Consider the following 143843-nt stretch of genomic DNA (forward strand, 5'->3'; position numbering starts at 1 on the left):
CAAGGGCTGCGAGAAGGTCAGTTTACCGAGGGGATGAGTTGAGAGTGTCTTTCCCAAGAGTTCTCAAAACCCCCAGGAGCTGCCACAGGTCATCTCTGGGGAGTAGAGACTGTGGCCACACACCCCTTTGCACAACTCCAGTGTGACACAGTAGCAGCAAGTAGCTCAAGAAATAGAGAACAGGCTACATCCAGATGTTGCTGATGGCCTTGAGACCAAAGCCTTTGCTTCTCTTGCAGGACCCAAAGTGACTGGTTTTCTACAGGTGCAATACTAGTTTTACTTCTAAATACAATGTGGAACAAAACCATGAAGTCAACGGGGATTGCATTGCCCAAGGAACTACTCCTAAAGTTTGTCACAAGTCAGAAAAAGTTTAGCAAGTGCCCCTGCCACACCTGCCCCCATGTAACAAATATTCAATCCCTTCTTTGCCGCAACTTGGCTGCAGCTGCACCAGGTGTGTGGGATCTTCCCAGATCACCCCAGGAAGGCCAAGAAACATTATTTGTGCTCCACTGTACAGCCTGGTTTAGCGCACAGGTGATTCACAATGATCCGGATGGTAATCCCCGCCGATCAACCGTCTCCTTTCCCCTTCTTGCGTTATCATTCAGTGTTACCTGTGCCACAGGAATGCTGATGTAGCCAGGGGAAATCCACATGCAGAAGCAGCCTGACAGGTGCACAGCCAGTGCAGCCGCAGGTGTGTGCATGTCTCAGTACTGTGAGACTCATCTGGACCCGCGGGAATAGCTGGATGGTTGCGCCTTTTGAGTCAGAGGGAAATGCAAATCTCCGTCGGGACTGTACAGCAGAAACAGGGCAGAACGAATGGAGACGCTCTGGGGTTGCGTATGTATTGAAACAACTTGGGAAAACCAAGGGAATAGCTTGACTGGTGCAATACAAATAATAATCCTGTTAAGGCCCTCCTAGAATTCTCTTCACAGCTGCGGCTGGCTGGGGAATGCTGCTGCCTAGGCCTGCATAGGATCGCATCCGGAGGCTCTTTTACTCGTTTGTTTACTATTGCATTCATATTCCACCTGTGTCCCTCTGGCAAGGAACCGCAGGCAGCTCACACAGTCCTCTCCCTCTCCACTTAATCCTCACAACATCCCTGAGGCCGGTTAGGCTAAGGGCTAGTGACTGAGTAAGCACCACAGCTGAGTTGGGACTGGATCCCAGACTTCCCAAGTCCTATTGAACACTGTATCCACTGGAGCAGCCTGGCTCTCTCATCGTCTCTTGTTCTTTGGGCCCAGTGCACCCCTGGCCCCTCGAGAGCATGAAGAAGCAGCGCCGTCTGCTCGGCAAGCAGCAGGTATGTTACCGGACTGCAGCCCAGCCAAACTGCTGCAAAGTCCACCGTGCCAGTGGGAAGAGCTTTATGGCAGCAGCACTGCTTTTGAGGAAAATTCAGCAAGATGCACACAACTAGAAGCGAGCCAAGATTGTAGCGATGTACCAAGTCCTGGAAACATATGGCTGAGCTGCAGTTCGAATGCATAGACTGCAATGTCGATCACAGTGGTCCACGTCTGCCTACTGAACGCGACAATACTGACTTAATACCCAGTTCTGCCTCTCCTTTGCAGGAGGGGGCAGTGATGTTGGGAAGGGCAAAGGACTGGAGGGGGGCCAATAGACTGAGATCTCGTCCTGATGGGGTGCAGAACCTGCTTGGGATGGTTCCTGGCCTGAGGGGTGCAGTTTGCCCTGCCCTTGCGAGGGTTGCCCTACTCCTATTGGAGCAACCCTGTCGTTGGGGGCGTCATCTCTGGGGGCGCAGGTGGCCTCGGTGACTTAGAGCCCCTTGAATAGCCTAGGCTACTGGGACAGGGGTGGCCTTGTAACAATGGCACACGCACTGGCAAATGCCCTGTTGATTATGGTACTTTGCTATACATGAGTTGCCTGTGGTCCAGCAACTTCAGCTAGTCCCAAACTGGGTGGTTGGATTTTTATAAGGACTGGGCTGTCATGTCAGGGCTCTACCATCTGCAGTGGCTACCTGTCCATTTCTCCATTCCAAGTGATGGTTTTAACTTTTAAAGCCCTATAAATGGCTTGGGAGTGGCAAGTGGTCAGTATCAGAAGCCCTCATCCAGGTGTCCCTCATCTGCCAAATGAGGCAAAGCAGGTCACTACGAGAGGGCCTTTTTAGTTGTGGCCCCCGTCTGAAGAATGCCACTCCTGGAGAAGCTCACTTGGGGTCTACATGGTGTCAAATGAAGGTCAGTGGTGTCCACTTTTCTTTTCCCGGGCATATCATGAACTGTGTTTCAATTTAGTGCTTTTAGACAATCTCCGGTGCTCGAAGGCCACGTCTGGCGTGGACTGGAAGGCCAGGAGCTGCATGTAGGCCCACGCTTCTCCCCGACTGAGATGCAGGCATTGGTGGGCAGAGGTGAGCGCCAGCAGGACTGTTGTTTCTCACATCGCTCAGATGTTTCTCTCAGATGAAAAACATCTGAGCGATGTTTCTCATCTGCCAGAAAAAGGCCATCTTGGAGTCTGGGGAGCAGCAACTTTGAGGGCCTCACAAGTTGTGCGAGGGCCCGGGGCTGCAGGCGGCGCATCCCTGAACCAGGTCTTTGCATGGCTTTGTCCCTTGTTCCTGGATTAAATTTTTGTTTTATCATCTGCTGTTACTGTTTTCTACTGTATTTGTTCTGTTTTTGTTTGACTTTTATCATTACTTTGCATTTTGTGTTTTTAATTTGTACAGAGAACTTTGGTTATTGGATGCTTTGGAAAGGCAAGTCTACCTACTGCTTGCTTCAGCCATTGGTCACCTCGATTCAGGAAAGTGCCTTACCACAACAATGGCTGAAACTCTCTTTAGACAAAGAACAGTCTCGTAAACCTGCAGCCTCTTCCTTGAAATGGGCTATTTTCCCCCTTAAGAGGATGGCGGCATCTGCACATAAAAGCCACTACCTGTCCCTTTTAGCGTGTGGAATTTGAATGTAGCACTGACTAAAACGGTCCTCAAGAAGTTGGCGGCCACAAATTGCCATCAGCCCTAGCTGCTGCATTCAGTAGTCAGGGATGATGGGGATTGCTATCCCACAATGCCTGGCAGGGCCAGACTCTGGGCCAGGATGTACATTTCATTTAAAACTGTCTTTCTTCTCCTCCCACTTTCACATCCACAGAAATTAGACAAAGGAGACTCAAAAGCGCCCGTACAGTCATCTGGGAAGAAAATGCTGTTCATTCATCGTATCAAAAAAAGAGCTCTAAAGTAGTTCATCAAGTTTCATTTCAAAATGACGGGGGCACTCCAGTATCTTTTTGTCTAAAATATTGCTGCCGCAGAGTTCTTGAACTCTTATCGTGAGAGTCGTGGCTGAAACTAATGAATTAAGTGAGACTGATGCCTCCCTCGCCCTTCCCTTCCAGGGATATGCCACTACAGCTAAACGCATACAGGAAGGGAGAGGCCCCGGTCATCATTCCCAAACAGCTCATCCAATTAAGATGCCTGTTTACATAGAGAAACAGATCTGCAGGCTGCTGCACAGTGGAAGTGAGGAGGCACAGAGCCAGTTCAGTTGCACGGAGTGCCGGCTCCAGGCTGGGTTTGGAGTGGAGTCGCTCTCCAGCTTTATTCCTCTGAGGAGAGCAAGCTCCCTGCCTCACTCCTGCCAGACTGTAAACAGAAGCCTGGATGTCCACAACACAAACCCCTGAAATACAGTGAAATGAAATGAAAACAACAACACTGTATTCTCTCTCTGGCAAGTGTGAGCTTAAAGGCATTCTTGGCTGGCAACACTCGGATGCTTCTCACATCAGCTGGAGTTTTGCAATTAACGGTAACAAATATTCTACCAGCGATGCCATGCAACAGCAACACCCATATAACACCCCTGCACATCTTTTGGAATCTAGCCGGTCTCCTTAAGAGGGTGCAAAGATCTCCTCCAGGCTGTGTTTGGGGTGGGGGTGGAGAAGCATGTAAAGGGTCCACCTGCAGCACGCGGAGCTCAAGGCAGAGCCAGGGAGAGGCATGTGCCTCTCGTTACGCCCTTGCTTGGCAGCTGGGCCTTTTGAAACCAAGCCATCGCAAAGAAGCACTGGGCATCTTTTCGGGCCATTGCCCTCTTAGGACCCTCCTGCTTCACCCAGAGTTCTTGGGATGCTGGCAGCAAATCAGATATGCGTCCAGCAGAAGGTGCCCGAAGATGGACACCCCACTGCTGTGCTGTCCTGTTGTGCAGAATCTGCGCATCGCCTGTTTTTGTACAATAGGGGATGATGCTCCAAAATAAGCCACAGGGAATTCAGCATGCACAAATGTATCTCATCACTGCACTCGTCTGCCAGACTGCAGGAAACCTGCAGAGGGTGGGTGGGCTAAGCATTAGGGGTGGATAATCAGGCACCCTCCAGAGGCTTTGGATAGCAATTCCCATCATTCCTGACCATTAACCATGCTGGCTAGGAATTATCATTCTTATTCTAACACGAGAGCCTGTGTAATCCAGTTGTGAGAGAGCAGGGCTGGGATATGGGATGTCTGGATCTAGTCCTCACTTGGCCACAAAGCTCATTGGGTGCCTTTGGGCCAGGCACTGACACTTGGCCTAACCTACCTCACAGGGTTGTTGTGAGGATCAAATGGAGATGAGGAGGAGGAAGAGGAGGATTGTGTAAGTTGTGTTGAGTTCCTTGAGAGGAAAAAAGGTGGAATATAAATATAATAATTACATCGCATTTGTATTTTTGCATTTGCATGGCAGTTTCCTCTTGTGAGGAACCCAAGGCAGCTTACCCAGATTCATTTTAGCCTTACAACACCCCTGTGAGGTTGAGAGGGAGTGCCTGACCCAGAGTCGCTCAGAGAGCATCATGGATGAGTGGGGCCTGGAGCCCAGATCTCCCAGGTGCCCCGTCCAGCTCCCTCAGCACCACGCCACTCAGGCCAAGGCCTCTGCAGGGCACCGGACTGCCTGGCCCCCCACGAGGCCCTGCTGTTTGCCCCGTTCTGCAGCTCTTTGCACCTGCTCCAAAAGACCCTGATAGCCCTTGGCGTTGTCCCACAGTCAGGGGCTGGCCCAAGACGCATTGCTCCCATTTCAAGTGCGAAAGCCACCCAGCCGGGCAGTGGGCTCATTGCTCCAGCGCTGGCAGCAGCTCAGCATCCTCCAGCACCCCGAAGCCAGTAGGCCTGCTAGCTAGGGCTGGGCTCGTTCCTTGATCTCCTGCTGCCACCGCCCTGCACCTGCCGCCTGAGCTGCCTAACGCAGAGCTACCTGTGCACATGCCAGCCTTACTCTGTGCCAAGGGCAGAAGCCTCTGCCCTGCAGGTCTGTGGCAACAGCACCATGTGATCCCCTGAGTGCTCGTGCAGCAACGCTTCCAGGGGCCCCAAGTGCTTCCTCTCAAGTGGGTGCAGGGATGCTGACCCAGAAGCAGAAACTCTTGCTCAGCAGGTGACAGGCAAGGTTGCAGCCATTGCTGTTTCCCCGGAGCGCTGGAGCTCTGCCAAATGTTCCTTGCACATGGCCTTCGGGGCATAATTTGGGGCTGCAGCTTAGTGGCGAAACACCTGTCCTGTTGCAGAAGGCCCCAGCCTCTCCAAGTAGGACTGGAAAAACTCCCTAAACTACTGGACAGCTGCTGCCAGTCAGTGTCTAGACTCCTGGGCCAAAGGGACCACGTGTCTGAGTCCATCTAAGGCATGTTCTTGTGTTCCAGAGTTGGACATTTTTTTCCTGAAGCTTCCCTCCTTCACTGCCTTATATCAAAGAGAAATGCTATGTATTTAATTTTTTGATTAATAATGCCTGTCAAGTGCTCAATATAAGAAATTTTCTAAAGGGATGATCCTATGGCCCCCTAGACATTGTCTGGAGACAAAAGAATAATTGAGATTACTGGCGCAGTCTTTGGGGTTGGGACCTAGAACTCAGAACCTGCTCAGAACTTGTGCAGAAATAACCATGCCAGCTGCTCTGTGGCGTTGGAAAGGTGACCTTGGTGAGGAGACAGAGGGAAGTTTCAGGGGGCAGGGAGGGGAGGAAACTGGAGTGGCCAGGATATCAGGTAACCATTAGCCAGCCCAGCCTCCTCCTCCTCCTCCTCAGTGCCATCACTAGGCCAAGGCAGAGCAGGAGGAGCAGGGCACGTGTTTAGAGGACCGGGCCCAGCCTGACTGAATTGTGCCCTGAGTTCCTATATCAATGCTGACGGTATGAGGCCACTGCGTCAGGAGAAGACCTCCTCACCCAAACCATTAGAATTGCACTTGTGATGGACGAGGATCACAAGGGCAACTTTACATAGCAGATCTCAGAGGGGCATCATTCCTTGCCTGAAATATCCACCTTCTGTGGCATTTAAAAGAAGTGTCTGGTAATAGCTTTGCCTCAAGGGAGAAAATGGCACCTTTAGTTCAGGCCTGAGCAATACACAGGTGCGTTTGTTGGGGGCAGGGGGTGATTAAAACTGCCTGGAGAGAAGGCCATTCATTTATTTCCGGCAAGGTATCGACTCATTTCATTCTGATGGGCAGCATCCAATGCCGTCCCCATGCTAGACGGTGGCAGTTCATACATCAGGCAGAAATAAACAAACAACCCACTTTGTTCTGGAACAAGTCAGGTCTGCAAAACTTGCAGAAGGAATTCTGCTTGCCTATCCCATTGTGGAAGTGAGGGCTTCCCGTCGTTTTCCAAATTACTTCTGGGAGTGCTGGTTCCTGTTGCGCAAGGAACGGGTCTCACAAGTGTGACGGAATCAGCACAGGTGCATGGCTGCACCGGAGCTAGGCTCCATCCCTAATAGTGGAGTTTTTGTCAGCGCTGAGCCCCAAGGTTGTTCGAACTGATCTACCATGCCTGCTATTCACACTGCCGTAATAATAACCACGGTAATTGGAAGCTTGAAATGCTGGCGGATAATTTTTCAATGAGACTTTGCACTCTCTTTTGAGATTCTTGGTGCATGTTCCAAAAACAGCAGATGCTTTGGTAATTGTGCAGCTAATTTCATCCTTGTTAGTAGCATTCTTGAAATGAGTTCTGTCAAGGCAAAAGATGAACTTTTCAACATGCATAAATGGATTATAAGTGATGCTAACTTTGGAAGGAATGTAACTAGATCTCAGATTCAGCTGCCTAAGTAGCTCTCTCTTCTATAAATGCAAGCTTAAGTCAGTATGTTTGACAGGTTCTGAGCAACACTTCCCTAAATATCATCAAGGCATCATCAAGGTAAACTATCAGAGTGTTGTCATTGGCACCGAATGGGCCCCTAATGAATAAATAAATTAATTAATTGTGCTTCATGCATAGCCCTAGCTATTTTCCATCTAAGTTTAAATACGACACCATCTGCCCAAAACTATAATTTATTTCATATCAGGAAGTGCGAAAGTTATGCACATTTTTTTTACACTGCAAGATGTTGAACAAATAATCTTGAAAAGAAATATTTTTCTTCATTCTTTCATGAAGTAGCCTAATCATGTTTACTAATTTTAGGAGAGCAACCAGACTGGCATTTAAAGAGTGCCCCAGGGGTGAAATGCTGCAAAGGCCACATGATGTTTAAGGGAATAAAAGTGACTGTTTTGGAATTCAAATCTGACTTTAGATTTTTGAAAGTGAACAAAATTCATTCCTATGGCCTCCGGACATTATTGGCAGTGGGTGGGCAAAATGTTATCCTGAGGGCTGTCACCATGGTCTAGGGACCTCAGGCTTGGGACTCTGCAGGCTGAGCTCCCGCCACTTTGCCCCGAAAGCCAGTGCTGGAAGACCCACTCCAGCTGCCTTTTCGAGGCTGCAGGCTGGCCGGGGAGAGCAGGAAAAGGGGCCTGTTTGGTGGGAGGGCCGGCAGCTGGGCCCTGGATTATGCTGGCCCTAAATGTGCCCCAGCCTTTTTCCTCCGCTCCCAATGCATCATCTAGAGGGCCGAGAACAGCCCCTGAGAGCAGCGGTCTTCAACCAGGAGGCACCCGAGGAACCCTTCTCAGTGTGAAAGGTCAGTGCGGAGCCCATTCATAAATACGTTTCGTGCAACGTGTTTTATTTGAACAAAATGTTACTGTTATCTTTGCAAGAGTACATTTCATGCAATGTAAACTGAAACTGTTTATAAATCCAATAATGAACCCATTTATTGCTTAGTAAGTAAATAATGCCAAAGTAACTGGATACATATTTAATTTTAGCATAATGTCACTGAAAGCCTGAAATTACAACATTGGCAGCAGTGGTCCTTGCTGAGAAGAGCATTCCCCCATCAGGGACCATGCAATAAAAAATACCAATAAGAGAAATAAATACAAATAAGAGGAAACCTGAATCGCAAGCATTTGTTTGAGAACCTCTCCTCCAAATTCAAACATCTTAAACAGAAGTTTAAGTGCTGAAATATGTGTGAATGAGATAAACGTGTTTCAAGATACACGTTAGAAAGCCCAAACTGGTTGTCACTGTCCACTGTTTTCCAGCCCCCCCCCCCCCCCGCTTTTGGATGTGGAGAAGCCTCCAAACTGGGAGGTATGGGGCAGATTCAGTGGCTGCAGAGGGTTGGCCAGTTTACCATACAATCCAGCAGGGCCTTCTTACTGCGCTTGCATGGTTGATGCCTTCATATCCATTCCTCATGCTGCTTGCAGCTTCTCTTTCCCGGGCAGGAAAGTTACTAAATATTGAACCAAGATTTGGCTGGAGCCTTCTTCTCTAACTAAATCGCGGGCTGCAGCAGCAGCAGCCCAAGGAGCCCTCAGCACTGTGCCAGCCACGTGCTTCACTTTGCCTGGGCTCCTTCCTATCAGCTCTGGTCTCCCGCCCTCCCCCCTTTTGTTGGCGGCATCAAGGAAATAATTCTGCCAGTTGGTTTCCCTTGCCCCCCAGGTCACAGAAGTGCTTTTTGCTCCTCTCTCTTTCTTCCAGCCTCCACTCCACCTTCCTCTCCTAAACAGCTAGGCCTCGGGAGAGAAGCCGCCCAACTGGTCCGCTGAGGGCCGGCTGCGCGGAACCAGGAGGAGCCCGGCTCTCCCACTCCCTTCCCACCGCCTTCATGGATTATAGATGGCTCGGCTGTCAGAGAGCCTGGCTCACAGCCTCAATAATTGATGCAGCTCCTACCTTCCGCAGGCTCCTGGGCGCCTGCCACAGCTGTAGCTGCAGCGCTTTATTTATTTATTTATTTATTTATTAAAACATTTTTATGCCGCCCCATTCGCCGAAGCCTCGGGGCGGCTTACAACATAGATAAAACAAGCTTTGACAAGTTCAGAGGGACTTCTTCATCCACAGCTACTCGAGAAGCAAGCGGGGAGACCTGGTAAATCAGCAAGTGAGCTGGGAAGGCTGTGCCACATCTCCAGAGATGCGGCATCCAAGATGCTCAGGTGCAGTGAGCTCTTCCCCTCAGGCTGGCCCAAGATGCTTTGCTGCCTGAGCCAGGGCAAGCAACAGTGCCCCTTCCCATCCAAGTCAAGGTATGTAGAGTGTTCCAAGGCTACACGATTTCCTTTGGCTCCTGACGCGTCGCCCCCTCTCCGTCACGCCAAACACAGTGATGAGACATTGATGAGCTAGCCATTTGCCCCCCTCTCGTGGCGCTCCAATCGCTCTGGCCGACGGTAGGGCCAGCCCCGGGAAGCGCCTCAGGAACTGGTTGCTGTGTTGGATGCTTCCCCCATTCTGTGCCCATTCGAATGGGGAGCTCTGCTGAGCCCCCTCTGCTGATGCAATTATGAACCGGGCTCCCTGGTGCGGCCCATCCTGCTTTTGGCAGGCGTGGTGGAGCCCGAGGCGCATCACCATTGCCCAGCAAGCATCCTCCTTTCACCAGGCTTTTGATTGCCTGGGTAAAGGAAAGGGGAAGAAACGGAGAGGCTGCAGTAAGTGGGCTGGATAGCCTTGCTGCACCACACCAGAGGCCCCCCTAGGCCAGCCTTTCAGTGGTGGAAAGACAGATGCCTTTAGGGATGCTTGCAGGGAGGACAGAAAGGCTGGAGGTCCCTCCTGTCCTGAGCCCCAGCCTCCTGTCCTGATGGAGAGGGAGAACCCGACAGGGAAGGAAAACCCCAGCTGTAGATTTGCTCCAACAGGATGCCTGACACCCTTTGAGCCATGGGGTGGCTGCTACAGCAGTAGCGTCCCTAATCTATCTTCTTGACTCAAGAACGGATACAAACATCCAAGTAACAACTGTGGGGCAAAAGGATCCCCGACCATGGCCAGTCACAAGGCATGGATCCACTTGACATGGCTTGATGTCCCGGTACCCATTCTGCTTCTTAATTTTCTTGCATTTATCTACTTCTTTCGAGCAGAACCAGACCATCCCAGACTGTGTGCGGAGAGGTTCCCAGTTTTAGGACAACTGGATATGCAGTCCACATAGTTGCAACCTGTTGCACCAGTTATAGGATTTCTTGGAAGGGTAAACACACTGCCAGGATATGGAAAAGCAACGAGCATCTAATCCCAGGAATCTATTCATGAAACTGATTTGCTGAAATAAAGGCCCCTTTCCTATTTTCCCATGGCCTGCATTGCAGCAGTAAAGTTTGAAGCACCCAGCCAGGGAGGGCTGCATGATTCGCCCCACCCAAACAGTTCCAGCTCGCAGGCAGCACTGCAGAGTAGCATGGGACGGACTCACGGGAAGGAGCCAAGATGGGCAGGGCAGCGATAAAACCAGCTGCCTTGCTGTTTCTCCTCTCTGTCCTCCGAGCTTTTATTTTGACTCATTCTGAACGGCTCATGCTTCCGAGTGCCCCTCCTGAGTTCCAGGGCCCACCTCATGTGCACAGGTAGAGATCAGATTCTAATAAGCAGCGTCCTGCGGCTCTGCTTTTTAAGCAAGACATCAAACCTCGTTAGCATCAGCACTCGCTTCTCTGGGCTCTGTCTCAATGCCGCTGCTCTCCAACGCATCGGAGCTCATTTGGGCAAACCGCTGTGTTGGAGGGGGGCAGCTTTCCTTGGAATCAGCGGCTGGATAAGAACCATATGGGCTCGCTGTGCAGTTGCATGACACCCCCTGTCTCCAAGATGCAGCTAATCAGATGAGCAATGAGCCTTACCTGGGCTTCCTCTCTCTCAGGACTGAAGGAAGATCCTTCAGGTGTGAGCTCCGACCTGGAGAAGAGGCATCCCAGCACAGGGCTGGAGCACATGCTCTGTCTGCCTGCGGAAGGCTCCACATGCGCCGCCCCAACCCCCAGCATCTCCATCACAACACCTCTCAGGGAGGAGGCATGCAAAGTCCTTCTCCCCCAAGGTTCTTGGCCTGATCCGCTGCTGCCAACCAGGGTAGGCGGTCCTGGGCTCCGTGGCCCCAGGGTCTGACTCAGTATAAAGTAGATCTTCACGCTCAGTGACAGCTCACGTCACATGCAGGTGTGCCCAGGTTCAGATCCCAGCACCTGTCATTCGAGGCTCTCCCATGGGCAAGAGGCTGTGGGGGACTTGCTGCTAGTCAGAGTAGGCACTGCTGGTCAAGTAGAATCTCTTTATCCTGTTATGCTTTTGGCTAACTGAAACTGGCCACAGAATTAGAATCAAAGTGTTCTAGCAAAGATCCACCCAACCGTTTCTTAGTGAATCTTCGGAGTTTCCCAAATGCTGGTCTCATGAGGAATCCTCATCTCCCCCTTGGCTAGCTTCTCCATCCTGCTTGTTTGTTACTTGACCTGCCTCTTTCCCACAACTTTGGATGGACTGTCCTTGGCACCATCCACTGGGTGCCCTACTGGCTTATCTCTGACGTGGACCATTTGAGTCAGCTTAGTATAGTCCTGCTGTTGATGGAACTTACCCTTCCTTTGAGCACTGATTTCAAGCCCATCGGGCCATTCATTCATCCATTCATTCACACAGAGCAACGTTGTGTGTGACTGGGCAGCTTCCCTCACTCACTGCCAGATTCTGTAGCAGCCCTAGTGTTTGTGCCCAGATTTCCCTAACAGTAAAACTGTGATGCAGCTTTATTGATTTATGTAATAGATTTGTTTGTTTATTTATTTAGGGGACTTCTATGCTGCTCCATTCACTGAAGCCTCAGGGCGGCTCACAACCATAAATATATAGAATCCAATAAAACGATATAAATTAACAATAAAAATTAAGTCACCCTGGCCAAAGAATAAAATAAATAAATAATATTAACAATTAAAATAACATTTGAATAAAAAGGTCTTTGCCTGGCGCCGAAAAACAAATAACGACGGCACCAGGTGGAGCTCTCTGGGGAGTGCATAAGCCCCCCTCTGAGTACTTACTCTCCTAATTTCCTTCACGGAGGGTTCCCGGAGAAGGGCCTCTCCCGCAGATCTCAAGGGGCGGGCGGGCATATATGGATGTAAGCGCTCCTTCAGGTAACCAGGACCCAAGCCGTTAAGGGCTTTATAGGTCATCACCAACACCTTGAATTGGGCCTGGACTTCAATGGGAAGCCAATGAAGCTGACGGAGGACTGGAGTCATGTGAACATAACGCCCAGCCCCCGTCAGCAGCCTGGCAGCTCTATTACTCTCCATATTTAATATTATTCTATTTCTATACAGTCCAATAGCCTGTGCTCTTTGGGCAGTTCCCCACAGCAGATAAAATGCAATAAAGGTACAAACAACAATAAAAACCTTAAAAATTAAAGAATTTAAAAGTCAAATTTAAAACCAAAAATTTAAAAGTTATACAAGACTTGTTACCATAATTCCCCAATAATATAAAACAAATTAAATGCTCTTGCATAGAAGGAAATTTTAATCTGGCACTGAGAAGCTGGTGCCAGGTGGGCCTTAGAAAGGAGCTTGTTCCACAGTAGGGGGGCTGCCACCAAGAAGGCCCTTCTCCTTTGCCACCAACTGGGTCAGATATTTAATAAATATATCTCAGTGGTTTACAATTAAATTAAAAAGTGATTTACCAGAAAATTATCACTGAGTAGTAAGATACATGTTTATGCAACAAAATACAATTAAAACACATGGAACTAAAACATCAATAAAATGTTAACTCAATTATAACTTCTTTTATATCTTTTATATTTTTATTTATTTTATATTGTTAATTTTAATTTTATATTGTTATTTTTGTATTTTATTGTATTTTATTGTGTTGTAAGCCGCCCCGAGGCTTCGGCAAGGGGCGGCATAGAAATGTTCTAATTAATAAATAAATAAATAAATAAATAAATAAATACAAAGCTACTAATGCAAGTTCAGGAAAATATGAACAGTTCTGGAGAACTGTATTCCTGCTTCCTTTCAAGATTACAAACCTGACAGTTTCACATGAATGGAAATGTGAATGGAAATGATGTTCCCTGCTGACATACTGCTTAGCTGTAGCACCCTTCGGTCACTGTAATTTCTGCTGTTGCGGCATAACTGGAAAAGAATAGCTTCTTATATCACATTTATAACCTGCCTTTTTACTTCTTACGAGGAACCCAAGGTGGCGTACATTGCTCCAATTTGATGTTCACAGCAACCTTATGAGGTAGGCCCATGACTAGCCCTGAGTCATACCTGATGGGGGACTACGACCCAGCTATCTCAGGACCCCAGTACAACACTCTCACCACCGCACCTCTCTGACTCTTGGGTTTTCTTTTAATTCTGTGTGATGAAGTTGGTGAGTGCTCTTAATATCTGCCTCACCTCCACTTTCTTCAGAGTTGTCACTGCCCCCACAGCAGAGCCTCTTGCATCTTTAACCACTGCCTGACTGGGGGGGGGGGGGGGGGACAAGTGGCTGATGCTTTCCATCGCACGGGGGCTCTGTGAGGGGAAAGTCACTTCTGTTCCATTTCCGACAGGCATGCAGCTGTTGAAGGTCTGGAAGTCCCTCTCGTCCATAGAAAGACGGACCTCCCAGCAGAGGTGGCGGTACCCGCGGGGCAGCCGGCTCCTGTGCCGAGCCCTCCAATGGATGGAGACGCATGCAGGCCTTGCTGCTGGGTCTCAGGGCTATCTGGGTGGTTCCGACCCTCGACTGAGCACCTCGGTGGCCAGGCACGCAAAGATACGCGCATGGAGCAATGCTCCGGCTGGCCACCACTGCCCGGCCGTATCTTATGTGTGAACATACCGGGGAACTGTCAGTGGACTCTCTTTGAAGGACTACAAGTGTGTTTGGTAAAAAATGCCTGCGACTCCCACCATCCCCCCCTGGAGGACCACAAGCCAGGCTGGGAGTTGTAGTCCAACAAGCTTGGCACATACACAGTTGGGGAATGCTGGTGTAGAGATACTTTTCAAGGTTTAGAGCGCTTAGTCCCTGGGGGATGGGGGGAATCCTTCCTCCATTTCAGTCATCTAATGAGAGTAGCAGATAGGCCAAAGTGCTCCTTTTCGAGAGATTTCAAAGAGGGGAAGATGAACATCAGGAAAACACAGCTTCGTAAAATGCAGTGGTTCCTCTGGAAATAGACTTCCTAAGGCAGGCACATTCCTCTGCCTTGGTTGTGATCTCTGTAAGCTGACAGTCAGAAAATGCCTGTCTTGTAATTGGCCCCGGCATCAAAGGCGGCCCTGACTGGGCACTTGCCAAGGTCCCACACCCAGCAGAGGCCCACTGAAAGGACGCCCTGGACTTGCATCTCCTCTGCACCTGTGCACTTTGTTAATTTTTTTCTCCTGCCTCTTGTTCTGGCCCAGACAGTGGATGAGGCGCAGCGGATGCCACGGCCGACTTGCTCCCTGCCCGTCCAGCAGGCCAGGGGCAGGAAAGACGAGGAGGCCGATGTGGGACAATTGCAGCTGCTGACCATGGGTCATCTTGCACACGAGAAGGGTGACTATTAAGCACGTCACAACAACCTGCCTTGCAAATAAGCTATGCAGGGTGGCTTGTATGGGAAACAAACAACCCATGGATTGACAGCTCACCTTCTGACAGCTGTCAAGAAAAAGCAAAGTGAAAAATAAAGTATTTAGTATAATCTTGGGGTCAAAGCTCACAGTAAGTGCCTACTTCAGTTTGACAACAGACCCCAGCAGGAAACAGGCTGGGTTTGCAGAAGACAACAATCCGCCCTAGCTTTTCACCCATGATGGTTCTCATGTCACGCAAATCAAGTCAGTGTGTCTTGTCATGTGCCAAGAGGTTTGGCAGTGGCCCATGGGGTCTGGGTGCCACTGTTCACCTTGGCTGGGCTCTCATGACATGGCCAGCTGCAATGCTGAGGGTCATGATGTTGCCAAGCACACGGCCGGCACATGCGTTGGGGGAAACAACCCAGGTTGGCTCATTTCCCCAGCCACAGTTGTGCTAACCAGGCTGCTGAGTTGGGTGGGGGGAGGCTGCAAAATGGCCCAAGACCCAGAGCCAGAAAGGAATGTTTAAGGAGCAATCCTCTGCATGCTTACCGGGAAATAAGTACTACTGAATTCAGTGGACTCACTTCTGGGCAGATACGCACAGGACTGGTGCTTCTCTAGTCCTCTTCTCTGAGAATCTCACACAAGCTGAAAGCAAGAAGCGACCCTGGAAATTTTCCTTTCAAATCCCATCGAGCTGTTGAAGACAGCAGCCCTGGAGCTCAGGAATCCACCTGGGTTTCCTCGTTGGTGCCGGGTCACCATTCAGCCTTCGAGCCTGGAGGCTGCTGGCGGCTGCATTGGTGGCCGGTCACAGAGATTCCCTGAAGCATCAGTGCTGCTTAATGTCCCAAATCTGGGTTTATTCATCTTGTTTCTCCTTTAGGCATTTACAGTGCAGCACATTGCAAATGCAAACCCTTCTGAAAGGCAAAATGAAAGAGCAAGCATGCCCCCAACAGAGCCCTCCTTCTGTGCCACAGTGCTTCTGAGCCTTCGCTAATTCCTGGCATGTAAGGAGCTGGTACGGAACTGAGACAGCGCAGTGATTTGGAGCCGCCTGTGAATTGGAAAATCAAAGATTGACAGCCCTGGAATGGAAGACAGTCTGCCAAGGCTGAAAAATGTGGTGATGGGGTCTTCCTTCTTTGGGGTCTTTCTCCACAATCATCCTGAGCATGTCTGAACGGCTTTGGTAACGTTTTTTTCTTGGACAAGTCCATTTTCAGTGACAAGGATTAGGCAGGAAGCTTCACATCCAAAGAGGGGCTACCCCAGGAGTGGTCAATATTGCTCCACAGCCACAACCCACCGGGGGCCACAGTCCTCTCTGCCGCCACCACAACTGCTGTCCTTGTGCTGCTGGAATTTGGTGGTGGCAACCGCAAAAAGTGGCAATTTGCCTTCAAAAGAAAGAAGGCAGCAAGCAAACTCCTTGTCGAGAAGCACAAAGATGCTCCCAGGAAGCTTCCAGGAGATTATCTGGACATGTATTCCCTGCATGCCTGGTTTTTCCCCAAAAGGGAAATCATTGCTTTTTGCCACTATTCCCAGCATAGCAAATTTGCCAGCTGGAGAGGGGTGGCTGCAAAAATGGTCTTGGGAATGGTGCAGACTCTGTGTTGACCACCCCTGGCCTCCACTTTATTGCCCCTGGGGAGTTCGATAGGCACAGTCTTCTCTCCCCACCTCCTAATACATAATATTCTCTCTCTCTCTCTCTCTCTCTCTCTCTCTCTCTCTCTCTCTCTCTCTCTCTCCCCCTCCCCACCCCAGAAGCTAATTTCTTTTTCACACTTCCAATAGCTGAAGCCAGACAACTCTTTTGATATGAAAGCTCTGAGCTGTTGCCTCTAAATAAAGAGCAGAGCTGCTTATCACTCCATTGGACAGAGGTCCCTTTCCAAGAAGGACCCAGCTGAATATGGGGGATTTCAGCCTCAGCCTCTCCTCTCTGGTTCCATCTGAATGTTCAAAGACATTCTTCCTGCAAAGGATTCAGCAGGCCCAGAAATGCTTGATTCCCGACAAGCAAGGAATGTGGACTATGTAAGTTAAGTGGGCTTTAATGATTCTTATTTGGAGTCCCAAGGTTGTGATCACTGTCTCTCCCCCCAGCCCCCCTTAAGTAAAGTTCATTTTATATCTAGATGCTTGGCTGCATTGTTTTAAAAGGGAATTTCTTATTAAAGCCACCTCCATGTGTAAGACTGCATGGTTGCTAAGCTACCCTTTGTGTTCCTAGACTTTTTCATGTGGGCTTGTTAAGTTCTGTGTCCTTTGAGCTAACACAACCGCCCCCGTCCTTTTCATTCTCCCCACCACTTAGAAGCGAGCTAAACAGAGGTATCCTTAGCAGGAAGGGACTACAAGCTCCCCAAGCAGTTGCATGCATGAGTGTATGGGGGGGGGGGGGGGGGGCATCTGTTCAGTGGCAGCCTTTGCAATCCCTTTTGGGGGAGCCTGTGCAAACTAGGTGACCCCCCAGGACTCCTGCATCATGCCAGATCTGTAAGAAAAAAAACCTTCATGTTTTAATTGCAACTGTATTCACTGCTGATTTATTGTCTTGTTTAAACATTGCCTTGTGTGTGTGTATTTATCTTTTACTGACTTTTGTTACCTGTCTTGAGTGGATTTATTCTCCAAAGTGAGATACAAATACATTTTTCAAACATATTTCATTTTTCAGACAAATTTCCCCCATTCCCACGATTTTCTCTATTTATACTGGTAAAACAACAATCCCCATTTTGACCTAATTTTTGTTTTTAGTTGTAGCATTAAATTGTAGCCATTTCCAACCTGGTGCTCTCCAGCTGTGTTGCCAGTGACTTCTTCCTCCACCACCATCAAATAAATAAACACATCTTGTTTCAATGTATGTTTGTGTGGGAATACAAAAGCACCATGTGGAACACGCACTCTGCCATCTCATGCACAGCCACTGCTGAGCTATGACTTAAACATATTGCAGGATTAGAAGGCTTTTCTAAAAACCAGTTAATACCTTTAACTAGGACCAACCAAAATATCACCAGGTCATGAGCAAGGTTCCGAGTTCTTCAGAGCTCATCTTCAGATTGGATATTAACTTCTTCAGAACTCAAAGCTTGCTCATCACTTTCTGATTCTTTGGTCCTGAAAAAAGCATGTTTGATTTTTTTTGGAATGGACCAAGTGCTAGCAACCATTTTTGCACCCCCCTCCCCCTGCAGTATAGCTTCATACAAACAGGGTGGGGGGATGAATGTTCTTGAACAAATTCTTGTTGTGGAACCTGCAATATCACAAGCAGGTCTTTCTATCTTTTAATCCATGGGACTGCTGGAGTGTCTAAAGCTAGGAATCAGATCAGTCCTGAAATATTTGTTGTTGTTTGTTGCCAAGTCGTGTCGGACCCATCGCAACCCCATGGACAACATTCCTCCAGGCCTTCCTGTCCTCCACCATCCCCTGGAGTCCACTCAAGCTCACACCAACTGTGTCAGTGACTCCATCCAGCCACTGCATTCTGTGCCGTCCCCTTCTTCTTTTGCCGCCAATTGTTCCCAGCATTAGGCTCTTCTCCAGGGAGTCCTTCCTTCTCATTAGGTGGCCAAAGTATTTGAGTTTCATCTTCAGGATCTGGCCTTCTAAAGAGCAGTCAGGGTTGATCTCCTCTAGGACTGACCGGTTTGATCGCCTTGCTGTCCAAGGGACTCGCAGGAGTCTCCTCCAGCACCACAGTTCAAAGGCCTCAGTCCTTTTGCGCTCAGCCTTCCTTATGGTCCAGCTTTCACAGCCATAGATTGCAACTGGGAAAACCATAGCCTTGACTATGCGCACTTTTGTTGGCAGGGTGATGTCTCTGCTTTTTAGCATGCTATCAATAAGGGAGGAAGTGCCAAGCTGAGTAGCTACAATCAGCCCACATGTATCTCCTTTATGTGTGTGGGGATTGGTGATGGTAACTTCTGGCATGATACTTCTGGTGTGTAACTTCTAGGCAGACCTGGACCTCAGCACTGCTCGTCTTAGGAAACTCTGGCTGGCAGACTCGGAAGTGCAGGAGCCTGTAAAATAATTATCCTGCTAAACTCATTAACTTTCTCTTGTCATTGCCACAATGAATAATGCACCAAGCCTCTTATGCAAAATGCATGCTGAGAACATTACAATTAAAAATCCATAAGTATTTAAAAGCTTAGAAATGGACAGGAGTGGTCATCTCCATCAATATTCCAGCCCTGTTACACAATGGACGCTGAGGGCATGCTTCGCAAAATGCTCTGATGCCTGACCCGTGGGATGGGCTGAGCCATTCTTTCATCACACCCGTCAGCGGGGTTGCGCTGCAGAAAAGCTTGCGCCAGCATTTTCCTTGATGAGTAAGCATAATGGCCCAAACTCTGTGCTCCAGCAGGTCCCAATGAGTGGCACAAACAGATCTGACATGATGGAGTTGCTCCCCCACGGACTCCTGCCCCACGTGAGCTAGCACATGGGGGCCACTATCTACTACTACAGAGCAGAGGAGTCCTGCGTGTTTGGTGCAGGGCCTCTATCATTTAAAGCAACTATGGGCACAGGTTTACCTGTGCTGGAAGTGGACCTTTTTCTGTTTAAACATGCATTGGCTTTTGCCCTAAAGAGCACATTCTTTGGGGCCACAGTGGAGAGTGCCATCAAATCATTCATTTTTCTGCCTCTGCTTTTGAGAAATCTGAGTGCTTGGGGAGATGGGATGGTAGAGCAGCCCTTCTCTCTGCTAGAGACATTTATATATTTATGATTTAATTATTTGGGTATTTTTTACCCTGTCCAATACCCAATAGGTCTCAGGACAGCATACAATTCAAATTCCATAAATACATAGATACCCAAATAATATAAATGACCCACAACTGAGCATAAAAACATAATTAAAATTAAACATTAAAAGTACGGAAGAGTAAAAAGGTTTTGACCTGGTGCCGAAAAGCATATGACGTTGGCACCAGGCAGACCTCTCCAGGGAGCGCATTCCATAGCCGGGGCGCCACTGTAGAGAAGGCCCTTCTCCGAGTGTGTTCTCTCCTAACCTCCTTCAAGGAGGGCTCCCGGAGCAGGGCCTCTGCTGTAGATCTTAAGGGGCGGGTGGGCATGTAGGAAAAAGGCATTCCTTTAGGTTTCCTGGTCCCTGCGTCTCATGGGCTCTATGAAAAGTGGTGGGAGGACAGGCACCAGTGGACTTTGATCTTAGGGCAGATCCCACCCACTTCCAATCCGTTGATACTTGTGGCTATTTAAGGCTATGGCCAATTGTGCAGGCTCCATGGCTGCCTTTGTAGTGGTTTCACATATATGAATGAGGCCTGTTTTCCAAGTGGACCCTTGAATGCAGATATTTAGGATGAGGATATCTGCATACCTAACTCTAGGGACATCTTTGTTAGTAACAATACATGGTATTGTAATGAGGATAATTTCTTAATCATTTTAAACTGCAACAGTGTTGTCCCAATCCAACAGTAACACATCACATGTATTCATGCAACTTGCCAGCCAGACCAAGCAAATGTTGGGTTCTCATTTCCAAAAGGCAAACATTGAAAGAACTGCCAGAGGTGAGTTTTGTGAAAGATGAAAGAACTGAGCCAAGATCTCTGCAAGGGATGCAACTGAAAAGAAAATCATTGGAAAAGTTGCTTGGACGGAAGACGTGCAAAGCCAGATTCGAATAGATGGCTTAAACAAGGGGTAAAAAGGCTTTGTTATGTATTGTATAGTGTCTCACAGATGGTAACATTTTTGAAAAATGTTACACAAAGTGCCGAACAGCTGAATTGACATGCTAAATCTGTGTAAGTGTATTCATTAAAATGTGAGGAACGGGGCCGGCGCTTAATCAAATGGCACACTATCTTCTCCTTCCTCTGCCCCTCTTTGCCATTTATTGCAGACAGGCTACAAAAACAAAAAGCAGGGATTTGCCAGCCACTACCCATTCGGGCTGCCTGGGGTAGCAGAGAGTGGGCTGGGAGCAGCGCTGCATGAATCACATCCTCTGCCAGCGATCCGTCCCACCCAGCTGCTCAAACCCTTTCCCCCCGAGAGCTTTGCCAAGGCCTCCCACATGGCGCTCCCTGCCAAGCTCTTCTCTCTGAATCTCCACGAAGGGAAGGGAATGTCTGCACAGTCGCTCTTTCCCTTTCGTTGGCATAGGAGAGCGAAAACGCACAACTTGTGGTTCTGCAGCAGCTGTTCCTACATGGCCAGTAAATTGACCCCTCAGTTCTTGCTGAAATCCTCAGCATCAGCATCAGCATCACCACCACCACTATTAATTTCTGTACTGCCTCACAGTCAAAGCCACACTGGCTGAGCAACACTGGATGTTGTAGGACTTTCGTCTGTCTGAACAAGCATGCGATTGCTCCCTAAATAACTGCAAATATCTTAACATTCTGACATTTAGGTTTTGCTGTTTGGTTTACAGGGATCCCCTCCCCACGGTGCACCAGGAAGGCTTAGGATGACACCCCCCCTCTCAAGTACCTCTGTCCCAATCCCCAGCATTTAAAAAAAAATGAGCTAAGAGCTCTTTCCGTTGCCTTTGGCAGTGAATCCAGTCTGCTACCTGGAAGCAGAGGGCTTGAAGCTACCAGGTGAAGAGTCAGGAATTGTAAGGACGGATTGGAAAAGCACTCTAAGCCAAGGCTGGTAGGGACAGGAGGATGAGTGGGAGGGATCCAACAGGGCTACTGGAAAGGGAATCTCAACAGAAGGCCTCCCTCTTGAGGGCTACAAAGGTTTCCGGCCAACCTCCTCTCTCAAGGCTTTGTCACTGTGCCTCAGTGCCCGGTGGGAGTCTGCTAAATTTAGTCCCTCAGTCAAACACACTTGGTTGGGGACACTTTCCCTGCATGGCCGTCCTTCATATTCCCAGCTCCCAGGACAGCCAGAAGTTCCAGCTTTTTGGAGCCAGCTGGCATCGTCCTCAGGAGAGATGACTGGACTTTGTTTGACCATCAAAGCAGCCTTCCTGAGTGTGGATCCCGTCTGATGTTTTGCACAGCATCTCTCACCTTCCCTGACCACCAGCCGTGAGGGCCAGTGGGAGGTCATGTCCAAAAAGGTCCAGAGGGACACACACTGGTGTGGGCTGATGGATAGGAAGGAATATCATTGCCTTAATATTGTATCAATATTATTGTCTGCCAGAACTAAGAGCAGCCCACTTTTAAGTCAGCACCTGCAGAGGTCATGTATGCCTCCATTACTATGTTTCTGTTTTAATTCCATGTATCTTCTGCCTTTTCACTTAAAATATCACTCAAGGTGGCAGCAATAATAAAATGCAGGTTCAAAGCCATGCCTGAGCTAAAAGGTAACCTAAAAACATATCGGCTTCCTCTTCCTATCTGCTGCAGTGGGGCCTGAGAAGAGGTTCCCAGCATGCACTGCTGAGCATGGCCACAAGGTGGATTACCTTCAATAGAACTCCCTCCCCGGAGCACCAGCCACCCAGCATGAATCGCAGCTTCCTGCCTGGGCACCATGCGCCATGGCCCGGCCAGGCCCCCAAATGGAGACTGAGCCTAGAGTGCCCATGTCTCCCTCCTGCAACACGCCGTGGGGAGAGCGTGGTTCCCACACCTGCAGGGAGCCCTGCTCAGCACGGGGAGCCTCTCGCTGATTTTGTCATGATGCAAGAGCCGCCCCAGAACTGCTGGTTTACCCCAAACATGGGTGCATCATCCCAAATATGCACCTTCCTGCCAGGGCAAGACTGAAAAGGTCTCGCCTCGTCATTCAGGCCCCGCAGACCTTTTGCTTCCTTGGGCACAGTTTGAATTTTGGGAGTGGGTACTTTTTGGGTGCTCTCACAAAATGGCTGCCATGGCGGCTGTGGGTGGACTCGCCCATAAAATGGCCACTCACCCTCACTTCCCAGGAGGCAAATGATGAGACTGAAGGAAAAGTAACTTGTCTAAGAACTGAAGTATAAATGTGGCTTAGGTAGGGACAGGGGTAGGGGTCTGACCTAAAAATAAAAAATAAATCAAGACCTGTCTTATGAATGCAATTCAAGATGGTGCCAGATGACAGCTTTTTCCTTTGCAACATGCCATCCTCCTAGTTTATGAATGGGGAGAGGGAATATTTAAAAGCACTAAGTTATAATTAAATCAGGAGGGCCTGCTGGGCACCAGAAGAAGGCCCACAGGTACACCTGTGACCGTGAAAAGCACATTTGAGACCCCAGCCCTCCTTTCTGTATGGGATAGAGAAGAACCTGGGGTGGGCTGTTTGTTTGTTCCCTTGGCTTTGATGGCCTGTGTGCCGGACCCTTCCGGGGAGGAACAGACTTCACCCCCCGGTCCTTGTTCCACCTCCTTGCATCATGTGCCTTCCAGCTAGTTCTCAGGCAAATGTTCCCTCCTGTGTGCTGCCCCGACAGTTGCAAGGTGCCTTTGGAACTGGCAGGAGTGACGCTCACTGAATCCTAAGATGCACTTCCTGACTAAGGGTGAAGAGGGACTTGGATTCCTACCTGCTCTTTGCCACAGAGCTCTAGTCATTATTAGGTAATTAATAAAAATGCAGAGGGCACTTAGGACAAGTCTTAATAAGTTGTGCACCTCCTCTCTCTCTCTCCCTCCCCCCAGTCATGACCTCTGTGAATGGTAAATTACAAATCTGACTGCTAGGATAACTAACCTATCTTTTCACACTCTTTTGAAAGTGTATTTTATCCCATGAGTGCCTTTGTTTTTTTCAGTTACATGATCAAGAAGGAATTATTTTCCCTAGCTGTGGAAAGTTAGGTAGCTAGGCATTGAAAGCACTGAGGGTGGAGGCAAGCGTCATGGGAGATGGACTTCTCAGTGGTAGCCCCTTCTTATGAAATGATCCTTCCGCAGATGACCTCCTGATGCCAAAACGGCCATCTTTCTGACACCAGGTTATGACTCTTCTCTGTTCCCAGGAATTTGACAGCCTATGATGTTGGGTTTGTGCCTGTTGCTTACTAAGTCCAGAAGAACTGATTTTAGCTGTTTCAAATTGTTTTAGGAAGCTGTATGCTATTGATTTTTCTATGCAACATTTCCCCCTCTTCCCCACCTCCCTTCCTCCTGCTACATCCCAGAACTTCCTAGACTCCTCTTGATGAGGCCCAGCTGCTGCTGAGGTTTGCCTCTCCCGCAGCTGGCTGACCCAACCCTGGCTGACCTGAGCCCCTTTCTGGCAGGCCTCCACTCCACCTTTATTCTCAGGCTCATTGCTGGGATGTTTCCAGCCAGAGCATGAGGACGACCTGACCCAGCAGCCTGTTATAACTGCCCAGATTTAAAACTCAGTAATTAAGATAGATCTTTAATACCAACCTGCCTAAGAGCCAGATTTTCTGCATCTCCAGGAGCCCCCTTTATACACCGTTCAACTGCACAAGAGAAGGGATTTCTCAGCAAAGGCACCCCAATATGGAATGCCCCCTCAGGGGTGCTTCCTGGCTCCTGCACTGCAATTTTCTTGGCTCCAAGCAAATCATGTCTTCACACATCCAGGCATTTTAATGTGTTGCAGACCCTAGACTGTTTTTATGGATTTTTCATTGCTGTTTTATTCTTGTTGCTTTGCAAGTTGCTTTGTTGTACCCCGCCCTAAAATCCAGATAGGATGAAGGGCAGCCAGAATGGTTAAAGGAAGAAATGAATAAAACCAAGATTGCTGCTCCTGTGATTGGACTGAATCCAAATCTGGACTCTGGCCAAGTGGACTTCCCCTCCCACAGCTGCCTCTCCAGCCCCCTGAAAAGACCATGCTGTTAGTCTGGAGACGTTGTCAAAAGGGAGACGCTGTGGAGGAGAGGGAGCTCCCCAAAACTAGGCAGAGGGAACCTCTGTCGCCACAGCCATTTCCCTCAAGAGACACCCCTCCTCCTCTTCTACAGAACGCGTCCTGGACCAAGGCAGAGTGAGTGTATGTTGGGTTCTGCATGCCTTTCTTCAGTTGGCCAGATGTACAGGAGTACACAGGAACACTCAGCACTGGGAGCTGTCGTGTGGATCCATAATCAACACAGATGGACAGCCATGGCAGCCCGGGGAGCATGGTTCAAGCTCTGAAGTTCAGCAGGCAGTGTAGCAAACTTTCTGGAAAACATGCCAAGGCTATATGTCCTTCAGCTTGTTAAGAAGCCTGCCAGTGATAACAGCCTTGAAGTTCTTTCCCACAGTCTTGCTGTAGATGAAGCAAAGCTATTTGCCTCACTGAAAAGGGAAGCGGGAGGGAGCCTGGGCATGTCCTGGCTGCCTCTGAAGCAGTGGAAGAGGGGAACTGTATAAAATCCGTGACAAGAGGTTTTGTCGCATTTTCTCAGCCTGGGGTGAAGAATTGACATGTCAGCTTGTCCAGGACTTTTGGAAGCCCACAGAGCTCCTCTGGCCTATTCAGGGAACCAAGTGTGTGTGTATATGTATGTATTAGATTTCAATCCTGCTCCCTTAGCCAAAAATGGCTCTCAAACCAATAAGCCTCAGAGCACGGGATGCACAATTGCACCTGCTTGTTTATTCACCACCTGCATTCATGCTTCATCACTTGCTCAACAATTTGTATACCATCTTTGACACAAGTGTTTTGTGTCTTCCTAGCTGTCCTTGAACCAAGTAGGGTGCCTTGGTTGGACCAGGCCTCGTGGTCAGAACATGGGTTCAGGCAGAGGTTCTTCCTGCACTGTCTGGAGCCGCGGGAGATCAAAGCCTTCTGGAGCAAAGCAGGTGCTCCACCCCCAGGAGAGCTATGGTCCTCCCGCCTTAGAGCTGCCCAAGCTCTTTCTTCACCTGGACCACCCTCGTTCGTTCTGGCTGGCAGCGGGCCTCCAGCACAGGCCTTTCCTATTAGCTGCTTCCTGGGCCCTTGAAGTGAGGATAGCAGGAACTGGACGTGGGGCCTCCTGCGTGCAACGCAAACACTCTGCCGGTGGCCGTCTGCATAGCAGGAGGGGGCCGGGGCACCAGATGCAGCATACCAGGGAGTCACAAGAAATGCACATAGATTCCGACGGCTTCTTTTGCGCAACTACTCCTCTACTAATAGAGGAGTCACTCTAGACATGTTAATCAGCCCAGGGTTTATGGCAGCCTTTCCTAGCCAGATCCCCCCAGATATTTGAGACTACAGTTCCATCTTTCCTGATCTTTGGCCATTCTGGTCTGAGCTGATAGGAATTGCTGGCCACTTACAACTGGATGGACACAAGCTGAGGAAGGCCGGGCCTGGGGGCTGGAAATCTTAGTTCTAAAAGTTGATTTACAGTAGGGAAAGCCGGTAGTTAACTCCAGTCTTCTCCTTCCATACAGAGAGTGGATATGTTGATAATTTTCAGGAACAGAAAAAGTAAGGGAATGATAGTAGTCAGGTGCTTTATGTGTTGGCAAGTTTTTGATTTTGGAATGAGATCCATACATATATATTTTAAAGCTTTCATAACTTTAAATAAGACAATTTAGTTTATGAACTGGAAAAGAGCCTTGTTTCTTTTTCCCTTGTCAATGTGCTGCCAAAAATATTTTTAGGGATCATGGATGAACAATCCAGAAAATAATGAACATGGGTCTCTCATTAATAGCCGTTCTGCATGACTTAATTAAAAAGTATTAAATATTAAACCACCAACTCACTTGATCTGAGTCTGTCATTTTGGAAAATTGAGGTTAATAATGATATGTGCAAGCATGCAACATGAATGTTTATTTCCTCACAAGCTTTTGCCATGTTAAATTCACGATACGCCATCTCTCCTTCTGCCCCCATTCCTCCTATCTTCCCTGCCGGTCCAGTCCCATCCCACCCTGTCTCCCCCGCCCCCCAGTGCCAGCCTGCCACCCAAGCAGCTGAAACAGCCAAGCTGAGCCTTTTGCCTCTCCTGGCAGGAGTGACTGCCAGGTTCCTCTGGCGCAGCTCCTCTTCCTGACCCTCCCAGCGGGCCGTATTCACTGCAGTGTCATTGCTAGGCCTCCCAGTGATCTCAACCGCATTTTTCCAGGGCTGCCCACCCTCTCAGCAGCACTGCTCTGCAATGCATATGGGATCGCCCTCTCCCATGCTTGTGTCCTCCTCCATCCTGCCTTTAACTCAGTCCCCCTGAGCACCCCAGTCTCCCAGTCTTTCCTGCCATTCATGGTACGCCATTCCTCCTCCAACGATGTCCATGCTGGCAGCTTCTCCTCGCAGCCTTCAATTACTGGGTGCTGCGTCCATTGCGCTTCCCATAGCCCATCCACTTCATGCGCCCCTGACGCTCCCACCAAGACCTAGGAATGCTCCCAGGGCATTTCCGCCTTTGCTCATGGGGCTGGGATGCAATCATGCTTCAGTCACCAGCTTGCCAAGCTGCACTTTTCTTCCTGCCTCCTGAGGCCCACCAGAGTTTGCAGCCTAATATGCAAGGCAGCAAGCAAAGCAGCCTGGCAGGGCTGACTCGTGAGGGGAGAGACACGCAGCCCTGCCCAATCAGCAAGCAAATATTTTTATATCAAGCAGCAGTGAAAGGTTTTGCCTGTATTTTAAAACATTCACCCAGATTTAAAAATGAATTATGCTTTTGCACAGTCCTGAGAGTGGGATAATGCTGTAAGGATCCAGCAAGTTCTCCTGGTTTTCTGCATAGCCTTTTTGGGGGCTAAGGGAGTGCTGTGGGGAGAAGAGGGTGGGGAAGTCCACTTCCATCAGTGCTGTTGATCCAGCATAAATGGGAAAAGTCCTGGGTTTATAGCAGCACCTAACCCAGTTTTTTCTTTACCCCTGCAGGCAGCCATAGCGCTCACACAGAACTGTGATGCCTCACCTAAGAAGCCACAGCAATTGCAGGCTAGTCCACTAAGCAGTAAAGCTTGGGGCTTTCTTGCCCAGCCAGGATTTGTGCCGAGTAAAGATAATTCTCCATCTCTGTGGGCATTTAAGGGATACCATCTCCACATTTTCCCAAGGCATTGACACGAGCTAGTCCTAAGATCTCTGGAAATCAGGAAGGCCTGAAAGAAAGTGCTTGGACCCCTTCTCTGTCAGAAGCTTCACTGCCCCTGGGCCCTGAAGCAATTCTGGACGCCTCTCCAGTGCTGTTTGATGAGAGAAGCATTTGCCATCCTGGAGTGTCCTCTCTAGCGATGAAACTTCCAGAGGTCAGCTACCATTCCAGGGCCTTTCTCCACATCTGCTCGACAATAATGCTTCCTGCAAGGGATGTTTGGGAGTGACTGGGGCTCCAGGCATGCAGCCATGGAGTGAAGCTGAATTGTGAATAGCCCACATTGTGAAACGCTCTCCCCAGGGCAGCTTGCTTGGCACTGGCACATCCATGTTCCAGCACCAGGCAAAGATGCATTTATTTTCCCAGGTATTTGTACATTCATGTTGGTCCAATTGTTGTGGGCAGTTTTTGTGTTTTTCATTCTTGGCTGGAAGGTGTGGGGAGATTTTATGCATTTTCAATGAACACTTTCATATCGTATTGTTTGTAGATTGTGTTTTATGGTGCTTATTTTTATTTGTAGTCTTATGATTTGTGATTTGCTTGTGATTTATATTGGTTTCAATTTATATTGGGTTTGCTTTTTTCTTGTATTCATTACGGATTTATTTGTTTGTGTAGCTGAAGTCACTTTCAGGCTGCTTTTAGCAGTGGGAAGCAACATAATTCTGATGTGATGATGATAAAATAATAGAGAAGAATATGGCTCCATATATTAAAGACAAAAGTTTCTCTACAGTCTCTTGACTTATTTCTTCTACCAGAGAGCAACAGGCATTCTTCTTCTTATAGCCCTGGCTTAGCAGTAAGTGCCTGCTTTGTATGCAAAAGCTCCCAGTTCAGTCCTAAGCATCTCCAGGCCTGAAACCCTGGGAAGCCATTGCTGCCAGTCAGTGTTGCCAATACTGGGCGATATGGCCAGAGGTCTGACACAGCATAACACAGCGCCCGTGCTCAGTGCAAGATGACTTTTGCCCACGTTCCTGACAGAAACACAAAGCAGGGCGTGATTATTCAGCACCATGGACAGAACCCAGGGAGTAGGCGACTTATCCGGGAAGCCCTCCAGCTCAACTGAATCCTTTTATATTCTCTGAGCTAGATTAGACCTTTCCTGCTGCCCTCCTTTGTTACAAAGTGCAGAACCCAAAAGATTCCCTCTGGCCTGGAGCGCACACTCTGTCAACTCTCCCAGAGGCCACGCAAGGTACGTTGCTTGCCTTGACACGCCAACTCAAAGGGGTGCAAGGAGGTCCTTGCAGTGCACTGGCTCCTTGATGAAACTAGGTCTGGGGCTGGAGGCTCCCAGGCATGAGGGTCTTGGCATTTTGTGCTCAGCAGTCTCTTGCTCAAGGATGGTGCTCAAGCCCAGGGCCTCTCCTGGCTCCTCGGTCTTGGGATTCTTGCCACTGGGCTTTGGCAGCAGAGCACTATGTGGTCCCAACCAGTGAATATGAGGATCCTGTGGCACCACATGTGGCACCACACGGCCAACTGGTTTTGGCCATGTGACCAGTGTTCAGGGTGGGTGGGATGCTATCTTTTGAGGCAGACCAATGACTGCTCCACTTGTTTTTAAACCTGACCATTCAACTTCTATTTTCCCCTTCCCACTTTGGGCACTGCGCGGGAGGACAGTGTCCTAAGGGCAAACAAAGCTCTGAGCAGAGGGGCTGAGGAAGCACACTCCTGCTCTCCAGGCAAGCAGCCTCACAAGCCCTGTGATTGCATTGTCATTCAGGGTTGCATTTGACTCCCCCCCCACCCCACCCGTACTCAGCTCTAGAGGAGGCCCTGGGCCAACCAGGGCTGCTCCCCAGGCACTTGATTACAAAATGCTGGAGAACTGAGACCTGCCTGCTCTGCTGCCCTCGAACCACTAATTTAAATGGAATGGGAGTGCACTTCATTTTGAAGGTCAAAAGTACTGCTTTCTGAAGAGGAAAGCCTTTCCTAGCCCCCTTTCCTGCTTGCTTGCTGGCTGCCATGCAATGTCATTTCCTCTGTGTGGCAGCTGCTCTGGCATTCTTTTCATTTGAATGAAATCGTCCTGGGAGTGAGAACACTGTGAATGCAATGACGTCCCAGTGCTACACAGCCAATCAGAGCTAGCGATGAGACAATGCCCAAGACAATGGAAGGTGGAGCCACGCTTTCTGGATGCACACTGGCCTTGCTGTGAATGGGTGATGGGTTGGACTACTTTTGCAGCATCCCATGAAAAATCTCAGAAATGTGGGGGGTGGGGGGGGGGGGGGTTGGCTGCTGCCCATTGTTTTGGCTGAAAAGAACATTTCCATGTGGCTCAAGTCTAGATTGATCTACCAACACAGAATTGTACAGTTTCCACTGTTGGTAAGACAGTTTGCTTGCAGTAATATAGGCATCACTTCCTGTCCTGAGAAAGCTCAGAAATTAGAGGGTTTGCGATAGAAGTGCTGGGAGATAAACCCCCTTAGTCTAACGTTTGGCAGTCTTTTCTCTAGACCTTTTTCTGGTTTCTGCTTCAGCTGGCCTATCTGTGCTACGGGACAAGAAGAACCATTGTAATTTGGAGTAGCTACTTGCCTTGGCCATAATGCTCTGTTTGAAATGGACATGCTCTGTTATTTAAACTGTGCTTATTACAAATGTGAACTCATGCCTGACTACTCCTGACATAAGGGACACACAGGCATTTTGCAGATAGCTGTGATTTTGACATACCTTTTAAATAATTTATTTCTGTACTGCCCAATAACTGAAGCTTTCTGGGTAGTGTGCAGCCACTCCTAAATACAATAAAACAACCACAACAATGTTCAAAATACAAAATTTAAAAACACCATAACTGCAAAAACATTAAAATGCCAGGATGATACTTGTGGACTTCTTTATATTGTTATCAAAACCAGGCTGAAACAATATTCTTTCTGGTTACTGGGCAAGGAAGCTGATCCAGCACGAGTTACTGCCTTCTTTAAGGTATCTCTGGCTAAGTCCCATGTTACATACATAGAAGAGCAACAGCTGCTAAAAAATCAGATCATTGGATCTGGGGCAACCAGTTTTGAACATTGACTTTAAAGATTTATTTCTGCAATTAGCAGTTGGGAGGCTTCTGTTTTAAAGTCAAAGAGTGTGGAGGGAGAGAAGATGGTGTGGTGGCTGTGTTCTGTAATTACAGCTCCGAGATGATTTCTCTAAGGACTAAAAATTAAAATCCATCTCTCATTTGGAGCCGACATGCATCATCAGCTGCATCTTCCGTGCAAAATGTCTGCCCTGCACTTTGTCTAAAGGCCTTGTTGCGACGTGTTGCTATTTGGAGCGATGTGCTCTCCAGCTGCTTCATTGTCTTGGTAGATGGTTGTCACCCTCTGATCCCATCAGAAAGCAGCTGTTTGTGGCACAGAGCTGTGATGAAGGTGCACATCACGTAGTTGAGCTTGGGCGGGATCTCAAGGAGATGCTATTTTAAAAAGTGCGGTTGATAATAGCACGAAGCCTGCATGCTTGGGAAGCTGCGATGAAGTTGGGCATGGGAGTGGGGGCTGGTGGAACATCAGAATCAGCCAATTGGCTTAATGAAGCTGGCAGAATTGCCTTGGAGCTCTCGTTAAGATACACCTCAAAGGATCTAGCAGCAAGTGTGTGGTCCAGGCCACACTGGACACAGGCAAGCAGAGCAAATTCGGAATGTATTGACACAAGAGCTCTATCTGAGCATTCTAAAAGTTGTTTGCCTCCGTGGCATGTAGCCTTTCCTACACAGCGCACTCCCTTCTCTCTCCCACCACAGACATTCACCCATGTCTGAGAGGTGATGCCACATTTGCAAGTCCTGGTGGGGTTCTGGATATCTCCTTGCCAGAAGACAGTCCTCTCTTAAGGGGCTGCCCAGCCCAAATCCAGTGTAATGAAACAGAACCTCAGGAAAGGAGCCTTGACGCTCCCCATAAAGAGCTAGCTTAGCATCAGCAGTGAACAGACAGGCACACAGGTCAGCGGGTCATGGCCTTCCCCAGCAATGCTGAGATGTATTGTGTGTCTATTTAAAATACGGTAATTATTTCAATATTTGTTCTATGCATCAAAATGGCCATGTGCAACTTTTATGGAGGCTGATGCCCTCTTTGTTTGGTATCACAATTCCTCTTTGGTGACATGTAAGTGGCCACTTCATTTGCCATGACACGGATTAGACTCCACAAGATGGTCCCACTCCTCATTTGTGCGTGGAGGTGAGTGGCTTTTGGAGCACCCAGGCAGAGCAAGAGTACAGTGGGTGGATTAAAAACAGACCACTGGAAAACAAAGACAGATTGGAGCACAGACACTTACCTACTCATATTTCAGAGAAAGAAAGACCCTGGCAGAAAGTTTGGAGAGTGTAGGTCTCCATTCCACATTCAGGAGCTGCTGTTCTGTGATTCTGCAATGGGAAATAGGGGGCTTGCAAGGCCCAAGAAAATCCCCTTAGTTGCCCACTTCCAGGGCCTTTTGTTGGGATGTTTTGAAAAGAAGTGCAAAACTGGACATACTTGGGAGTCCTGTCTTTCCTAATAGGAAAACAGCCCAAATCCAGACGAGGGGAAGGAAGATGGGAGAAGAACATAGGAAGAAAGGAGGACAGCATGACCTGTACCTGGGCAACTAACCCTAATTGGAAAGAAAACCTGCTTTGAATTCTAAGCTGGGGGGAACACTATTCATAAAACAAAGGGAACCACATTTTCTGCAGGTAGAAAGCAGTGAGTGACTCTAGGTAGCCTATTAGAGGATGTAACATGCGGTGGTAGGTCCTAATTAACATTTTCCAGTGGTGGCAGCACTTTATTAATGGAGTACTTTTTCCTGTTGAGACTTTGAACTGGCCAATCTAAAATCTGTTCTAGGCAGTTTAATGAGAATATTGGCTAAGGAATCAGAGAGACATTTGCAGGTTATGGAACAGCTGTGCTTCTCCTAGTAGAGGGCTAACTCCTGATAATGCTGTCAAGTTAGATTTTAAGAAGTGTGAACAGCAGCTTTCATACCCTGGTTTACCCTAAGCCCTTTTTTAGCCTGTCTTCTGGGACAAACTGGAGAGTCTAGAACAGCTTCTCTCCACAGTGTTATGCTTCAAGTCCCATCATCCCCAGCTGGCAGATTGGTCAAGTTCATGAAGGTTACAAGCTGAATGTGAGCCAACAATGTGATGTGGCTACAAAAACAAAATGAATGCTATTTTAGGCTGCATTAATAAAAGTATCACTTCCAAATCATGGGAAGTACTAGTTCGCTTTTACTCGGCACTGGTTATGCTCCATCTTGAGTTGTGTGTCCAGTTTAAACTACACCACAGTTTAAGAAAGATGCATACAAACTGGAAAGGGTTCAGAGGAGGGCAACAGGGATGATCCAGGCACCAGAAACAAAGACCTATGAGGAGAGATTGAAAGAACCGGGCATGTTTAGGAAGAACAGGATCTCTTCTCAAACTTCCCAGAGTGCAGAATACAGAACAATGGGCTCAAGTTACAGGAAGTTGGATTCTGGCTGCACATCAGGGAAAACTTCCTGACTGTTATAGCAATATGACAATAGACTCAATGTCCTAGCAAGATTTGGGGCTGTCCCACAGTGCAGGCATTCAAGATGCAGCTGGACAGCCATCTGTTAGGAATGCATTAACCTGCAGTTCTGCACTGGCATCCTTTTTGTTATGGACCAAACTTCTGGAATATGAACAACCCATCCAAAATCCTGAACATCTGGAGGGAGGGTGGGCGAGAACAAGCCCTGCGAGAACAGCTAGGAGGCAATTGCAGAGCTGAGTCAATCAGACCTTTGGCTCCCTCCGCTGAAGCCAGGCCTTGAGGGCAACCCTCACAGATGCATTCATGTTTGTGTATAACCTTTACTTAGCAGCAAGAAGGAGCAGCAGATCATTGCAGCTCCAGTGCCCCCTTTCACTCGGCTGCCTTTCAAACGTTTGTGCTGCTGTCTTACCAATGTCCTCAGTAGCAGCAGCAACTCTGTCGAGCAAGTTCAGTTGGTGTGATAATGACGGTGGTTGTATGTTTTGCTTCTGTTCTCTCGGCTTGTTCGTCACAAGCTTCACAAGCAGCCACTGAAGTACCCTCAGCAACTTCACTCCCGCTCTTTTCCTAAACAGGATGATTAAAGCAAGCACAGCTGGCTGCCAGCTTCCTTTGGCATGGCAAAGCATCATGGCCTTCACTGCAGTTGCGCTCTCTCTCTCTCTCTCTCTCTCTCTCCCCCCCCTCTCCCTCTCCCTCTCCCTCTCTCAAAACATTCCAGTCCAAGCCCAGCTCCTTTTCTGAGCTTTCCCGCAGTTCCTATTCTTTGTGCACAGGGGAAGATTCAAGGATTTAGGATCTTGGATGGCATTCAAGTATTTAGCTAACCGTTAGATGGCATGGCCAGCTTCAAAGAGTACAAGGCCAACTTCATATTGATTTGCTTTTGCACATTATGCCACTGATTTGGGAGAGAGGATGTGTGTCTGTTTGCATGCACGTGGGTGTGGGGGGGGGTGCATTTTGCTTAGCCTGGATCCTAGGTAATGAGAAGATCGCACTGTTGCTGCTGCTGCTGCTGCTGCTGTGGATAGGTATGGTCAAATTGTCTCTGACTTGCAGCAGCCCCATGAGTGAAAGCCCTCCCCGCTGTCCCCCGGCAACCCAAATGCCCTGTCCATGACCGCCCCACTCAGGTCTTCTGAGTTCAAGGCTTCAGCTTCCTTTATGGAGTCACAGAATCATAGTAGTGTTGGAAGGGGCCATGATGGCCATTGAGTCCAGCCCCCTGCTGTTTCAGGACACCAGTTCACACCATCCTGCTCAGAGGGCTGTCCAGTTTCTTTTTGAATGTCTCCAGTGTGGGAGAGTCCACCACCCTCTAGGCAACTGGCTCCATTGCTGTATTGCTTTGACAGTAAGGAAGCTTTCCCTGATACCCAGCCTAAATCTGGGTTGTAGCAACTATTCTGTTGCAAGAAGAGATTTTGACCTTCCTCTTTGTGGCAGCCTTTGAAGAATTATAGATGAATACCATGTCTCCCCTCATTCTTCTCTTCTCAAGGTTTAACATGTCCAGTTCTCTCAGTTTCTCTTCATAGGGCAGTGTTTCCAAACCCTGGATCATTTTTGCTCCCCTTCTCTGGACTCTTTCTAATTTTCCTGCATCTTTCTTAAATCTTGGTATCCAGAACAGGACACAGTATTGCAGGTGAGGTCTGAGAAGTGAGGAGTATAGGGGAACTATTATTTATTTATTTAGAAAATTTGTAGGCTGTCCATTACTGTTGTCTCTGGTCGGCTTACAACAATATTTCAATCCTAAATAAAATAAGTTAACTGTTCCACACTGAGCATAAAACTAATCCATTAAAAAACTTTAAATCTAACATAATTAAAATCACTATATGTTAAAATATTGGTCAAATAAAAAGGTCTTGACCTGGTGCCAAAAAGCATATAATGATCTCATGATTTGGAAGTAATATTTCTATTAATGCATCCCAGAACAGCATTTGCCCTTTTTGCAGCTGCATCGCATTGTTGGCTCATATTTAGTGTGTTGTCCACAATAACTCCCAGGTCTTTTTCTTTCTCAGTTCTATTGAGCCATGTATCCACCATCTTGTATTGATGCATTTGGTTTCTTTTTCCCAGGTGGAGGACTTGGCACTTTTCCTTATTGAATCTCATTCTGCTGCTTACAGCCCATTGTTCAAGTTTATCAAGATCACTCTGAATCTTCATTCTGTCATCTAGGGTGTTTGCTGTTCCACCCAGTTTTGTATTGTCTGCAGATCTGATTATCTTTCCTTGTACTTCCTCATCCAAATTATTAATAAAGATGTTGAAAAGCACTGGGCCCAGGACTAAACCCTGACTCCTGAACTGAACCCACTGGAGTCAATCCATCTCTTATTTGGTCTTCCTTTCCTTTTCTTCTTCTGCCTTCAACTTTGCCTAGAATGATTGTCTTCCCCAGTGAGTCATGATGTGTTCGAACTACGGCAGCCTCAGTTTTATCATTTTTGCTTTCAGGGAAAGTTCTGGCTTGATTTGATCTAGCACCCATTTGTTTGACTTTTTGTCAGTCCAGGGTATTTGCAAAGCACCATGTTTCGAAGGCATTTTCTTCTGGTCATCTTTCTTTGCTGTCCAGCTTTCATGCCTATCCATATTGATTGGGAATATAATAATGTGCATGACCTTGGACTTAAGTCTCTTGCAAAAAATGCTTACACTTGATTATCTTTTCTAGTTTTTTTATTGCTCCTCTACCAGGTCTTAGTCTTCTTCTAATTTCTTGGCTGCAATCTCCATCTGAATGAGTGAAGGCATGAAAAATCTTTCACAATTTCAAATTCTTCATTGTTGACAGTAAAGTTCGGTAATTCTTCTGTAGTCATGATTTTTGTCTTCTTAATGTTTAGCTGCAGTCCTGCTTTTGCACTTTCACTATCATTAGGAGTCACTTCAATTCATTGCTGCTTTCTGCCAATAATAAAGAATCATCTGTATATCATCTTGAATTATTGATCTATCTTTCAACAATTTTTATTCCATCCTCTGATCCTAATCCAGCTTTCCTTGTGATATATTCTGTTTATATGTTGAACAGATAGGGAGATCAAATACACCTTTGTCTGACATCTTTGCCTAAAATGAAACCATTCTGCGTCTTTGTATTCTGTCTTAACAGTAGGTAACACATCAGGATGATCAAGTACACCCAGTTCTTTCAGGACCATCCATAACGTCTTGTGTTCCATAAAGTGAAAGGGTTTGCCATATCTTATAAAGCCTAGACTGATTTTCTTTTGAAATTCTTTGGTGGGCTCCAGTAGCTCACATATATTTGTAACCTGCACTTCCTTTTTAGAATCCTGCTGGAATATCAGGTATTTCTCCCTCCATACAGGGTAACATTCTCCTTTGCAACATTAAGCATCACTTTGCCTGTGTGGGAAATTAACGCAGTGGTCCTGTAGCTGCTGCACTCCTTAGCACCTCCTTTCTTGGGAACTGGAATGAATACCAAACATTTCCGGTCTGTGGACCATTGTTCTGTTTTGCAGATTTGTTGACATGTTCTTGTTAGCATTTGGACTGATTCCACTTCTGCAGCTTGGAATAGTTCTCCTGGTCTCCTGCCTACTCCACGTGCTCTATATCTTCCAAGTGCTCCTACAGCAGATTTCACTTCTCCTTCTAGTACTGCAGGCTCTTCCTTACAGGGATCCTCTTCAAAGATGAGTCAGTCATCTTTTTATCTCTTCTGCGTAGTTCTTCCATATGTCATTTCCACCTTCTCTTTATTTTATCCTGGCCAGATAGTAAAGGCATTGCTAGAACCAATACATGACGCATGTGGAAAAACCCTTGGAACGGAAGGTTTCCATCAATCTGCGTAGACCATTCTTCCCCAACATGGCGCCCTCCTCCAGCCAGCATGGTCAATGGTTACTTTGAGAGCTTTGGTAATTGGATGGTATTCAGGATCTGTAATTCAGGATCAGGGCCCGAATGACCCTGCAAGTGCCTGCAGAATCAGGGACACCTTTGCAGGCTGATTGCAGGGAACAGTAGAGGAACAATTATGCAGCACAGCTGGAGGGCCCGGAGTCCAGCATAAGGGGCTTCTCTGCACTGCGGTTCTTTGGTACAGCGATACGGGTTGGCCTTGGGACTCCCTTGTGCTCTGGACCCTGCACTGCCTCACCTGGCTCCTTGTCTCCAGCCTGATCTTGTCTTTTCCAGTACCTCCATCCATCCTCCCTGACCTTCCCTGCTTCAGAATGTGATTGCCTTTGTGGAACTTGACCCTTGGATCGTGTTGCCTGAATTTTTTGTCTTCCTGACTTGACTCTGGCTTGTTCTATCCATGTGCCTCTTGCTTCTGGCCTTTTGAACCTGCTGCAGGACTCTGCCCTGCACTGTGCCTTGGTCCTGGCATTCGACTGTAGCTCCCTGCTGCCCGTGCCCTGGACCTTGCAGTAGTAAGTTTTAAAAATTAAGGAATACATTGTGCTGGACAAATAGTCTGCCATTTGTTCAAAGGCTTGCAAAACTTGTTTGATCAGAGAAACAGACAGGACTGTGCATACTGACAGCCATGTCTCCATGGCACACCAACCTTGTCCATCTGTCTTCAGCAAGAGCAACGTCACGGGTCGCTAACAGCCACTCACATGCAATGAAAGAACTCCTTCCTGCCCTGACATTATTGCTGAAATGAAGGAAGGTTGCGGTGCCCAGGGGTGATTTTGTGTGGAAGGCATACTATGAACTCCCTTCAGGTCTGGTAATCAAAACAGATTCCTAGACTCAGCGACATTTTATGCAAAAGGAAAGTCTTTTTCGTGAGGCTCCAGCTGGGAGAACTTGGGGTTCTAATAAAACCACAAAAGAAACCCCCCAAGCCTGATATCTGCCCACAACTGGCTAAAAGAGCCTTCACAGCCTGAACTCCCCTGCAGGTTCATGTAAGAAAAAGAAGCAAGGCAGAGGGGCGTGTGTGTGTGTGAGTGTGCGCATGTGCGTGCAGGAGAGAGAGAACCGCCTCTGTAGGAAATACGGAAATGTGCTTGATTCCATTTTAATTAGCCAAACTGTTTCTTTCTTCTTAGCTGTGCACCTTTTTAGTATCTGCTCTGTTTGGTAGATTAAGAGTTTTGAAATGTCACACTGAGTCATTCTAGCTGTATCTTCTTGCTGTTTCATACTTATTGCATTGTTTCTCTGTGTGCCAACCACCCATCCCATCAGCCAAGTAGGGAATATTTCCTCAGTACAGTGATGATGCCTTCCCCTGCCTCTCCCCTTTTCCTGATCCCATGGGGGGAGGGGGAGGGGGAGGGAGGGTCTCTAAATGCAGTGGAGGCCAGTAGCACCCGTGTCAGTGGGGCAGTGGACCCACTCCAGGTTTTAGTCTGAACAATTAAGGAGCCACCCAAAATTAGTTTCAACGCCTTTAAAGTTCAGACTGAAACCTGAAGTGGATACCCCACCTCACAAGTCACCAACCATTGCATGTGAATCCATTCTTTGGCCTTGCTCCCATAAACAAAATGTGTGTTTTTTTTTTGCAGGGAAACTGCAGTTTGGGTATTGTACCCAAATTCTAGCATAGCCTCTGTTGCAGGATTGCGCTGTAACACTCTCCCAGTCTATACTAGGGGTCTCTAATATGGTGCCCACCATGGCATCTGTGTTACCTCAAATGGTGCCCTTGAAACTCTCAGCTCCTGCCCCCTTAAATGTTTAAATGCAAACATTGGAAAACCTTAGGACAGCCTTCTTTCTCTTCCTTTCTTACCTCTCACCTGGCTTGTTCTCCCCTCTCTCCCCCTAACCCTTATCACCTTCTCCTCCCCCACAGCCTCTAGCCTCATCATATTTCTTTGCCCTGCCCCACATGCCCGACCCTCTCTGGCTCACTGATGCCCAGCCAGACCCCTGCAGCGGCCACATCCTCCCTGGGAACTGTACTTCCTCAAATTCCCAAACGGGCCCATGGGTCTGAAAAGCTTGGGGACCCCTTCTCTGTATGAACCTACCTGGAAGAAACTCCCATGAATTTCAGTGGGGTTTCCTTCTGAGTGGATATGCCATGGATTGCACTACAAAGCTGCAAGCCTGCGCACACTTATCTGGGAGAAGAACTGGGTCACACAGTTGCAATCGATGGGATTGGGAGTAATGGTTGGTAGCCAGTGCCTTCTCTGTGCAGTAGCAGTAAGGAGCAGAAAGTAAAATTGAACTGTGGATGGGAAATGGCAGTACATAACACCCAGCAAAGAATTCAGAAGGGCTGTCTACGTAGAGCTGGCTAGATCCTCTTTAATGCAACCCCAATGGCTCTGGCAGTAGTTTCCCCAAACTGAGCAACACCTGTCTGCCATCGCCGGCTGCCTGTTGTGCATCCCAAAGCAATCAGACTAGACACAGGATTATCGCTGTAAGATCTGCCACAAAAGAATTCAGGGAGATGGAGGGAGCACGGCCTGCATGACAACACAGACGCACAGCTCCACTGCTGCTGTAAAGTAACGTCAGGGGTTTGTGCTAGAGCAAGGGGAATGAGGTATGTGCAGGAGGCAAAGGCAGCCGGCCAGGTTCAGGCAGCTGGCCACGCTCATCTTTCTTCTCCAGGCCCTCTCGCTGCTGACCAAAGCAGAAAATGCTGGATGCCCCTGGGGCGCTACTGCTATTGAAGTGAGCTCTGAGGCCAGGACTGGCACAGTCCCACCTTCAGCACCTGAGGCCCCATGCTCAAGACTCTCCATTGGAGCAGCTTCATATGAAACAATTCCCCACAGCCTTGCATTTACTTTATTTTGCAAAAAGCATTTGTGGACATACCTCTAGTGCTGATCTGAAATGCCCCACCATTTTGGGGCAAGGAGTGGCAATGTGAAGAGAGCTCAAGAAGGGTGAGGGGCTTGTCCTGCTTTCTGGTGGCGGCTTTTGCTGTCTGGTGTGCTTCCACCAGGTGCCAGAGTGAGCACAGGAGCAGGAAGGCATGATCCTTGCTCTTCCTGTGATGTCTTCCAGGTAGGAAGCAGTGATGTGTTCAAGTCCTTTATGCCAAGTCTTGAGTCAAGTCTCAAGCCTTTACTTTCAAGTCCTAGTCTTTTCTCAAGTCTCAAGAGCCATCTTTAACAGGAAAAAGGGAGGAGGTGGTGAAGGGTGTGGGGTGTGTGAGAGAGAGTTGTAAACACTCCCCCCCCCCCATGTTCCCATCTGCACTTCTTCAGTGATGCACTGAAGTCCTTTACTTCAACCACGATTTATTTAAACAAAGCTGTGCTATTATTCAAATTCATCAAGATTGCAATTTAGAAAAATGATTTTCTCAACAGGATTGGCCCCCAGCCTGGCGCTGTTATTCTCCCTGGAAATGCACAGCAGCAGGAAGGAGAAGCGCTGTTGCACTTCCTGCCAAGGAGAGCAAAGTGTGCCAAAAAGAGCTGAAGTCTTCCCCCTGTACAGGGAGTCTCCGGGTTAGGGACGAGCTCTGCTCCTGAGAAGGTCTTTAAGTCAAATTTGTATGTAAAGTGAATCACACAAGTAAGTCAAATGTTTGTCTTAGTATGTGCATCTATTATACCTTTCTATGCATATAAAACTCTTAAGTGACACTAAAACATATCTCAACAACATATACACTAAACATAGAGTATATTCACTAAAACATCTTAAACACAATACAGCATTGTAATAATAATAAGTAACTACAGGTACTGAACAGCGAGAAAGAGAGATAATCTGTATCTATGTGTAGATATTCAGTATTATAAAAAACAAATACAAAAAAGTTCTTAAAACATTATTTCAAATCAGCGTCTTATAAATTAGTTCACTATCGTTCTTACAGAGTTTATAACAAGAACACGAATATGAAGCATTCTGAGCGCTTTAAAGTGCTTTATATTGCTCATTTTGGCTGTTCATTTTCTGAATGTATTTCTGAGTTGCTCTGCTAATTTACAAAAAAAATAAGAATAGTAAAATGCCACAGTTCCAAAGAAAAACAAATCTAAAGCAAAACAGAAAAAATAATCAGAACTTTCTTTTTATAGAATTAAGTAATATTTGTAGGCCTGTTGGCCACTTTGGAGGGGATCAAGCCTGCCAAATTCTACTCAGACAGGTTCTGGCTTTCTCTCTCTCTGCTGTCAATCCACCATCATTTCCCCATCTGTAGCATCTGATCTAGTTCTCCTTTAGCATTTTCCCTTGTAACCAAGGTGTTTACAAGGCCATTTGTGATGAGAAAAAGAAAATGGCTGTACCTTGAGGCTTACTTCAGGAAAGGGACTCCAGTGCTAATTCCCCCCTCCCCTTCAGCAGCACAACCAAACACTGACTCTCCAGCACCAGGTCCACCTCCAGCACCATTAATTAATGTTAGGCTTAATATTACCTCATTTATTAGGAAGCTGTGAATACAAACAGGATTTCACACTTATAAACAACAATAGGAGTAGGGAAAAGTAATCTGGGCACGTCAGCGTCTGCCTTTTCAGAAACTGTTTTGCAGTGGTTCTGCCTGAGGCAGTGAGCATGCCCCGAAATGCCCTGGCTTGGGTATGCTCAAACCGACACTACAGAACAAAAAGCCATGAATATCGTTATGGAAGTACGTGTCCACTAATGACACATTGCTGAATGTTTTGCACAGTTTTTTTGTAGAGATATTCATATAGTCCATGCATTCTTTTATATTTTTTATTTATTTTATATTGTTAATTTTAATTTTATATTGTTATTTTTGTATTTTATTATATTTTTTTATGTTGTAAGCTGCCCCGAGGCTTCGGCAAGGGGCGGCATAGAAATGTTTTAATAAATAAATAAATTCATAATTAGGGAATCTGGGGGCAACCTGTATCGCAGTCCCCCTCCCCCTTGTCCCTCTCTGCCTTCTACCACCTCCCTTGTGCTACAAAGCAACTCGGTCATAAAAGCAGCAGAAATCCCAAGTTGAGTCACTCTCTTGTTGCTCCTGAGTCAAGTCTGGGTCAGACTTGGGAGCCAGGCACTCACTTGAGCTCCCAGCACGGGTAGGAAGCATGGAGAAAACAGCAGTGGGTGGGTATAAATGCCCCCCATGCCAGGAGCACAGCAAGACTCCCCTACCAAAATGGTTATGGGGCTACGGCTTTGTTAAATCTCTCCCCTGCCCTAGCCCAGGAATGACCCTGTCCCCAAAAAAATCTCAGAATGACTTTTGGGATCGCATTAATAATTTTTATTTAGGCAAATGTTCTCTATACCATCATGTTATAAAAAGATCTGTTCTTATTTCACAGGCTTTGCTTCGTGTGTGTGTGTATGTGTTACATGCTATGTAACACATAGCATGTAACACACACACTACATTGGATAGCATGTTCTACCTTGTGGCATCTGCACTGTGTATCAGTGTAGGAAATGATCTCTTGAGGAGTGGTCCACAACAGGATCCCAGCTGGGCGGGTTGGCTCTGGTGTTGGGCTGGTTTCACGAAGGCAGAGACTTGCACTGTGCTGCAGATTAACACTCCGTAGCCTGGCTCAACATCTGCTGCATTCCTTCAATCCTCCTCCTCCAGGGCAGTGGCAACTGCGATCATTGCTTCTCACTTTTCTTTCTGTGTAGGAAAGATTTGAATACAGATTTTCTAGAGTGAGTCGTAGCAAAGGTAAATATGCAAAAGCAAATAGCTTCTACCAGCCCCTTACATAATATAGCTTCAGATCTTAAGTACTGTCACATATGTTCACATAAATCCAAAATCTGAAGCACTGTCCACTTAAGTCAGCCTTCCCTTTACAGCTCTTTTCCTCTCACAATTCTCTGTCCTACTTTATAAGTGCACATTGGATCTTTGCTGCTCTCACTGACTTTCTGGAACCATCTTCCTGAGAAAATGGCTGCCAGGCATTTTCATACAGAAAAGCATCTATAGCACAGAAATCATCTACAACACAAGAAGAGAACAAACTCTAACAAGAAGAGAACAAACTCTAACAATAGCCAGAACAAACTCTAACAGTGTTTCAAATATGCAACACATTAACATTTAAAGTCGAGAAGTGTCTATTTACTAACTTGCTCCTAGGGGATCAGAGCCTTGCAGGAAAGCATTGGTTAGGCCCGCCTTCTCTTGTAAGCAACGACTCCTAACCGTACAGAGCATGGAGGCGGTCTTTCCTTTTTATCTCTCACTCCCTGGGTGAAAGAGTGGGTCCCCGCACCCTTCACTATGCTGTTGGGCACATGCAGAGATATCCCTAACTCTTGAAGAATACACATCTGGGCCACATTGTCCTCTCAGAAATGCATCATCTGCCTACCTGCACTCAGATTCATCTGCACTGAGGATTTTTTTTTTAAAGATACAATTCTGTTAGACTTTCTATTTCTCTATGAAGCATTTGCACATCAAAGGCTTGAATCTGATCAGAAGAAATCTGGGTTACAATGGCAAAAACAGGAAGAGGAGTGACACACAGGTGAGTCAGGCTTTGCAATGTCCATAAAAAACCCTTTGCATAGATCCTGCTAGATGTAAGTTGCTAACATATGAGAAATAAAGACGCTGCAGGAAAAAGCTGTTGGTGGTCCATTTTGTGCCTAGCAGCCTCACTAAAGAGTAAATCTTATTCAAGTCTATGCAGAAGCAAGTTCCACTGAGTTTATGGGGACTTGATCTTGTTAGTAAGTGAACAAGCAGGTTACAGAAAATTCTAATACAGTACCTTGAACTAGGGCTCCTCGGAAACTAGGACTCCAAGGGATGGTAGAGGACAGGAGAGCCTGGAGGAATGTTGTCCATGGGGTCGTGATGGGTCAGGCAAGACTTTGCGACTAACAACAACAACAACCTGAAACTGAGTCCAACGGAACTCAAGAGTACTGGTTTCTGAGTAGGCATGCCCTCTGTAAAGTCCACGTACATTCAGCATAGCTTCCTTTTGTCTTGAAGTGTGTGACACAAGCCCAGGCATTTGAAAACTGCTACTGCATAACTTGGCATAAGAGGAGTCCCTGGCTGCAGAATTTTAAAATGGGGGCTCTGTCTTCTTAAGGCCCGGATCCCATGCTACAAACTTTAAACAGGGGAATTCCATGCATGGCTATTTTTAAGTTGTTTCTACTCTGTATTTACCGGTAAGTGCCACCAGTTTATAATTCCAAGAGCCCAAGGATCACTATTAGAGATAAAATTGTGCATTCTCAAGCATAATTTGAGTGTTCAGATGCTTCTGTGTACATCCAAATTTTGTTTTATAACATTGTGAAGATCAGAAAGATGTGCATTGTTGACATGTCATCTTTCATTTTCTGTACTTTGCCCCCTTGTTGCATTAGCTGAGGTATTTGAATAAGGTCCTTTCATCATGTGCTTGAGTTAACCAAACAATGACTCACAGGTAACCTGGCAACTTCTCCTAGAGGCTAGTGAATCTCATAAAATGCAGAAGCAAGTTCCTGAACATCTGACTAAAGAAAAGACCATTGAAACACAAAGGAGATTAAACAGAAAGGAGATTAAACTCACTTGTTTCAGAGTTTTCATTTGAATAGAGAGCATCTCTCCCCTCCTGTATATTTTTTGAGCTCTGTTAGTACCTACCCACTGTTACCTTGGTGACTAGTACCCTGCAGCCTGGATTTCTTGCCAAGCACCTGAGCACTGGATACCAAAGCTCCCTTGGCGCTTCAAGATGTGCAATGTGTTCAACTTAACAACAAATGCTCTTTGGAACCTCTAACAGGCTTACGTGAAATCTGAGAAACATGCTAGGGGTTAGGCCGAATGGCTTGCCCAAGGGCTGCTGCTCTTCTCCAGCCGCAGTGCCTGCAGATTGGCCCTGGGGGCTGTTTTGCTAAAGCACCTGTGTCTGCAGGCAGGGTCCACACAGCCCCTGTTCCGCAGCTGCAGGAGCACTTCTCTCCAGATTGCTGCAGAGAGGCACCAGGTAAGCAAAAATGCAGATTGGAAGAGATTCTTGCTATGGAGTGTGGTCAATAAAGACTGTGGGGGGCAGGAAGCGGCAAGGAGGCTGTTTAAACCACACCTGAGAAAACAGAGATGAGATACAAGGATGGATTTTAAACAAGGCCCACAACAACTTTACTCATTAAAACCATGGCAGAGATAGACATGTTGACGGTAATAAAAAATTGCCGCATTGATATTAGCATAATGCTCTTAATAGACCAAAACATAAGATCACCAAAAATGCACAAGCTTTCAAGATCTCCAGATTTCTCCATCAGGCAAAATGTTACAAATATTAGATTTTGGGATTTAGTAATTAAAAATATGCAATGAGCTAACTCAGAGGCCCTTCAGCGAGCATGACAATGGCAACACGAGCGAAGAAACAGCTTGCTTCATCTTCCATATGATAATTTACATTCTGGCTTGGACACAGGAAGTATTTAATACATCCCAAAGCCAGCAATAACAATAACTGTCATGTTAACTAGAAATGAGAGCACAGTTCTAATGAATTCACTGGCACCGGCATTTCCGACTTCTGCTTCAGCCCTTCAGTATTTGACCCACTTTTCTATACAAGGTGTTGTCTCTCCGCCTCTACAGAGGATTGCATTGCACTACAGTGGCCAGGGCCTAACCGCTTTCTGCCTCTCTCAGCCCCACATACTGGCTGTATTGGGGAGAGATGCCTCTGAGAGTAGCAAGGGGACCAGACCTCAAAGCCTTAAGGGGCTGACCTAGGGAAGCTCCCTGCTCAGATTGTTCACCAAAAACTTGTCTTCCCTCATTCTTCCTCTTCCTGCTAGTTGAGATCAGGACGATCCAGGCTTACCAGTGGCTGCCCATAATTATTGCCTGCTTTCCTACTCCATCACAGCACAGAATAGGTAGAAAAGTTCCTAAAGCTGTCAAATTCAGTATATGTGAGGGGAGAGCAGAGGAGAATCCTACGTATGTTACAAATGAATCATGCAGTATAACCCAGACTAGGTGGCAGGTGCTGGTTGATGCTGCGGCATCAGAATCAGACCTTTAGGTACTTGCCTGCCCAGCCCCTCACTGGCCTCGCCACATAAAGTATATTATAGCCTGCTGTTGGCCGTTTGGATCCCTTTACAGCCTAAAGCTGCATCCAGCACGACCATTCCTCACACCTGCTGGGCTCAGGGAGATGCAGGGGAGGTGCACTACTATCCATGTGACTTTGAGCAGAAAGGGAGGACATTCAGTTGCAACCTTTGGAGAGGAACTGCACTGTTTTATCTTGAAAAGGGAAATCCAGGCCTTGGAAGCACTGATCTCCTGTTCCTGCGGACTTTGGTCTGAGGTTGTAAGAGACAGAGAGCTGCTATAGTCAGCAAGATTTGAAGCGATGCTTGGGGCTGGAGTGTTTTAATAGATCACCCTGAACTCCAAAAAGCAAAACAAAAAGCAGCAACCACAAAATGCAGCCAAAGAATATAAACTATGAATCATCTGATCCTCCAGATATTAAGAAGTGGCTTTGTGCACGTTCCTAAGCTTCCCCAAATCTTCCTTCAGCCTGTTTAACATGAGGGAGCATTTTATGTATGAAAAGCAGTTTATTTAAGAATGCCAGATTCTTGCTTCCATCCAAATATCACAGTGTTGCAAGACAGGGGTGTGTGTGCACAGGCATGTTGGAGAGTGTACCCCAGCAGTCAGCAGTGGACAGGCCAGCTCAGCCCTTGCACCTGCTTCATGTTCTGCCCTAGAGCAGAATGGCAGAGAACACCACGGCCGTTCCACAAAATCTCCACTCCTCTGGCATTGCCGCCGCCTCGTGCCACCTCTTTCCACCACCACTTGTGGCTTGGCGCAGGGTCCTTTCTTGTGTGGCCAGCCCCTCCCCAGGAGGGCTTAACTTTAGTCAGTGGGTCAGCAAGGCGTGAGGACCCCCGGTGCCAATCGGTGCTGGCCTGGCATGGCTTATCCCCCACAGTGCACTGCCTGCTTGGCTTCCAGCCACTGCAGTACCACCACCACTGGTCAAGCATCTGAGTGAGGGGGAAGGCATTTGCAGTGGCACCAGGGGCCCAGCTGGGTTCTAGCATCACGCCGGGGGAAGGCAAAACGTGGCCCACTGGTGCAGAGCACGTATGAACAACACTGTGGTGAATGCTCACTCAAGCCTGGCCCTGGCCCGATATCAGCTTTTATCTAATATAAACACGTCATATCTTGTCTTGTTTACAGTGATATGGTGAACCGTTGATCCTGTTAAGCAAGCGTCGGCTGTATACGTGCCACATCATATTCTTGACTCTGATGGGTAACAGACATGACGTTTCTTGTCGCTTATCCATCATAGCCTCTATCGCTGCAATCCTGTGCATGTTTATTCAGCAGGTGTGGTAAATTCTGAAGTGCAGGAGCTTCTCAAGACAGTCTGCATCACCCAAGGGCTTCTCTGCTGCTTTACTAAGGTTTCTTCCTCCTTTTTCTTGTAGAAGGAAGTTCATTCTCCCCTTCCCTTCCCCAGGGGTGGTATTGCTCAGGCTTTCTATATTCTATTAGTGACGTGCATGGCGATACTGTGGCATAACTGCACTATTCCAGATTTCCAATTTACAGGCTTTTGTTCCCAATTGTTGCGGTTTAAAATTTAATACCAGACTCTTTTTGTGCTAAAAGAACCCTCTAAAACAGACTGGAAAACATGGGAGAGGCTCTGGAGAATGCTGATGTTGTAAAAAGGCCTCACAATCTTCCATCAGTGAGGACCTCTAAATATTAAGACACTGGTGCTGATCCAAATGAGCTAACCAGTTCTAGTCGTTTTTCTCATGCCTAGAAGCAGCTCTGTTGCAAAATTCATGAATCTGAATTGCCCATTCACAACCAAGGCACCCCAAAACTGCATCACAACAGGGAACAATATGCACAACTTGCCATGCCCCTAGCTACTGCCACCATTGCAGCTAAGCTGAGAGGGAGCAGGTAACTCTGAAGGGGGTGGCGGGAGACGTCAGCTGATTAAAAAGGGCTGGCGCTACATCCTTGCCTGTCCTGAGTTCATTAAATCAGTGTTCACTAGTACAGAGATGTAGGATTGCAGCCTAGGAGTTCAGGACTGCACCCTAAATCATTCTTTCTAATTCTATTGCCTAGCCAGTCTTTCATCATCCTCTATTTATGTGACTAGCTTTCCCCCACTATGTATAACACTTTTGGTCACTCTTTATTCAGAATATAATCAGCCTGGCTATTTTGAAGAGACAGCTTATTATCTGTAGGGCTTATAATATCTCACAGGTTTGCATTTGATAATTACCATTCAATCCTTCACCCAGCAAATTAATGAAGAGGTGGAATGGATTTCATGGGCAGAAAATATAATACATGGTCAACTTTTTAGAATACAGTTTATAGCAGATGTGTGTCCTATATAGCCAATTTGATTGTCGTGTTCTTGACTCAAATGTAGCCACTTTTGGGAACATCACCTTTCTAGAGTGAAGGTTATGCTTTCAGCTTTCCGGATCTAGTTATCTTTTATGAATTTTGACTGCAACCCTTCCTTCTTTATCATGACTCATTTTTGTACCTGTTTGAAATGTGGCTAAAATATAGCCAAAACCGTTTAAGTCCTGAGGTCTATAGCTATACTTGATACCTTTATCCTAAACAAGAAAAAGGGGTGCTTTCTCCAAGGCAGGCAGCAACTGGAATGCTGCCTTTTTTATGGGAGCTCATGTGCTAGACACTCTGACAAAGAGGCTTGCTTTGATTTTCTTTGATCTTTGCCTTAGGTAGAAGTTAAGAATTAGTTATAATTCTTTTAACTAAGTTTGTATTTCTCATTTTATGCTTATTTAATTATATGCGTGTTTCTATTTTCTGCTATATTTTGCAGAATAACCTTTGGATTGGTAAAATGCCTCTTTTGTCCTTGCTTGTCAGTATGCATTATTCACTTTGGATGGGTTTGATGACACACCAAAGCCACGCTTTCTTGTGCAGGATGGTCTGCTGTGCTATCCAAACCTTGTTGTGGTGTTTCTGCATGGTACGTTTGGTTTTTAGAAACCACATTAAGAAACAACTGTCTGTTTTATGGATGTTGCCATGGTTTTTCTGGTCATCCAAACCTGGCATTGCAGTTTCTATGGTTCTGCTGTGCAGCTTACCACAGAGTCTTCTGGAAATAGGGGCAGCTGCAGAAGCTGCTCCAGCCATACAGTTTGGGATTAAATTACATGCCAATCCTGGGAGGACTGAGCAAGGAGGGTGGAAACTATGCTAGTGTAGAAACCACTTGATCACCTGTCAGGCATATCCAGGCAAAACATTGTGCAATGGAAACCACACAGGATTGCTTGTTGTAACATGTGAACCCAGCTGTTATGTTTGTAGTTATGTGCCATCAAGTCGTCTCTGACTTTTTGTGATCCTACGAATAAATGTGCTCAAAAGTGTCCTATCCTTGACAGTGTTGTTTAGCTACTGTAAACCACACAGTTTGTGTACTATGCACATAGCATTGCTGAGGAAAGGACAGGGCAGTTGAAATCCCTCTGGTGTTGCTATACTTGGAGGTGGGGGACAGAGCGTGCTTGCCACTTTCAAGAACCCTACTTTCAGTGGGAATAGCTCTCTAGATATAAACATGGTAGATTCTCAGCAACATGCCCTCAATAATGGATTACCAAGGAATTTGGCTAGCTTGTTCTCCGAAGAGTCAGCCTGTGTAGCTGAACTGACACATGACGGCTTAACTCGAGGCATGTATAGCACTCTCTGCCCAATATGAACATTTTCTCTGCTGTGGGAAAGATACAGGGCTAAATCCAGTGCTACATAAGTAGATGTCCACTCATGTAACTGTTTCTTCCTCCTCCTCCTTTTCCCTTGCAGTGCTTCGCTGAGTCTGCACCAGAATGTTTGGGCATTTGGAGTTGTCAGAGGCTGTGACAAGGAGGAGAAATTCAATCCATCAAAGGTGTCTGATCAGATACAACCCATGGCCTTCACTGAATCCTTCAAAGAAGAAGGGTACTATAAATTTCCTAAAACTGGAAGATCCTCCTCCCCCCACTGCACAAATCAGGAACACTACATTCCTATGGCTCACAGCTGTCCTTAAAGGCTCCAGGGTGGATGTGGGCCAATGGTGAGATGCTGCAACACATGTACCCATAACATTAGTCCCCAAGCCTCCTATGGAGCTGTTACAGGAAACAGCACTAGGCTGGAACAGTGTTGCTATAAAAACCAGTGGAACAGCGAGGGAACACAGAAAGCACAGAAGGAGAGATCCTGTCCACCCGCCCCCATTTCCCAGAAATCCTAATTTGCAAGATGCCAGTATCTGCGTGAGATTTTTTTGCTTACCGCTCCCCGCCACCCCAAGATAGTCCTATCCATGTCTACAATGCATAGCTGATATCACATACTCTGAGCTGTTTAAATGTGGATGGTGGTGGTGGAGCTACACACTGACACCGAGACATTTTTATTCCTATGCTAAACCATATATCAGTATTTGAAATGTAATTATTATATTCTTGATTCCAAGGGGACTCATTCTGCATTATCATTCTGAATCAGCAGAATGCTTGCCTTGGAAGGCCACCCTCCAGTGTCCAGGTGGGCACAAACAAGGAAGAGCGCAGCCGGGGCACTCTCAGCTGCTTTAAGGAGCCTCAGCCACACTCCGCGTTTCCTCTCTACAGCAGATTTAAATAGAGGGTGACATTTGGGCAGAGGGTGAAAGACCATGCTGACTGCAGCCCACCTGCATGACATAATGGACTGGGTAGGTGGCAGGACTGCTCTGACCCCATGAACATTTAGGCCAGGTTACCCCGAGGGACAAGAGTAGAGAAGCAGCTACCTTGTACCGAGACCAGCCCTTGGTCCATCGAATGCAGTGTTTCTGACCACTGACTGGCAGCAGCTCTCCAGAGGCTGGGCAGAATTCCTTCTCATCACCAGCTGGAGATGCTGCAGATTAATGGTGGGACCTTGTGCAGGCAATGCGAGTGCTCTTATTCCTAATTTATGGTCCTTGCTAGGTAAGGGTAGCCACAGGTGCGGCTGGTGGGTGTTGCTACCCCCCCCATGTCTTTCCTGAATAACTTCTACAACTTGACTGCTGATTGACTGCCTGTACACTGCCACTTCCTGCAGCTTTGTTCTGTTCAACCTGATCCCCCCTCACCCTGCCTTCCGTCTTTGCCCTGAACCAGGAAATTCCCTCAGGCTGTGGGTGTGCAAAGAACCACCCTCTGCACCAAAGTGCCCTTTCCCCTGTGAGAGGAAGTTGTTTGCATAATACCTGTATGGTTTTGGCTGCCTGAGCAAATGGCAGCTTCAAGGCAGAGGCAGCAGTGGATGGTGTTCAGCTGGTGACCCTGGCTGGGAAAAGCATTTCTACAGCCCTCCTCTAGGATTGGGGTTCTGTCCCAGTTTCCCCATCCAGGGGATTCTGTCCCTTTCAGTTTGGCCCAGTAGATCTGAAGCACAAGCCACGCTTCTTTCAGGGCTGTTGCCCTCTAGTAGTCTTCATGAAGCACTGTAACTCGAGTAGGATCCTTCTGCTTTCCTCGCTGGCAGGGTGCTTCTGACAGGGCTCCAGCCCTAGGACATGTGCCTGGTGGCCGAAGGCAACAGCTCCTGTCCCTCCAGCTGTGAGCAGCTCAGCTATGGAGCATTTAGCTGACAGATGCTTAGCAGAAAAGAACAGCATTTAATGTTCTCATTACCAATCAGTTTGAGTTAGTCAAGCTGAAGAAGCAGGAATTTAAGGAAGCATTTGCTGCCATTACAAAGCTTTTAAATAGAGAGTTAGTGCTCAGAGAAGCATCTTCCACCTTCCTCCGAACTCGAACGGCCACTGACGGGACGGCCAAGCTCCGTTCCCAAAGAAGGCGGAGCACATTTTGGAGGTTTACGCCCAGCCACGGGGAGCGGAAGGGAAGGGCGGCTGGGCTGGGGCCGGCCACGGGAGCACGGGCTGGTTCCGAGCGCCCCAGCCGAGCTCCGAAGGGGCACCTGGGGGAGCCTCTGAGCTGTCCGGTGGGAAAGCAACTCCAAGAAGTGTGCTTGTCCGCCGCCGGGCTTGCTTGCAGGAGCTGACCCTGGAAACGGTCTGGGAATGTGAGACAGAAATGAAGGGGCAATGAAAGAGCTCCCTAGGGCAGGGGAAGAGGAAGCCGGTATCTGGTTTTGAAGAACTTAATACAAAAGCCTGATTCAGACGAACACTCCCACAATTCATGGGGAGGGACAGTTCTGTGGCACTTCCTCCAGCCTGCAGAGACTCCCTGCCCCGCTAAGCGCCCGCTGTGTGTGTGTAGGAACAGCTGCGGCAGCAGAACGAACATGCCTCGGTCAGGGGTGGGAAGTGCTGTCCGAATCCCGCCTCCGCCTCCGTGCAGTCGCTGTGCTTGTGTTCAACTCTGGAAAGTACGAAGATGAATTCAGGGCCATTTTATATCTTTCACGTGTGACAGGATGGCTCCAGACTGTACAAGCAGCCCAGGACAAATTCTCTTCTTGCTATGTTATCACTGAAGTCCATGGTTAGGAATCCAGTGTTATGCAGAAGCCTTGTTTGTTTACTTCTGAGTGACTTTGCTCTTTGCCAGAGTGTCCCACTGCATGCTTTAGAGCCACCATCCTATGCACATTCAGAAGAAAGAAGTCTGACACGTACCAGCATTGTTATAGGGCTTTTATATGTCCTTACATGCATGGGATCGCTCCACGAATGAGCTTACCTCCTTTATTATATTTTTTTCCCTTTCACGGCACTCAACGCTTGCATAATTCTCATCTTCTCAATCTTATCCTCACAACAACCACCCTGTGAGGTAGGTTGGGCTGGGACTGGCCCAAAGTCACCCTGTGAACTCCATGGCCGAGTAGGAACTGGAACCCAGATTGCTGGAGTCTCTGCCTGTGCTCTTAACCACTACGCCACCCTGGCTCTCATGAGCACTTAAGTACTGGGTGTTACATGGAGAAAAATGAGGGGCATATTGTTTAGTGAAGGGCATGGCTGGATCATAGAACGTCTGCCTTGCCTCTTGGTCTTTCATTAGGTTTATTTTTGACTGTTTGTTGTGCTTGTTACTTTTATTTGTAAGCTATGTTAAGCTGGACCTGACAGGTTCTGGCCTTGATCTCCAGCAGCAGGAGATCAGCAGCAGGAGCAGGCCTGAGGTGGGCTGCCTGTGGCGCCCACTGCTCAAGCGTGGCCCCTGTTGTGCCACTGGATTCAGCAGTAAAGTGCTTTTGGTGCTACAGAAGGCTGCCACATTCAGCTCGTCTTACTGCTACATCTGACCCTTTCAGCACCTCATAGCCATATGGTAGTGCTAGCATCACAACTTTTGATAGTGTGTGTGTGTGGGGGGGGGGGTGGATTCACAGAGTATGATGTGGTTTGGGTTGCAGAAGCAGCCCCCTATTCGCCTGGAGATGGCCTAGCTCAAGCAGTTGTCTGACTTGGCATAAAGCAGTTTAGTACATTCATATTGTACCTTGAAGTAACATGCTAAATACATCAGAATGTGCGAAGAGTTTGACCCTGGAGAACACCCATTGTCCTCTTCTTTATTTACGCATTTACTAGTGATAAGTCCCACTGGCTACAGTGGCTTACCTCAGAGTAAATATACATTGGACTGCACTTTTCAACATTAAAACCGAAAGGCCCAAAAGAGGAGAGGTGGCCTAAACAGTGCCACTGGCCACTAACTAATGAAAGAAGAGCCATCAAATACGTAGGAAAGATGAGAGATACTAGACCACCTAGAGATTATTTTCAGTCTGTGAGAAGAAGGCAATTCTATTCAATCATCTGCCTCAAGTAAGATACCTTTTTATGTTACAAATAAATGAAAGGTTCTTATAAAGGTACTGGAAGTTACCAGAATAGACTGGCACAAGTCACTCTGCCATCAAACATGGACTAAGTGGATAGGAAGTAGTGGAAAAAGTTGCAGCTGCCTTTCTATTGATTTCTCACCTTTCCCTTACTCCTCTAATGTCACATCTACTTCTAAAGTTCCCTGCCTGTGAGACAGCTTTCAGCATTTTGTTTTTAAAAGAGGACTCCAGAAGCTGAAGTCTTACCCTGAAATGTGGCTTCCTATTTGAACACGCTTTCTTCTAAAGTCCACAAGTCCTTGCTTCATAAAACTTAGCAGAAGTATTCACTTCTCTTCTATTTCTTTACACTTAAGGGCTGAGTGGTCCTGGACTGGCATTAAAATGAACCACCACCATCTAGCACTGAATGCAGGTGAGCTCTGGTAGTCTCCACGTGTAAGTAAAAACCGCTTTGAATGAACTGCGAATATGGTGCAGTGATGCACTGTTTTCCTTGCTGCGGGGCAGCATCCATCTGTTCCCTCCAGGGTGCTGCTTTGAATTCCTCTGCGACCTCCTTTGAAAAATGCATCACTTAGATTTGCACCTCAGCCAAAGATCTCACTCCTCGTTCAGAAACAAGGAGAAAAACATCTTGTTACATGAAGTGAAATAACACGAGTTGGCATGCTTCTGCTCGGCTGCAGGGATCCGGGCCTAAGTTACATGAAGCTGGTTCAGTTCAGACCTTGCAAACCAACAGGGCTCTTTTGGTCCAGGCAAGTGCTTATGTGGCTTTCAGTGCCGCTTGCCTTCTGACATCACTCCTGAATCTTTTAAGACTCTCTGCTGGTGTTTCAAGTTCTTCCGTGCAGGTTCTCACAGCTGAGCTTCCAGCATCACAAGCCCTCCAACAGGTAGCCTTGCCAGCTCAGCTCCCAAGCAGACATTCCCTTCTCAGTTTTTTCTCTGAAGTAGACACAGGGCTGCCTGTCCAGCTCAGATGGCAACACCAGTGGTGCTGCTGAGAGGGTACAAGTTGTCCTAGCCCCAAGCTTCAGATCTGAGCCTTGGTACCTTCTCACCAAATAACACAGGAGACGGGCATCATATGAAAGACAACATGTAGAAAAGGGGCCACTGCACGGACAAAAACTGCATGGACAGCACGTAACCATCCATTTATTCCTTTATATACAAATTCAGCTGCAGGTTGAGACAATAAATTACTTCTTAAACCTAAAAAAATACAAGTCGGCACACAAGCTCCTAAATATTCTGAATGTTTCTTTTTGAGAGTTTTGGGGAACCTGCCCCACGTTTTATGGGGGGATGAGCTTATCTGTGCCTTCTTCTGAGATCCCTTTACCCCACCCAAGTGGAGTGAAGGACAGGGAAAGCTCTCCCACAGTCAGTCTCTTTGTCCATGCATGTTTTCAACCCATAAAAAGGGTGAAATTGGGAGGGAGGTTTCCAAGGCTATGAGCAGGAGTCAGGAAACTCCCCCAGTCTGTGGTGTGTCGGCCCATGGAAGACGTGCGGCAGACCCCGCACAGTTCTGCGTCGTGCTTCCTGAGAAGGGTGTCACACGGCAGGGTGCATGATCATGGGCTCCTCCTCACTCAGCCCAGGGGAGTCTGGTGCGGCTTCTCCACTGACCGAAGGGGGGAAGGGTGGGTTGTGATTAAGGTTGACGTAAGTGACATTAAGGTTGATATAATGCTCCCCCTTTAAGCAGGCTACAATATGCTCTACTTCCTCGATCACAGAAGAGAAAGTTGGTCGCTCCTCAGGGTTGGGGGTCCAGCAGTTCAGCATTAAAATGTACCTGCCCGAATTTAAAACAAGCAAGCATTAGAGCAGGGAGAACACCAAGCCAACCATCTTAACTTCAGAACTTATGGGAAGAGCACATTGGGGTAGTGACCAGCCATCACACTGTTCCATGCCCGGTTTCGCAGGCCATGATGGGCGGAGACTGAACTGGCTCCAGGCTGTAGCATGTTCAGGACCATGGACAGAAATGTGTGGGTGCGGGGTCAGGTCTGGGAGTTCAGGCGTGGGGCTGTGAAAAGCCAGCCAACAGCCAGGTGAGACGTGAGAGCAACTGACAGCGTTTCATACCCACATAAGCCCTTCTGGGAGCTCTACCCCCTCCTGTGCTTCATCTGTTGCCCTGACACGGCTGCCCAGGAGCTCTTTGCCCCAAGAGGAGTCCAAGGAGCACTCCTCAGACCCAGGGGGGAGTGGTGCCTTGCAGGGAGCAAGGGGGCTGGTGAGGGGCCCTAGCAGAAGGCCCTACTTAGATCATCTAGGAGCAGATTCTCTTGCAGGTTTGTGTTCCTGCAACAGCAACAACACAATCCTGTTGGGACCTGCCACTCTTGCAATGGGCTAACCAGAACGAGAGGAAAGGCTTGCTTGTGGAACAGGGCAGGTCAGCAGCGTTTGCAAGGGATGCCATTAACCTGTCCCAATTTGTAAACCAAAAGGACCATCATTGGTTGACTCAAGAAGCCCCACATTTCTGGTGTGCACCCAGGGGGTCCTACAAGCACAATAGAAGCCGCAGAGGCAAAGCCGTCCACTGGACACCGACCATACAGGGCAGTGGGGTTCTCTGCACATTATCTTTGCGCGCCTCTGCTCATTTAGAAGCTCTACAGCAGTCACTGGTTGTGGCCTAACAGGAACAGACAAGTCTAATCTCAACTAAAAGCTCAGAAACCAGACCAGTCAATCTTCACTTACTCCATGTTTCCCTTTCTTTTGCACATCTCGGGCATCCACTCCCTCCCTCTCATTCATTGCCTCTGCTTTATAAATCTCCCTCTGATATTCATGATATTCTCTTTCCAAGAAACCCCATGTATGCACCTGCATCCCTGTTTGGATTCCTTGATTTGCAAATTCAACACAGAATTTTGGACACTTTCCCGGACTCTGACACAGGAGGGCAGCTTGCTTAGCTCCTCACACATTTTGATGTAACTGAGTCCTGGGAGGAAGACCCTTCACTTCACTGTGATGGAAGCCCTCTGGATGCCATCTCAGCATTCCTCTCTCTCCACAGGCTTAAAGGTCTCAGTGGCCCTTCCTTCCGTAGGCTGGCCTTTTAAAGAGGCCTGCCAAAAGGTCATATACAGAGACTCACAGGGAATCTGGGCAGTATTCCGGCTGAGGCAGCCTTCTTCCCTGCAACAGGTAGCAGGTCATATCATATGGATCCACTTCAGGATAGGGAGACGCTCCTCGTGTCATCAGCTCCCACATCAGGACTCCAAAAGACCACTAGGCAGAAAAGCACAGACAGAGGAGAATGTTCAGGGTGCGCAGAGAGGGCAGGTGGCAAAACCAGTCTGCTCTAGTTGAACCCGCCCTTTCCTCACCGACTCCCTGCCATCACATGCCGTTCTGTCGGAAGGAACCTGATAAATTGCTGTGTTTCCTTTTATCTTTTTAACTAAAAACTGGTGCTAAGATTGGCTTTTTCTTCCTCCCTCCCAGTTCTTTTTCTTCTTGTGTTGTGTGTTTTTAGATCTTAAGTCTGAGGGCAGATACTGTCTTGTTACTGATATTTATAAGAAGCTCTGTCAGTCTTTTTTACCTGAAACACAGGGTCAAAATGTTCTAAAATATACGTACATAGCATCCCCACTCCCCATTCAGCAAGTACCAAATATGTAACATTAGAATGCAGCCTTTTATCACAAGGATATAAAATGATTTTTAAAGACTATAGATGACTATAAGAGTATTTCCCAGCGGCGTCTGCCCAAACGCCAATCATCTGATTGCCAAGAGGCCTATTTTCCAATATGAGTGGACAACACATCAGCACAGGCTGGGGCTGGCCTACTGCATTTTGTCACCCTAAACGGAAAGTCACAGAACCCGTCCAATGCAGGGGCGTTTCCCCACCCATCCTAGCTAGCTCTGAGGCTCCTCCAACCTTGCCTCCACTGCCACCCCTACAACAGCCAGTTCTCTCCTGCAGCCCCCGGTCCAGCCTCCCCACCATTCTTGCAGCTACTCTGAAGACCTGGCACCAAGATTCCCTTTTCCTTCTCTCCTGCTGTTTCAGAGATGCAGTCGCACATGCTGCAAGAGGCAGTCCCATTCCTCTCTTGCCGCATCTCTTGCCTGTGCTGGACCCCTGATGCCCAGCCCACCAAACAACCTGGTGCAGGGCTGAGTGTGGCACATTCACACTGAGCAGGCCTTCTCCTTGCATCTGGTCTGGCCTGAGTGAACTCCAGGAGGTTGCCTTGGCTTCACCAAGAGACAAGCTCTTACCACTGGGCACCCGAGGCAGCTGACTAGAGCAGTACTTCTGAGGCCTACTGTTTTCCCTCGTGGCAAGCAGCAGGCGAGAGGAATGGCAGGGGCCAGATTCACAAGCAACATTAAACTCTGGTTTAGCATTAGATGCACAAGCCACTAAGCTCTCGTGCTCCTCCTCCTGTGTCCGCCATTTTCAGCTGTGATCCATTATAATTAAACCTGGGCAGATTAGAATTAACCTTAGCTTAAGAAACGAACCATCTTTCAACCATGGTTAATTCTTCAGGGTTGTTTCCCTAAATCACAGCCAATGGCGAGCACAGTTCTGTTTGGATGAAATGAATATATGTGGTTGATTGAAATGGAAATAAGTTTCCCCTCTTTTCCTCAAGCCCATGTTGTGGGGGCAGCAGAGTGTACGAGCCCAAGGCTTGCCCAAGCTTATTTCAGCGATGAATGCCGAGCTGAGGCCTAGCTACCCAACACAGATGTTCATAAATGAGCCCTTTCCCTGCTTTAGTGATTATATAACCAGATTACACATTTAGTAGGAAAGACCAAGGGCGAACCACTAGCACCCTGGGGGGCTCCCATGTCCAAAGACTGCCTGCTGTCTTTGCTTCCACTTACAACATCAGATTTGGTGGTAAATTTTTGGGTCTGCAAGCTTTCAAGAGCCATCCATTTCACAGGGAGTTTTGCTCTGCGGTGTCGACGTACGCTGTAATACTCCTTGTCGAAGACATCCCTGGCTAGCCCGAAGTCGGCCACCTTCACGGTGAAGGTCTCATCCAGCCTGGGAAGCACAGACAGGAAAGGGGCAGTCGGGTTAGGAAGGTCAAGGCAGACAGATAAACTATACCCATTGGGACATGGAAGCTCTCTTAAGTTCTTTTGCCATTTTTACCCAATTCTGGAAAATCAGTGCTTTTATCCTCTCAGGAGTGTACAAGTACCTGGCAGTTTCACCAAGAGATTTATATCTTTGGAACTACCCGAAGAGTTGATCAGATGAACTTCATTCTCCCAACTGAGGCAACCTCATGGCACACAGTGAGGCCTTTGGACTAAGAGGAGCCTTGCTGCAACAACACTCTCCTACCCATGTTCCCCAGAAAATGGACCAAACAGAAGAGGCAGAGAAAATGCCCTTCCATACAGAGGAGTTTGTCCCATTTCTAACACATTTCTGAACTGGTGTCATCAGGGCCACGTCGCCTGAGGAGCTACTCAAACCTCCAGTCAAAGACTGAAAAGGTGAAAGTAAATGCCACTAAATGTTAAGGATAAAAGACATCAACAGATGAAGAAAAAGATGGGACGAAACCTCAGAAAGTTTGTTATGTACTCCAGAGGATGAGAAGCAGCTCCTCCAAGGCAGCCAGGGCTGGAGAGGATGTGAGGGAACAGGCGAGAACCGGCTAAGAGCCTCCATACTGGAATGGTCAGGGAGGCTCCTGCCAAAAGTCCCTCAGCTGTAAAAGCTCCCCAAAGTGAGGCTCCCTGTGGGTGCAGAACCCTTTCGTGTACTGCACAGAAAGCATAAAGAAAAAAACCCGTTGGCGTTAAGAGGGGAATTTAGTCCCACTGGGAATAAATTAATTAAAAGTATAAACTAGACAGACTGAACTAGGAAGCCCAAAGGCCAGTCACATTTGTACAGATCCTTGCCTACCCACACCCCAACAACCAGTTCCTCTCCACAAGCCAGGATTGTGTGCACAGCCCACCCCAGTACTTACATACAGTTTCTAGCAGCCAGGTCTCTGTGTACAAACTTCTTCTGGGCCAAATATTCCATCCCTCGGGCCACTTGCAGTCCAAAGCCTATTAAGTCCTTCACAGTAGGGTTCTAGGAATTGGGGAAAAACACACACCACTGTCTGACATTAAGAAAAAATAAAAGGAGTTTTCCATCTGGCTCAGGAGTTTATGTCCCTCTGGAGACTGTAGCTTTGTAGCTCCCTCAAGCCAGCGTGACTTGAAGTTAATTTCAGGGCTGCTTCACACAGCGTCACCTTTGGATAGGGAATGGAGAGCATACTGCACACATGCAGTCATATGCGGCAAGCAGATGAGTCTACAGATATAATCACATCGCAGGAACGTTCTGCCGACTTACTCTTTCCTTTTGTGCTTTACGTGCATATGGCAAAACAGACCCTGACGACACGACATCGCACGCACAGGGTCTGCATAATGCTGTACGCAGGATCGAGAACGATGCAGGGATCCAGTCTTGTGTGAAACTTCCCTTAAATGTATACTGTTATATATCACATATGTATGCCTGTGTGGCCCCCAGGTGGATAAAGACTCTCACTGCCTCTCCCCATGTTCATTTATGCAGAAGCATGCCCCAACCAAGTATGTTGCCTTTGTCTCACAAGCATCGCTGCGGCAGTGATACTGTGCTTGCACATGAACTATGCAAGGGAAACAGGAGGGTCCTGCTGCTGTGCTGCTTGCCTGCTTTCTTGGCCAAAACAGCATGGCTTCTATAGCACTGCGGCTTGTTCTGTGGTCTGAGCCCCCAGTCACTGGCAGGATTCACTGCCACGGGAGCTTAGAGTGCTGTCGAAACCCAGCACACGTTCCCCATGGTGGCTTCTTTGCAGCTATGTAGCCGACCCAACAAGGCACAGTGTTTGCGGCTTGTGCAGCCACCCCTGGGCTCGCTGTGTCTAGCAGTAGCTAAGACGGCTAAAGAGGTGCTGGGCAAGAGCAGCACAAAAAGCTCGGCACTCTTGCAGACTGGCTCTGCATGAGCAGTGATGGCAGCAGCCACTGGACTCTTGATGTCAGTTGCACATTGCGACTAGGGGCCCCGTTTGGGGCTCAGAGTAGTGGGACTCAGTGGAGCCTGCTCCCACCAGCCATCCTTCCTGCTTGGGAGAACTCCTCATGAGCCATGACTCACCAGAGTGGGGCTGCCACAAGCCGCATCGCAAACTCCAGCTGCCAGAAGCAACCTCCTCTTCCCCTTTCGGGAGGGGGAAGAGCTGCACTCTGGTGGGTCTTCTTGGAAGGAGGCCCAGTAGAATGTGTTGCCCTTGCTCAGCATGGCACAGGCTGGGGGATCAGCACATTCTGATGGGTCTCTTTGGAAGGAGGCCCTGCAGATCACAGCTTGGATCCTCGCCCAGCAGAGTTGCTTGCGAGCAGCCCATCCGCAGTCCCCTCTCGCTGTTTTGGGCCGCTGGCCAGCTGCTTCCCCTGGGTGTGGTGCTGGATGGTTCCCACTGCATCAGCCTACTTATGAGCAGGCTCAGTGCTCCCATGCAGCAAGAGAAGGGGGCCTCAGGGCCACAGTCTGCTCAACCAGCTATCAGGCACATTGCCAGCTTTCCGCAGCGTGCCACACAGTGTGAGGCTCGCTGTGCCACACAAACCTGCCCACTGTGCTCGCAGAAGGAATGGATGCGCTTGTCTGAAGGAAAGAGAGGTGGAGGCGAGGGAGTACCCCTTCTTCCAAGATACAACTGCAACAAAAATGCACTGTCCCTTCAACACTGTCTCACTTGAGGGAAGGCCAGAGGGATGATGGTGTGCCATTCTTCAGAAATGTTTTTGCGGAAAACAGCTCTCCTTCCCTCCTATCACAATCAGTTGGAAGGGACTGAAGGCCTTGGCTTCGAGCCCTATGGTTTTATTTAAATAAAAAAATTCAACCTAAAAAAAAAATTCAACCTATAAAGTTTCCAGGCTTTGTGTACAAACCTTAGCTACAAGCTGACTTTGCCCTAGGACTGGCTCACTTTGCCCTAGGACTGGCTGCAAAATCAACAGAGCAAGCACTGCCAGATGCCATTGCTCAGACAATAGGCTCAGACAAGATGTCAGCCAGCTGATGGGGTTTCTATCTTCCCATCTTAAAACCTGACACAGAAATGTACTGTATGCACCCCACATGCTGTGTGGAGGGCACTGCATTACACATGTCCTGCATGTACCCAATACACTTCCCTGCAGGAAATAACAAGAAATTTGCAGGAATAGATCTGCATGTGGACACACAGTGAAAAACACTCATCCAGTTGTCACATACAGATGTGGCCCCCAGGTGTTGCTGGACTGCAGACCACATCAGCCCTGGCTGGCATAGCTGAAGGGAGCTGTGGGTGTCTACCCTTGATCTCTGTGGAGGCTCCATGCTTTATTCTTTAAGGAGGTGCTCTGCACCCCACCGTGCCGTGTCAAAGGGCACAGGTGGTCACTTCCTTTAGGCAAAAAAGCTTCCACAAGAGAGTGAAGGACCGCCAACACTCCTCCTGGAACTCCCCATCCCTGGCTACTTTTCCTGCACAGTATTCAAGGCATGTTTGCCTGCACGATCTCATGGAAGAAAACCACAGGGGTCGGGGGAGGAGAGGATGACAGGGAAGCAACCCTCTGCTGCCACTTCTGTAGACCAAACTGTACCCTCCCCAAGCTGTTGCCTGGGTTTTGTTAGTCATATCCCTGTGCAAGACACATTTCTGCTCCTGGAGAACATCTAATCACCAGGGCAAGTGAGCAGTCCGAAGAAGCCCTGTTGGGTGCCATAGATAAAAAATAAAATTTTGCAGGGGGTGGGAGATGCAGGGCGCCACAAGACTAGAGCAGCCAAAATACTTTTGAGCACTGAAGGACATTTATACAACTTTGTGTGAGTGAAGATAAGAAGCTATTGATTAAGAATTGCTTGGGACAGACAGTACAGAATTTCCTTCTGCATAGCAAAGGGCATCTGGATTGTTCTGCATTAATCATTGTACCATTACTCGATCACTGCAAACAACAATGCTGCAGGTGACCTTGGCCACCAGAAGGGAGTTGGCCTGCAGTGAACATCCACTAACTCTGGTTCCATCCCTGTCTCCCCAGAGGTGATGGTGAAGTTACTGCAGCTCTCAGCAGAAAGCAGCTAGTTCCGCAATGACAAGGCAGGGAGGGAGACAAGACAGTGCTGTGCATCTCGAGCAGCCGATGCATCAGTCACCAGCTCACGTTCCACCTACTAAGGAAGAGTCAGAGTCAGCAAAAAAAGCAAACACAAACCACCCTCTGCTCCTGGGACCACGGAGCTCCCACACCCTGTTGCAGCAGCAGAAGCTACAGCGATGAAGTCGCCTTGTATGGATGAAGCGCTTTGGCAGAAGCCTGAGAAGAATGCTTTAGTTAATACATTCTGTTCTGCTGCAGGATGAATTTCACTGCTTTCTGTCTACCAGAAACAGCTCCACTGTGGGTGGTACACTCCTATGAGGAAGAAAGAGCAAGGCCGGTATTGATTAAAGAGCAAGTTTGCTCTGTGTGTGTGCGCACACACGTGCCTGTAAGGGGAGAGTCACGTGGCCAATGCAGAAGCAGACCATTGTTGAAAGCGCGTGTGCGAGAGAGAGAGAGAGACCTGTTCCGCAAACTTCCTGAGGAAGTATCTATTTCAGCATATGAAGGTGCCTCTCCCTAACCAGCAGTAGGTATACTCAGAGCCATGAAGTCAACTTGTTGGCAAGAGAGCATGAAGCCCAAAGGCTGGTTTCCTGGACTGGGCCCATTGTGGGGAAAAGAACATACCCGCTCCTCAGAACGGATGAAGTACCGCAGATCTCCATGCTTCATGTATGGCAGCACCACCAGGGGGAGTCCTTCCTTGGGAAGGGTGATCCCAATGAGGGAGAGGACATGGTGATGAGAAAAGCTTTTCATCAGAATCCCCTCTTTCAGAAACTCTTCTACCTCCTCCAAATCCGTGATCCCTATGAAAAAAAGAAAGGCATCTGTGTAAATACACAGAAGCTACTGCCGCAAGACTGAAGATATGGTGAAATTATTAGGAAATAGGTTACTGGAATGAAGGCAGGTCCAGTCAAACACAAAGGCCACAGCAGCCTTTCTGGGTGGCTGAAATAGCTCACTGGAATGTGCGAAGGATGCACTAGCGAGCTAGCCTTAACCCATGACTGTCCAGTTGCCACTGCAGCTGTCTCCAGCATGGTGCCCTGCAGCTGGCACTCCCCCGCTGGCTGGGGCAGAGGGGAATTGGTATGAAACTGAAATAGGGGACCAGGCTGAGGGAGGATGCTGTAGAAATCAAGCAGGGAAAGGCTGCCTGAAGAAGAAATCTGCCCCACACTGTATCAAGTTAGCAGTTTCTTTTCCAAGCTCCAATGAACGTTGTTGTTTCTGTTGTTATTTATTTAATTTCTATTCCACCCCACAGCTGAAGCTCCCTGGGCAGTTCTGTTTAGAAGGAAAAGCCTTGCCAGCCAGCACTCAAGAGCAACAGCGTCCTGAGGACGATTGGCTGCATTGGAGGTCTGGTACGCCTCTGTCTCTTGAGAGGATCAGGAAGCAACACAGAGGCTGGCTAGAGAGCAGCCCTCCCTCCTCCAGCCTTCCCCACCCCATCTAGGCTCTTTGCTGCAGTGAATGTCCCCAGGGAAGCTTTTAACAGCATATCTTAGGAGCACTCAGTAGCCGACTAAGGTTGAGTGATGTCAATCTTCTTCTTCCACTCCCAAATGTGTTTCACAGTTATTTGCACCTACTTTGAGTGGAGCAGCACTGCGAAGGGGCACCAAAACTTTGCAGTAGAAAATGGCACTTAAGCTAATGGTGCCTCCTTGTACCATGTCACCAGCTGAGTAGAAGGAGAATGCAGTTCTCCCTGCCCTCCAGGTTAAGGAACCATTTTTAAGGAACTATCTAAGGCTTTTAAAGTGTTGTACCTACACTAGCTTTGGCCCAGTTGCAGATGCGTAACACACTTCGCTGGAGAACAGGGGCAGAACTGCCATCTCACAAGGTTATTCTTAAAATAACAACCTTTGTGCAAGCCATGCTCTCCTAGCCAGAAGGCAGGCATGATACATGTCCTTCAAATTTCTTAAAAATGGTAACAGTGGGGCATTACTTTATTGCTAGTGGGGAAGAATGGTCAGGAATGGATCTTGGGTCCCTTGGGCTTCCTTTTCCAGGCCAGTAAGCGCAGTCACCAGGACTATGAGAGGAGCAGGGGATTACTCACGGTTCAGGGATTTAACAGCACAGCGTATCTCTCTCTGGGATGCATCTATGTATGTTCCATGATAAACACTCCCAAAGTGCCCTGAATAAGAAAAGAAACAAGCAGCATCTATGTCGGTCCATAAATCAGCACATCCAGCAGAATCCGCTCCCTTGAGATTCTGTGTCAGCCTGCAGTTAGAAGGCTGAAAAGTTCTCAATGCCAGCATAATATTAGTAGGTAACACAAACCATTTCTGTGGTGGAAGCAATAGGACATAAAAGGGAGCAAAACTTGTCACTTTCACCAGGCTAATACTTCAGAACCTCCACCAGTACTTGGCCCAATAAAGGGTTCACTTCACCTGTTCTTATTTCAAAACCCATGTGGGAAGAAGAGGCGCACACAGAGCCATGATCAAGGCGTATGACCGGCACTCCCACGTGCTGCATTTCTGGACTGGCCAGTACCACTTCAGACTGCAGATGGGGGGTACGCTGCATGTCCTAGATCTTAATGGAAACTAACAAGTTTCCATTCTAGAGCATGGTCTTGTCTTGTCACAGATTTTGGATGTGTGTGTCCAGATGGTTGTTTCCCACATTCAGCCTGTATTCAGTAACCAATATGTGTCACCAGAATGCAGAAGGTTTAGTCAAACTATGGAATTCACTTCCAGAAGACGTGGTGATGGCTGCTAATTTGGACAGCCAAGAGGACTTGACAAATTCATGGAAGAGAAGGCTATTCATGGCTTAGTCCTGATGGTCATTTGCTAACTGCAGTGTCATTGGCAGTATGCCCATGTATACCAATCGCTGGGGAAACTGGGTGGGCAGGTGCTCTTGCACTCATTCCCTTCTTGTGGGATCCTGTGAATAGCTGGCTGGCTACTGTGGGAGCAGAATGATGGACTAGATTCTTGCTTGGTCTGATCCAGCAGGGCTCTTCTCATGTTACGTAGCAGAAGTGACACATTATGTGCAAGAAGATCATGCAGAAGAATAAAAGCAGTAACATAATCCAAATATTTTAGATACATAAATTTATATTGCTCAAAATAAAAAATACAGTATTTCAAGAACGGCAAGGAATGGTTATTAGATTTAGACAGAAATGTAAGAACAAATGCAGAGGTCCAAAATTAATGAAAAAACCTCCAAACACTGAAGAGTATACCAAATAAGTTTCAGTATTAAGTCAGCTACTGAACTCACTGCAATTTGAGACTGATTTGTGGGAGAAGGTTAGAATGTAACATCGAAACTGAAACATTCTGATATAAAAGTTAGAATAAACTAAAATTTGGTCTGAACTTAAAGTGAAAGCATTCAGGATTATTTTTTGGGATGGCATTGTTCCATTATAATTTAAACGTGGAAGGAATGAGAAACTCTGAGAGATTAAAAGATTTCAATGTTTCTCAACATTTTTCCTTATTGACTGTGAACTTCCAGATCAAAACCTAAGCAAAAGTAACAATGTATTAAGAGGTAAACAAGCAATACCAAGCAATGGTGAGGAAATGGATGGTGAAGAGTTTCTATAGCCCCAGTAATTCTAAATCAAGTATTTACACAGACTAAATATTAAGAAACTCTGGGACAAGGAAACCCCCTTTGGCTACGTTTTGATGTATTAGTTATCGATTACACTGACATTCGGGTTCCCTGAGAGCCGGAGAATGTGGGAAAAGGCCAGGGAAACAGCACAGGATGACCCAGGGTGGTGTCACATACTTTTTGTCCCTTCAACACTGGTCACGTTTTTCTGAAGTGCCAGACAAGGCTAAACACTTCATAAACGCTAATCAAGCACCACCCCTGCTGGACTGGTATCAGCCTCCTTTTCTAGGGTTCCTCTACCAGAGGGGCTTAACCTTCTGCTTTACTGAGGCTCCTTCTTCCCTTTCATCATGGGAAGAAATGTGTGCCCTTTACAGATCCCCCCACCACAATATGCTATTATTTTATTATCCAGCCATGAAGTGGTACTCTGATATAGCTGCAGTATTGCAGAACTGGAACCTAGAGAAGGATTTTGCTGCTGTTTGCCCAGATTTGAAATGTAATAGCTGACTTTACTCACAAGAAACTCTGCAAAAATGGCTGGAAAACATGGGAGAGGCACTGGAGGATGAGTACTTCATGAGAAGTCTCTGCAAACTTCCATGAGTGAGGGAACATGAGCACACAATACATGTCTCAACTAAAGGCGTGCGGTAATTTGAACAGCACTGTGAAGGCAGGATTGACAATACCAGAAGCATCTGCAGACCTCATGCTCCCTGTAGCGCTTCTGCCCTGCTTCCAGGCATGCAAGGATGCCCACAGGTTGGAAGGAGGGAAGAAACAGAGATGCACAGGGGGCTAAGGGTAAACTTGCCTACACAGAGAAAAATCATACCTTACTGGGCTTTTGGTTTGTGATTATAATTACACCTGGTTAACTAAAAGAAAATGTACAAAGCATCTGATCAAACATGACTATGACCACAAGAATAAAAGCAGGAAGAGGAGGGAGACCTGAGAATTTCTGGGTCAGGAATGGGGGATTTAGCCCATGGAGCAAAGTTAACAGATTATGTGTTTTATCTACTGGAAGGTAGCAAATTGAAATTTACTCTCCTTGGTAGTAGGTAAATAGCAAGTCTTTCACTTGTTGCTGTTCTTAAACTTTTTACTTGTGAGTTTGAAAACTCTTGCCCATATATCAGCATCACCCAAAGATCTAACAGTGGATGTTACTCTACCTTCTGCCCACTCTAGTTTCACTATATTCATTATCAAAATGAATTTAACAATGTTGTGAACATCAATCCATTCCATTTTGATCTAAATGTTGATGACAAAATGATCTTTTAAAAAAATAAATTACAGACCAGAATAACTAATAATCCTAGTCATCTTGACTAGATCCAGAAGGCAGGAGAACAGTTTCTAGCAGTTTCAATCTTTTCAGGATACTTGCGTTAAATAAATAGTTGTTGTGAAACTTGAACCACTGACATGAACTTTGCAGCATGGTTGGAATGCATGTGAAATATGGAAATGTTGAAACAACCAAGGGCTGGTTTAATTTAAAAAACCAGCTGACTGGATCTTGGTAATTGTTTTCAATTATATAACTGGCATGATGGTAAGCAATTCTTCTTGCCATCTATTCAAAAAGAAACAAATAGCTAAAACGGCACTAAAACACCCTTGTTGGGTACTAAAACAAGTAATCAATGTTTCTACTTTTAAAGATCAGTATCAAATAGATATTTGGCTGTCGGTATGGGAAAAGACTTTTTAAGCTGATGCATGTAGCTGTTAAATCCCACTCTAGAACAAAAAGAGAGCCCCTGTTTAAGGATCTGAATCAGTCTTTCAACCCTTCACTTTGCTCAGATTCCCCTTGGCTTGAGACCTGAGTTCTCAAAGTTTATTTAGCAGTATACATGATTTAGTTTTAGTCCCTGAACCCGGAATGCTCTGAACCCGGAATGCTCTTAATATCCTAAACTCCAGATTCCTTGTGCATGTGAAACAGGCTTAAGGACATGAGTTGTAATGACCCTTGTTCAAATGTCACTCCCATCATGAACCCACTGGGGGTGCTTATTGTGCAATTGCTTTCCCACATTTTCCTGCCACTTCTTTTGTCCTTTTACTCTCACATCAGGAAAAGTGTGCTATGGAGGGAAATTCAGAATAACAGTACAATCCCTTTTAACTGGTAGTGCTAAAACCTTCTGAATGGAAGCACCCAAAGCTGCCCTTGAAGTTACCATCTTTTGGTCCTGATCTCACAGAACTAAACCACCATCCTGTTTTCTGAGCATCTCAGAAAACAGGATAAAAATCACACACACACAAGCACATACACACAGGAACAGAACAGTGAAAACTTTAGATGCAGCACAGGCTGAGGCCAGACCCAAAAGTACATTTGGGTGAATTTTTCTTGAGAAATTACCTGGTTCTTGCTGCCAGGTTCTTCTGCTCAAGATATTGCAACCTTGTCAGGAACCGTGCGCTTATTTATTGCCTGGCTTCTTTTCCATTTGCATTCAAATGCTACTTATTCAGAGAAATGAGACAGACTTCCCACATATTATCGCTGGTGATGCAGGGAAGGGTAGTGTACCGGGATCAACAAATGGGAGACATCATGAGGATGAATTAGCACGGACTGTTCCCAGTGTCCAGCACAGGCCTTCGGTGCAGTCTTAAGAGCACTGGGTATTTGCTAGGTTTATCTGCTGTGAGAAATCTGCAGGGTGGCAAGGGAATGTCTGTTACTTCTTTCCTCATCCCTGAGATAAGAATGTTTACTGAAATTAACTGGCATTTCCAGGACTCCTCTTGCCCTCCCTCCTCTTTTCCACTAGCAGGTTTCCACTGTTTCTAGCAGCTTCTGGCACTCTGGAATTTAGGGACAGCAACACGATCCATCATGCGTTAGCAGATGCTTTGGCTTTCAGCTTGGGACAAGGACACGCTAGTATCTAAGCTGCTTAGGTGTCAAGAGGAACACCCATCCCTCCAAGACGCCCTGTGACTGAAGGGATGTGTGATGGCTTATTTTTGCTCGCTTACTGACAATACACATCCTTATTCCAACTTTGCATTCAGCAGCATGCATATCATCTTTCACACACATGCTCTTCTTGTCTCTTCCAAAGTGAATTCATTTTGGTTGGACCAGGACCCCTGCATAAGACAGTGAGAAGAGCTACCACTTGTAGTTTTGACTGGGTAAGAAGTTGTTTCATGTGTTTTTGAGAGAACTGATCCAACTTGCATCCCCCAGTACTGAACAGAATCTGCAGTCCAAAGTTTGTGCATTTCTGAGACTGAAAGGTGATTTGCAAAGTGGGAAACATGCTTCAGAAAATGCATACATTTGAAAAATGCACATAATTGATGCATACATTTGGGTAAACGTGCAGCAAAGGATGCACTCATTTTCATGCAGAACAGCCCACAACCTTACAATCTAATATGAGCATGAGTCAGAACAAGCATTGAAGCAGAAGTTAGAGAATGCTGATGAGCTCAATTTGCAATTCACACTTTATAAAATGTAAAATGCTTTTTCTCTCTAACAGGCCCAATGAAATTCATGCTCTAAGCAGCAGCCAAGGGATCGCTCAGGAGAGAGAAACAGTTTACACCTGTGGAAACACCTGGCTGAGAAGGAATGGCATGTTGTAAGACGCCTTCGGTAAGGAGGCTCTGCACGCTGTGGCAGATGGTCACAGCGTAACCTCAGCAGCACTCACCTTTACCAATGATCTGGTCATGGTGAACAATCAGTTGCTCTTCTGGGATCAGAACATCTTTCACCTCTTCCAAGAGTTGTGGCCGAAAATTTTTGATGGAGTAAGAAGGAATCCGCATGAAGGGCATGGTAGAGCCATCACTGCTACCTGTGTAAGAGACACTTCCAAGACGTGCTCCTGAAGACCCAGTGTTTGGAGTCCCTGCCCAGAGAAAGCCATCAAGGAATGGTAAGAAAACATTGACATTAGGTGGGTATGAGTAAAAACTAATCACTGTTCAGCCTGCATCTCCTGTTCGTCAGTCTGTTCTAGTCGCTTGGCAATATTATTTTCTCACATTATAACAGAATGTCACAGTTCCTCCCAACCAAAGCAGGAATGGGGGCAAAAATACAGTCATGGGATGGTGGAAATACCATGCACAGCAGCTGTGTTTTTATAGAAACATTTTCAGCAAACTGTTCCAGGTGTGGAGAAGGTGATGGAGTCTTGACATCAACCTGAGGCACCAAAAGCTCCACCTGACCAAGGAAGCTGCCCCTGCCAGGAAACCCATGCTGACGGCTAGCACACATTTGTCTCATTTTATTCATAGGTCTCTAGCCAGGCTTTTCCCAAACACCGATGGTTACTATAAATGTTTAAGACATCCTTACCAGCAGCATCCGTATAGCCACTAGAGGAGGGAAGGAGAGGGATGCTTGTCACACGCCCATTCAGGCTTGAAAGCCTTTCCAGGTTTTCTGTCCCTGCAAGCACAAGACAATCAGCCTACCAAAAAGCACTCCATCCATGCTCAGCTGCCCCACCCCACCCCTCCACAACCACAACCACCTTGTGAGTCCAGCTATGGAGACCAACTCGATACGGGACATTTCTCTGATCAGGCTTCATAGTTATATGCAGATCAGTGTGATAGTAAAACAGTGGAGAAATGCAGCCGAGCAAACTGTTGCTCAAAACCTTCCTCTGATAGGAAAGTAGGATGAGGAGCTGGCAGTTACCTGTGGTCTTTTTCCGCTGCACGTGCTTCTTCAGTAAAAATGCCAAGAGGCAGAGGAACAGGATGGCTGCAATGGTCCCCAAGATAGCAGCAACAGGGGAGAAGGAAGAGGTCACAATCACAGTGCCTAGGTCTGTGCAGTTTTCATTCACACAAATCTAAAAGGAAGAACAGACACGTTGGAAGAGGGTCACCAAGGATGCAAGAACGACGACAGCCGAGAGCCAGCAATCCGGCCACAGGCTCTGAACAGCAAGATCATTCTGTTACTGCACACAGTGCTGGACTTGCTGGTTGGACAAAGAGGAAGTGACCCAGACATCCCAGTGTGCCTAGAAACCTGGAGGACAATTGTGTGGACTGCACTCGAAATGTCAAGGCTTTGGGGCACGAATTGCCTGTAAGGATACAGCTGGAGGTATGCCAAGTCTGCTGTGGCGGCGTTTTGGACGGCTGCTCCGGGAATCCACCTGTTTGGTCTGTTCCCTACCAGCAGGGGAATAATGGGAACAGATGCAGGAAGAGGGAAGGGTGTAAGAGATCAGGCAAAAGGAGCAGCGGAGGGCTGTCTTCGTGTGGGATTCCTTAACATCGGACTGACACAAACAGCGTATTTGCTTAGATTGCAATGCTCTTGGAGGCTGAGTGCAATGCACACCAGGGTCAAGATGGGAGAATAACAGTTCAGCAGCCGGATATATAGCAGAGAGAGGTGTCCATTACCCCTTGGAGAAAAAGCCATTGCAGGGTGAGGGACTGGTTTTGAGTGCACAAACAGTGGGAAGGAAAGTGTTAAATAGTTCTTCCCTCCCACAACCTGAAGGCATGCACAGCTGCTTCATATCATTATATCACTACAACAAAACTAAGCATAAGGTGCCATTCCATCCATTGAATATACAGAAGGAACAGGGACAGACCGTCCTTTATTGGTTAAGACCACAAGTACCTGCCTCCTTCTTTAGCAGTGCTTAATAGGTTATGGGCAAAAATGAACAAGCAAAAACGTAAAAGCAATTTGCAGCTCTGGAATGTGCAGCCAGACAAATGTGAAGAATGCACAGGCATTCCAGAGCTGGCCTACAGCAATGTCTCTGAGAGCAGAAAGCACCAGACTAGGGATTACTGATCCAAGGACAGCCTTTGCAGCCAAACTGGGTGTGTCCTTGCAAATTTGGCCAGCCAGGATGTGGGTGGTGAAGTAATACAAAGACAGATGCCAGAACTGTTTTTCCGCATGTAAATAAGTGCAGAGAAGCCAAAGCACTGGAAGCAATTATCCACCTCCAAGTGCATTGGTTTGCCCCCAAAGAGATTTTCACTGAATCCTCTCCACCTGACCCATTCTCACCCCCGTGTCTGGGATTGATGAGGATACACAAAACGAGGTCAGGAAAGAGTGCTGGTGAATTCCAGAATGGAAAAAGAATTTCCAAATGATGAATGAGTCTCTGGATCATGCCAAAGGAAGCCAGAAATATTACCCAATGTTCCTTTATAAAAATATATCTTTGGCTTCTTTGGTTTGGGAACAGCAGGCATTTCTCTTAAAACTGTTCTCAGAATTCAGGCTGCTTCAAGCCGAAATGTTACTAAAAAGGCCAGATGCTACAGTGGTGCTCACCAAATGTAGCCCAAGATGACGTAGGATGAAACTTCTACGCTATTGAGCTTAAATGAACTTCCCCTGGTGCCACGTCACCCTTAGCTGTTTCCTTCACAGCTTATTGAACATATACTATGGAATGTCCTCTATATTTAAAAACACGTAGAAGTTAGTGGGCAGTAACTTGCCGGAATCAGAACTGATGGAGTTGCTGGTGGATGGGTTGTGGCATTCCAGGTGATTCATGATTTCCACACACAGGAAGAGACAACCTAGCCAATGACCAAAGGGGAAGAACTGTAGCTATACCTTTGCTTGCAAATCAGTCAAAGGGCCGTCAGACTTGGGGATGTGACAGGTCACCACATTCTTCAGCACATGGGGGTGGCAATTTATGCCACCTATAGTCACAGAGATATCCATGCATTCTGCCAGAGCATCGAGTCCTGTATGCTGTACAAAGAAAAAAACGTAATTGCCTGATTAAGGGAAAATATTATTCTCACTCTACTGCAACAGTTTCCACTAGACTTATGCCTACATCCCACTTGGTGTCTTAAATATTCCTGCTTTGAATTCACACACACACACACCTGCAAGAACCTCCCTGCCTGCTAGGTTCTGCTAGTGCTTTACCATCTTTATTATGGCCCATCTGCTTGTCCTAGAGCTGAAGAGATCTCTCGCCACCACCCTTACCATTAGTACGCACTCATGGGGAAACTACAGCCCTTTAGAATCCTGTTCCCCTCACTGTCTTAAATGGGACCCTCTTCATGATACACCATTTTCTTGCTGCTGTTAATTGTTTGCTCTGATGTGAATGAATATCAACAAACGAATGAGTGCCACATTTGAGCAGAATGATTCAGGAGAAGCTTATAATCACAGATGTTAGAGCAGCTTTGGTGAACAGAGATTTCTAGGTTTCCAGAAAACCACCCTTCACCCCATCCTGCTTTCAAATATTGTTGCTATGTCCTCTGGGGCTAACAGGGCTTTCTCAGTGGTGGCATCTCATCCCTACCTTTAGATTACTTACGTTTCATTTTCCTGCTGATCTTACATTCTATATTATTTTTATACTTGCTGCTAGTTTTAGCTTAGTTTGTTCATAGGTTGTTTTTAATCCATATTTATTGCTTGCATTTTATAGCTTTAATCTATCTGTGCACCACCCAGAGAACTCTAGTATTTGGGTGGTTTAAAAGAACAGTAAATAAGTAAAACCACTTCCTCAAAAGTACATCCTGCTGTGTTCAATGGAGCTTGGTCCCAGATAAGTGTGCACAGAACTGCAGCCTGTGTTTCTCTGAGGTTCATGTGAGCACTCATGTAAGTAGATATTCACACACATCATTGCCAGGCTCACAACGTACAAATTCCCAATTTGCAGTCCTCTCCCTCAAAGTGAGCTGGTAGGGAACCTCATTACATACTTTGATTTCAATCTCATCCTTTCCTTGATTGAGCCTGTAGAATTTGCCTTCAAGATCAAAAGGGTGAATCACAGGCTTTGGGTAGTAGCGGAACACTTCGTGGCCTACAATCCCATCCATCAAAATGCTCAGGTTCCCAAGAATACTTTCCTCCTTCTTTGGAAATGGGTAATCAGGAGTTAGACACACGAGCTTTTCTGCAGACGGATGACTTTCACAGACCTGAAGGAATCACAGTAGAAATTGAGCCATTTGAATTAAGAAAATAACTTCATCTGGCTTGATTTTTTCCATCCGATTGATGCTGAAATGTGGAATTTGGTTCATGTGTCCACATCACTGAAACAAGGGTAAACCAATTGGAAAGGATGGCAAAAATGCTGTAAGGGTAGAATTCAGGGGCTGGGGAATGTTCTGTAGGACTTCCTTCCCTCTGTTTTGATCTATTGCCAGTAATTTCATTGACTTGCTCGACACTACTACTACAGTGAAATTGTATGTGTTTGTTGTTATTTGTAGTTTGTGAATATAGTAAGCTGGAATTGCGCTCTCCTGCTCTCTCTCTCTCTCTCTCTCTCTCTCTCTCTCTCTCTGGCTGAAGTCATGCATACTGTGAACAAAAGAAGGGGCCTGGATTTCTGAGACTTTACATCCCATTAGAAGAAACTGGGAAAGAGCAGGGATTTCCTTCTCTCAAAGGCTCACCCGATATTTTGTTGTATTTTATGGTTCGTAAACTGCCCCAAGAGCTGTGTATAAAGTTGGGATGGACTGTCTGAAATCTGTCAGAATATTTCCGGACTACAAAATTCAATGATAAGGAGTCTGTCAACCGCAGTCCTTCCCCACCCCTTTTAAATCCAAACCAAGGTCTAGATTTCCAAGGCTCAAAAGACTGGGTTTCTACAACCAACACAGTATTCTATAACATGTCATAGTTCATGTTCTCTTTTTTTCTCTGCCCCTTCAATTTACCACAAGAGGGCAAGGTAAACATCAGCCAGGACATAAATTCATCACAAGGTGAGTGATGTGAATTGTTGAACAGCATCGGCACAATCCCCACAAGTCTAATTATTTGGATGAGGCCAAACTTTTACAGTAAGCAGAACCAAAAGCAAATTCATTTAAGGCAAAGGGGATTTTAGAAATTACTATGAGAAATAAAAATAAAGACCAAAAACGCATTTGAAATGAGAGAGGAAAAGTAAAACTGAATAACATGTAAGACCTCTGGGAAAAATACCATGTTACATAGTACTCTGTCCAGAAGAGGAACATTCATCCTGAGGATAAAACCAAAACAAAACACAATCCATGAACCTGCTTTCAGCGGCAGCTAGGTGCCCCTCTAGGTTTATGCTTTCACATGAATGGAAGAAAATAGCTGTAAATATTTCAGAATCCTCTCACCCTTTCACCCATAAGAAGAGAGCTGCCCACCCACCACAGGAGGGAGAAACGGCCTTGAAAAAACTTGGCTTCTACCCATCCAGGTTACTGAGCTGAATGGCTGGGACCGCTGCATAACTTCAGCCCCAGAGACTCTTCAGCCCAAGTAGAATCTGCTGATGGGGAGAGGAACTAGAACTTCAGCTGCTCCACCTCTGCAATGCAGAGGGTAAAATCCTGCAGCAGGATGTCTGTTCTGCTTGCGTAGACTCCACATCTAATTTAGAACCCTGGAAGATCAGGGCTGCGATTTGCCTAGGGAACACACAAAAGCAGAGCAGGACTGAAATCTGCAGGGAAAAAATAACTGAATTGGAAAAGCCAGACTTCCTTGTATCAGCACATCCCTGTCTGCAACCTTCCACAATATGGGCCAGGCCCAGCTAGAGGAAGTGAGCAAATTAAGGGGAAGATGGTGTGAGAGTTCATCAAGCTCCCTTAGGAGTGGCCGCCCACCTCCCAAAACATGCACAGGATCAAACTGTTAATGTTGGGGAGTGAAGGTACTGTAAAACTCTCTGCTTTTGCCATCAAAGGCTGGAAAAGAGCTGAAAGGAGAGTTGGTTGACTGTCACATCATGAGGACAGTCCTTCCAGATTTCATCCCTACTCAGTGGCAGCTACCAAAAGTGGCATGGAGGGGCAATTTGCCAGATTCCCAGCTTCTTCTTCTTTGCATGAAAAAATAGCCTCTATAACCCAAGATATGAGGCATTATTCTACCTATTCATTTAGTGAGAGATTAACATGCTCCCATGCTTCAGTGCTTTTAGCCAATGCATGTAGTCACCACAATGTTTTACATACCCCGCTGGGTTAGGAACTAACTGCAGCCTCATTAAAAAAACAATTTCGAAATACTTGTGTTTCCTATAGCCGAGTTTGGGCACTCCCTACAAAAGGTAACAGAAACTACAGTTCATAATTTTTCTAACTCAGGTCCTGTTATTCTTTTCTCAGTTTATGAGCATTTAAGTCTCTAAAACAAGTGCATGCAGAAAGAGCTTCTACCTGGCTCCCCAATACAAGTGAAATGATCTTCAGGAAATGTGGGAAAGGCTAAGAGGGAAAAATTCCGGGCAGTACCAGGAGTCCTTCTTTTTCGGACTGACTTTTAGCAGCTGGTACCTGCAGGATTGTTGGTGGGATACAGCACTCTATATGTGTAGTGCAAACCTAGGCACATACAGGTTCCATTCTCTCCCCATGGGAATACTCACAGTAGCTTTAGATCGCACTCTGGCAGAAGTGAATTGCACCCTTGTGGTATTTACTGAATTCAAATTGATGCCAGAGATGAATATACTTGAACCCCTGCAAAAAAAATAAGATGTTTGTGAAATAAAGGCAAAGATTTATTTTCTACACCAAGAGATCTTGCAGGTAGGTACCTGCAACTGGACATTAAGGCACAGGAAACCAGTAGCAGTTCTCAGTTCTTCATGTTACAGACATTCAGACCCGTGCAGACAAGTCAAAACTACCATGTCTCAAGTTTTATTTTGCAAGCCTTCACACACTTACATGGCAGCAAGTTCTACTGAATGCAATGGGATTTGCTTCTGTGTAGACCCAGCAAGGATTGAACTTAGTCCCCTTAGTTAGGCTAAATGAGACACTTACATATAATCTTATATGCCTTTATTAAGAAGTAAGCCCCACTATGTGCAATGATAATTACGTCCTGCAAAAGCCTTAATGCCTTTGGAACAGAGAAACTTTCTTTAGTGATCCACATGCTGCAAACAGTCTCAGAGCGGAGATGCAAAGAAGCACAGCACACATATGGGACTCTCTCTCAGTAATGAGGGTGCAGTTGAAAAAGCAGGCTCACTCGTAGCTGCAGTTGGGGGAGATGGACTTTATCTGAGGATCTTCTCGATACTGGAAATGCTGTGGAGAAAGAAACTGCTCCCCATCTATTACTACAGCCACAGATGCTTCAGTCACATTGCTTGCAGAAGGGGTGGAACAAATTATGGTATTCTCTTGCTGGCTGAGAAAAGAAGACAAACAGCATGACAGGGACTCTTTCAAGCTCCTTTCCTAAGGCTTAGCTACTGCAGTAAGAGCTTTAAGTTAAACTATGGGGGTATCTTTGGCCTGCCCCTTCTGCCTTTTGCCTTTGGCCTGGCCAGTCACTGGAATGTAGCTCCTAAAGGTTTCTCCAAAACAGAATGCAGCCCCTGGTTCTACACCTCCTAAGAAATCCTCATTCCTTTTGAGAAATATGTAAATCTAGTGAGTTAAATTGGGCTATTCTCTCCCTATAGGCAGGAACTGGATGACATGAAACAATTGTCCCTAAATTGTGAGCTTCCCAAGCTTTAGGGGAGTGCCTTGTGGTCTCCAGATGCTTTGGTCTACAAATCCCATCATCCTTCAAAATACTACTCAGATCACTTGCTTTTATTATTGAAACTCATTAGAAGAGCGAGATAGGGGAATAGCCGACCACCATTTTGCATTCCACACAGGAAAACATTGTTTCATCATCAAATGCCAGAAGGGTATTTCTGGCAACTTAGAACCTGACTGTCTGCATTGATGCGTCCCTGTAATATGGCTGACTTTTCCTAGATATTATATCACTAGAGCTGGAGAGAAAAGAATCCCACTCAAGCCAGCCTAATGAATGCCTGTAACAGGCCCAATTGCCTCATGATTACTACACCATTAGGGAATGAGACAGATTCGATATTTTAATTTAAGCTACTCAGAAGACTGTAAAACACAATTCAATCCTTTTTTACTAAAAGTATGTCTTCATTCAGATTGTAACTCTAGCCATTGTAAAAGGGTTTGGACTCAACTCCAGGTCTGACAAGTCAATGTTATGAGTAAGGTTCTGTGTTTGCCATACCTTTCCTCTCTGACCAGGGGACAATCAAGACCATTAACCATCACTTTCCTTGAACCTCCCACCAGAAGATTTTGTCCTCGGATAAGGATCTCTGTTCCTCCAGCCAGGGGCCCAAACGCAGGGTGGATGGAAGTTATATTTGGCAGCTGTTGAGAACAAACATTTAACTCATTGATCTTAAGGCAAGGACAAGAGATGTCTAGATAAGATGCCACAGGATAGTTCCACATAAAATACTAAAAACCATGGCTATAAAACCAACAGACAAGTCTGGAGGCTGCAAGATTTCCTTCTGGATAAGCAACTGCCTCAAATGACCAACTGCTATCATTTAGCATTCTCAAAGTGATGAACAATAAACTCCAGTTAAATCTAGTGAATAATTACTGGTAAATCCTGACATGTTGTTCCTCTCTCTCTCTCCAGGAAGGTCCAGTAGAGAACCGAGAACTGCAGTGATTCGATGTTCACCGCTTTGCTCCAAGGTGCCTGGGCAGCTCAAGTGTCCTGTGATACTACAGGCAACGGCTTCTGTGGCACATTTCTGGAGGCACTGCTTCCAAAGCTTATTTGAAGAACCAGAGGCACATGGTCAGGGCAGGACTGGTTGGCTGTTTGCCTCACAACTACTCCTACCTTCCACATGAGTAATATCTCAGTCGTGCAGATGAGATGACAGACTTGTAGATGTTTTCTGTTTATTATTCTGCCTTAAGGCAGCTACACGTTTTCCAGCCTGGAGCTGGACTTGTTACATTAGAGAACTCAGAATCTCCAAATTCTCACCAAATTCTAAATTGTACAAACCAAAAACAAATCTATTATTTGAATTTTGCTACATTTCCACATGCCAACTAACATTGCATTATCTCTCCTGTTCAATCCTAGTTTCCAGTTTCAGAGCAAGCACAAATCATAATTTGGCATTCTGGATGAAACAGAAAACTACGATTCAGTTCCCAACCAGGAAAGGAGAAAGAGAACCAGACTGAATAAGAATAAGAAGGCGTACATGAACATGAAAACTCTTTGAAGGGTCATTCATGTTCAGAGCCTAGGAATGTGAGAACAGAGAAAAAACTGTTTTGTCAGTGGTTTCTGGGTCACTAACTTCCATTCCTGATTTGTAGACTCAGAATTTATGCAAAAACATTCAAGTGTCTTTGCACAAATTCACATTCCTGAAAATACATTTTTCACACTTTATCCTATGGAGGGATTTGGACAGTTTTGATTGGTGGGGTTTTTTACATATTTTATGTATCTATTTCTGCACAAAAAATATACAAAATGAAAGAATTGGCCTGCAGGCCCTGTGGATTCCAAATTGCTTGGGAAAACCAGTTCACTGAGAAACACACAAGACATGGTCAGAGAAATCCAGCCTCATTTGAGACAGTGGTGCATTTCTCCAACATCCCTAGCAGAGTGTGCATGAACTGCTGTTTTGGCTTTATGTAGCACTCTGAATAAAAAATAAAGTGATGGCCCTGTAGTAATTCAGCTTAAAACCTGAAGCGCATGCCCCAGGGAAATGCACACTTCTTTGTGTGGAAGCAATTGCAGTCCTGCCGGCAAGTGAAGCAGCACATGAACTGTTGAGAGAAAGTGCCGCCTCTCTGCAAAGACCATCAGTGGATACCAACCGGCCCCAAATCGATGCTACACTAAGATCACAGGAAGCTGCATCATACAGAATCAGACTCTAGGTTCATCCACCCTTGTGTTCTCTGTTCTGGCTGGCAGAGCTCTCCAAGGCTCAGGCGCAGGTGTTTCTGTGACTCATTAAGCAAAGAGTCCAGCTCAGTCCTGGGAATTTACACATGCAGAGACTGTGCTCTGCAGCTGAGCAGCAGTTCCCCTTATCAAGAGCTCATTCCACTGATAAAACTTGCTCCATGGGACAATAGTCTGTGGCCCTCCAGATGTCACAGGATTTCAACTCTCTTCATCCCTTGCCAGCATGGCCAATGCCTAACTGATGATCTGCAACAGCAGGGGGCTGGACCCAGTGGCCCTCTTGGCCCTTTCCAACCCTTCCATTCTATGATACTGTGGGATATGAAAGGAGAAATGTGGATATTTGGCCGTCCCTGCAGAAAACCTCCATCTCACCTCCCTGTTCACTTGTCATCTACAGCAGCCATTCTGGCAGGCTGTTCAGAGGGTGATAAAAGGGAGAAGCAGGACCATTCCACCAGCCCAGCTGAAGGACTTATTTCTCCCTCTATTTTTATTTTATTTTTTCAATTTATATCCTGCCTTTTTCCTACAAAGGGCTCAAGGCAGCTTACATCATTCTCCTCCTCCATCTTATCCCCACAACAACAACCCTGTGGGGTAGGTTGGGCTAAGAGTCTATGACTGGCCCAAAGTCACCCAGTTGGCTCCATGGCTGAGTGGGGACTAGAACCCAGATCCCCTGAGTCCCAGTCCCATGCTCTTAACCACTGCACCACACTGACTCTCTTTTTTTCCCCATCCATTTTCCTTTCTGTGTTATGCCTTTTTAGATTGCAAGCTTGTGGGCAGGCAGGGCCACATCAAAATGTTTTGGTGCCCTAGGCAAGAACCGATTTTTGTCCCCCCACTCCTAACAATGCTACCACTATTTGTTCCTAAACAGCAGCAAACAGATTCATAACTACTGCAGTGTCCTCACTGACTGCACAACCCCCAAGGATAATGAGATGCTTGGTTCAGCTTCACGCATCACACACCGGGGAAAACACTATGACTGAAATTGTGCACGGAGCTACAGCCTAGACTAGTCAATGCAAAGCTTCCCTTCTTTGCATGACAAGCCTTGCCTGGTCACCGTTGCTTCTCCCTGCCTGCCTGGTGGTGACCATCCACTTCAACTGCTCCAGGAATAGCCCTGAGGGTAGGAACAGTCTCGTTTAATTATTTAATGCAAGCCACTCCAGAGGGCTTTTTCAGTGGGGAACCAGGTACAGGTATTTTAAATAACTAGCAGTACCCCCCCCCCGCCCCACCAGATTGGCCATTGGTGCATTAGGATGTTAATTCCCACCCTTGCTCTGTATTAGTTCTCACAGAGTGCCTGCCACAAAGCATCTCTGGCTTTCAGTTGGTCTTTCTGGTGAGTTCTTGCTTCATCAGTGCAGAAGGGCCAAGAGGAAGCATGCAGGTGCTCAAATGCTGGAAAAATTCAACTCACCATAAACACAAACCCTTTTAGGACTGAGGAGCCACTGATATAAAATGGGGTTTTTTTCTTCTCTGAAATGGTAAGATTAATTTTTTGAGGCTCCAACACTTTTTCTTCCCCTTTTGGTGTCAAAATGCAGACAAGAACTTCAACAAAATCCTTCCAGAGTGGTACCTGGCTGTACCTGAAAAGCAGATGGTGATGAAAGAGTGGCAGAAATAGGAATGCGTCAAAGGACAAGAAAAAAAAAACCTGATTATGACCTGCCTAACATAATCTAACAATTCTATGCCACTAACTAGGTTACAGAATTAATTAGAAGGCCAATCTACCTCTATTCTCAGCTGGCCTCAAGAGCAGAAAGTGTGGTTATGGTGCAAGAACTTTGCAGAAGATTAAAGCCCTAGGAGGCGCCATGTGATAACACTGAAGACATTTGACAGCAGGGAAACTGATATGAAATGTTATTTGTTGTTACATTTCAATCCTGTTCTGAGCTCCAAGAAAGCAAAAGGGTATTCATTGACTTTAGCAGCAAGATTCTTGTATGCACATCTGCAGACTGTGGGGTAAACTCTCGGATGGTGGATGTAAAGACATTCCTCTGGCAAGACCTGGCTCCTGCATGCACTGCCTTCTCCACTTCTAGGCAGAGGGCTTCCCCCCTCTGTGGGGCCTGCGGCAGCGAGCCTTGCTCAGATCTAACAAGGAACCCAAGATGGAAAATAGTCTGGACCTACTGGATTATTGTTGGCAGTTCATCATCCCTTGTTTTTCAGATCATCTGGTGGTCCCATGTTAAATGAGGAAAACTCATATTGAAAGAAAGGGCTACCAGTTGTGCCCAGTTGTTGGTTATGTTATCTTGTTTTGTTAAAGTTTGGTAGAATGACTATCTGTCCAGCAAGGTCATGGACGCAAATCTAGCAACTCTTTGTGCTATTAGGGAATGGCAAGAACTGCTGCTTCATTTCCTCTCTGGGAAAGCCGCCAATGTGTAAACTGTGACACACAGCAATGTCTCCTATCTTGGTTTCAACATAATGAGTATAAAGTTGCTCCTACACGGCAATGTAATGCTTATGACATCATCTGGGGACCTCACACGCACAGAAAAATTTATCAGAGGGAACCTTCCAAAATTTCCTATTTTGTCTATAAATGTGTCTGCCTTGATAAATAAATAAAAATGAGCAAATCTGCTCATTAAAAGTACATGCTCCAGGAGTTGCATAATTACACTGTGTGCATCTTTCTTCTTTTTGCAGAAAATTGATTCCTTTCCCCCACAAAGGCCAGGGAAAGATGGTATAAGGGGAAATCAGTTTGTAAGAGAAAGGTGACATGAATTTGGAACTATGTGGACAGCATTGTCCTAAGTGAAGGAGGCCAAGTCCCCTATTGTGGAACTACTATCTCCACAGAATTGCGAACAGTTCTGTAATACTGAAGACTAGAAGTATCTTTTTAAGTACTTAAAAAGCCAGGATTCTGTGGAAAAGCTGGATATCACATTAGACATCTTTTTCTACTCTCTGAAGTACTCTCCGGTATTTCTTGAGAGCTCTAGATAAGTACATTTTAAATAAACACCAATGTTTTATTTATCATTCTCGTCTAATGGTGTTTGGGGAGCAGAGAAGCAAATACAACAGATCATATGAAAGCCATTTAGGCTGAGTGGCACAAAAACTCCAGAGGTGAAAGGGAAGAGACACTGCATCAATGCTCCTGCATACCTACATAGGACACACTTCCATCTTCCTATAGATGTCACTTGGTTGTCCCCACTTTCCCTCAAGGAAACAGAGGCTGAACCACTGCTGGCTTTCTGTTCTTTACTGAAAGACAGCAAACTGTGACAGCACAATCTGGGGCAGGAGGGGAAAGCATCCTTCCATCAGTTCCCCCCCACAGAGCTCATCTGCTGTGGCCAGCAGCAGGGGTAATGACAGCACAATGCTGTTTGTTGTTAGCAAGGACTTCTGGTCTTTAATCTACAAATTCTTCAGTATCATTAGTACATCACTGGTGCACACAGCTATCAAGTACTGAAGGACAAAGATACTCCTTCAAATGGACTGTGGAGGAGAGCTCTCCTGCAGCTCCTCATATACAAAGGAATTGTCTTCAATCTTGCATTCCAACCTGGAATTTAACCCCCTACCCCAGCACAGGGAATTTTATTTAACCCTGGACATTACAGGTCATGCAGCCAGGGGTTACCCTACAACCTAAAAACACAATATTCCATGAAATTAAAACAGACTAATGTTTGATCTAAGTATAATGCTATTAAAGTTACCAAGCACACCATAGTTAACCCACAATTACAGGCCTTACAAGTCTGCCAAAGGGGAAGAAATTCTGTAAGTGAGGAAAAGCACTAAAATACCTTTCCACATAGTATAGGTGCATATATGCATGCAGAGATTTTACAGAAAGACATTATGTGCATGCATGTGTATGAAATTAAATGTAGGATGGAGAAGTGAGAAAGCAAAGTGGAGAGAAGGAAGGGGGACAGAATATGACTTGGCTACAGATTTCACAATCTTTAATTTTCAAATGTTACCTGTTTCTCAGGCTCTCTTCAAGTAGCACAGTGCAGTTCCTCTTCCCCACTGTAATCTGGTAGTCAGCAGAGTTTGCAAGTAGATCATCAGTGCCAGAGAAATAGGGATATGACTGAAACCCCCTGCCACAGAGAGTCAGCTTAGTGCTGCCATACAGTGGTGCATTTCTGGGGTGAAACTATGAAAGCAGAAGAGACAGCAAGAGTTAATTAATCGTTCACAAGCAGAAAGTGATTGGCTCCAATGACCACGGGTCTATTGCTGAAATTCAAAATACCAGTAGAAGCCAGTTATTAGCATTGGACAATGTGACAGGCATACTCTGCACAGAGAAGATATATGGAAGAATGACAAACTTTCCCCAGGCCCTCTCTCTGGTTTATTTTTTTATAAGTCCCAAGTTATGTTTTGCATCATCTAGGCAAATAATGTCAAATTACTTGCTTTGGGTAAGCTCTTACTAGTACCAATGAAGGAAAGTTCAATTAGATGCAAGTAAAAGGTGCATGCAGTCCATATTGTGAACAATAAATGTGAGAGCTGTTGCTGGACACATCCCAGTTAACTACAATTGTCTGGAATCTAGGCTGCGAATTTAAACAGCAACAACCCGCCATGCATAGGTGCTGCTACCAGCTGACATACCCATGCTGAACAAGAGCACTGTCGCATCATCCCTGCAAAATGCCATTTCTGGTGTGTGTGTGTGTGCGCGCGCATGCACGCATGAGAGAGAATGAGAAAGAGAGAGAGAGAGAGATTGAGATTCAACAGTATGACTTGAAGATTTACAATAAGCCTATACTAAGGTCAGGCTGTGTGAATTCACTTGCTCAAGGTCACCCAAATAGTTTCATTGTTGAGCAGAGATTTGTATAGGTTTCTCACATTCAAAATCATACACACATTAGCACCATATCAGTGCACTGTTTGACTTGCATTTATTGCATTTTATGTAAATAAAATGCAACAGCTAAAATTAGGAAACATTTATATTTGAATTTGAGGGTCTCTTTAAAGTTCCTTTTCCATTAATTATTTTTCTAGTTTAAAACATGCAAGAAAAAAGTGACGTTAAGGTTTTAATTGTTGAAATGTGTTTCCTTATTAAGGTGTTTCTCTGGTTCTTTTTCACGTTAAATGTAATCTGGTTTAACTCTTGTGTTAAACTAAGTTACATGCGGGTTAAAGTTTACTTTAGCATGAAGCTGAGTTTGCTCAATATTAACTAATCTTAATTCAAATTAGAGCCACTGATGCAGATAAACCAGAGAGACTATTCTACACTGTTCCTAGCAGTGGCTGCCTCTATATAGCAGTCATTATACAACAAGTCTCCGGGGTATTAGGACAATGTTTTAGACAAACACAGTGGCATGATTCCCAGATACTGCAAACTAAGTATTTGCTGCACAAAAGGCATCCCTGAAGAGCAGCAATTTTAAGTAGTTTTCACATAACAGTTTTTTCAAGGGCAACAGCCTCCCACCAGCTGCAAACCAAAAGGAAAACTGATATCAAGAGTCCAGGAACAGCTCCAGATTGTAGCTGGAAAACGGCAGTTTGTTGGTATTAATGACTGTTGTTTCCTGTGCAACAGAAATACGGTCAGCCATTCCAACGACAGAATATGCAGTATTGAAACAGGCTGCAGTTGCATTTGGCTTGTGAACCTGTATGCCTTAGGTTTAGAAGAACATCTCTCTCTAGAAAAGATAAAGGGAAATTTACTGTTGCACTACACCTTGCTAAAGCAACCCTTGTAGGAAAAAAAACTTTCAGGAAATCAAAACAAACAAACCACCCTCACAGGACGAAGGTAAGAGCAACTATTTCCACAAACACTCGTGGCTGCAAATTCTGTTAATTGTCCCAGTGAAGGGAATGCTGGACGGAGTTTTCCTATGGCTCCCAGGCAATGTCTGAGGAGCCACAGGATAGCTCAGATTCCTGGCTTAGAGCAGGGAGAAAGGGGACAGAGGATAGAAAAATGGAACAGCTAGGATGGGAGTTATCCTGAAGCCACTCCAGCCTCATTTCCTGCACCTATGAAATGCCCTGCTAGACAGGTAAGAAAGCTCATCTAGCAGAAGTGCAAAGCAGGAGGATGGGGAATTGATTGCTCATTTCTGCTGTACCTCCAGTTCTGTACTGGATGCCAGTAAGCCTCTGACTTCAGGGACTTATGGGTGCTAGGACAAGACTGTGCTCGATTTATAAGAACTTATTAAGCAAGGATTTAAGAAAGGTGGCAAAAACTATTAATGCAACTTCCAGGTTGTACAGTTCCGAAGAAAAAGCATGTGTGAGAAAATATAGGCATTACGAGACCCAAGATGATAAATGCAGGCTTTTGACAAACAGAAATGTTAAAACAGGCTTTTCAAAAGAACAATGGAATTAACACCCGAGCACCAAGTGACTCGGAGTGGTTGCTGTGAGCAGCAGCCACCATGCTGGCCCTTGTCAATCTCATATGTAAGGAAAGACCGGCGTACATCAGTAAGGACAGGGGGGCAGCTCTCCTGGTTCCACGTTCCCTGACATTCTTCCTGCTGTGTGCATGAATCTCCACACCAGCCACACTGCATAAAGCGCTCTGCCTTCAGGCAGCTGAGGCATGTCAGGAAATGGCGACAGCCTGGACCAGTCTGGTTAACCTGGAACACCTGCAAGAGGGACATTCAGAGGGTATCAGGAGAATATCAAAGAGACTGGCAGTCTTTCTAACACAATGTCCAGGGGCTCAAAACTATTATTTTATTGTAATGTGTAAATACCTCCCTTTACCCATTTTCCCAGGGTAGTCTGCAGTAGAAACCAAACAAACTATCCTCATACAAGCTCCCATTAATGGGGAGGCCTGAGTTGCCCATCTGTCGTGATCCATGTTTGTAACTTATATCAGGAGACTAAAGGAACAAAACATGCAGGCTTATAATATTTCTGTTTCTAGTGAAGAGCTGCCATTGAATTCAAAGCTCTGTTTTACAGCTGCCTATCTAGAGGCATGTTTTTTCTAATAAAAATGGCTGGATAAAGGAGTTGGCAGCAGAAAATGATGAAATGCTACCTGAAATGTAATGGCATTTCATTGCATTTCATGAGATCATTGAGCAATGACCAAAGAAAAGGTTTGCAAGTTCACCACGTTACTATCAGAAGAAAACAGTAAAACGTCCAATTAGAAGCACTGATTTTCCAGTTAAAGAAATGTAGAAGAAATATATATCCTTAGAACATATGTGGTAGACTGAATGCCTAATGCACTTACAGCACACAGTGGAAATATAACATGCCAGGAAGAACTCAAGCCTAGCTTTCTCCTCAATGTACTATTTCTTTGCATGTAGGGCATTCACACACATTTTCTCCAGTTTGCATTCAGAACTGGCGCTGAAAAGCTCAACTACTAGATTTTGTTAAACATGTATAATCAGATCTAAGATGCTGGATCACAGGATGGAGCAGCTCCACCATTCAGTCCCAGTGTACAATCAAAGCACCTTTGGAAGAGCTGTACCAGAAATAAAGGGATCAGGAATCCTTCCTAGGAACGCTCAAACCAAGTACATTTAGGTTTAAGAGCCCCACACTCCTCACCTTATTTCCTGAGACAAACAACAAAGAGTTGTACAGCTTGCTGACCTCCCGCAGTACTGGCACTCTCTCCCCCAAGGAGAAGTTGGCCAACCTGACTGTGTAGACACTGGATCCTTGAAGCACCACCTTGGAATAAAAGGTAAAAAGGTAATGGTTTCCCCTTGATGTTATGTCCAGTCATGCCTGACTCTAGGGGGTGGTGCCCATCTCCATTTCCTAGCCGAGGGAGCCAGCGTTTGTCCCCAGACAGTCTCCATGGTCGTGTGGCCGGCATGACTAAACATTGAAGTGCACGGAACGCTGCTACCTTCCCACCGGAGTGGTACCTTTTTATCTACTTGCATTTGTATGCTTTTGAACTGCAAGCTTGGCAGGAGCTGGGACAGAGTATAGGAGCTCACCCCATGTGCAGATTCCAATTGCCAGCCTTTCAATCAACCAGCTCAGCAGTTCAGCAGTTTAAACCACTGCGCCACCTGCATCCCGCCTAGGAGTACAGGGTCACAAAACACTCTTCAACAGCTGTTTTCAATGGAGCAGGAAGAGTTGCAGTGAAGTTCCTCAGCTGGTTGACAAAGCACATCAGACTGCTGATTGAAAGCAAGAAGTTGTAACCCCATGTTTCCACAGACTTCTCTGGGTCCCTTCTCTTCTTCTTTGTTCATTAAGAACAATGAATGGTGAAGCAGATGGATGTCACCTTTAATTTGGGCACCAGAATCCATGCTGATCATTCCTATCAACCACAAGTTCACTATTCAGAAACTCCAGTATAAGTCAGAATTACTTCAACAGTGATATATCCTAGCAAAGCATCTATTCTTATAATCTAAATTACTATTTTTGCCTTGCCTAATCATTGTGGCTTCCCACAAGGAACCCGGGGATTATAATTTTGTAACAATGTTGCAAATTCAGTATTTGACATCCCTTGCTCCCTCAGAATTGTCAGGGTTTCTTATATTTTTTTTTAAAATCAGCCAGTTTGCATTTGCAATGCAACAAAATGTAGTACAAGCATTTCCTGATGGATTGGTTTTCAGCTGTGTAGCTTTAAAAATATCACAGGAGAATGCTGGGCTAGATGAACCAAAGATCTGACTCAGTAAAAGGCAGCTTCCCTATTTCTAGACATTTACACAAACCAGCATATAAATGTTGCTAGGAGCAATAGAAGACTCACCATATTATAAACACATTGAAATATGTACAGATGCAACTACCATTCTGAGTTTAACTGACCTGGAAAATACGGCCTTCTGATGTGCCCAGGTGAGCTACAGCCATCCCATTTATGACAGTTACAAAGATGGAGGTCAGTAGCACATCAGACATACGTCCTTTGAAGAGGTCAACCCTGTATCCATCCGTAGCAACATAGGTGGGCTTCCTCATGCAGCTGGTATCCACCACTGGGGCTGAGGAGTTTACCTGGTATGGCCAAGAACAGAAGTTAGTTCAGACAGTGAATGTTTAAGGCACTGAAGTCTTGAACACAGTGGCTACTCCTGCTGAAATTCTCTCTTTTACACCACTATTAGAGGTGCCTTGTCCATCTTTCATATTTGTCCACCTTAGCCAATCTGGGGACTTTGGCAGAAGGCCCATGTACCTTATTCCCTGTGTTACCAGGGCAGCTCTTGGGCAGAAATACTTCCTGGCCCGCTTTCTGTTCCGCTGCAACACCACCTCTGTAGGTGTTGTGCGTGCACACGGTGCCAGGGAACCTGTACATACAAGAGCAGCTGCTCGGTCCAATGGGAACTCAGGCTCAGATAGTGAGGACGAGATTGCTGTGGAATCTCAGCATGCCCAAGCAGTAGACCAAGGTCAGGGAATGTCTGCAGAGATAGAGGGGGAGGAGTTGGCAGTTTGGGCTGATGAAAGGCTGGGTCGATCCACCCATGAGAATGGGGAGAGGGGAAGAAGAGGAAGGGCTGACAGTTTGGCCTGATGGGAGTTCCAGCCTACTAATCTGTGGAGAGGAGGTAGGGATGGAGGCTAGGCATGTCCTACAGCAGGGGAGTGGGGACAGGGAGCTCAGTAGTTTGCTGGGCAGAGACATTCCTCCTCCTGAAGAGGTGGTGGCGGTGGTCAGGTGACAGCACCAGTGGGACGTTCAGTGGCATAGAAAAGGGGAAGAGTACAGGCAGGCACAATTTCACAGTGCTCTGTTCTCAGGAGAAAGATGCTAAAGGGATTATAAAGAAGCAAGAGAATGACTGATGTTAAAGAGGGCTCGACATTTCACTCTGGGTGGCTCAAAGGCATGCAACAATAAAGTTTATTGGGAAAGGAGCTCTGGAGAAGTGTGTTTACGCAGCAGAAGAGCCACAGTGCACAACACCAGGCTCCAGAAACGGCACTAAGGCTTTGTCAGCCTAACCTTGGTAAGTGAGATGTGGAATGAAAAGGTCTGGCTGGCTCCGTTGCTTCAGCCTTGATTCTATGTCTAAGCAATTTATCCCTGGCAGGAGATGAGAAAATAGACTCTTGCCCACCTGCTGGAGGTTTGGCTGAAGAATGGGGTGCAAATTTCAATGACCCCACCCCCCTCAAGACATGCACATGGTAGCATGTCATTAGCAGAGCTGGCTGGAGCCGGGGGTCAGACTAGATGGCCCAGGAGACCCCTTCTGACTTGCTCAGTTTCTATGTTTCTAAAACTCCTAAGTGACGTAGAACACATCATCTGCCTCTGGACCTTTGGATCACTATTTACCTGCTCTGGACCCTAACCACTGGATTTTGAGGACCACATGGTTTTCTTTCGACTGTGCTGGGCCTTGGCACTGAGCTACCATATATAGGATGGTTATGTACCAAGAATCTGCTCTAAACTCACTCACTCACCTTCATTCCAGCTTGCCAAGGTCAGGAAGCATAAGACAAGTTTTCTTTGCCCTTGCCTTCTGCTGAAACCTTGTGGGGCAAAAGTGCTTATGGTTGCTTTAGATTCAGGAATGTCTAGCTATTTCCTTTACTCCATTACCCAGCAGCCAATACTTCCTGCACTTGCATATTCCCAATCACTTAAGCAGCACTATTTTATTCTCAATTGTCACAATAGAAATATCTATTGTATACGCAACATTCAGAGCATGACCCAGTTAGAATCAGCATTATTGTGGCGGGGGCGGGGGGGGGGGGGGTGGAATAAGCTGCCATAATGTAAGGTCATAAAAGTCAGACATAGTCTTCTGGAAATTCCCCAGTTGCGTGGATTGCTATTTGCTCTCCTATTGGAAGGGTCATGGCTCACCACCTGTGATGCCCCAAGGATATTTTCTTTCAGTACCTGCACCTTAGCTCATGCACAGATCTGAGTATTCCCATTTGTTCCTGGATTAACACTGATCATTCATGGTATGCATAAGAGATGGTGCACCTTAGTCATAGTCAGAACCTGCAAAGGTTTAAGCAGCAACTATAGTTGCTACGGAAGAGATCAGACAATAACAGCAAACACAGTAAACTTAAGGACACCAACATTATGCAAGGTACTGTTGCGAAATGGAAAAGACATTTCAGTTGTCTGAAATGCAGACAACCCAGCAGTTGAAGTTTGAATTGGCTTAACATCAGGTTTGTGAGACACAGAGGTAGGGATCAAAGCAAAGGACAATATAATTAACTCAGTAACAACTACAGAAAAAGGAAGAGGTTCAGTCATTCATAGGAGAGCAGTAAGGAGATTAGGTCCCTCAAATGCATATCTAACCATTTTTTAAAAGAAAAGAAGTAGAACAAGATAACATGCAATGCAATTGAAAAATTGAACTTGCAATAGTATCACACAGTGGCCCTAATTCAGATGTAACAGGAAACAAAGTTTTCCTGCTATTTGAACAAGCTGTGGTAAATTTCAGGCTTGCCCACCTCTCTTCCCCTATTTTATGCCCACAATGCAGAGATTGGAAGCACCAGTTTAAACTCAGCACAGTTCTATGCAACATACAAACTTGGGGATCATTTAAAAACTGCCAGAATCCAAAACCACAGTTTGATCTTGGTTTGTTTTCATTAACCAAAGTTTAAATAAATCACAATTCCTGGAGTTCAGACATAGAGAATTGTGGATTGTTTAAAATAAAAGCAGAAGCTGGACGTCCACATGGTGGGCATGTCGTGAGCGGAGCCGGCTGGTGCAGGAGGTCAGAGTAGATGGCCCGGGAGACCCCTTCTGACTCGCTCTGTTTCTATGTTTCTATAACTTTCTCTATTCTCTCTGGTGTGAAAATTGGATCAAGAACCACAACTCATTAACCATAGTTTCCTGTTATGTCTATACCATGCCAAAAAGCCAATATGAATTCTTTGACTGATCCTGCAGAAGATCCTTAATCTGAAGGAACTATCGATTTGCACTCTGTTTTCCCCGATAATGGAATCAAAAACCAGAATATGCTTTCCCTCTGCACATCTGAATGTGTTTATTTTTACTCTCAAAATTCAGCTGTGTTCTCAGCAAAGGCAAAGAAAACCAAAACTGCTCTTATCTGTTCACACAAAACACAACAGATTACACCATTTGTATGATGGAAGAAGGTAATTTCAGGAGGAAATTCTCATACTATTCCTTACAGGGATAACTGATCTTGCACTGAGTCTAAATTAACAGTGACGATGTTAAAATCACATGAATAACCTGTCATTTTAACAAGATAGCCTTGGGGTATAATTATGAGATGAAGTAGTTTGTGAAAACCTCTATTTGAGTGAATGAGTTTCTCAGAGAGTAGTAAGTATTCTCAGCTAGAGATTATTCCACAAAAACATCCAGGTTCCCATGTGGGGAAGCTATGCCATTTAAACCAGATCCAGTCTATCAGACAGCCTTTAGTCAGTGCCACTACTCGGCTGACTCAGAGCCCCACCTTTCTTTCTAGCTTCTGGAATGTACCTACTCCGGACTTCCCTTAATGTGCTTCACACCCACTTCCAAACCTTTTCACTACTGGCTGTTATCAGTGCGGACTAGCCTGAAACCAGTAAATTAAAGTAAGATGTAGAAATCTCTTTCTTCCTATCAGCAGCTGAAAATATTATACAGGAGGGCAGACTTGCCCTCACTTGTCCTTACTGGGGGTGGGGATAAGAAGCAACTATGATGCAGATGAAGAGTCCTTAACTCTAAGAACATTGGTGGCAATAAGGTCTCCAGGAAGGAGTGAAAGAAGAGATGCCCAAATTGCAAGTTAGAGGAAAGGGGCAAGAGACCAACAAAGTCTCTCCACAAAATATTTCCCCCTGCTCCAAACTTGGTTCCACTTGGGCACCACTCAGTCTACATAAATGTCAGAACATGAGAAGCATTGCCTCTTAGAATTGCAATAAGAACAATGGATGTCAAGAGAAAGGTACAGACAGTAGCAGAAATAACACATCGTGTTGAAGCTCTCCCCCTGAGTAACCCTCTGATTGCTCATACTAGATCTCTACTCTGATTTAAGCGTCCTGCCCATAAACAACAGATCCTTCAATCTTTTCATCTGATATATAAAGTATCTTCCCCACAAGGTTCCTTTTCACCTCCTTGCTGTTGTATCGGTCTGCTTTTCTTGTATCCCATCTGCAGCACACGACCCATCCTACCCTTAGGAGTGGAATTTCTTAAGGCTTCTGTATGTACATGTAGGAAAGACAAAGTTCCAACGAATTGGTCATTTTAGTTGCCTTTTTTGCACCTTCAACCTATTTTAATAAATAAAACTAACTTACACTTATCTGTCTTCTTAACTACCATAGAATTTCTGGGCAGACTGTGTAAACTATTTCATTCCAGTAAGCATTCTTCTAAATTTGTCTCTCTGATGGTTTAACTGCTGGTATTTACTGTTTTAATGTTGTGTTTTTATTTTACAAGTTTATATTTTATGATTTGTAGATGGTTTATTGTGATCTGCCATACCCTTCAGTGCAGGATAAAAACAATTTAGCTAATAAATATGTCACTATCAGAATTTCAGTATGACTCCAGAATATTTTGCCAGGGCTGTAACAGCTTATTTAGCTTTCATTAGTGTATATGTGTCATGAGAATTGTGCGTGTTCCAATATACATTATTTTGCTCTTGCTTGTTTTTAATCTCATTTGCCATTTTGTTGCCATGTAGAGAGATACATTTGGGGTGATTTATGGTCTGCTTTAGAATTCCACATCCTGATAACTTCATCTGGCAAACTTGGCTACTTCACTTTAGATTATTTATGAACTAATCCCAACATCTTTCTCTCTCTCCACACACACACACAGCCTTAGCGTCACTGCCTTCTGAGCCATTGAGTTCATTTGGGCTATGCTTGTGGTTGACGTGCAAATGAACTGCTTCTGATGAGAGCTGTAAACTCATATGAAATCATGGCTCCTCTTCCATAAAAAGAAGAACCAAATTTTGTGTTTTTCTTTTGCATTCCCAAAAGTGCAGTTCTAAAAGTGCCATTCACCCACACAGCTCACTCACATGAGGAAGTGTTGCTGCTTCCTGCCACTGCACATCACTGCAGCTGACTGCTTGCAACATCACAACAGCTCTGCTGATGGCCAGAATGGGCTTGCAGGCCACAAGCAACAGCCAAGTCTTGCCTATTTATATAACTGTTTAAAACTACATGCTGAACATTAATGTGAATCCAATCCTGTTTAATTGACTATCTGCATACAATCAGCATGTAGGATGAGGACTGGACAGCAATCCATAAAATTAATTCTCACCTCATGTACTACTTTATCACAGGTTTATGTCATATGCACAGGCCTTGGGCTAAACTAGATTCTGTGTTAAACATGTCATCTGCAGAGGAACCTCACTTTTTATTTATTTAGTAATAACATAGGGCCTGGAGCCAGCCTTGGATCACCATGGACAGGTAGGGGAAGTTTAAACTTTTCCTGCAGCTGTTTTTCCACCCTGCCCCCCACCGCCAATGTAGAGGGCTTCAAAACAGAAAAGACAAAAGAGACAACTGATACCACGAGAAGTTTCCTCATCTCCCTTTTTTTAAGTTACCCCCAGGAGGAATTTAGGAGAAGAACAAGGTTTATACTTTCTCTAACTGCATGCGGTGGTCTGAATCTGAATCAGGGCCCCACATGCTTGTTTGAACATAAAGAGATAAAATTACCTACATGCTACTTAATGTAATGTATAGTTTAGCACATCAGTAGCCTCTCAGCAACCACAAGGTTGTTGCTGGTGGTTTAACAGTGATGTAAGTTCCAGTCCCAGGTGCTTTGGCACACCCAGTCTATAGACTGCAATATCTTAGTAGAGCAAACAGCTAACAAATTAGTCAACCAGCTATTACGACATCATATAAAGATAACATTTTTCAGAGCCGCTGCTATCTAACAAGTTACCTCTACAAGAGACTGAATTCATAAAAAGGACTTACATACTTTCCTACTTCCTTCCTTCTGAAAAAAGGTGGTAAATAGTAGTGTTCCTTACAATTTCACAACAATTTGATCCAATCCAAGTGAACTAACACTGATGTTTTGTGGCCAACTACTTTGGCAGGACTGTGACTAGGAAAGGGGCACAATAAGTAAAGAAATATCCAGCATGTCCAAAAAAATAAAAAGCACTAGTAGTAACTAATATCAAATTATACTACTAGGCACCTGACTTGGTTTAGATTACAGACTGGATTAAAAATTTAGATGAAAAATTAATAAAATTGGAAACTGTAGACTTGGATGAAGTATTTGTGGGCTAAGAAATAAGATGTAACACACTGCAAAGACTGTGTAATCAAAGATGATTTAATAGGAATTTGGTATTCTATAAGAAGAAGAATTAGTCCTCCAATTTCTCCTCTGATGTCTCCAATAGAAATACTGTGATAAGCATCTAAGGAAAAGTAATGATTTCATAACAAATTGAGATATGACTGATCAACAAGGAGGAGTTTAGGCTTGGCAAAAACTAAAAGATGAAATAAAAAGAAAGAATGGCTTCTCTATGTTCAATTGGTTGCAAGACTGAAAAGGGAAATTCAGATAGGAAGAGGTACCATAAAGACACCTGACAGAATTTGAAAAGTTGATTTTGCAGCAAAAAGATCACTTATTAGGATGGATTTAACAATTATTGCAATAGGATACTGAAACTGCACAAGTTAAAATCCGCATGATAAGATGGATGCGGAACTTTGAGGAAGAAACCTCTTTCCACCAATGGGAAACCTTATGGATGAAAGATACAATATTTACAGCTAGTCAAGCACTAAAAGAAAACTGGTACAAAATATTCTTTTGCTGGTATATTACTCCAAAAGATACTGAGAAAATGTACAAGAATTATAACAGAAAGTGCTGGAAATGTCAGAAGGTAGACAGAACTTTTAACCATATATGGTGGACATGCAGTTAGGTCAAAGTATTCTGGAAAGAAATACATACTGAAATGAAATGGGGCATATGGGATGATCAGGGAGGGGTAGCACCTCTGGAGTAGGGGCATGTTGTGTCCTCTTAGGGCAGCTTGTCCACCTTTGGTCCCCACTTGTCACCCAGCTCTCACCTGTGGCTCCCAGTAGCTGTAGCATGCACAGCAGCCACACCCTGGGCAACAGCTTCGACAGGCTGGCCAAACCAGGTAGAGGGTAGCCATTGGCCATTGGCTGTCACCAAGATAAAGGAGACTGTGCTATGAGACCTCCTTTTTGCTGACGACTGTGCCCTGAATGCTGGATCAGAGCAGGAAATGCAAGCCAGCATGGACAAATTTGCAGTAGCATGCGACAACTTCGGCCTCCTCATCAACACAGAGAAAACCAAAGTGATGCATCAGCCAGCTCCGAAAGCCCAATACCAAGAGCCCACCATCACAATGAAGGGACAAAAGCTGCAAGCAGTGGACCAATTTACATACCTTGGCAGCACCCTTTCCCGCACAGTGACAATTGACACTGAGGTCAACTGCAGAATCTCCAAGGCAAGCTCTGCATTCGGCAGACTGCAGACCAAAGTGTGGGACCACCGTGGAATAAGCCTTGCTACAAAACTTAAAGTCTATTGAGCAGTAGTGCTAACTACCCTGATGTATGCCAGTGAGACTTGGACAGTATACAGGAGGCACACTAGGCAACTGAACCACTTCCACATGACTTGCCTCCGCAGACTTTTGAGGATCCGGTGGCAGGACAAGGTGCCAGACACAGAGGTCCTCTCCAGAGCAGGCCTGCCATCAGTTCACACCCTGCTGATGAAAGCGCAGACACGCTGGGCAGGCCATGTTGCAAGGATGCCAGACCACCTCATCCCCAAACAGCTCTTCTATGGTGAGCTGTCTCAAGGAAAGCGATCGCACGGGGGACAAAAGAAGAGATACAAAGACATGCTGAAAGCCTCTCTCAAGTCCCTGGTTATTGACACCACCTCCTGGGAGACCCTGGCACAAGACCGATCAACATGGCGCACACTGATCCACCAAGGCTGCCAAACTTCTGAAGCCAGAAAGACAACCATAGCACAAGAGAAGCAAGCACTCCGTAAAGCCAGAGTTGCAAACATTGCAACAGTGATGCCCACACATGTCTGCCTGACATGTGGCAGAACACTCTGTGCCCGTATTGGTCTTATCAGCCACCTGCGGACACACCGTGGACAACTCACAACCCGTTAGATGTCAAGGTCCTCACTGAAAACAATGGACGAACAACAACAAACAACATACTGAAATACAGAGAAACCTGAACATTAATGTTCCTATCAATGCTAAGAATATGCTATTGAGTATTGTGCCAGAAACTTTGCCAAGGAATATGGTAGAGTTATTTAAATATATGATAGAGGCAGCTAGAGTTATAATAGCATCAAAATGGAATGTAGAAAACTATCCAACTAAAGAAGACTGGAAAAATAGGCCAGCTGAATATGCAGTAATGGCAAAACTAGCTGGTTACATAAATAGAAGAGCGGCTGAAGAATTTATGATAAATGGAAAGCTTATGATATACATTTTACTTAATGGAGCTTGTAAAAACATCAGTAAGTTATTTTAATACAAATGCTTTTTATTTAAAATCAATTTAAAAGGAATGGAAAATAAGTTACTATTAAGAATTATACATTAGAATAATTGCTCTATAAGTTTCAATTAAATACTACTTAATTTAACAGTGCAGAAGAGATAACAATTAGTGAATTATTCTGATTTTTAAAATTTTGATATCATATGTAATATTTGTACAAGATTCCTTGGTATCCTTTTTCTTTACTATACTTTTGATGATAATGATGATGATAAGTCAATGAACTTCTTCCATTTTTCCATTTCAACATATTAAGTTGTAAATGCTTACTTTTTGAACTACAAACTGCCTCTCTTCAGTTGTGTCACATACATCATTAGGACAATAACTCTGAGGGGCTTAATCCACCAGATCTTCATTTCTAAACCACATAGAGAGCTTCAATTGTTAGGCAATACAGACATGAAAACAAAAGCTTAGAACTGATTTAACTGGTAGGGCCGCCTTTTAATTGCTCACACTGGAAGTTTATTTCTTGCTGTTATTTTGATTCCCATATATAGGGTATGAAATTAAAGATACTCTTTTAGAGTTAAATTGTTAAATTTAAGAAACATAAATTAAATTAAGAAACATAACAATCTATGTTTTAAGAGCTGCTATTCATTGATCAGTCACAGCTACCAAAGTGCCCCTTTGGGGCAGCCCACATGTCAATATGAGTATCGGATTAGAATCATAGAATAGTAAAGTTGGAAGGGGCTATGAAGGCCATCAGGTCCAACCCTCCACCCCCTTTGCAGGACACCAAGTTACACCTTCCCACTCAGATGCTGTTCAGTTTCTTTTTGAATGACTCTAGTGTGGGAGAGCCCACCACCTCTCTGGGCAGCTGGTTCCACTGTTGTATTGCCCTGACAGTGAGGAAGCTTTTCCTGATGACTAGACTGAATGTGAATCCAGGTTGTTGCAACTTGGATTAATTATTCCAGATTAGCCACAGAGTAAATCCAATACCAAGAGGAATGGGAAGATAGCCAAAAAAAAAAGGGGGGGGGGAGAGCAGATACTGCTTCAAACAAGAGACCCAATTCTTGTATTTGCTACTTCAGAAAAATAAAGTGCCTATGCATACATTTTTCCACCTTCCATCATCCCTCCATCTTTATATATTAGGTGATTTCAGACACCACACCAAGTCATCCTGGGCATAAGCCACAGTGGGTTGAGTACTTGTTGAATAACCCACAAAAGTGCAAGCAGCCAAGCAGCCTTTCTGAAACTCCCAAAACAGATTTCTTGCACATCCCTATTCACTATAGCAGCTACTATCAGCTGAGTGATCTGGGCATGCCTTGACTTTGCCTGCTCTTGACAGAAATTGTCAAAGAGCAGGCAAAGTCCTGCCCCTTGGGAGATCAGTACCTGCCTATACTTGTTCTTCAAATACAATCTGTGTACCCTGTCTTGGGTTTTCAGTTTTGTCTTGGGCTTCATCTCTGGATGGTCCAATCCTTTCTTTCCTGGTCAGGAAGCAGGTTTCATACATTGTTCCTCCCTCTCAACTTCTTCTATTCTGTTAGCTGCAGAAGTGGCTAGAAAGGAAAGCCTTCCTTTCCCCCACCCTCCCACTCTGTACTCTGACTACCTGAGCAGCACTTTGCATTCTGGCTTTCTCTTCACCTGCCTGCACCAGCTGCCTGACAGTGAAACTACTTTTGATCTGCACTTGCACCTCTGCTTTCCACCCGCTGGCAAAGTGCCTATTGCTGCCTCCTGCTCCCCACTTTGGTATCGAACAGTCTAAGAAGTAGTTTGAGTTCTGGCACAGTCTTCACCTGCTCCTCTTGCTGCTTCTTTCCTTTAGCCACAAAATATTTCTGCTCATTCTACTACTTTTCCCACCACTCTTAATTGGTCTCTATGAGCATGAGAAGCACTTCTACCAAAGCCAACCTTCTCACCTGCTACACCAGGTGGGCAACTTCCTTATATCTGTTGTTTCTTAGAAGTAGGCATGGCTGTGCAACTTCTAAACAATCCTGATTGCAGAAGCATGATTAGTAGTGTGTTATGCAGACAATTCATGACCCTGAGAGAACATTTCTGAGCACCAATTTAAAATGGCTTTGTAAGGCACTGTGGAAGTCTCTGAAATGTACTGGCTACAAGCTTTGCTCATATGGGAAATACTAGCTAAAACAATATCCTATGATCTACAAGAATGGGAAAGTGTTAATATGTGACACATTAAATTTTCAGCTGCTAGTTCTGGAAACTGGGGGTTGTCCTGAAGCAGCATGCCCCCCAGTTGCAAATGTTACACAGGATGCAGTGAGTGACAATGACACATAGTATGAGTGCTTTGTTCCCATCCAGAAATTTGTAGAGAGAGTGGAACCATGATTCTAAGAGTTTCAAAGTGGGCTTCACATGGAGTCTAACATAGCTATGATAGCTGTTAAAGTTTTTCCGTTTGAGCATCCCTGGAGCCTAATATGGTGCCATGAACCACTGCGGAAATGCAATGAAGGGCTGCACAGGAAAGCCATTTACCTTGGCAGGGGGGCTGGAAAAGAATAATCTCATAGCTAGGTTATCTGTCAATGACAAATTCCAGAATATAGCAGTGTCATTGCTTCTTTCTGAAATAACAGCATAAACATGCACAAATCTGCCCTTAGAACTCACAAGTGCATGGAACAAATGCATGCCGTAAAAACACGTGCGCTGCAGAACTCTTCACCCTTCCTGGACAGAGCTAAAATGAGGATGAAGAACCCACTGCCCCCATTGCACAAGCAAACCAAACTCATGGAACCCTTTTATGTTCTCCTCCCCTAGCTATATGATATCAGTCAGGCAGAAGTCATTCAGAATGGCATCACTTCTCTGAATATTTCACACACAGTACATTTCTTAACCAAAAGCAGTACAGAAGGGGAAGTGGTGAGTGCTGAAAGCAAGTGTGTACAGGGTCAGCTTTCCCCCACTTTTAAAAATGTTTTCTGATACAGATTTCCTCACTATTATATCTAAAGGATGAATTGTGTGGTCAATTTTTTTTTTTTTTTGCAATGGTTTCAAAAGCAGCCTGGCACATGAGAAAAATTCAGTGCAATCTTGGCATCATACCAAGTACCTGCATCCAGTACTGATACCCAAATGGCTTCAGGACATGGCTTATCCACCACTGTTCTGCTGCGAGCCGCTCTGCCAAAGCCGTGGTTATTGCAGCATCCTGCTCTTTGACCAAAAGGGAAGGCGTTTCCAGTCAGAACATGCCTCTGAATCATCTATGCCTGTGCTAGCAGAAGATTCTCCAAGAGCCCTGTTCTTCCCTGTTCCTTCTACCTGTGGCAGAGGTGCACGGAGCCACAGCTGCACCCCTGGCTGGACAAGCAGTATCCACACACTGGTAACCTCACTTTAGATTACTGCAATCTGCTATACATGGAGCTGCCCTTGAAAACAGTGCAGAACAGGGCCACCCTTCTGTTGACTGGGACGAATCAATATGAACATTCCTGTTCTTTATCAATTATACTGGCTACCAACTGAACTCCGGTCCTGCTTCAAAGTACTCATATTAACATATAATGCCCTAAACAGCTTAGGACCATGACATCTTAAGGAACATCTCTTTCCTTAGAATCTGAAACCTCATACTCAGAATTTAAGATATTCAATGGAGGTCCTTCCCTAAGAGCCACCTTTTAGGAAGGTGGCTATAAGGGGAACGGTCCTTTCAGTAGTGGTGCCCCATTTAAGGAATCAGCTCCCCAGGGAAATGTGCCTGGTGCCAACACTTTATACATTTCAGAATCAGGTCAAAATCTTTTTATTCTCCCATTATTGTAATTGTCGTTTGAGATGTGTTTTTAAATTGGTTTTTATTATAATGATTGGTTGCAGTGGCTTTCTATGTTAGCATCTATTCTGTGTTATAGTTGTTTAGTTTTTTTGCTTGTATCCTTGTATATGTTTTTGGTAATGCTGTTTTAATGCTTAGCTATGTGTAGACCATTCTGTGAGCAATGTGCTGAGGGAACAGTATATAACATGTTTAAAATAAATAATACATATTCAGTCTGCTCAAAGCAGCATGTGGCAGTGCTGGAAGAGCTTGTGGCAAAAATGTAGTTATGGGTGCTTTTTGAGCTAAGGTTCTTTTGCCATGACTTAGTTCCCCGCCCCTTCCAAAATCCCAAAAATGAGTATTATCAGTCATGCATCACAATGCTTTAGACAAGAAGAGTTGAAGGAGAAGAGAAGAGGCGGTGCAGGCAGGTCCATAGAAAGAATGCAATTTGGAATGAAGGAATGCTTCCCACACTTCAGTTGGTATGGGAGAAGCAACTGTTACTGATAGAAGGAATGCTTAATGTGTTAGGGAAGCGCCTTAGCAAAGGAGGAGGAATGGCCACAAAGCCAGGTTCCATAATGCAAAGTAAGGGGCAGGGAAGGGTGAGGAAATCACAGATTTGCAAAAGTGTCATCCAGAGAGTCCTGTCGCTTCCACAGCCAGAAAAGCATAGTCTCCAGCCTGCATAGCTTACCCAGCAAGCAGATTTTGGCTCATAGACCAAATTTGTCTGTTTTGCTTTAGGTATCTGCAGAACGGTAGGTAAAACTGCTTAAATAAGCAAGGTTAGGGTGTCCATATAAATTGGATAAAGAATGAGAAAAGGAAGAAATAACAAATACTTTTATCTGCGCAGGAATCAATATTCAGCCCCCACTTCTTCTTCCCTTGCCTGCCTGCACAGAAGGTGGTTGGTGCGGACTGCTCAACAGACATCTCTCATTGCCTGCACAAATTCAAGGTCTTTGGGTGCTGCCATACTGTTGTGCACCGATTCACCTGAACAGAGGTTGCTATTAGCGATGGTCCATGGTCCATGTTAACCTGTGGACCAGATACTTACTGCCCTTCCTCTATTTTCCTTTTTCTTCATTTCCTTGAAAAGCTCACATGTGAGCTCCACTTTTGTTTCACTTTTGGCAATGAAAATATCTTTTCAAGCTGCATCCAATCAGTTTTATGCTACTCTTGGAGATGTGCTGCCCTTTGTGCATTAGTCAGTAATGGATCTCCTTCTAGTGCCTGTCCCCTCAGCTGTGAGGGCTCTGTGGCCACCAGAAACAGTTGCTCTGATGGCTCTTCTTTAGGTTCACATTCTGCTCAGGGACTTTGCTCAACCCTCCTCTTCCAGAAGGTGAGTGAAGGATGGGTTGCTACGATCTGTAGCAATCCAGTAGTGGGGGTTACCGTTGTCCCTTCTTCTCCTGATGCAGATCAGCAAGAAGGGCCCTCTCAAAATTCCCACCCACTTCTGGGGGTTCACTTGTACAAACAAGGGCTGCATCACCCTCTGGTCTTCGTCAGCAACCCTGTGATGTGCACTTTGCTGCTGCTTCTCCCAATCCACCTTTCACATTCATCAGGGTTTGCAGCTTCTACTGCTCTTTCAGGTTTTTAAAGTATGCCTATTTTGCTACCAATGCAAAGTGTAACATACACGCAGCACTGCCGGTGAGTAACGATGTCCACCTAAGGGCAGTGTTGCTTTTAAAAATTCCATACTCTTCACCTCTCTTCAAACCAGAGAGCACAAACTGGAAGCACACTCTCAATTCATCCTGGTATTAAAAAATTACAAGAAAGACTTTATTTTCAGCTACACCAAAGAATGGGCATGGGCCTAGATCTAGTAACCACTACTGTCTTCCAATTTTGTCCCTAACTTGTTCTCCACCCTTTGGAGAAATAAATTTTCTCTCCAAATATACCAGCTCCACAAAAATGATCTAATCACATTATTATCATGCATTCTGTTATGGATCTCTTTAAAATGTATTTGTTCAAACAGGCCTTCTCTGAGTCACTAGTGAATACAAAATGTGTTCTACTCTCCACAATGTCAAACTTCCAAAATGATGCTTTCTATATTTATCTGTCCTTGTGCCCAGTGCCTTTACTGACTTCAAGTCACTTTGTGAAGGTATGTCACAAATTTATATATGATATGTGTTGAATAAATATACCCACTAACAAAAAAGCACCACCCTTTTAAAGGAAGAAGATCACATATTACTGCAAATAAACATGAAACAGCTTCATGAAATAGTAGCGAGGCTCGGCATATAGTTTGTTTGTTTTTTTACAAATGATATATGTAGAATTAAACAAACACCTTGGAGACACAAGGTGTGGAAGGAATTAAAGTGTATGGGGGGGAAGTCAAAGACAGTATAAGAAAACCATGATTATTTTAAGAACTCTCCTACTGTTATGTTACCCTCTGAAACAACAATACCGGTAACTATATAACTACAATGTTTGTGTGTAATATTCAGTATGCCCTTTCTTCTTGTTGTTCTGGAGCAAACCCTCAATTTATTTATGTAACTGCCATCTTATCTTGGTGTCTGAATGCTCTATGGCCATTCTACTAGACTCGGGTACAGTACTGAATCTGCCTTGGTCGCCCTGTACGACGACCTGTGCAGGGAGAAGGACAGGGGGAGTACATCCCTGTTGGTTCTTCTGGACCTCTCGGCGGCTTTCGATACCATCGACCATGGTATCCTTCTGGATAGACTTGCGGGATTGGGGGTTGGAGGCACTGCTTTGCAGTGGTTCTGCTCCTATCTCAACGGTCGATTCCAGAAGGTAGTGCTGGGGGACCATGTCTCTACGTCATGGCAGCTATGCCATGGGGTACCACAGGGCTCCATTCTATCCCCTCTGCTATTTAACATCTATATGAAACCGCTGGGAGAGGTCATCAGGAGGTGTGGGCTGCGGAATCATCAATACGCTGATGATACCCAGCTTTACCTCTCATTCTCCACTAATCCAGGTGAGGCAGTGGCTGTGCTGAACTGGTGCTTGGCCGAGGTAAGGGAATGGATGAGGGCCAATAAACTGAAACTCAACCCAGACAAGACGGAGGTCCTGTTGGTTGGCGGATCGGGTTTCGGAGAGGGTGGATTTGACCTGGTCCTGAATGGTGCAACACTCCCTCTTAGGGATAAGGTCCGCAGCTTAGGAGTACTCCTCGACCCGGAGCTTTCTTTGGAAGCTCAGGTGACAGCGGTGGCGAGAAACGCCTTCCTTCAGCTTCGGCTGATTAATCAGCTGCGCCCCTACCTGGAGTATGACTGCCTGGCGACGGTGACACACGCGCTGGTGACTTCCCGCCTAGACTTCTGTAACGTGCTTTACGTGGGGCTTCCCCTGAAGACAGTCCGAACACTTCAATTGGTGCAAAATAGAGCTGCCAGGTTGCTGACGGGGACGGGGCATTATGCTCACATGACTCCAGTCCTCCGTCAGCTTCACTGGCTTCCCATTGAAGCCCGGGCCCAATTCAAGGTGTTGATTATGACCTATAAAGCCCTAAACGGCTTGAGTCCTGGCTACCTGAACGAGCGCTTACGTCCGTATATGCCCGACCGCCCTTTGAGATCTGCGGGAGAGTCCCTTCTCCGGGAACCCTCCATGAAACAAATTAGGAGAGTAAGTACCCGGAGGAGGGCTTTCTCTGCGGTGGCGCCCAACCTATGGAATTCACTCCCCAAAGAGGTCCGCCTGGCTCCGTCGTTACTGGTTTTTCGGCGCCAGGTAAAGACCTTTTTATTTAAACATCATTTCAATTGTTAAAACATATGATCTGGCCAGGGCAACTTCTTCTTCCTTCTCTTTCTCCTCCTATATTTTTATTTTATACTGATAATTCTAATTTTATATTTGTAAATCAATGTATGTTTTGTATTTTTGTATTTAATGGTAATTTATTATGTACTATTGTATTTCAATGTATTTTATCATGTTGTAAGCCGCCCCGAGGTTTCGGCAAGGGGCGGCATAGAAATGTTAATAATAATAATAATAATAATAATAGACTGATGAGCCAAAAAAATAATAATAATAAGCACAACTCAAGGCTGGAAATAGTACTGCTAAGTGAGTATACCATGAGTGGTTTCAGCAACAGGCCCACCTGGGCATGGGCCCCATATCATTACAGTTGCCCCATCTAGCTTAATACTAGTTCCCTCTGAACTTGGTAGCCTTGCAGTTACTAAGAGAGCACTCGCTCCCTTAACAGATTAATGGGGTGTAGTGTGGAGGTACCAGCCTTCTAAATGAAAGGGGAGACTGCCAGCATGTCCTTCTGATTTGCTCATTATACAGTTTTTCTGTGGTTTTCCCCATCTGCAAGGGTGAAATGCTTCTCCTGAGGATGAGGCACTTAAAGGGTGTAAGTTATAATAACTTGGTAATAGTTATTACCAATTTGATATTAATAACATGTAATAACTTGACTTTTTGCTCCACCCTTTTGCCTTTGGTACTGTCCCCTTTGCCTACTGCTCTACCTGCCACTGGAACATACCCCAAAGCTCCTCCAAAATGGAGTTTGGCCTTCAGGCTGAGTTCTCCTAGCCCAGAGATAGCAGAGACAGCAATATAAAGCCCCTCTGTTCTTCATCAGACCTTCTCGCAAGACTTAACTGTTGCCTGAAGCCAGGCTAAGCCTTCCCCTTATCTGAAGGTAAGCACAGAACTTTCTTCTGGCTTTACATTTTGTTTTGTTATCCTTAATTTCCTTTTGTTCTGGTTAACTTTTTTAGTCCCATATTGACAAGCAGGGTCCACTGTGCTGACAGCCAGCTAAATCCAAATCTGCTTTGGCAGATGATATCCGAAACTACAGGGCTTTTTCCACACTAGCTCTCCACCATTTATTTCTGTAGGCTACTCTAAAGGCCCTGATACAAGACACAAGGTTAGCACATCACAACAAGCAAGATTGTAATGACAGTTTACCATGTTTTCCCTGACAATCACAAACCGCCAAACCTACCACATTTTCTACCCCGCTCCCCGTTCTCCCATTCTCACAATGCACCCTGCCTCCCCCATGAACAAAGTCCCTTTATCACTCTGTTGTTTCTTAGCTATCTCAGCTGCCTCTTCTTGATTGGTTGACTGAGGTTTTTAGTCACGTTCTCCCTCTTTCATCTCCTGATTGTGCCTCCATCCCTTTAATGCATCCTAACCAGACTCTTAAAAGGTTTTTTTTTTAAACCTATTAAAATAAACACTTTTGCTGTGCATAGAACTCGGCTACCAGGAACAAAGCAAATGATGAGGTGTGCATTGCTAGGATGCTTCAGGTAGTAGCAACTGGATGCTTCGAATGGCCCTTTATATTGCCACTCTTTCCACAGGACTCGATGGAGCTTTTTTCACCACAAATGAAAAAATGGAGCTTTGAGGCCCCAATGTCATAACAGACAATACAACATACCACTGTTTCTTTGTGTTGGGCTCCAGTCCAAAACAAGCCACAGTGATATTCTGCGACTAGGTCTAGACAACACAAGAAGTTCATAATGGTTAAAAAAACTCAAACCCATAGCTGTTTTTTGCAATGTGCAAACCCAGTCACTGTAGCAAACTCATATGAGCTTGGTTTGCGATTTCTTAAATTTGAATATTTAAAATGGCAAATAGAATAATCTATCTCATTGGCCTGTTGTTAAGATGAATAAAATTCTGTATGTTAAAACATTTGGTATATTAACAATTTTAAAAAACTAACCCACCTCAAGAAACACCTCTGAAGTCACATGCTATTATATTATGTAAGGCATGGGCCCTCAAACTAAGGCCCACGGGCCAGATCCAGCCCGCCATTCCCATTTAACCAGCCTGCCCCAGAGGTTTTGCACTCGCCACATGTGGCTTGCTCACAAGGAAGTCGTTTTGAACTGCTCAAAGAAAACGATCTCCTTGTGAGCAGGCCAGCACCTTGCCCCACATGCCCCAGTCCCCACCTCACATGCGCACACGCACGCCCCACCCCCTCACTGGCCTGCGCTCCCCCCCACTGGCACCGCCTTGGCAGCCTGCACCCACAGCTGGCACCTGTCAACTGGCCTGGTTGAAAAAGTTTGAGGACCCCTGATGTAAGGAGAAAGGAAAGACTTGCTGGGGACTCACATTATGCGGGCAGTACTCAGCATCCTGATAAAAGCTCAGTCCTCGGAATATCTTGTCACGGCCACTCAGAGTGCAGCATTTCCTCATCCCTGCGTCAATAGCCTCATTGATCTTGCTCACAGGAAAAGCACACACTGCTGAGTACTTCTCCGGCACCATACTGTCTGCCTGGCTTCTGGCAAACACACCAAAGAGAACCAGCTCTGTGGCACTGATGCTGAGCTCATGGGCCAGCTTTAGTCCTGGCTTGGTAGCATGGGCTGCCTGCAAGATATTAAAATCTACTTGTCCAGAGTTTGTCCCAAGACTCCTCCTCCGCCTGTTTAGAAAGCGGCAGTCCAAGTTCAGCTCACGGTACTTGTGCACTTCGTTCTCCTCGATGCTAAGCCGAGCTATCCTAGTGTGGTACAATTTGGAGTTGGGATTTTCCTTTTGAACTGTCAGGAAATATACAAACTGCTGGTCATTAAAGGAATATACATAATCAATCGGGTATGTGTCTTGATACACAGGAAGCACAGTTAAGGAATGGAAAGGACGATTAAATCCATCCAAGGTACTCTTCAGTCTCCGTATAGACACCGATTTGGGGCTGTATGTCTCTGCTATGCTTCTGTTGACGGTGGATGCGATGTAGAAGTATGAAGCAGATGACTTGTCCACAACCACAACCCTCGTGCCTAAAGGACTAGCCACACAATCTGGACACTCGGAAGCTTTGTTAAGATGAGCGGAATACAAGCATGATGATGTTGCAATTGATGGAACGTTGTCTTGTATCTCAATCTCATGCTGGAAACAAATTCCATGTTGGGAGCTTCCACAACTGTAAAGCCAAGGTTCATAAGGATCCACCACCAAAACTTTGTTATCCGTGTCTTCAAAATCCATTGGCCTGTTCACAGAGCACAGGTCACAGATCTTACATCTGTTACTACCCCAGGGACCAGTCACAATGGTAGACATGATTTCCAGCTCTGAGTTCAATACGTAGATTTTGTTCCGGACAGCAACAAAGACAGCATTAGCAGGCTCATAGGCAACTACGTTCTGAATGGAACTCTCAGCTATGAATTTAGAGAAGTTATATTTCACAGTATAATCTCTAGTCGAATTATAGGAAATATGTGGGCATTGCCAAACTTTCCCAATGATTTTTATGGGCAATAAGCCCAGTGTGAGGCAAAACAGAAATGATATGCCCATACTAGGGGCAGTAGTTATAATGCAGAGTTCCAGATATCAGAGGCTACCTCAGTTCTTCAGTTCTGTGTGGATGTGCAATCCATCTTGGATAATCTACCATTGCATTACAGCTGGGGAGAGAATGAAAGAACACAAATGAGTAACACTGCAGCAATACAAAGGTGGCATGCTTGTAGTCTAACATTACCCGGCACTTGCCAGAACAGCAAGATACTTCAGTTACCCCACTACACAATAAAAGGGTACAAGATCTCCTCATGTGAAGGAAGTTACTCCAAGGGCTTTTCTATACAGAGGTTCTCCAGTTTTAAGGTTTGCAAAAATCACCACGCTTATAGTATGCTACATCTGGATGCATTTTTTTATTATTATTTTATTTAGAATTTTTGTATGCTGTCCCATCGCTTACAGCCTCGGGACAGCTCACATAAAATAAATAAACATAATACATAGTAAAATAATACAATAAAAAACCCAGAATCACCCTGGCTGCAAAATTAAAACCTATAGATATTATTAAGAGTTGTTAAAATATTGTTTAAATAAAAAGGTCTTAGCCTGGCACCGAAAAACAAATAACGACGGCGCCAGAGAGACCTCTCTGGGGAGCGCATTCCATAGATGGGGCGCCACTGCAGAGAAAGTCCTCCTCCAGGTACTTCGTCTCCTGATGTCTCTCCTGGAGGGCTCCCTGAGGAGGGCCTCTGCTACCGATCTCAAGGGGCGGGAGGGCAAATATGGAAGCAGGCGTTCCTTTATGCATAATGCACAAGTTGTCTACAGGTAAGCATGTGGGAAAGAGCAATGTTGATGTTGGAAGAACATTCTTATACTGTCCACCCAAGGGGACTGCCCTTGATAAAACTGTACTATCCCATACGCCTTGCTGCTTAACTTCCAATTTGGTACTAAAGCGCTTCATATCTAAAGTAAATGAAAACGCCCCTGTTCAGGACAACTAATGCAACCCATTTGATTCAACCTATATTAGGCTACAATAGAGAATGAAGGAAAGGATGGAGAGAGTTTCTCCTCCCTGTACCATCTTCTGACCTTGTTGGCAGGCCTGTGCAGCATGCTATCTTCAGGGCAAGGAGTTACTGGAACCAGCTGCCAGTCAAGAAGTGGCTTTGCTTCTGGTTGTGATGCTCCCTCCCTCTTGAGAACCTTCCTTGTCTGACAATTGCAAACTGAGGAGAATGGAGACCCGGTTTATATTCTACCTAGGCCATGGGTCCTCAAACTAAGGCCCGCGAGCTAGATCCGGCCCACCATGCTCATTTAACCGCCCCGCCCCACAGGTTTTGCCCTTGCTGGGTGCTCGTGTGTGCAGCTTGCTCGCGAGGAGGTCATTTTGGACTCGCTCGGAGAAAACGATCTCCTCATGAGCAAGCTGGCTCCTTGCCCCCCCCAACCTCCCCTCATTTGCACGTGCATGGTATTTCAGAAGTTTCATTGCATCACCTTGGTAAGTGGACACTGCTAAACAACATTTCCTAGTAGTCAAAAGGCAATCTACATATGGTCTGCTAATCTTTTTAACATAAGTCCTGATCCTTGCATAGTCTCTTGGTTTCATCTCTTCATGTCTGAAAATATTGGCTGTTCAGCACTGTGCAGGAGAGAGAAAGCCAGATGGAATGTATGGATACATCACACCAAGAAAATGTGTGCATTCATGTGTAAGAGAGAAAAAGATACCGGCAGACAGCATGGGAGAAAATTATATTCAGAAACATGTAAAATAACTGCCTTTAGACATTTATTAATGACTGCATCATTGTCAACATCCACTCATTTTAAGAAGAGAAGAATCTTGCTGGGTCAAATCAAAGGCCAATCTAGTCCAATCTCCCAGTGCCTATAGTGGCAAGCCAAATGCCTTTGGGAATCCCGCAAGCAAAACCAAAGCACAGTCCTCACCTACATTTGTTCCCCGTACTTAGCATTCGGAGGCATGCTGCTTCTAATTCTGGAGTTAGCCTAACCATAGGAACCTGCAGTCTAAATACTGTAAATTGCAGTTAGATACATCTTTTTCTAATCCCCTTTAAAAGCCATATTGATGCCCACCATCATATTTGCTGTATTTAAGTCCTCCATTCAGTCCCAATGCTTTTGATTTTATCTTTGCTCCAGAGATGAGAGGGCCTAGCTCATGGGAAAAAAACTTCATGAACAGTTGAAAAAACTAACATTCCCTTTCTCAACAACAATTATTCCCCTCTCCAAAAGGAGGTGGGAGATATTTCCCATGTTTGTAATCACAACATTAACCCTATAATTAGTTAGCATGCACAACAAATGGGAGGCTTCAGTGGTTCGGAGTGCCTTTAGCTGGTGGCTCAGCTACACCCCTATCTGGACAGCCTGCTATCAGTGATCTATACTCTGGTAATCTCTAAACTAGATTACTGCAATGCACTGTATGTTGGGCTGCCCTGGAAGACTGTCCAGAAGCTGTAGCAACAGACTATTAAAAGGGATCAGATGATCTAATCATACAACACCAATTCTGTCCTGCTTACGCTGGCTTCCTGTATCTTTCCAAGCCCCATTCAAGTGCTGGGTTTAACCTATAAAGTCCTATGCGGCTTGGGGCCATAATACCTGACTGAATGCTTCTCCTGACCTTTTTCATTCTGGACACTACAATCAGATTTGGGGGACTTTCTACAACTGCCCCCTCTGAGGGAGGCTCATGTGGTGGCAACAAGGAAAAGGGCCTTTTCAGTGATGCCTCCCCCAGTTATGAACAAGTTCTCCAATGAAGTCCACCTGGCACCAACTTTTCAGTGCCAGGTAAAGATTATCCTCTACTGCAGGGCATTCAAGTACCTTCTGGGGTCTGCTAGCTGTTAACAGGTCTGAACATTTTTTTTCTTTTTCTTTACTCTTCTTCTGTTTAATATGTGGTTTAAAATTTTGCATTGTAAACTTTTAATGATTTTAATATGTTTGTATACAATGCATCTTTTATTGGTTTTTTAAAATGTGCTTTGTGAACTGCCTAGAGAGCATCAATTGTTGGGCAGTATAGAAATAAATTAAATGAATAGACTATCTCCCACTTTCTGTCTTGCATTAACAAATGACAAATACAATAAGCGATCATGACAACAGGCAATCTTAGGCTATTAAAGTACACTGAGTGGGCACATGAGGGAATGCCCATACTGATATAAATGTGTATTTTGGGGTATGGTTGCCATGTAAAAAATGAAACACCCAGGATATCTTTTTAACTATCTATTTTTATTTGTAACTATCTAATTATCTATTAATTTATTTGGTTTAGGGTTTAGATTATATTATATTGTAAGCTGTCCAGAGATGATAGTGATAGATGGCCTATACATGTCCTAAATAAAATAATAATAATAAATATTTTCCCTGTTGACACATATTTGTATTAACTCCAGGGATCTTATAGTTTGATTCTGTATATTTTTATCAGGAAGTCCAATAGATTTCAGTGTAATTTCCTCTCTACTTTCATCTTAGTATCCATAACCCTTAATGAGGCAAGGAGTTTCTTCAGCACACACCTGAAAAGTGCAATCAAGTGCTGAGAGGTCATGGCTTTGCATATTACATATCTACGAGTACCTCTTCCACAGGAAAACTACCACAGTCTTCAATATGCTACAAATTATAGTAGTAGTAATAAATGTTCCAGTAGAAAGAAACGAGAGCCATTCGCTCGGCCGGTGCGTAGGTGTCTTCGCTCTATGCTTCCCACGGGCGACCTGGGCAACAGGTAACAGGCTAAAAAGTCCCAGCTCAGTCTCGCTACTTGCGCGGACGGGGAAGTCGGAACCGGAGCGCCCTCCTCAAGCTTAGTTTGAGTTGAGCCTGCTTCAAGTGTCCCAGCCCTGCCCGAAGAAACCTGCCGCCGGCAAACTCGGAAAGAATCGCGCGGAACGAGCGGGCTCAGAGCCCCGCCGCCGCCGGCTGCTTCCCAGGGCCCCGCAAAGCCCCTTCTCGACGACTCCTCGCCAAGGACTCACCCTGCCGCCGCAGCCGTGGTCGCGCACTCTCCGCTCGGGACGCACCTGGGCAGGAGGCTCTCAGGACAGGAGCAGACAGCCGTGGGACGGGATCGGGCGCGGACTGAACCCAAGGGGCGGGAGCGGGGCGGCGTCCCCGCCTCCGCAGCGGGAGCGGCATGTTCCCGCCATCGGGTTGGCCTCCTCGCTGCAATGCCGTCGCGCACCCAAAGCGGGCGGTGCCCGGGCGCACGAAGGAGTCGCGCCGCGGCCCCTGCACTCGTCTCCGCAGAGGCTGCGTCGGTGGCGGCGCTGGGCGGAGGCCGGGAGGGAGCTGTGCTCGGTGGTGTTTCCCCTCGGGCCAGTGCACGCCTCAGACCAGCACTGGAGGAAGTCTGGGGCTTGCCCGGCGCGTGTCTCACGACGATCGCCGTTCCACAGTCCTCATGGAAACGCGTGTCGGTCTACACCGGGTGGGGGATGCAGGGCAGAGATTGCCTCACTTCCCCGGGCTGTGTGCTGCCTTTCCGACTTCAACGCGCTCACCTAGAAACTTCATGCGTCCGCACCTGAAACTTTCTCGGAGAGTGTGCGGCGCCTACGCGATTCCGTGGGGGACAACACCCCCCGTTTAACCCCCGAAGCATATACGCTGTGGCAGGCTGCCTCTTACTTAGAAGTTGAGGGGAGATCCTGTTCAACCCTTTCCCTGCCTTCTCCTACTCAAAATCACCCTTACCCAACCTTCTCATTTACCAGAGGAGTAGAAAGGGGAGAGGCATATTATTTATTCATTAGATTTATAGCCTGCCTTTTTCTGTTCAATAACTCAAAGCAGCTTACATCACTCTCCTCTTGCTGCCTGCAAACTTATCACCACAACAACCCTGTGAAGTAGACTGGGCTGAGAGTCTGTGACTGACCTAAAGTTACCTAGTTGCATCCAGGGCTAAGCAGAGACTAGAACCCAGGTCGCCTGAGTCCCAGGGTCACAATATTAACTGCTAGACTACACTGGCTTTCAAGGGGAGAGACATCAATATGACAATTCACCTGAGACAGAACAGCAAAAGGTGGGTTACTACCCTGCATTGTTCTGAATATTGACAGAATTGCAAATGAATCCATTATTCCCACAATTGCCTCTTTCCTTTAATGATACCCCAAATCAGCTACCTAAGACAGGACATGAGCTGGAGTAAGTTCTAGAGCTTGATCTACTGGCTGAGTTCTCTCGATGATTTGTAATAACTGGATGAGGATGTCTTACCTGAGTATTTAACGACAGTGGCAACAACCACAAGACTCCCTCTAGCCCAGATTAAAGTGCCAAAAGAAAGAAAGCTGGGGTGCGGGGAAGGAAGGATTTTTGTATGAAAGACTATGAGCTCTGTTCAAGTACTGAAAATAAATTTATCCATGACTATGTACCTATGGTGTTTCTGCCCTAATTTGAAAGCTGCAATCTGAAACTTGTCCTGGGAACTTCCTACCAAATAAAGGTTAACAGTATGTTCTACAAATGTTTGGTGCCAACTGCTCCCTGGCTCTGGTAGGTGACCCTCAGCGAGTTAGTGGAAAATCAAAGATCCTGCAAGTTTCAGCCCGACTGCCATGGCCTAAAGCAGCATGAGCTAGTTCACTCAGGTCCTATTTCTGAAAAGGAACAAGAGAGAAAGGGTTAAAGGTCCTTTACAGCCTGCCACAGACCTTGACCAATACAGATTTTACTTAAAATACATATGTAGCAGCCCCAGTCTAAATCAGGACCCTAGCCTAGGGGATATGTGTGACTTTAAGATCTGTATAGAACGCCAACTGCTTATTGTACTCCAAGAAGGTTTAAAGTAATTTCTCTTTTGTCTCTACTTAAGCTGCAACTGGTTGAATGTTAAAACCAAATCTACCTTTATCAGATAAGTTTTTTTTTTCATTTTTCAGTGCAGCATAGGCACAGGGAAGGGCCCAACCTGGTCCAAGGCCTAGTACTGTAAATAGATGAACTGTTAAAATTTGGATTGGGCTCTGTGCCCCTACTCTAAAAATGAATAAAAGCAATAGTGAGTAGATATGGATTTAAAGTAATGTTTTTGGCTCTAAGAGTCATACTCTTTGGAAATTATGAATGCCACAAGCCTCCAGGTGAATACTATAATATTTGAAAGGGGAATGTGTCTGAAAGTAAGAAATGAAGAGATGTTGAGGCAATCTCTGCTCCCTGGCATGAATTGGTATGTTTTCCAAACACACATTAACTTTCAGATACAAAGTTCACTGAGAAACAAAAGTATAGTATGGTTCACTGAGTTCACTGAGAAACAGAAGTATAGTGTGGCTTAAGTAAGGTTGATTTGATTGTGTGAATCAGGTCACAGACTTTCAGTAGTGGGGGAAACATAATCTGCAGTGTACAGACTCTTCCATTTCTGGGAAGAGGGTCCTTAGCCAAACCTACTGTCAGGCCATAGATGTGTTTCAGGGCAAAAGAGTGTTGGGACCCTATTCCTGCATTTCCCACCCCAATTTAAATATTTTAAATTTACTATTTAAATACATTGATTGTCAACATTACAAATTAGTAAATGTGTTTATTGATGATAAATTGATTATTTTATGCAACCCTACTATCCTGGAATGCTGAAGTATTATCTTACAGTATCAGGAAATTACAAATCATAGTACAGTAGCCCCCCACCCCCAAATCTGCTGTCTCAGTTACTGTGGTTTCACTTAAATGTAGCTGACTGTGTCCCTCCACATTTGAGGTGTTTATGGGCACAGTAGTACCCCTGCAAAACCCCCTATGAAATATCCTTGGGGATGCCTCTCTCTTTGTCTCAGTACTAGCCAGCCTTGCTCATGTGTTTAGTCTCCCATGGGCATGAGGACTCTAGAGATACTTGCATTTTTCCACTCCTGTTGGGAGTCCTGCATCCCTAACCCCTGCGAATGTGCAGACCCAACTATATAGTACACAGTGTTCACTACTATCCACAGTTGCAGGCATTTGTTGTGGGGCTTGAAACCTATCCTCAAGCATACAGGGCTCCTGCTATATCTATAAAGATCATTGATTAGTAAAATTAACAACAGATATGATCAAATATTAACTTAATTCAAGGAAAAAATCTTTAGAAAAGTAATTATTGAATGAAAGACTTATTTTTTGCTTTCATTTTGTGTAATGTATCAATTAAATTATCAAAAGATTTGCCTGACTAGCTTGCTTTCTGCTGAGGCCACAGTAAGGTGGTCACAGGGCAATTCTATTGGTTGCACGCTTGGAGATTGGAAGTCCCCAAGCTCAGAGCCTCCAATCATCCAGTTTGGAGCAGGAGGAGCAGCAGAGATGATCTTCACCTCTCTGTTCTCTCACCTGGCAGATTTTGCTCGACAGGATTTTTAGCCATAGTGCTTCAGAGAAGAGGGTGGAAGTAGCTCATATCCTGGCCTCTCCAGTCTTCTCTCTCTGCCTACCACAATGTCCCCCTTCCCCTTCTCTGCGATCACTTTCCCATCCTTGGAGGCCAGCTGGAATGGTTCTTTCCATGTCAGCTGCAAGGATGAAGGAGATGGACCTTTCTGAGGTTCCTTTCTGAGGTCAGCACTGTCCTGCCCTTGGAGTGGAGAATTCCCCTATCTTATGACACCTCAGGGCATGCATGCATGCATGCATGCATTCATTCACAGGGTTCCTATAAGTTCAGGGTTTGGAAACACTGCCCTACCAAGGGAGACTGAGAACTAGGCATGTTCAGTTTTGAGAAGAGAAGGCTGAGAGGGGGGCTGATACCCTCAAAATACCTCAAAGGCTGTCACAAAGAGGAAGCTCAAGATCTCTTCTTGCTGATACCAGAATGTGGGGCATGGAATAATCAATTCAAGTTGTGACAACTCAGATTCAGCCTAGATAGCAGGAAAAGTTTTGTGTCTCTCAGGGCAATACGACAGTGGAACCAGTTGCCTAGAGAGATTGTGGGATCTTCCACACTGGAGACATTAAGAAAGAAAATGGGCTGTCATCGGAGTGGGATGATGTAACTTGGTGACCTGCAACAGCAGGGTTTGAACCTGATGGCCTTCTTGGCCACTTTCAGTTCTACTGTTCTATGAAGTCAGAGGGTGCTGTGAGTCAGGGGTGTCTATAATTACAAAAATACACATAGAATTGCACTAGTTTACAGTTAAACTGGTTATTTTCTATTTTAATGTAATGAGGCTTGCAAAGGAGGAGCCTGGCAGCCCCCTGATTGGAGCTGATTCCAGATTTGTGGGGTTAACACTCAAAACACCCTGGTACTTACCAGTCAAACTGCCCTTGGTGATGGGTAAGTGAGAAGAACATCTGCTGATGACCTCAGAATGGTGCAGGACATCTCTGTCCTTCAGATAACTTAGGCAGAAACCATTTAAGTCCTTAAAGGTTAATCTCAGCCCTTTAAATTGGGCTCAGAAACACACTGGCAACCAATAAAGCTGGCACAGTATCGAAGGCACATGAGTAGACCATCCAACCCATGCCACCCCTTTGTCCAGCAGTGCACTGAGCATGCTGCGGGCCATTCCTTGTCTGAGCTAGTACGTCCTCTTTGAACTGAATAATAGAACAGTAGAATTGGAAGGGGCCATGAAGGCCATTGGGTCCAGCCCGCTGGAGTTGCTGGACACCAACTTACACCATCCTACTCATGTGGCTGCCCAGTTTCTTTTTGAATGACCCCAGTGTGGGAGAGCCCACCACCTCTCTAGGCAGCTGGATCCACTGTTGTATTGCCCTGACAGTGAGGAAGCTTTTCCTGATTTCTAACCTGAACCTGGGTTGTTGCAACTTGACTTGATTATTCTGTGTTCTACACTGTGGTACCATGTCAGGCCCTGGAGAGGAGCAGGTTGCTGGCTGTTTCAAGGTATTCCGTGGCCTGGTACATTCCAAGTGCCAGGCGTAGCGTGATGACATAGGTTACATGACAGGAGGAGCCTCTCTGCACCCTGTTGCCTTTGTGTAGAGAGTAATCAGAATTGTGGCCAACGGAATTAAAGAGCCTAATTTTAGCTCTAAAATATAACACATGTTGTGACGTGGAAGGAAGAACTATTTCAAGGGGTGGGGAGACCCAGATGTATCAAGCTGACTCTTAAAGTATTTTTTCTTTTGAAATATCCCTGGCGCTATATATCTACATCAATGCAACATGATTGCATTTTATGACTTTATTGTTTATAAGCAGATGGTTAGCACTAAGACTAGTAATTACAATCTTAGGACAGCATCAATAAATAACAGCTCAGTCTTATACATGTCTTCTCAATAATAAATCATTCTGAATTGCATAGTAAGTGGGTATAGGATGGAAGCCTAAATGCTGTCCTTTTCTTAGGTGTTTTACAGCACAAACTTGTTCATATCTATTCAGAAGCACAAAGTTCCCACAAAGTTCAGTGAGGCTAATGAAGGAAGTAGCTCAGTGACTGAGAAACAGTGAGGCAAACAACCAAGCCATGAAGCCTGTCTGAAGGACTGTGGAAGGGAGAAAAAGATAATTGGGTTGAAGAAAGAAGGCTACCTTCTATGTCATACTCCAGTAGTTTTATGAGACGGGGTTATAGGGCAAGGTGGAACCAGAAAGGAGTGAACTAGTGAACTGGTAGTTATGAACACGCAGGCATAATAGGTTGATGAATATTATCTCATACACCTCGAATAGACAATGGGCTAATTATAATGCACATGTGATGTATGTAGATGTATGTAGTGGGATGAGATGGGAGATTTGAAGTAGGCAGACGGAAAGACTGTGCCCCCTTAGTGCCTCATCCAATGAGGGAATTGGGGAGGGCTATGGCGGCCAAGATAGGGTACCAAAGGAGATGGTTTGTGTGTTTGTGCTTTGGAGAGATTCTGACAGAGCGGGCTCTCCCCGTCTATTGCAATAAACGAAGGAACCGGCTCACTCTGATGGTAGTCTTGGTTATTTAACTTGAGGAGAAGTATTTTCGCTGCTTTTTGCATAACACTAAGGATGCACAGTGCCTTCCACTCGTAACCCTCTATGCTATGTTTTCCTATCAAATGTTGTAGTATTTTCTTACTACAAAAATGCTATCAAGATGAGGAAGATGGAACAGCTACATAAAATGCCTTTGGACTTTGGGTTGGGTGCTATCTGTTTCATAGCATCCTTACTACTTCCCAGTAAATGTGAGTAAGGATTTCAGTTTTTATTTGTTTTTCTCATTATTTCCATTCTGCTGCCAAAATATACAATTTCTTATGTATTGATTATCCTGTCATCTTTCTGCATATTCTTTATGATATTTATTACATTAATAAATAAAGACAAGGAAAGAAAGCCAGATCTTACATCAGATTTTCCCAACCTGGTACCCTCTAACTGTATTGGATTACTACTCCCACATCTCCCATTCCCCACAACAGACAGGAATTTCCACCACCTAACTATAAAGAGTCCCAAATTATACACAGATTATCAACTGAGCCTTGCACTACATTTTTCTTGTGCAAATGTACTTCGAGGAGATTTAAATGAAACAGAGCAATGTGGAGATTGTTGAAACCAGCAACCATTATCTCACTTTACAAAAAGTAGCAAGTGCTCCTTTACACAGAATAGCTTGGGCTGAATGAAAGCAGTGGTGTCTACTCTACAATTAAATGAAATGATCTGTTTCTGATATTCATAACGTTATATCCAGTTTCTTAGTGGAACTTCTTCAGCCTTGTCTTGCAGAATACTTGTGAGATTCAGTTGGTGAAAAGTACCCCTGTAAAACCTTTTCCATGTTCCACAATCTCTCCATAAATTGGAGATGAGGAACCTCTAGCGCACAGGTCTAATGACACCCATAAGGCCCCCCGGTCCAGCCTCCAACATTCTCCCAGGATCTGGCCCCTTTCCTGCTCCCAGCATCCTCTTCAGCTTCATTGTTGTATGCTGGATGAAGAGCTTCAGCTATCCTGCCTGGTGTCTCATGAAGGTGATGAAGATCAGGCTGCCTTCACAAGTCAGAAGCAGAGAGGTCCACATCTTTTCCCAATTGTGTTGTTCTGGCTGGGGAATGTGTTGGTTGTGCCTCCATTACAAATAGCAGGCAAGCTTAAGATGTTGACTGTTTCATTTCCTAAATTTCACATTCGCTTAGGCTGACAGAAGGTATATCCTACTCCAGAATCTACCTTCCTGCACTACGACCTAGATACGGATCAACCACCCACTATTTGTCAAAGGAACAAGAAATTGGATCACAGATCTCCATGTCATCTGATTTACCCATGAACCATTCCCTGTCCCATGCCATTTGCTCTCCACCAGATTTACTGAAGGGTTGTAGCTTGACTGTTGTAGCTCTGCTCTGCTCTTCTCCGTCTCCTCTCAGTAGAGGGAGGAGAGGGACAGTGAGACTTTTATCTTCTGTGGCCAGAAGATGAGATTAGTTGGTCAGGTAATATGACATGAGTCTTGATCATCCCCAACCATAATGCACACCAGGGACAGAACACATGATGTAGCTGCTCTTCACAGTAGAAGGAACTTGTATATAGTGGAGTGGTTAGAAATGCTGGACTGGGACTCAGGAGATCCAGTTCTAATTCCTACTTGGCCATGATGTTCAAAGGGTGACTTTGAACCAGTCACTGCCCCTCAGCCTACCCTATCACACAAGGTCATTGTTGTGAGGATAAAGTGTAGAGGGAGAGAACCTTATAAGTTTTCTTGCATTCCTTGCAAAAGGGAGATAGGATATAAATGCAGCAGCAGCCGCAACAACCCTGCTTTCCACTCCTAGCAGAAGCAATTTTTCAAGTAATTTTCATCATAGTTCTGCATATAGCAGAGTTGGCTTATTCCCCCTCCACATCTTCACCACAAGAAGCTGAAAGGAGACAGAGAAGAAGAACTGAGAAACTATTCCTATACCCTTTAGAACTTTAGGATTATATAACCTGGGCTAAAACTAAAGCAAATGCTCTATGGGAACATGCTTGATTCAGTGGTCACCCACCACAGTCTATGCAAGTGACGTAACTATTTCATATCTACCAACATGCAGGTTCACTAAAACAAATAGTATGATTAGAAAAGGATTGTTTGCCTAAATGGCAGGAAAATGTAAGGGAGATGTGACCTAGAAAAGTCAAATGAAAGTATTATTTCTTGCTACCTGAGGGACAAAACTGAATGGAGGTAATTTCAGTTGGGTAACTGAGCTTTTCACAATGTGAGCACAAGTATATAAAAATTCAAAGTATTAAGCAATCAGTTTTGAACATCATGAATACTGAAGTCTAAAACACCCCTGAGAATTTGCACATGTGTACTAGAAAATTTGGCTTTGGGTTCCCATGTTGTAAACAAAGGATATCAATTTGTTAGGAATATTCTCTTTGGATCTATTTTTATAGTGTAATGCTTATTATCATTGCTTGGTTCCAAAGAAGAGCTCTTTCACAATTCTGATTTTCTGCTGCCATCATGTGGCTGCCATGTTTCAACCCAAGCAAGCAAGTACACAGAGCACCCATGGAACTTTTTCCACTAGTGAATCATAATGACAGGTTAATTAATTAACCACAATATGTCATCGTGAATGACTTAGATTGCTACCCAGGTTAAGTGTGGCCTGTTTAATCATGATTAACATATAGCATCTGGGTCTGAATGTTACACAACAATCACTGATCAATCCAATAGGGGGCTGAATATTGTAAAAGGCTGTGCAATGCACCTGGCGTGCTCCATGGCCAATGGTGGGTTAATTGACCTACTATTTACCACGGTTATGTACAAAGAGCCCCACTGTGTCAGTGTGACATATTAAACTGTGTGGTATTATGATGCATTTACATAAGTCAGTCATGTGGTATTATATTTATTAGGTTGTTTTATATTGTAAGCTGTCCAGAGACGAACTGTGATGGACGCGTTAGAAATACTCCTAATAAATAAATAAACAAACTGTGCTGACATGGGTGTAGGACATACCTGGCTGGCTGGCTGGCTGGCGTTAAACATAGTGGGTTGGTCACGTCCCCAGCGATATCAGTGAAACCAGAGCCAAGCCATGTAGGCAGGGATTGAGCAATGCCTTGCCAGGGCTCCTAGTTGCAGCCTCCCAGTTGAATGTGGGAACTACCTAAATTTAACTGAAGCAATCAGTGCCCACAGCAGGAATTTTAAACCAGTGAACCTCTGTCTCTGCTACCTCGTCAGCAAAGGCATAAAAGTGGAGTGCACCATGTGTTCTGGTCAATTGCTCTTTGGCTTGTAATGGAACTATTCTCAAAAATAAAATCCATATTTTCCCTTTTCATCCTTGTCGTGCTTGATTGAGCTAGCACGTCAAGACCAGATCCCTCATGTCCTTCACAGAAAACACCAAACCGATTGGTGGTCTGCCTCTGTATTGGGATCAATAAGCAGAAGACTTATTGTGATGAGGAGTTGAGTGTGAACTAGTGTCCAGCACAGGCATTAAATGTAGCCATGGGTATGTATTAGGCTCAACTGCTGTGCTAAACCGGTGGGGCCTCAGTGAAGGTCTGAGATCACCAGCCACCAGGCATTGTGAATGTTTTGCTTTATCCTTGAGATAAGGATGTTTACGCAACCTTTTGCTGAAGTTAATTCAGGGCCTTCCCTCACCTTCCCTTCCCTTGTTTCCCAGGTGGTGTAGCCAGCTTGTGTGTACTGGTAGCCTCTGAGACAGAGGGATAGAAGAACTGTATAAACTCCATGGGCAAGAGGTGTTGTTCTTTGGCTTTCCACTTGAAACCAGGAGTGTGCAATGTGTCATGTAACTGGTTTCTGGAAACAACCTTTATTCAGTCAGGAAGTCCTCTAGGCTAAAGGACCCTAAGCCTTGATTCACATTGTGACAACAATCCTACATCTGCGAGCACGTAGGCTAATGAATGGCCACCACGCTGAACACACTACATCACTTCATATGGACAACATGAGGTCAAGGAGGCTCCTTTGCAGGGAGGAGTATTTGGTCCTATAAGGCCTTCAATCAGGTGTAACAGAAACCAATCAGAGGTTTACTACCTCAATGAAAACTAGATAGGATAGATGTGCAATATTTAGGTTTGGGTGTTGTACAAACAGCTTGGGACCTTGTGTGATTTTCTGACCATATATGTCAGAGGTCAGCCACATGACTGTTTTTTGCTGGGCTACTTTTGGATTTGGAGGACCTAGGCACAGTCCTCGGTTTTGTCCCAAGCCTATTTACGGCTGTATCTGCTACATGCTTCTCTCCACCTCACCAAATTGTATTTGCTGTAGTTCTTTAGTGGTTAAGAAATCAGAGCTCCTTGAAAGTCTTGTGACTGTGTCAGCCCCCAGAATGGTCTCCGTATTTCCTGTACTGAAGCAATGAATGACAGTGCTCGTGGACGCAGACGGCCATTTCCACTTGCTATCCATTATTTCTCAAGTATGTTACATTCTTTGTGCAGCTGCCTTCAGAAAGCATAGGGATGATCTCCCTCTACATCACAGATGTATTGAGGCAGAACTCGGCTCTCTTGCTGTCCAGGCAAGTGGCAGGTGTGCCTGTGCTCAGTGGAATGGATTGCTTTTGAGCATTTCCTAGATATTGTTGAGAGAGAGAAGGATGGCTGCTTTGGGCACTTGTTCTCATGGGCTCCTGGCTGCAGTTCAGAAGTTTCAGAAGCAGAATGTGAAGCAGATCAAAAGGGAACTGGGGAGGATGGGGCATGCCGAGACACTGCAACGAAGGAGGCGGGCATGCCTATCTCAAGGCCAGCTATTTGGCAGGGCAGGTAGCTTCTGGGAATAATCAAGAGGTATCGCCTGTAGGTGGGGACTCTGGGAGTGAGGGCTCTCAGATCCACTCCAGATCTTGGCCCTTTGATGAGGTGTCAGCAGAGGTGGATGGCCCACTTAAAGGGCTATGCACCCATGCACAGAGAGGAGGCATGCGTGCTTTCAGGAAGCCCCTCCCAAAAGGATGGACCCCAGGCATGCTCATAAAGAGAGTTCCTGGAGGAAAAACACTAGATCGTGTTCAACAAACCACTCTGTGCATGCTCAGATATTTGTTCCAGGTGATTTGTACCCGGGAGCAATAAGCATTTTGGAAGGAAAATAGTCTGTGGCTTTTGACTGCTTGAAGGAGGAACCTCAGCTCACAACATATAAATGAAGCAAAGAGCACCGATGTCTTTTTTGCCATGTGTGTCACAGATGAATGTTAATGCAGGCTAGAAAATGAAATCAAAAGGCTGCCACTGCAGGCATTTTATTTGCATTATATACAGATATAGGGAAAACCAGTTTGAGCTTCATTGTGAAAATATACTTAATCATTGTAACCTCCCAGTTTAAATCATTATGACTTTCAGTGAATCAAAGCTGAGTTTTGGTTTCCTCTTGGTCTAAAGATTTGGTCTAAAATAAACCCTTGGTCTAAATTGAGTAATCAAAATTAACAACCATTCAACAGATAAGAGTTCCTTGTTGTTTTGGGCAGAGTGCTTTACTCACTCTTTGAATCTGCACATTTTTTGTACTAAAAAAAGAATAATTCAACAAAAAGTTGTATGTGATGATATGATGTAAAACACTAATGAATTTGGTTATACAAGTCTGACATTTTAGTCAGGTTTAAAACTAGAAGGAAGTTGTCAGTTAAGCCAATTCCAAAGGGAAACACTTGAGGGGGTATACTATTTGTAAAACACCCTCCTATCCAGTAGGCACATGATATTTGGATTACCTGTACAAGCCTTCCCCAATTTAACAATCTCCAGATGCTTTGGGTTACCACTGATTATGCTGGCAGGAGCTCTTGGCCAAAACCTCTGCAGGCCACCAGGTTAGGGAAGACCTGCGTACACCTTAAAGAGCTAGGTGGATGCCCCCATCTAAGACAGATTACGTGAGAGTATTTGGAGAGTTTGTAAAGAGTATGGATCAGATAAACAACTTAGTGCTTCCTCTGCATCTTGGCCATCTAAGAACACTTTGTCTATCACCAGAATAGAGGTAAGGACTGGATTTTTTTAAGGCAGTCTCAAAGAAGAAATGCAAGAAATGGCAGAAAAGGCATTTTACATCCAGGATGAAGAGAGCCTTGGTTAGCATTTGTAGGATAGCATGTTTCAGTTCCAGATGCAATAGTTTAAAATCTAATGCAAACTGAAATGTAAGCCTCCTTCCCAGATACCATCTGTGGGTGGAAAGCTCTGCTACCCACAGACCTGCATCTTCTTCTCTCCCAGTTCCCTGTGAACCCAGTTCATGGTTGGGGAAAGAATGTATCTCATAGAGGAAAGTCCAGAATCCCACTAGGAGTGTGAGGAAATTCTTTTGGACATTCACTGGCACTGAGGAGTTCAGTAACCATTGGGCAGATAGCACAAGCCGCAGCAGCAGTCAGTAGGTCAGGGGTGTTAATATAAAGAGCCGATCCTCTTCCTTGCGGATCCACTTCATAAGTTTGTTGACAGCACTGACAGCTGATGCTTTGGTTCCCAGAGGGCTGAAGCATACATAAAGCTCAAATGCACTAGTTACCTGCAAAAAGGAAAGGGTAAAAGACCATGACAACATGCAGTAACAATAAAGCAAACTGACCTTTCTCCCCATCCTCCTGCACATAAAGAACAATTGCTGCACTGTTTGCAAAGAATGATGTCCTATGTTTCACTACTCCAGCTGCTGTTCCTGAGAGAATACGTAAAATTTTGGATAGAAACCTGATAAAGAATGTTCTGTTGCTCTAAATCTTGCAGGCTCCTTATTCGTAGTTAATGTGAATTTAAGAATGTTTCAATTCAGATGATAGTTTATTACCGTGTAATTATTAAAAATAGCAATTTTTATGATGTAAATATTTAAAATTTGAGGTACAGTCATATCCTTCCCAGCATCCCTCTATACAGTCAGAATGGCTGGGAACTATAGGATTTTTTTTGTCTAAACATACATATGATTGTGCTTTAAATTGCTGCTGCTCCCCATCTTTGGAACTCCCTCCCTAAGGATATTTGCTTGGTGCCAAAAGAAAAATAAAGAAATACCTTTTAAGGAATTTTTTTAACACATAGCCTGAATGCTGTGGCCCTTTTTATATTGCTTTTATAGATGTATTAATTTGTTGTGATTAAATTGGTTTTAATGTGTTTTACTTTGCTAATATGTTTTATGTATTGTAAGCCACCCAGGAAGGCCTCAGCAGTTATAGGTGGTCTATAAATACATATATAAATAAATTTTAAATTATATGGTACTGAGTATAGAAGACTTTGGATTCCCTCAGAGAACAGATGCAATCAATTTCTTACAATACATACTAATGTCATTTTCAGGCCTTGTGAGGCTAAATGGCTGAATGGATCGACCGAACCAAAGCTACACCTTAACATTGCCTGCTCCTGGTTTTCCTTTTCTTACAGTTTCTGCAGTAATGGCAGCTAAGTCACAGCAGCAGGAGGAGCATGTTGCTCTTACCCAAGCCAGAAGGTTTTCATTTGATCCAGTGTAATAGATGTTCGCTAGAGGACGGGCGGAATTATGGGCCCGGCTGTGTAAATACTGATACAATCCCAGAAGCCTCTCCTTTTCCTCTTCTGTGATGTACGGAGCATCTATCTCTGGGCTGGAAAAAAGAAATTCTCTTTTGGTTAAGCCTCTCATCATGGATGTCAATGAAAGCAAAGCAGGGCAGCACAGCTTCTCTTCATGGGATAGAAAGACATTGACTTGGGACAGAAACTGGAACCAATGAGCCTGCTAGGAGCTCTCCTTACTGTCTGCTCAGCTATCACTGAAACACAACATCTGGTTACTAGTGTTACTCTCAACTAATAAGGAATGCAGTTAGATACAACTTGGCAAGTGGGATCTGGAAAGGCTGACTGGGGACCAGCAAGTGGCTTGCACATAGCACATATGCTGTAATTAATCCCTTATATTTTGTTTTTAATGGCCAATGTGCTCAGTTCACCCCAAAACAAATGACTTGTCTGGAAGTTGACTCATCCCGGCAATTGACTCATCCCAGGAATTGTCTCTCACCATCCAGTCAAAAGCAGCATTCAGCAAACAATATTTTCACTATGCATCATTCGTGGTTTTGACTTGAACCTGTTTAAACAAGAAATGGAAGCAGCATGGAGGGCGGGGGGAGTGACCAGAGTGAAGACCTGACTGTGCCAAAATCATGGGCATTATTGGTTCTGTAGGGGTGCGCAGTAACACCCCACTATCTCTGTCGTTTGCAATACCTGGAGCCTACCTATGTTAACTTTTCATTGCTGTTCACTGAGGGGCTTTGCATAGTATATAAAATATACTTGGCCTGATGGCCCATCTGCAAGACTCCAAAACCTGGCTAATGTAAGACCTCAACAAGTGCTTAACAGGATGGTTCAGCTCCCTGCTGAGAAATGCCTGAATTCACTTGGCATTCGAGATGTTAGCCCCCAGGGGCTTTGTTGCAAAGCCTCTCTTATAGTTTGATGCCTTCTTGACCAATACAGATTAAATCAGTTCCAGGCTGCTTCTAGGCAGAGGGATCCTATTGCTAATAATCCAAGGCATTGCGCAATTATGGTACTTTTTCTCCTCCTTAATAATTGTTCCTTAATGGTAAGGAAAAAAAAAGATAGAAGCGACAGGAACACATGAGAGAGTTGTGACTGGAAGACATTCATCCATATTTCCCAGAAAATTCTGTAAATGAGGCAGGGTAATGGTGTCTTCAAAACTTGTTCTGGAAGCGCCCTAAATATGAACTGACGGCGGTGTTGCCAAGAATGTGCTCTTACCTAGTGAAGAGTCCAGAACTCTTAGATTTGTAGATGAAGTGTCGAAGGTCGGGGAGTCCCACCTGGGAGGCACAATAGAAAGGAGTGCGTAGTGCCTCCAAGAGGGCATGATAAACGCCTCGCTTCTTCAGGCGTTCTTGGAACTTGCGCTTGCAGTTAGACATGGTAAAAAAGTCCTCACGATCAGTGGAAATCAGGAGAAGGCACAAGTCCACATCTTGCTCTAAGTAGGAAATGTGGGCATGGAAGAAACCACTGGAATTGAACTTGGGCAGACAGATAGGAGTCCAAGCTTCTCCTTCTCTAAATGAGGAGCATGAACTAATGAGGTTAAAGAGCAAGTGGAGGTCAATTGGATGCAGGAACTGCTCCTTTTTCCTCACCAGGGAAACTAGCTGGTTCTTGGAGAGGAGGATGCCGAACACCAGGCTTTTAGCTTTGGCTTGCTGGAGGCAGGAACTCACAGCATCCCTGACTCCCGCTGCCATAGGCACACAACGAGCGGCTCCCATCAGAAAGCTGGGGTCCCTAGCCATTAGGTCTAGCAGGTTGTCTGTGATGCGCTCAGAGCCTGCCAGCAGCCTTCGCAAGTCGTAGTTCTGCTTCTGCTGGAAGATGCGGTTGAGCTGTGTCCAGGTCAAGAGACTGACCATCTGGTAGTAGATGTAGAGGAGCTCCTGGGCAATTTCTTGCTCTGACTGTCGTGTCTGAGCCACAGCGACCAGCACCAAGGGGCTCCTGCGCACAAACACCACCTTGTACCCATCTGCTGAGAAGGGCAGAGAAAGAGAAAACACATCAGTACCTTCAAATTACACCGGTGATTTGAAAAGGCAGCTGTCACAAAAGAGTTCTTCTGTTGTAGTTCTTGCACATGCATAGACAGTGCTGAGGAAAAGGGAAACTCTCTAACAACATGGGTCTCCTGCAATTCTGTGATGGGGACCATAAGCTTTCTACCAATCAGGTATTTTGAATTTAGCAAGGGAGAAGAATTATCTAGCTCTTCCCCCTACATAGGCCTGGTCTCATGTAATGACAAACTATGGTTTAATTAACTATTAAATCATGATTTGTCATGCAAATCTAGAATTACTAATGTGTTATTAACTATAAACAATCCACTAAGAGAAGTCATGGTTTATTGTGGAATAATAGCAACAACATTTCTACCCCATCTTTACCTGAAACAGGTCTCAAGACAGCTCACAAACCAACAGCAGCACATTAAAATACAATATAAAATATATTTTACATACATATAAATATACGAGGTATGTTTGAACCACGATTTTGTCATAAGAACCTAGAATCAAGGGCGGTTCACAGTTGGGGCCATTCTAGGGAATCATGATTCACACTCTTCCCCCCCACCCTCTCTCTTGATTGATTTGCTTTCCCACTCAAATGTTCAATGGTTAGCTTGAAGAAATAATGGTAAGGTCATGAGAATGTAGGAAGACACTGGGTTAGTGTGATAGTGGGTACCTGCATGGATAGACCGGATAGCATTCTTCTCAGCTTCGAGGAAAGAAACAAGAGCCATCATCACCCCCATGGTGCTAGACAAGGCTTCTTCAGACCCATAGCGGGAATACACTGGCTTGCCTGCCTCACTTAGAACAAAGACATGTTTCTGATGCATGCGCCAAGCATCCATGGTTATGTCTTCTTCTTCCTTCCCTGACAGGACTGAATCTCGACGTGAGGCCTGTGGTGAGAACTCCGCGGTGCCCTCATGATTCTGTCTTATCTCTTCTTCTAAGTCCAGTGCAATACCAGTAAGCTGTGTGCTCAGTTCACTGAAGTCCTTGCTGATTTCCTCCATCTTTGTCTGATCACTCTGGCTTTCTTCTCTCTCATCTGAGCTTTGAGGAGCTGCATCCTGATTATCTGTGCCAGTTAGGTCTTCATAAGACTGAGCATGAACAAACATGGCTCCCTCCTGACCTGCCCCTTAGAAACAACAGCAGAATAGACATTCAGTTATTCACTCTCAGAGCAGAGGGGGACCCTGGAAAGAAGAGCCACAAAGCCATCCGAGAAGAATAACCTTCCCCATCAGGTGTCTTTGTGTGCATTTGAGAATATTGCAAAAGTTTGCAAACACTTACAATGGCAAAAGGAAACCAAGATGTTCCTACACCTCATGCCAGAGATTCTATTTTTGTGAGCCCTGTCTAGTGAGTGGGAGGCTGCCAATGGCAGATATTAGTTATGCAACACATGTGCCATACTGTAAGGAAATATCCTCCATTTTGATAACACAATTTTTTCCTGAACCATCAAAGCAACCCAGTTCTATAGTTTCCTATATGGTAGACAGACCTAAGTGCCTTTCATTTTAAACATTTTGATGTCACAACTCTGTTGCCTTACATTTGAAAGCCTCTGGTTCTCATCCAAGAATCTGAAAATTCTCATCCCTCTTTCATACTAAAATATAGCATATATATTCTTTTGGTACATCTGGTATTTAACACAAAGGAAGTTGGTACACTGAGCATCCTATGGGCATCGACTTGAAGAAAGAACAGTTTCAACAATCTCCTGAAAAGGAACTGAATCACATGCAAACCTAGGAACACTTTATTGGGGATAAGTGTGTCATGAAATGAGACTTTTATCATGTAATCAAACTGTCTTGTTCATGGAATGTTGCAGGGGATCCAGATTTTATCATCTTCCATTGGAAACCTCCATCCCACCCCATACCTTCCTACCACTTCTGCCATCTTTTTCTTTCCAAATAAACTCCATTACGCAAATAAAACAGAATAGCTGCACAATGTCTAAACTGGTAGTCAAGGAGTCCTCTGTCTGGAAGCATGGAGCAATCATATTACAGCAGTGCTCTGTGGCATAATGCTAGCTTCCAGACTGCTTCCAGCCAGTTCAAAGACTGATATTCATTTTTAAAGCTTTACATGGCTTGGGGCCAGCTTACCTAAAGGAACATCACCTTTGATATATACCTCTCCAGTTCCCACAATCATCCTCAGAGGTTCTCCTTCAGGTGTCCTTGACAAAAGAGGTGCAGTACATGACCTAAGGAGAGGGCCTTTAAACTGGTGGCACACTCACTGTGGAATGCCCTCCCCAGAGTGTCTTGCATGGCAGCTCTACTGCAGCCTTTTCAGCAACCGGTAAAGTTGCTGTGTTTTTAGAACTTGACCTTGCTGCTGACTTTGACTGCAGTTTTACTTCAGGCTTATTCAGTTTTAAACTTTTTAAGGTTTTATATGAAGTTGTATCATTTTGTATTTTAATCTCTGTGAACCTTCCAGAGAGCTTTGGCTATTGGGTGGTACAGAAATGTAATCAATTAGCGAGCTAGCACGCACCCCATGTCCCGTTGATCAGGGTGAAAAGTACTCTGGTGGAAATATGCATGGGATTGGACCGCATGTCAACAAAAAACAAAAAATAGGCGTTCTCATGTAATCATGCTGCTCCTGTGATCCAGACTGATGGTCTGCATTTTGCTCTGGACTTCCTTTTTTCCCCAATGGGAGGTAGAAATTAGTTAGCTCTGTTTTGTGATTTCTGGTTCCTTTGGCCAAGGGAATGTTGTGTGTGTGATTGCTGATGTAAACCACTGGTGTATGTTGCTGTGAGTTCAGGGGCTTCCTGGTATAATGCACAATAAAACTCTGTTTTCCTTTTACTTATTCGTTTCTCCGGCCTGATTCTACCATTGCTGTTAGGATGCAAGAGCTATGCTAAGTCACTAGGATTCAGCAGAAAATGGTTACAGGTCTGTCATGTATGGTAGGAAATGTCAGCGGTATAGTATGCAGCCAGGTGCCTGCATCACCATAACATTATTATTTCCTATTTCTTCTGTTTGACTGAAAATAAATAAATCTAATCCTTACTTCTGCTTTTTAACAAAGAAACCATGTGGGAAACACTGCACTAGCAGGGTCACCTCTGGGGATTTTTCTGGTAAGAGGCAATGTGGCTGTTTTCATACAAAACATGCGAACTGCTCTCTACTCATACCTACCTGGCTCTGTGCCCTGAGCAAGTCCTGGCGTAGGGCTCTCTGACCTCTCAGCATGCTGCCCATCACCTGGGACCAATAATCCATCAGGCACATCTCTGTCTTTCTTCTTGTAAACATCAGCAGCCATTGCCCGGGAACTATTGGAGACCTGCAAGCAAACACAATTCCACTAGTCTGTATTGTCCCAAGAAGTTCCCATCTGAGCTTCTTCCTAGTGCATGTCTGTGCCATGCCGTGTCGTGCTGCACGCGCGCACACAGACACATGAAGACAAGGACTCAGTCCATAACAGCTTGTCAGTGGTGCAGCTAGAACCTTGGGGCCAAGTTCAGGGCCCTCCCAGAGATTACCCAAAAGGCAGCAGGTGAGGAAGGCAGCAGAAGCAACTCCATTTCCTTTTTCTAGTCACAATGACACTATGATTTAAGTGAGCTTAAATGCAAAGCTGCGCATATGCTTGGAGTATTTTTCCCTAGTAATGGCAAACATTCAAACATACAAAGAATACAGGATCAGTGTATAGCATGAAAGAGCAAGTGGGAGAGAAGAGGAATGTCAGTGTCACGGCTCACAGTGGAAGCAATACACAAGGCAGCCTAAAATCTCCCTATCACAAGACCAGCATCTAAAATTGCCTAGCTGCATCATGGGTTTTGGTGTTATTAGTTATGAACTGTGTAGAAAATGTGCATGTTCTGACTGTACAGTGCTGTCCTTTGTTCCTAGTTATTAATATTTTTACTCTACAAATGGAGAAGTGAGCATATGATACAGTGACTTGCTCAACACCACCTAGCAACTCCATGGTTGAAGTCAATGTCTCTCAGGACCTGAGCAATTATACCCATCTAAACTCCATTGCTTAACAAAATGACAGCGGTCAAGTTAACACAAAGCCTGGTGCCCCTAATCTACCCCACAAGGTCTATAATCCTGCAAAATTTCAAACTGGTCGCATCCTAATTGCCACCGGTACATTAAGTTGAAAAGTGCTGAAAGTTGATGCATTTGTACTTTTTAGTTCAAGCTGTGACCATATTACATATTTTTTCAAATGCTGAGAAAAAGTACTGATGAGGACATGTGCTTGCAAATGATTGGGTTAAAAGTAACCAAAATTGTTCTGCCCCAGGAAAGTCTATGATAGCAATTGCTGGCAAAGTTAAGGTAGGCGTGCTCAGTTTCACTCTGAGGTTATAATGCTGTCAGTATGTCAGTGTTTTTGAGATGATTCCCACTGTTACTGTGGACATTCTACAAGCTGGGGAGTGGTAGCAGGAAAATGAGATAAGAGAAAGGTAATTTGAAGGCTGTGAAAATTGCTCACTGATTGACTCATCACTGATGAAATGAGGAAGGAAAAGGCTTTGCTGCAATTCTACAGCTTGCTCAGAAGTAAGTGATTCTCAACAAACAGGGTCATATTTATTCATTTCAACACATCAGTTAGTGACTTGTTTAGGATTTTGGTTGTTTTTAGCACATTCTAATAATAAATTTCCTTAAAAAAAACAGGGAGGGTAAATGATATACAGTGTGGTGAGAGCCAGTGTGGTGCAGTGGTTAAGAGCATGGGACTTGGGACTCAGACGATCTGGGTTCTAGTCCCCGCTCGGCCATGGAGCCAACTGGGTGACTTTGGCCAGTCACAGACTCTCAGCCCAACCTACCTCACAGGGTTGTTGTTGTGGGGATAAGATGGAGGAGGGGAATGATGTAAGCTGCCTTCAGCCCTTTGTAGGAAAAAGACAGGCTATAAATCGATAAATAAATAAATAAATAAATAAATATACAAACCTGCCCGTTTGAGACCAGTTAAGACTATTGCTTTTTGGCTCAAGCTCCACAAAGCCAGGAAATGAAAAGCTAAGGGTGATGCAAGTCTATAGCCAGTCTAAAAGTTTGAGGTTGTGGAGACAGGGAGTTTGTTTTATCTAGTTTGCAGACCTTTTAAAGACAAACTGCTAACTGTTCCTCTTTATCCCTTATTTATCCCTTTTTTTTCTGCCATACTGTAATAGCTGTACTTTCAAAATTTTTCACTGAGTAACTTCAACAATTATTATAGTTCTTGACACTATTTAACAGAAAAAATTAAAAAATAAAGAATACCCCACTAGCAAGAAATCAAGAATAAGCTGCAACTTAGTCATCATAAAACTTAGAGCTACAAGAGGCTATTGAGTTCATTGATTTCAACCCCTGCTCACTCCAGGAACTCCATTTAAATCTTCCAGACCGAGGTCTATTTCTGCTGGAGCAACTCCAGCAATGGAGGGCCCACCACCTCCCTAGGCAGCTGGACCTATTTTGTGACTGCTCAGACTATGGGGGCCTTTTCCTGATGTTGCTGGAGCTTAAACCTGTTATTTTGTGCCCTTCAGGTCTTGGGTGACAGAGAACAGGTTATGACCATCTTTTGAATGACAACCCTTCAGCTGTTGATAACTTCTGTTATCATTACCCCCTTCTCAAAGCAGGGGTGGTGCTACTGCATCACACCAGTTTGCGTATGCTAATTTATGTGCCCTAAAGTCTGTCTGTGTGTGCATCTAATGGAGCTTGCCTGCTAAGGATACCCCTGTTTTAAAAGGGATATATAGCCAGGGCAGAGAAGGACATTTGATTTCAGAAAAAATCACAGACAGATTCAAATGGGGTGGCAGCATGAGGTGAAGAGCAAAACGCCAGCTGCTCCAAGGGGTTCAGATGGAACAGAGATCATTAAGGCCCCAGAACCTTTATTTCAGCCACTGCCTATGGACAGGAGGGTGCAAAGTGGCCTTACAGAGATTCAAGACTCCAGCCCTAGTGAGTCACCCTCTGGGCTAAACATGGCCAGTTTCTTCAGTTTTTCCTTATAATTTCTAGTCCTCTGATTGATTTTATTGTCCCTCGCTGAATTCAGTCCAATTATTCTTAATCCTTCTTAAGGTATAGTGTCCAGAACTGCACACAGTATTGGAGGTAAGATCTAACCAATGCAGAGTAGAGTAGAATTATCATTCCAGTGATCTTGGAGTTATATTTCTATTGATGCAACCTAAAATTACATTTACCCTTTTTGCAGTCTCATCACACTGCTGACTCATATTTTGTTTGTGACTGAGTTTTTACATGTACTTTTTGCCCTAGTTTTCTGTCCTCTCAAGACTGCCTTGAAATTGTTTGTCTTCTATTTTTATTTATTAGAATTATATCTGCCTTTTCTTTTTTAAAAAAAACTCAAAGCAGCTTATATAATTCTCCTCCTCTTGCTCTCAATCTTATCTTCACAACAACAATCCTGTGAGGTATGTTGGGCTGAGAATCTGTGACTGGCCAAAGTCACCAGTTGGCTCCATGGCCAAGCAGAGACTAGAACCCAGATCGCCTGAGTCCCAGACCCAAGCTCTTAACCACTACACCATACTATAATCCACAGAATTTTATATCATCTGCAGATTTGATAAACAATCCCCTCCTACCTATTAAAGTAATATGTGAACAGCTGCACATAATTTTAAAGAAAGGATACATAAAACATAATTTTAAAGAAAGGAAAGAAAGGAAAATATTCCTTTGTCTCAGGTATAGTTTAATTGCATGTACCATTAGGAATATCTAGACAAAGTCCACTGTGGCACCACCCTAAAATAATAGCATCTTTAGCTTTAAAAAAAAGGTTTATTTTTAAATGACTGCAATAAATTTGATTAGCTGTTTGTTAAAAAAAACGGGGTAGGCCAGAGAAAACTTGGGAAGGCAAAGTCCCCCAGCTCCTCCCAGCTATGAACCTGATTAAGCAATCTGCCCCATTAACAGTGTTGCAGAATGTCATAAATAGTGCTTGCTCACAACCAACAATCAGGCATGGGTCAACTCACAGGAGGATTCCTTTTGTAACACAGTAAGGCGCAAATGTTTCATAAAGCAATGCAGGACCAGGAGAAGGTGGAGCATCTTTGCTTGTCACAGGCACTCCATCTTCACCATCTGGGTTTGGGCTGGAAAGACCTAGGAAAAGTGTGGGCAAGTTGTCAGCAAACACAATCTGTGACATTGTACAACAATGTTATTGATCAGTATGTATGTTAAAGCATTGGCTCTCAATTTTCTGGCTTTGTGGAACATGAGCCAACATGAGATACTCTTAGCTCTGGTCATAAACCAGCAGGATATTTAATACGATCATTGAATTATTACTTGAGAAGGTGGTTATGGAGGAAGTCTGGATCTCCTTGTTCAAATATTTAGGTAACACAGCTAAAGGTCTAACCTGGATACAGATAAAAGGACAGGTAAAACCTCTGGATAGATAAAAGTTCTTCACATGGCACACTGTTAAACTATGCAATTCACTGCTACAGGAAGAAGTGATGGCCCTCAGTATGGACAGTTTTAAAAGGGGACTGAACAAACTATTGATGGCTACTAGCCTTACTGGTTATGCACTGCCTGCTACCAGAGGTGGCATGCCAGCATAGGCCAGTTGCTGAGGAACCTGAGTGGGTGGAACTCTTGCACCCATCCTGCTTGAGGGATCCTGTGAGCGGCTGGTTTGCTACCATTGTGTTGCCCCAGCTGCGGGCTAAAAGTTTGTGAGATCCTAAGAAAATGAAAAGCTAGATCCAGGTTTGCTTACATGGAGCCTTTATTGTGTATTATTTATCTTGGAAGGCACCCAGTCAGGGCCATGACACTATAAATGGAAGTCTACAATTTTAATTAGGCTAAGCTAGGTAAATTGAATGCAGCTCTTTACTCATGCTAAGCAAGTCCCATACCTAAGAAGCCAGAGTCTGAGGCCTGGATTTTACAGCATAGGCCCCAAACAACCATGTGAGTGGAGTGCTAGACTGGATGGGCCATTGGTCTGATCTGGCATGGCTTTTCTTGTGTTCCTATGATACATTCTTGGGAAAAAAATCAGCTCCCAAGCTTTGAGCCTGTTCAAGTGATTCGTGGAGCATTTTCACAAGAGATTAGAAAACTTTCCTATTTGGTCACATCTTTTCCAGAAAAACTGATTCTAATGCAGCTACCTTATTAGATGCAAGTTAGCTACAGTCATATACCATGGCCAAATATTTCCCATTGACCTTCTTTAAAGATTGTGCTAAAAGATAAAGCAGCAAAAGATGTCCAGGGTCAGCAAGCTGTGTCAGTCCCACAACCTCAAACATAGGAGGGATTGTCTTTCAATACGAAAACTGAAAGGAATGGATCTATGGCAAAGATAAGGGCTTTGGCTGACAGCACATAGCGGGAATAACTGACTGTTACTCCTGTGTGTGCTTAAACATGGACTGACATCTTGCAAGAAACACTGGGTTTGCTTTTGCCTTGAGAAGTGGAACTCTCTTAATATGGCATGTGCTTGCTTCTTTTGAGAAATGAAAATGAAACATGTTTAGGTCTGTCACTATGGTGGTTTTATATCAAACCCTCCAGTGGGTAGATTAGGGCTGCCTGCAGCTAGATTTGCATCTGCTGATGATCCTGAACAGTTCCCAGCAGAACACCAATTAAATGTATTGATTATATTTCTAACCTGACCTTTTCTTCCTGCAAGGAACCCAGTGTGGATCACATTATCCAGTGTATCCTGAGAAGGAGATTTGGTGAGGGAGATTAGGCCCAAAGTGATTGGCACAAAGTCACCCAGTAAGCTGAATAGAGTCTAGAACTCGAATCTCTCAGGTCCCAATCTAACACTCAAACCACTATGCCATCCTGGTTCTCAGTTAGGATGTTACCATTAACAAGCCTGGACCTTTATTATTTTGCAGCTCAGCCCCGCTTTTTATTCACTCCCATGTCACCAAAGAACTGGCGAGGTGGAGATTCAATATGCTGCCCTTAGTCAAGCTCTAACTCCTGTTTGCTCAGTGCCAGGGAATGCCTTGTCTAGAAATTACCAGCCATTCATATTGCAGCAGCATTTCTGCTGACCTGAATTCCTACTTCATGGATGAGATTGCTCTTCCACTTGCTTTCTGTTCTGCATATTTGTGCTGGGGTTTTTAGAAGTCATTCATTCCTGTACTTAAGTGTCAGCATATCCTGTCAGCTTGTTCCTACTTAGAAGTCAGTCCCACAAATTTCAGTGTGCCATACTTCCAAATAGGTGTGCAAAGGGTTGTATGCGTATCAATATATCCAGGAAGAGGGGGAGACAGACTTATATCCTCCAGATGTTTTTGCCTACAACTCCCATCATCTTTCACCACTGGCTATGTGGGCTGATCATAGGAGTTTAAGGCCAAAGCATCTGAAGGGCCACAAGTTGCCCATCCTTGATCGGTTCACCTTGAGTTCTGTGACATAAAATAAAGGAACTGTACTGGGAGGGAGAGCTGAGGAGAGACAATAAGCACCTTTATTCCAAGACACTGAAGGAGAGCCGGCCCATTCTCAGGTGAAGGGCAAGATGGTAGCCTTCCCACAATTCCACCCACAAGCCAACCAGTCCAGCAGTTGGCTTACTCCAGGCAGTGCTCTCCTCCACACAGAAAACAGCAGGATAACAAGGATAACCTTGCTGCAGCAGGTGTGGAGCAAGCTGAATGGGACACAAAGCCCAGTCCTTGAACCCCTTGCTGCTGCTCCCTGTGCCCCGACATCTGCGGTCTAAGACAGCTGCTTCACTTTGCTCAGGCTAAGCAACAAATTGTGTTCCTAATTTTTAGCCTTATATAAATAACTCCCAATGACTTATGCAGGACATAGTAAAGAGATGGGATAGCGGCTTCCACACCCAGACACATCCCAAATCTATACTTTGGTGCACTCCTTTACTTTCTTCCATTTAAGTCAAAGGCTGTCATATGGCCACAGATGCAGACCAGGATTTAGGTGTAACTATTGCTACTGACTGTGTAGCCTTGAGCAAGCTCCTCTTTCCACCTACACAATTGCAATAATAGATGTTTATAGCAAATGTGTCAATACAATTTATAACAATACATTTAAGGTTAACTGTTTTGCCAGTTAAAAAGAGTAGCATAATGTTTAAAGTTGGTATTATTGTTCTTTGCCTAGGGAGGAAGAGGCAAGTTTTGGCAAACAGTTTGCCCTGCCACTGCTTCCAATGTATCTTTCTAAAGTAAATTGTACAATCTTTATCAAAGCTCCACTGAGAGCTCCAGCCAGAACACATTTCAAACAGGGTGATAAATCTGCTTCCATCCATCTACACAGATGCCTCCCACTTTCTCTTCACCGTGTTTCCCCATGGATCATCCCTCTATCAGAGAAGAGTCTCCTGGAGCATATTAGTATGTCAAAGCAAATTTTGGTTTCTCCTGTGCTGTTTCCAGCCATTGGCTTTGGCAGTATAGTAGACGGGCTTTCTATGAAATTCAAGTTGGCCGCATTTCAGCGCACGTACCCCAAGGCAGGGATAGTGTGCTGCTCAAATAATGCTGCGAATGTGCAGACTGAGAGAAAATCCACAGGCCCGGCCTCTGCGACCTTCTTCCTGCCTGCTCTGACGGCCCTGCGTGGAAACGGAGCAGACGCCGCAGCAGCGCACAAAGGATACTCACAATTTGACAGGAACGGGCTGCAGCGGCGCCGAGAGCGGAGGCTGGTCCCGCCGCTGCTGCGAGGTCTGAGCAGAGGGGGAAGGACGCACGCCCAAGGGGAAGAGGAGGGAGCGCTCAGCTCGCTGCTCTCCTCGGAGGACTCGGGCACCGCAGCCTCGGACAGGCTGTCCAAACCAAGCGGCTGAGAGTTGTCGGCTACAGCCAGGAAAGTGCTCCGCGCTACCTACTTCTCCTTTCGAACCGAAGGTCGTTTGCTGAGTGCCATAGGTCCAGTGCATCTTGGGGATTGTAGTCCAAAACTCTGCAGCTGCATCTTTCGAGAGACAACAGCTGAGATTCACAGCAAACGGGAAATTGACCCACAGCTGCCAACATCTGAAGAACACAAAGAGGTAGATTTAAGCGTTCCTTCATTCCAGAAATCCCTGGTCTCTCTTTGATGTGTTGCAATAGTAATACCCATAGCAGTAATTCATTTAGCACTTTGTGGGTGTTCAAAGCTCAATATATACATTATATCACATAACCTTATGATAACCTTGTAAGGTAGGTCTGTATTCTTATCCTTATGCTGAAGGTGGAGGAGGAAACTCTTGTTTCAAAGCCTTCCAAGTGAGGCTTTTATTATGGAATGCACCTTGGCTCATTCTTGGAATTTTACTGGGAGTCCAGATGACATGTATTCCATTTGTAACCCTCTTAAGTTTGAATGTGTCTGCTAAGGCTTAATTATTGGCAGTAAGAGTTCTAAATTAAAATATGCAAATATTTTTAGTATTTTGCCCACACCACTGCCAGAATATAACTACCTCAGACTTTTTTCAAAATAGAATTTGGTCCTTGAACTGAAAGAGTGTGTGTCCCTGCTATATAGCTTTCTGTTCTGATGTTTTGATTAATTTGTATCACTTTCTTTAATGTGAACTGTAAAATCACTACACCAGTTGCAGTGTGTTTTCTCAGACGTTAGCCTCTCTGAGACTTTTTGCAAGAATGTGTGCTCAAGATGGCAAATGCTTGGTCTGATCCAGCTGAGCTTTTCCTATGTTCTTCTGCTGTTGAACATTTTTGCACCAGATGTTGCTGTTTTGTATCTGCAGCCTATAGAACAGTCACACTTAAAGCCTCATTACTCTCCTTATGTATTTGGGATTGTGACTATTCCATTCAGTTTGTGTCTACACCAGCTATATATTATAAAATGCTTAATTATCTGTAGGATTTCCAAAGTAGTGTTACCAGGACAAGCAAGAAAGGTTTGGAAACAATCTTAAAGAGCACAGGAGTCTTGAACTCATGAACAGACACATGAAAAAACACAAATAATAAAATCCCTGCGCGATAAAAAGTTCTGAAAACTTACAAAACTGGCCAAATGTTTTTTGCCATAAGGTCTTCATTGCTGGCCTAAAACAAATAATTCAGCCATGGCTTGTTCAAATAGAGGACAACTGAATAATTAACTTCTAACAACTTATAAGACTGTCCATGCTAAGTAAAGAATTAATTATTCTTCAATATGGCCATAAAAGGTTTTTCCAAAAAATGTTCCTTTTGTCAGGACAGCTACTCACTAGTAGCATTAAGATTTTAGGAGAATGGAGGATATTTTATATACAGTATTAGACACAGAAATGATTTTTGGAAGTGTACAATGATGTGTAGATACTGCCCTAGTATTAGCTTTCCTAATTTACCAATTCTTTTTCCAAGAGATTTTACTGAAGTGTTACAATACCAATTAAGTATTTTGTTGTGTATATTTATTAATAGCAATTATGGAGTAGGGAAGTGGTCTACAACACTTTAATAAACATTTGCAATTAGTATATTGCTGTTAGGGAGCCAAGGTTCCATTTGGATGCCAGGAAGCACTTCCTGACTGTCAGGACCCCGAGGGTGTGGAATGGGCTTCCCTGGGAGATGGTTGAGGCCCCATTGGTGCGGGTGTTCAAGGATAGGCTGGACGTCCAACAGGGTGGGCATATCATGAGCGGAGCCGGCTGGTGCTGGAGGTCAGACTAGATGGCCTGGGAGACCCCTGCTGACTCAATCTGTTTTCTATGTTTCTATGTTATGCCCTAGAGTTTGTTATATAACCTGTATTACTGGAACTTTAAGATTATCAAAGGTGAAAAACAGCAGCTGCATTTTGCTGATGCATGATATATTTACCTATGTTCAGGGTTAGATCACATTAAAATAGTGGCCATCTTTTGAGTGGTCTTCTAATTTTATATGTCCAGTCAAATGAATTAAAGGTCTAGTTTCATTTGCAAATAGTTTGAAATTATGTAAGGTTTAAGTAATTATAAGCGGACCAAAAAGGTAGTGTCAATGCCAGGGGTAAATACTTTTTCTAATTCAGGACTTATTTCATGTAAGGTAGTTATAGCTTTAAAAAAACTGACAAGCCAATGGATGATGCCCGTATTACAAGAATGTGAATAGTGGGTGAAGCAGTCCTACAACGTAGTGCACCCACCTACAAAAACTTCCCTAATAATGACGCAAAAAACAGTCTATATTAATTGCCACAATTAATTTGAATTGTCCAAATTCAACACCCTATTGCATGCAGAGAACTTGCGTTTCATTTAAATGTCTTCAGCATTTCTTTTTTAAAAGTCACTTCTCTCTCCGAGAACCCTGCCCTGTCAGTTTTGCTCGGACACACTATTGCCCAATCGCAGCTAGTCTAAAACCTCGGACTTCCTCCATTGTATTCTGTGAATAACACCCATTTCCGCCCCAGAGGAGGGTCGCAGCCGGCTCCTAAAGTTCCCCTGGAAACTGGACGCTCTGTTCACTCCTCGTCTATGATCAGGATAAGGGCCAACCTGAGCGTTCACATAGGAGGGGCTGGAGGTCAAATGCTCGAGCGTACCGGAATTTCCGGTTTCTTCTCGCTTGGCGCTGCGGCTTCGCTGGAGGCCCTGAGTGGCGGTACCCCGAGTCCGCCTGTGGTGGGTATTTTGTTTTAACACCTGCCTTCATACGCGTGTTCCCGCCCGACCTGGTTGCGGGGGCCTTGCCCTGCCCTGGCGCGCGTCCGAGCCAGGCTCCGTCCTGCCCTGGCGCTTCCTGCCTCGGGCGCTTGAGAGGCGACACGGCACGCGGGAAGCGCGCTTGGCGCTGACAGGGCCACTGCGGGACTGGATGGCGGGGAGAAGGAGTGGCTGAGGGTTGGATGAGAGGGGCGTGCGTGGGGTCTCGGCCTATTTTTCTTTCCCGCATGGTGGCGGGGATGGCTGGCAGGTGGACGATAGAATGTTCACCCATCGAAATGGATCGGGGGAGCAATTGCTTAATGGTGATGCATATGCTACATCAGAATCTTTCATTAGTAGATATCTATTAGCAGGGCAAAGGCATTAACTGACACAGTGCATCTTTTGATGCAGCTATTTCTAGTAACTTCAGCGCTGTCAAATCTAGTAACTTCAGCAGTGTTGTCAAATCTTTTTGCATGATACCTTGAAGCCGCTGCCACTGTATAGGTGTGGAACAGAGGTTGTACCACTTGTCTGACTTTATGTAAGGTGATTCTGTTTGCAGTTATCCTTAGCTGTTGTGAGGATAACATGGAAAGGAGGAAGAAGATTAAGTAAACTGTTTTAGGATTCTTGCAGAAAAGAGGCAGGATATAAACAAACAACATTTAAAATTGCTCTAACAGACTAAAGATCTGAAAATTGAAAAACCTCACCATTTGAACTAGCTATTCATCAAAGGTTCTGATAGTATTTTATATCTTAGAAGAGGCATTTCTCCTTCCCTTGTTTCCCAGGGCAGAATGCCTTTTCTAAGATGAGATGCAGCACGTGTGTGCACATTTTTAAAAGGCTTTGTCTTTCAGAACGATTTTTATTCCCATATATCCAGGCTTAAT

At 45.3% G+C, this 143843-nt stretch overlaps 3 protein-coding genes and 1 long non-coding RNA gene across 9 annotated transcripts in view; 1 reads left to right on the forward strand and 3 right to left on the reverse strand.

The window, feature by feature from the left end:
- Nucleotides 1-55299: 55299 nt before the first annotated feature.
- MST1R (macrophage stimulating 1 receptor) lies at nt 55300-113858 on the reverse strand. Of its 2 annotated transcripts, none has more exons than XM_044451410.1 (21): nt 113617-113858; nt 108401-109716; nt 89647-89835; nt 88405-88530; nt 87300-87470; nt 84801-84979; nt 82235-82409; nt 79054-79199; nt 78025-78186; nt 77411-77504; nt 74739-74960; nt 73609-73752; nt 71695-71851; nt 71347-71439; nt 70691-70891; nt 65443-65523; nt 63990-64171; nt 60173-60282; nt 59061-59226; nt 57301-57437; nt 55300-55974 (listed from the first exon to the last, which is right to left on the reverse strand). In XM_044451410.1, the coding sequence occupies exons 2-21, from the start codon at nt 109604-109606 to the stop codon at nt 55731-55733; spliced, it is 4185 nt and encodes a 1394-aa protein (XP_044307345.1). In that variant the 5' UTR covers nt 109607-109716; nt 113617-113858; the 3' UTR covers nt 55300-55730. The 2 variants fall into 2 exon arrangements, with proteins under 2 accessions (XP_044307345.1, XP_044307346.1); XM_044451411.1 differs by lacking the exon at nt 113617-113858 and adding an exon at nt 110660-110753.
- LOC123034206 lies at nt 96232-105325 on the reverse strand. Its single transcript, XR_006416712.1, has 3 exons — nt 105315-105325; nt 103530-103536; nt 96232-96675 (listed from the first exon to the last, which is right to left on the reverse strand). It is a non-coding gene; the product is annotated as an uncharacterized LOC123034206 (long non-coding RNA).
- A 10993-nt stretch (nt 113859-124851) lies between the features above and the next one.
- MON1A (MON1 homolog A, secretory trafficking associated) lies at nt 124852-140172 on the reverse strand. 3 transcript variants are annotated; one of them, XM_044451102.1, is made up of 7 exons: nt 139952-140172; nt 136289-136418; nt 132423-132570; nt 129902-130369; nt 128414-129179; nt 127095-127242; nt 124852-126158 (listed from the first exon to the last, which is right to left on the reverse strand). In XM_044451102.1, exons 3-7 carry the CDS (start codon nt 132547-132549, stop codon nt 126018-126020), a joined length of 1650 nt encoding a protein of 549 aa, XP_044307037.1. In that variant the 5' UTR covers nt 132550-132570; nt 136289-136418; nt 139952-140172; the 3' UTR covers nt 124852-126017. The 3 variants fall into 3 exon arrangements, with proteins under 3 accessions (XP_044307037.1, XP_044307035.1, XP_044307036.1); XM_044451100.1 differs by having other exon boundaries at nt 128414-129182; XM_044451101.1 differs by lacking the exon at nt 136289-136418 and having other exon boundaries at nt 128414-129182.
- Nucleotides 140173-140222: 50 nt separating this feature from the next.
- The window catches only part of RBM6 (RNA binding motif protein 6), a 90541-nt gene continuing 86920 nt past the window's right edge, over nt 140223-143843 (forward strand). For 2 of the 3 annotated variants that reach the window (XM_044451097.1, XM_044451099.1), the window contains exon 1: nt 142840-142917. The gene's annotated coding sequence lies outside the window, so the exon portion shown is untranslated. Of the gene's footprint in view, nt 140344-142839; nt 142918-143843 lie in introns of those variants that run through there. The other variant, XM_044451098.1, reaches the window with a different exon arrangement.

Source organism: Varanus komodoensis, unplaced genomic scaffold (assembly GCF_004798865.1).
Source record: "Varanus komodoensis strain SLA01 unplaced genomic scaffold, ASM479886v1 scaffold6_2, whole genome shotgun sequence".
Lineage (NCBI taxonomy): Eukaryota > Metazoa > Chordata > Lepidosauria > Squamata > Varanidae > Varanus > Varanus komodoensis.

Coding starts and splice junctions, on each gene's coding strand:
- MST1R (XM_044451410.1), bottom strand. CDS start 109,606: ATGGGCATATCATTTCTGTTTTGCCTCACACTGGGCTTATTGCCCATA. Junction 71,852..73,608: donor TGACTGATTTGCAAGCAAAG/GTATAGCTACAG, acceptor TCTTCCTTTTAG/ATTTGTGTGAATGAAAACTG. Junction 70,892..71,346: donor TGGCTATACGGATGCTGCTG/GTAAGGATGTCT, acceptor TTCTCTGGGCAG/GGACTCCAAACACTGGGTCT.
- MON1A (XM_044451101.1), bottom strand. CDS start 132,549: ATGGCTGCTGATGTTTACAAGAAGAAAGACAGAGATGTGCCTGATGGA. Junction 129,183..129,901: donor TATCCGGTCTATCCATGCAG/GTACCCACTATC, acceptor TGCCCTTCTCAG/CAGATGGGTACAAGGTGGTG. Junction 127,243..128,413: donor AGTTCTGGACTCTTCACTAG/GTAAGAGCACAT, acceptor TCTTTTTTCCAG/CCCAGAGATAGATGCTCCGT.